The sequence below is a fragment of the Pituophis catenifer genome, unplaced genomic scaffold (genome assembly GCF_029215685.1).
Source record: "Pituophis catenifer annectens isolate HBS135680 unplaced genomic scaffold, rPitCat1.0.hap2 SCAF_1, whole genome shotgun sequence".
In the NCBI taxonomy this organism is placed as follows: domain Eukaryota; kingdom Metazoa; phylum Chordata; class Lepidosauria; order Squamata; family Colubridae; genus Pituophis; species Pituophis catenifer.
In genome coordinates, this window is record NW_027256881.1 from 324,916,113 (window position 1) to 325,020,692 (window position 104,580).

The window sequence follows — 104,580 nt, forward strand, 5'->3', positions numbered from 1 at the left end:
CTTTCTATAGAGAACATGCAGCCCTCCAACCCTAGCCTCAAATTCCTACCCTTCCCTGCTTTAGGGCATGAATGCTATGCCAAGCACGAGTTAATATCTTTATAATGCCACATTCAATTCTATATTCCACATGCTGCAATACATCAGATGAATTCATATGAACAATGTGTAGGTGAATTTTCACTGGCTAGAACAAAAAACTGAAACAAAGACTAAATGTTAAATAAAAGATCCAACCTTTATTTAAAATACAATGCATTTGTACATATGTCTTAGACTACTGAAGACAACACTGATTTTTATCCCTTGGTGTTGGGGGATCCCTGGGGGCTAACATTAATCTTAAAGTGAGACACCCCCCCCCTCCCCAGACTCAGGCAACAAAGTAAATTGTTGTTAAGGGCTTTGTGGCACAGCTGTAACAAAATCAGAAACTTAACTTACATTAAAAATATACTGTAAGGCTAATATATTTGATACTATTGCGATTCCTCCTACTTTGGCTTGTGAGGCTAGCTTTAAAAGAAAAACCTGTACACATTTATAAAATTTGTGTTTTTCTTTTTACATTAGTTACATAAAACAAAACAAAAATTCTTATACTTCATAGACCTTTACTTCATATTGTTATGAAAAGATTTTGCATATCATCTTAGATAAAGAGTGGCTATGCTGGTGAATACTAAAGGTGTTTGTAATACAATATAGTGTTAAAAAATACAGAGGACAGGAAAGAGCACAGAAATGATTATCAAAGGGGAAAACAGATACATTTAGAACCAAATTTGCCAGTATTTGTCAAGGCCACTCAGGCTAGTTTTTACAAAAAAACCTTCAGGCTCCTGTAACAGACCTGATTATGTCTTAAGATCTCAAGTTGGTGCTTCCAGATGTCCTAGACATCAACTCCCAATACCGAAATCAGAATGCTTGGAATTCTGGGAATTGTGTTACAGAACATCTGAGGAACAGCAATATGAGAAAGGCTAATGTAGTGTGAAAAAACTTACGGCATAAAGGACACAGTCCACCAAGCACCTTGATGCATAGGAGAGCCCAGGCACAAACCCCACTAAAATATATGGGGAAGAAGGGGAGGGGGAGGGAGGGAGGGAGAGGGAGAGGGAGAAAGAAAGAGGGAGGAAGGAAGGAAGGAAGGAAGGAAGGAAGGAAGGAAGATAAGAAAGAAAGAAAGAAAGAAAGAAAGAAAGAAAGAAAGAAAGAAAGAAAGAAAGAAAGAAAGAAAGAAAGAAAGAAAGAAAGAAAGAAAGAAAGAAAGAAAGAAAGAAAACAAACCTTCCTGGATTGCACTCCAAAAATTCTACCTTAAACATAGGAAGGAAGAACACATAATTACAATATATATAAAATCTCATAAAACATGCATTAAACATGATAAATACACTTCATATAGATTAGGCCCTGGGTATCTAAATAGTTAAATGGCTTTAGAGTTTTAATTTTGTTTTAAAAATGATTTGGTTAGCTTACATTTGTCAGAAATTAACCTGATCAGCCCCTCATTTTGCTGAGAGAGGGGAAAGAGGCACAAACTTAGGCATGGCATGAGCTGTGTTTTGGTTTTGCGTAGCAGATTAACGGAAGCGCTGTTTAGCGCAGGTAAAAATGTATCTGCTAATGCAAGTTTCCATATTAAAAAAAAAAGATACACTTCAAGCTTAATTTGATTAAGCAGCATATTTCCAAGAACAGCTTTTGAGTTAAATATTAATATCACCATTTAGTTTATGTCAGTAGAACAGGCAGTCTCATCCAACTCAGACCCAGCCGCTGGTAAGCTTGTAGAACATCTCTTCATCTAAGCTTTCATTCTGATCTTTTGCACGTGTCGACAGGAAAATGTAGCCACCAATAAACTCATGCACCACTTTGCAATCCACTTCGGTGCAGATGAAAGAAACTCGGACGTCATCTGCAAATTCTACAGTCACCTAGAAGTGCAAGAAATCCAGCAAATGATTTATAAAGCTTCAATACTTTCAGTAAGATCACACAGAGATTATAAATAAATATACTACAATAAATAAAAACTCAGAGCAGCTTCTGTCCTTGCCCATTCTCAAGAAACAGAGGAGGGTTGGGTGTATGCAACTATCAACGTTTGCCAAGACATTTGAACTACGAAATTACAGTTAATATTAATTCATGCCCATTGTATATAGATCAGATCATGGCACTGAACGATGAATGAAAGTAGGCTAACAAAGCCTACCCAGTTTGAATGGCTTGGCATATTGTGAAGTGTGGGTGCTGCTGCATAAGAAGGTTCATGTCCACAGGAGATTGAGATGTAAAGCCAAAAAAGGGACCTTATTGTTTTCTGATGACCAGAGTGATTTAATCGCAGGGGAAACTGCAGCCAGTGTAACCTAGCAATCAAAAAGGAAATCCTTGCTTTGAAACTGACTTTTAAGTCCCGCCAGTTCTTTGAGGGTCCTGTTTTACAAAAAAAATAATGTTAGTAAAATATGTTCAACGGTATGTTCAACACTTGAAATGTTAAATACCGTTATGTTATAGCTCAGGGGTGTCAAACTCAAGGCCCGGAGGCTGGATCCAGCCCATGGGGTGTTTAGATCTGGCCCGCAGGGCTGCCCTGGAAATAGTGAAGGACTGGCCCACGGTGCCTCTGCCTTCGGAGCACGTGACCCTCCCGAGCTCTGTTTTTGCTGGCAGAGGGTTGCAGGAAGTTGTTGCAGCCAAAAACAGAGCTTGGGAGCCTGTTTTCTCTAGCAGAGCACTCGGGGCACCACAGGCGCCCCCGACACAAGTGATGTTGAGTTTGCCACGCCCACCCTGGCCACACCCTCTCAACCCCTGCATCTGACAAGCCTGATGCGGCCCTCAATGAAATCGAGTTTGATACCCCTATTATAGCTGAATGTAGCCTCCTGGATTCCACAGGTTACTGTAAATTATAGGATCAGATTTCTCTGAGAGGCAGTTCATTTGACTATATCTTTTCTTATGATTACCAAGCTAGAAGGATTTTGAGCAGCTTTCTGTTTCATTATTCAGCTTTCTTATCAAGGGAACACCACATCCTTCAACAAGACATAAACTGATTAAATGGTCAGATCATCAGTTAGTAAGTGCTGTTTCAACGGGTCACATGAATTCTTTTATATACCAAGTTCGGGATTTCCAAAATGTTATCTAAGAGTGTGATATAAGAAGATCTTTCTTTACTTAGAACAACCCTGCTTTTTGTGAGTTGAGAAAGATCGGGATGTTATGCTCTTCTTCCCATTTCTTTCTTCATAATAAAACAAAGGCCCACAGTTAGCTTCACAATTAAGAGGGGCTACTAATAAATACGAGGTTGTTTGCTTTTTTTTTTAAAGAAAGAAAGAAGGAAGGAAGGAAGGAAGGAAGGAAGGAAGGAAGGAAGGAAAAAAAAAGAACAATACCCAAGAAATAAAAGTAACGACATCACCAAAGCCTGAAGGCAGAAATACTATCTCATACCTTAAACAACCTAAACCAAAAATTTCAGTTAATTGAAATATCCCAGATTTCAGCATGCCCAGAAAACTTTGTGGGAAAGTCCTGGCTTACCATTTTTATTTCCCAATTCACATTCCACTGTTTCATATTGCTGAACCGCCATGTCTTGATGGCATCGCTGGTGCTAGCATCCATCCGTATCAGCCGGTTGTAGGCAATTCCAATAAGTTCTTCCTTCTTACCACCTTGGAACCTGCATTTTTTGCATGTTACAAGGAACATCTTCAGCAATGTTTTACTCAAGTCCCCAAATCATAAGGCATTCAAGAATAATTGGTCTTCTGAGACATCGTTTCCTTTTGTGTGCATTCACATGGCCTTGCGTGACTGCAACAGGAATAAGCCTTAAGCAAGCTTTCAGCTTCTACACAACTAGTTCTACCTTGCTTTTGCATTAATGATAACATGACTTATCAGTCAGCCTCATACAGAGATATTAAGGAATCCTTGCTTTATTGTATGTCAAATCAAGATTTTTGTTTTTTTAAATATTTTCTGTCAGGCCAAGTTGTAACAAGTAAGCTCCTGTAAGGCTAGACACTTGCGGAATTTTTAAACCTTTGAATTTAGATCTTACATATACCAGCTGTCTCAGAAAACCATGTTTGCATTTGAAAATTGGCTCTCTATAAAATTACTCAGATCCTGTACTATATTACTTTTTATTTTAGTCATTCTTATAATAAACCATTTATTAATTATTTTTAGTTTTTTTTAAGAAGATAAAAAACATTTTTTATCTTCTTAAAAGTAACATTTTCTCCTTCATTCAAATTGGAGTAGTAAAGCGCCCTTTACTTGCTGTGCAAAATTCAATACCTATGCATTCAATTCAATACTTGGGTTAGCTGTCATGACCCAAGGAATCTCAGCCTTTAGTAACTGCCCACAGAAAAGAAAAATGATAGCGCAAACGATGACACATGGAATTTTTGGCTGGACATTTATGGAGCAACAGACCTTGCAATAAAGTGTGTAATGCCGAACTCTGGTAAGGACTGCCAAGCTTGAATAAACCTCATTTTGGCTTCAATGAGGCTCATCTGAGCGACATTCTGATGGGCCTCTAGGATCCGGGCAGTGATCTGTAAGGGTGACACAGAAATACTTGAGGCAACTGATCTGAATTTCAGATACAATTTATAAAGGAATGAAGAGAGAGCAGTACCAAGAGAGAGATAAAAAAATGAGGGAGAAAAAAGAGGTGATTCAATACTATTCAGTCCCCCTACTCCACTAACTTTAACCTATGAAACATCTTTTCTATCTTCTGTTAACTGTTAGTTTAAGACTAACTGGAGAACATTTTCTTCTACGTGTGCATTTCTTGAAACTGGGGCTTATCCCTTCAAAAAATGGGATGTTTAGAGGAACAGCTGTAACATCGATATATCATGTGAAATGGGAGGAAGAGGTTTCATGGGATGAGAACTATCTGGGATTATGCAAGTTCAGCTTCTCTTTCTTCTAATGAAGAATTGGCTTTAATGTACAAAAGATAGTAAACTACAAAGATCTGCTATTTGCAGAATTAGAACTACAAAAATGGTATGGTAGTTAAAAGATAATGTATTCCCTACAGCAAGCACAACCACACATATTTTTATAACAAATGTGGCAAGAATTTGGCTTCCTGAATGTTATTTAAAATATCAGGAAAACAAATTATTTTCTCCCCACTTGAATTAGAAGAAGAAGAAACTGTGTGCATGCACATGTGTGTTTCTGGATTCAAACAGGAACCTTGGGCAAATGTAGTCAATATGCTGTTCCCTTTCCTTTTCCCTGTAATTGTGTTTGCATCATACTCAGAATCACAAATAGCCAACGATATTGTAATCTAGCATGTGGTTAATCATGCAAACCAAGAAAATTAGGCATCAGGCAACTCATAAATTCATCGAAAATGTAGCATATGCCAACACAGTCTTTGATTCTTCCTCCTGTCCATTCCTTTTTATCCTTTCTGTCCTAATCCATAAAAAGCCAACCATGTAGATTCCAGCTCCCAAACAAATGCAAAATGAATTTGAAGAAAATTTTTGTTCCAATAGATGGATAAACGGGTTGGTGGCAGTGGTGGGTTTCAAAATTTTTTACTACCGGTTCTGTGCATGTGGCTTGGTGGGCGTGGCGTGGCTTGGTGGGAGTGGCAGGGGAAGGATACTGTAAAATCTCCATTCCCTCTCCAATCCAGGGGAAGGTTACTGCAAAATCCCCATTTCCTCCCGATCAGCTGGGATTTGGAAGGCAGAGAATAGATGGGGGCGGGGCCAGTCAGAATTTTTACTAACCGTTCTCTGAACTACTCAAAATTTCCGCTACCAGTTCTCCAGAACCGGTCAGAACCTGCTGAAACCCACCTCTGGTTGGTAGGTATGCATAGGAAGAAAAAAAAACCCATTTTTATCCTCATTCTACATTCATTCAAAAGGGTATTAATAATGGACTGAACAAGTTTTCACTCACCTACAAAAAATAACAAACTTTCTGACAAGTACAGTATGATCTGACAAAGAACCTTCCTTTCCAGCAATTACTACAGGAGTTGGGTCTGGATGCTTTGCGCAAAATTGGATTTTCTGCCCTGAGGAATCTGAAGTTTGCTCATTGTCTGCCTCCTGCCTTCTGGGATCCAAGTAGGAAAAGATTGGCTTCATCTTCTCTAATTATAATCTACCTGGATCCGTACCAATCAGGTTTCAGGCCGGGCTACAGCACGGAGACGGCATTGGTCGCACTGGTGGATGATCTTTGGAGGGCTCGGGACAGGGGACATTCCTCTGTTCTGGTCCTCTTGGATCTTTCGGCGGTGTTTGATACCATCGACCATGGTATCTTGCTGCGACGGCTCGAGGGGTTGGGAGTGGGAGGCACCATTTTATGGTGGTTCTCCTCCTATCTCTCAGGCCGTACGCAAGCGGTGTTGGCAGTGGGGCAGAGGTTGGCTATGAGGCCCCTCACTTGTGGGGTGCCCCAGGGGTCGGTTCTCTCGCCTCTTCTGTTCAACATCTATATGAAGCCGCTTGGGAAGATCATCCGTGGTTTTGGGGTGCGGTATCATCAGTACGTTGATGATACCCAGCTTTTTATATCCACCCCAAACCAGCCCAGTGATGCCCTAGACGTGATGTCCCGTTGCCTGGAAGCGGTACGGACCTGGATGGGGAGGAACAGGCTTCGACTCAACCCTGCCAAGACCGAGTGGCTGTGGGTACCGGCATCTTTTTCCGATCGAGATGTTCCATCATTGACCATCGGGCGTGAGGTGTTACCCCCTGTGGATAGGGCCCGCAACCTGGGAGTCCTCCTGGATTCAGGGTTGTCTCTGGAAGACCATGTGATGACCGTGACCAGTGGGGCATTTGCCCAGGTTCGCCTTGTGTGACAGTTGTGCCCTTACTTGGACCAAGATGCCCTATGCACTGTTACTCATGCGCCGGTCACCTCCTGTCTTGACTACTGCAACACTCTCTACCTAGGGCTGCCCTTGAAGACCACTCGAAGTCTTCAGCTGGTGCAAAATGCGGCCGCACGGGTTGTGAAGGGAGCGTCCCGACACTCCCATGTTATACCCCTCCTGCGTGGCTTGCATTGGTTACCGGTTGCCCTTTGGGTGAGGTTCAAGGTGCTGGTTATCACCTATAAAGTCCTTCATGGCCTAGGCCCAGGATACCTGTCGGACCCCCTGCAGCTAGCAACAATCCCCAATCGCCCGGTGCATTCCCACAGACAGGGCCTCCTCAGGGTGCCGTTGGCCAGACAGTGTCGGCTGGCGACCCCCAAGGGGAGAGCTTTCTCTGTGGGCGCACCCACCCTCTGGAACCAACTTCCGTTGGAGCTTTGGATGGCCCCTAACCTTCGCTCGTTCCACTGTGAGCTGAAGACCTGGTTGTTCCGTAGCCTGGACTGATGGGTTTTTTTTTAATGAATTTTAAACTGTTTTTAAACTGGGTTTTAATTCTATATTGTTTTAATAGGAATTATGCATTTTACTGTTGTGAGCCACCCTCAGTCCTCGGAGATAGGACGGCATATAAATTGCATAAAATAAATAAATAAATTATAATCTACTATGGCTGCACATGTTTGATTCCTAACCTCAAAATGTTCATTTTTCTCTTCTTCTCTCATGATTTTTATCATTTTTTTTTTTTTAGTCTACAAATGGATCATTTGTTTATTTCTCATTGATTCCATTCCCTGGGTTAAGACTTTAAAATTTAATGTAGATTAAAAATGGTAAAAGCACATAAGAAACCATGGGAGATATATAAACAATGTACTGCAGAAATAGAAATGGCTGCAAATTATAGTTAGCTCCTTTTAGGTCTTCTGAACTTAAAACAGTTGCACTAGAACTGTAAGTTTTTCATTGAACTGCTCAGCTAGAATGTAAAAATAAGTGGGCCCTTTCTATCAGACTAAAGCTCTATCTAGTTTAGTATCCTGTTCTCAGCAGCAACCAACCAGATTAGTGTAAATGATTCACATAAGAAGGATATGATAGCCACAAACTTGTTCTCCATCAGTTATTATTTAGAACTTTGCTATCTCTGAAATGAGCAGAATTTGTCTGGCAGATAGCACTTATATATAGTTACTAATTTTATGCCCATTATCACATCTTGCGCTAGGATTTCTGTAAATTAATAATGCAATATGTGAAGAAATTTATGCCAGGGTCGGAAAGAAGTTGAGACAAGAAGGCAACAAAACAAAAGGTGCATCACATAAAAAAACAGCACACTTCTGTCCCAGAAGAAAAGATTAGTAGACATTGTTCAAGGAAACCAGATAATTCCATTATGTCTTATTTACAACATTATGGCCCAATGTCACTCCAAAATACTTATTGCTCAAGATATACTTTGTCCCTTGATATGCATCTCTTCAAGGTTATATTAATAAAACAGCAAAGTCTTCATGCTTGTTTATTTTAGGTTTACTGTCACTTACCAAGTCTCTTATATAGCCTGGCTGCAGAGGACAAATGCGAAGAAAAGAAAAGGAAGCAGAGAAAAAAAAAAAAAAGGCAATCAGAAAAATGGCATTAAAGCAAAGGAAGGAAAATGTGCAAATTATCAACAGTGAAACCAATTTTTTTAAAAAATCCCCAAATCTTTCATGGGGAGAAAAAGTAGCAAGAAATGAATATGAAAATGGAAAAACATGTGGGGGAGGGGGAAGCAAAAAGAAGCATAACAAGATGCTAATTCCAGGTATGCTTCCCTAACTCAGTTACTCCGAGCCAGCGTTTCTCAATCTTGGCTACTTAAAGATGGATGGCAAGTCTGGTTAGGGAATTCTGGGAGTTGAAGTCCACCCAATCTTCATGTGGCCAAAGTTGAGAAACGGTGCTCCAGACAATTTGGACTGCATTTCTCATAATTTCCATTCAGCACGACTATGATGGTTCTTGATGGTAAGAAATCGAGATGCCACGAAGTTGGGGAAGCTGCCCTAGAATATCTGAAAGCAATTTGGGTCTCTCTCCATGGAAAAGTGACATCCTCTTTAGTGTTTATCCTGGTTAATTTCATAGTTCAAATGGAAATACAAAAATAAGGTAATATGGACAGCCCTCAAATCAGAAGAAAATAAATTTCAGTTGAATTATCGGTTATTTCCTGCTTAATATAACACACATTTCTAGATGAACCAAAATTCAGACAAAAAAAATATTCCAATCAAGTAAAACCTCTAAGCATTTCCAGAAAGTAGCCATGTGGGTCAGTTGCAGGAAGAGACACTGAAAGTTTTGTAGCACTGTTAAAATTATATGAAGCATCAAGTACAATATAATGACAGTACTATACCAAAAAAAGAGGGAGGGGGAATAACAAAAGTTATGAAGAAACATACTTTATTATGGACAATAACCCCAAAATTGATTGAAAGTGGGAAATCAGAACGAAACTGAATGCAAACAATTATGTTATAGCTTATATTTATAAAAGAATCATTTGTTACAAATAGTTCTTGACTTATAAGCATTCGTTTAGTGACCATTTGAAGTTACAACAGCATGGAAAAAGTTACTTATGACCGTTTTTTACACTTACAACTGTTGTAGCATAAAATTCAAAATTTGGGTGCCTATCAACAGGCATGTACTGTATTTATGATAGTTGCACTGTCCCAGAGTCATGTGACATCATTTCCCAGCCGGCTACTGACAAGCAAAGTCAATGGGAGAAACCAAAGTTCCTTAATGATCACGTAATTCACTTTAAAAAACTGCAGTGATTCACTTAACAGCTGTGGCAAGAAAGGTCACACAATGGGGCAAAACTCACTGAACAAATGTCTCGGTTAGCAACAGAAATTTTGGACTCCATTGTGTGTCATGGGCTGAGAATTGCCTGTATTCAGATTACAGTAGAAACAATAGAGAAGTTTCTTGGCTCAGAATAGGCCAAAGCACATTAAAAATGGCTCATCTTTTACTGGTCGATATATTTTTACATCAGTGGACTGCTAGTCTGGAAGCAGCAACATCGTCTCTTGCTTCTGAACATTCCCTGCATTCTACAAATTCCACAAAAGCAGATTTCCTTCATACCATCACACTGCCCCCATGCCACATGCATGTGCAGGAATAACAGTGCCTTGGTACAACCCCCTAGGTTTTCTTAAAGGAGGTAAATAAACACTTCATATTAAATATCCCCGCACATGCACACACACACAAAATACATGTATAACTGCCGCAGTAATAAACACATATCTTAGTGTGTGAATCAGATTGGTCCTTGCAGGGAACACACTATAAAAACCAGTAAAACCATTTTGTAAGAAATGAAATGTATTGTATTCAAAGACAATATGTTGGCAATATTGTATTCAAGACAATAACATGATTATTTTCAGGAGATTATTACGAACTGAGCTAAATTAAACCCAGTCCACTTATTCCACTAGGTTTTTGTTTTAACGCCTAAATCCAATGGTGTAACATTTAATTACGTTTTTACTTTTGGTCAGATGGTTCCATTTCTTTTTAAAAATTCAAATACTGTATCGCAGTGGTCCCCAACCCCCGGTCCGCGGACCGGTGCCGGGCCGTGGAGTACCTGGCACCGGGCCGCGCAGCGGCTGGGGGACATGAACGCTGCAGCGCAAAGGCTCCTGGGCCGTGCGCAATGGGCCGTGCGCAAAAGCTCCTGGGCCGTGCCCCCACCCCTGCGCGCGCTCAGCGGGCCGCGGCGATAAAAAGGTTGGGGACCACTGCTGTATCGCATACTGATATAAGAATTTCATGTCATAAATAAAACATATAACTGTTAAAATAATGTCAGTCAGCAAGTTAGCGAATTAGGTCATAAAGAAGTCTGAGGGAAAAAGAATCCCAAGGAGAACTATTCACTTTATTCTTCAAATAATTGATCCAAGATCCAAGTTCATATTTGACATAACCTTTTCAGACCTTAGAAGTCCTGCCCGTTCTCCAAATCTCTTACAAGATTGTTAAATCTTATAGCTGAAGATACTTGTATAATCTCAGGATGAGACTGTGGAGTCTCACATAATTTTGACATTTAATGGTGCTTAATGTCCCTTTCTGAGGCAAATGGGCAGTTCAAAAATGTGAAAAATAAAGTAATGGACTGGACACGCTATTGAACTGTGATAAAAGCAAAGCTGCTCACAATGAGTTATTCCACAAGTAGGAAAGAAGCTGGAGAAGAAAGTTTCCTTAAAACTTCATCAACAAATTTGTATTCGGAAGAGCAGAGGAAGAAACTGTAGTCTAGTATATTGCCTTTTATCACTGATTTTTCATTGGTAGTATATCAACTGCCTTTCATTGATTCCCCCCCCCCCCCCGCCAACATTGATCTTTACCAATTCGGTAAAATATAATTCTCATACCTATAAGAGATATGAAGATTTCAAACGGAGCAAGAAAGTCACCTGGCACATGACAATTTTGTGCTTCATGTTAAAGAACCCTGAAGGACTGTCTTGTACTGTATATGGAATTGTTTTGTGAACCAGCTTGAACCAAAAAAGAAGGGATGGTGTGAGGATCAGAGCAGAATTGTTCAGAATTTTTTCAGACCAGATGAAAAATAATGGGTTTAAATTATAAGCAGGTAGATTTTGGTTGAACATCAGGAAGTATTTCCTAACAGTAAGAAGCATTCGACAACGGACAGACTGTATAAGGAGGTGATGGGTTCTCCTTTGTTGGGGGGGGGGTGGACTTTAAATAAAGGCTGGATGGCAGACTGTCAGGGATCTGTGGATTCCTCTGCTCGGAAGGTATTGGAACAGATTATCTCCAAGATATCTTGTAGCCCGGTGTTTCTCAGATTCAGCAGCTTTTAAGATGTATGCACTTAAAGAATGCCATCTGGGGAATTCTGGGAATTGAAATTCATATATCTTAAAGTTGCTGAGGTTTAGAAACACTGTTCTAACCCATTCTGTGTTTCTGTTAAAATTGAAAATTCAGCCAAATCAATTAGCTTGATTTTAATATACGTCTATGAGTTACTAGGAAATGTATTAAACAGCAAAGCAATTTTTTTCAAATTTACGGTGTTAATTAACACTTTCCAGGCCTCCAGACAAACTTCCAAATCCACCCTGTCCATTCCAACGTTGCTCATCAGTTAAAGACTCAGTGGCTGTATTCGAGGGAGCAGACCTTCTCTGGTTCCTATGGCTTGCGAATACTCACTCTCAGGAAAATACTCACACTCTTAGGAAAAAAAAACCCTGAAGCAGTGGCAGATTGGGACAATCTCTTAGTGATAGAGCAGCACCAGCAAGTCATTTTAGTTTTGGGATCAATGGATTTGGATTGCAAAAATCCAGATGATTACTAGAGGGCAGGAAAAGAGTTGGAATTGCTTGCATCTTCTTGCTACCCTGTAATGATCGCCCTAAACTGGCTGCTGTGCTCCCTGAGGCCAGTTTTCGCCTGATGCTTCATCCTGTTTCATCGTGCCAACTAAATTGTTCTATGGATGAAATAAGCAATGGGTTCATGACCAGAAGGTACTTAAAAACCCACAAAATATCAGACTGAAGGTGCAACCAGGGTCCCAAGGTGCCCTCCATCTCTGACTTGATCCTATTCACACCACAGTAGGAAGATCAATGTAAATAGTGCCTGAATTCACAGTAACCCATAAAGGATTCTGACCCCAATAGGGATATAAAAACTCTAAAACAGCAAGGAAATAATCAGTAATCATTGTACAATGGTTGTAACGTGAGTTTATAGCTCAAAACTCTGAAGACAAGCAGGATGTCATTTTGATAGCATTCATTTCATTCTTTTAATATAGTTACTAGCCGTTTATTAAGGCCATGCTCTTTTCAAAGGACTTACCATATGAAAACAATGCAAAGTAGTTTCAGAAATTAAAAATGCACCTTTTAAAAAAATCAACCATAATTATACTTTGAAGGATACAAAAGCAAATGGTGTTTCTACCAAAAGGAAGAGCTAACAAATTAGGTTTTTTTAAAAAAAATCCTCTTAGAAGTGTCCTCAAATGGAGAAATCCCCTTAGATATGGTTCAGTTCTGGAACCCAAAACAATTAAGTCAATAAGCACGTCTTCGGAATGTGATCTTAAAGCACTAATGATTCACAAATCCTTAACATAATTTGTCGCAAAATTCAAAGACCAAAACCAATACTTTAAATTGAACTCCAAAATGTACTGCTAGTGTAGCTAATACATATTAGCATAATTAATGTTCCAGCAAAAATGTAAGACATCACATTCCATAACAAATGAAGATTTCAAGCCATGTCCAAAGGTATCCCAACCAGATTGTGTTATAATAGTCAGAAGGTAACTAGGATGTGCATGACTTCTGGATGGATCACATAGTCCCTAGCTGAAATACAAACCAAACTTGGCAAAAGGCACCCTTGACTACTTGCATTTCCACAGACAATAGTGAGACTAGAAAGATTCACAGGTGAAGGATCTGAACCTTCAAAGCGAGTGCAAATTCTTTTCAATACCTAGGCCTTTATCTGCTTTGGACTTGTTCTCCCCCATTCATCCACAAGGCCTCTGTATACCTGCACATTCACTTTTCATAGAAAACGTTCAGTAAAATATAATTCCAAATGTGTACCTGCTTGTTCTTATACTTCTTCAGGTATCTTGGAGAAACCAAGCATTCTGGATTAATGTCTGTTGTGATCTGCTCAGTAATTATCTGTGGATCTGGGTTCAGATGCTGCATTTTCAGAAAAGACAAGATGTTCTGGACTTCCAAATTATATGAACTGTCTGCCATGGTTTTACCCTTGGAGGCTAGCCGGCATGCTGCCATCCAATGTGCATATTGTTTTTCCTGCAGTGTAAAAGAAAAAAAAGCACCTGTTGGGATGGACTTTTTGGCATATTTTATTGTGTCTCCAAGGATACTGGAAAACTGCAGTCCCAAACATGTTAGAAGATGCACAGCCCACTCTTAGACACAGAATACATGTGTCATGTAAGTGACTGTAAGATAAAGCATTCACTTGTTTATATAGGTATTTTCAGATCATGTTTCAAAACTGTTGCACTTAAATATTGATTCTAGTTAATGTAAACACCAAATTTATGCATCTTTTCAAACTTGATTTTGATTAGTACTGCAGATTTGGTGTTCATGTGCGCTTAGAATCATGTGATAAAATTCATGGTTTATAGCCATCCTTACATGGGCACAATTACAGTTCAATATGAACATTTTGTATTTTTTGCACAATATTCTTTCAAAAAGTGAAAAGTGCTAGAGAGCTACAAAATCCAAACAATATGTTGCGCCATGTGATCATAAAAACATTCAATCTCCACCAGTCCTTTCGTTCTGTAATCTTTCAGGGCATACAATGCTGGTTGTCACCTTTAAATACTATATGCTTTGAGTCCAGGATATGTATTCTCCAACATGACCTTCTGGAGGAGGCTGATCTAAAGTCGGCTTTATTCGTGTATATATGTTAGGGCCATTGGGGTCAAAGAATGACATGCAAATATTCACTTAACTAATGGTATCTTAAGTGCCTTTTGGAATGATAGCAGGGGGTATCCTTTCTTTGGAGACAAGCTGCTTAAAAGCAGATGACCATGTCCGAAAAGACTAGCCTTCTCCTTTCCTCCTGGGAGATCAGGACTTGTCTGAGCTTGCATGTATTAGGCAGGTAGATGCTACCTGGAACTTATGGCTTTGAAGGTAACAAGGGCCTGAACAAGGGCTTTGAAGGTAACAAGGGCCTATAAAGGACTTTGTAGGTGATTATCAATACCTTGAATTTTGCCAGGAAGCAAAGTGGCAACCAGTGTAGCCTTCTGCAATGTAGTGGTCATTCTGCTATACCAGTTAGTCCTGGTAAGCAGGGCAAAATAAAAAGGACTACAGTCAGTGTCCAGGAAAGGTCATAATTGGCAGATCAGACAACACTGGCCAGAGCTTTCACCTGCTGATAAAATATGGCAAGTCCAGGATATCCAGACTGCATACTTGCTCCTGCAGGAAAGTGCCATCTCACCTCAAGCTGAAATCTGAACTGCCTGGAACAGACTGCAGAAACTGTGGGTCCATCTATCTGGGCTTCAATTGGAGCCTGTTCCATCCAATCTCTCATAGCCTCCAGCCCTCAAGATGTCCACTGCATCTCTTTGCAGGGATATAGTAAACAATTGGATATCATCATTTTACTGAGGATACTTCGCCTCAAATTGCTTCATATTAGGATTGAGAAGAATTAAGCTGAGTTTGCTATAAAGAAAAGCAACCTATTTTATTACTGGCCCTCCTTATGTTCTTCTTAATAATATTCTATACAAGGCTAGTTTCAGATATTTGTGGATTCCAGGAAAGAATTGATGCACACTTCAGTTCTTGCTGCACAATCAGCTACAGCCAACTGACTTTGGCTGACATTTCATGTAAACTTACATTATCACAACGGAGCCAAATTTCATTCATGCCTTCAGCAACAGGAATCAGAAGCTTTATGTTAAATTTCTGACCAGATATGTTGACGTCAGGAGTTACCTCACACCCTATAATAAAAGAAGATGTAAATATTATGTATTTCATAAATATGAGGATGGGACAAAAGGCACATATGGGTAGATTTCTCCTTTTAGACTTGAATATCTTCCAACCATTTCATTTTAACTAAGAAAAAAACATACCTACCTATTAACCTAGTGCTATTTGTTTTAATAAAAAACAGCATTATCAAATTTCAATTGCCTGAATATACATTTTTGTGTGTATTTGTTCAATCAAATTTACAGTATGTAGCTGCCCAGTTGACAAGTGATTTTTAATGTTTAGTGAATAAATTGCCCCAAATTGATAATTTGAAAAGTTTTTATAATCCAAATCTATATTTACCCATCAAAGTATCAAAATTTTTCCTTGATCAGCACAGACATCCACCAAAATCTAAGTGCTGAAAAGATATTTGTTCTTTTCACTTCTGAAGTAACATAGATTTTCTATAATATCACCATAACATGGGAATTGCATCAAAATATCACCTTGATTGGAAACATTAGCTTTGTAACAGACTGAAGAGCCCCAAAAGAGGTTCCTGATACCAAATATACTGTAGAACTGGGTGTGTTTCAGTCAGGTCTGTATTCATTTGAATGCAGTCTTAAATGTCACATAAATATTATATCGATCATGAATTCTTTATATATATATCTGAATGTGTTCCACTGAAATCATAAGTGCTTCCAGGGGGAATTTGAATGTAATTAGAATTTGAATTAAATGGGATTTTAGACTCTTTGGGGAATAGTTTCATCTAAGCAAAGTCCCTGTATTATCTAGCTCATTGGTCCCCAACCTTTCTGGCTCCATGAACTGGCAGTGGTGTGGCAGCGAGGTGGGGGGAAGGGATTGGTTTCACACGCAAATGGAGCTTCACACAATCACATGCTCACCCACCGCTTCCATGGCCTGGTTCCCAACAGGCTGCAGACCAGGGGTTGGGCCCCCCTGATCTAGCTGATTATTCCTGTGTTCACAAGTATACATTATTAAATTGTCACCTTCATTACCACTAAGCTAGAAATTCATATTTTCCCTGCTCAGGAGAAGTTGGCTTATCTGGACAGAGAAATCTGAGCTTGGCATACCTGACCATGCTTGCATTTTTGAAGTAGTTGTCTAGGCAGAGGAGGCCTCTTATTTTGGCCTCTCCCACTTTTTTGGAAAAGCATCTTTGGGACAACCATGACCTGGATGATTGAGAATCTCCATAGACATTGTACACTGATTATTAACTAATTAATATGTTAACATAAGCATAGTAAATTATTCTTGAAACTGGGACCTGCTAAATCCAAACAGCACCCATCACAGATAACTATAAATGGGAAGATAAAACTTTTTTATTATTCTTTCATTTGAGGTGTTTTTCTACCAAATTCAGGAAATTAAACCAGCATTTTTGAGGGCTACTCCATGGTCAATAGTCAAAGAAAATTAATGGATACTGGATAATGGAAACATAATGTTCAGAACAGTGATATAGGATTTTTAATGCAACCTTTTATAAAGGACAATGGTATTTTTTTAAAAATAACTCATTTTCTTGGAAACAATTTCAGCTTTATTTCAGCTCTCCCAGCAGAATTCTTTTAAAATTCCATCATCAACAGTTTTGTTAAAAAGCTCCGAAAAAGGTATTCCATGCTTCTTTTCTCCAGTTCATAGTTACAGTCTGAAGTCATCTGGCAGCCTTTCTGTTTCTGCCTTGAAGGCTTTAAAAGCGAATGTCAGTAGTGCCTATTGCACAATCCATTAAACTGGAATAGCTTATTGTGGAATACAAACAGAGCTGGTAGCCAGAGGAATGTCCTATACAGCATAAATTCCTTGTCCCCATCTGAATAAAGTTGTGTGGACACGTGTGTGTGCGCTCAGCACACTAATGCAGAGGGAGGAAAATATATTTTAAAAAGGATATTTTATTGGGTAATAAAACTTTCCTAATTTTTGAGCTAAAATCGTTTATTTGGTTCTCACTTTCATTTTATTTGTACTTTATACAGTATATTATATTGAACAAATACAGACATTATGCAATTAGGCAACATTTTGCCAAATCAAAGAATCCTGCATCTAGTTTTGCCATTAAGCCATCAGCAGACCTCTTTGGGGGGGGGGTTATGCTTGTGGAAGGAACTTGTAGCTCCACAAAATATTTCAATCCCTTCATCCCTCAGTTCCCTGGTTGTGACACTCTACTAATTCTGATGGTCCCCAGAATTTAGTGTGAAAGAAATCCTGCCTTTCAGCAAGTGAATGATTGATGCAGAGTCATTCTGGAGTAATGCCATGTATGAAAATATTTGCATCTCATCGCAAGGTCAGAGAAATGTCAAAATAAGCAAATTTAAAATACAGCTCAATCATGGAGAGATGAGATGATCACCAAAACTGCATTTGCTCTGTTACCTCTCAAATTCATCTGATGAGCTGGGGTCCCGTTAGATTCTTCTTTACTTTTGAAACAGGAGATAGATGTGTCTTTGAAGGTACACCAATATTGCTTATAACCCTTCAGTGTTAGCTTCTTTGGCCTGTAAAATAGTACACTATTACTACCACTGAATGAAATGGAGGTACATTTGCAACAGCTTCTCATCTCTTGCCCGCACACAAACTTGTGGTCTTCTGGCTGCTGCTGAATCACAATGCTTAGTTGCCTAGTTAATATGGTCAAAGATGGGGGATGCTGCTGGGAACTAGTCTTTAGCACAATCAGAAGGGTCACAGATTCTTGACTTAGCACAAAGTGATTTATATGAGCTGGTTCCTTCAGCCCCATGTAGAGCAAATTATAGTTTAGTCTCAAGGCAAAAAGTACATGAGTGATTATTGCTAGTATATCTTATTACTGAAATTGGCCACAAGTGATACACCAGCCAATAAGTGATAAATGTTCCCAGGGTCACTGCTCCATTTAAAAGATCTCACTCCATCTGTATAGAGGAGACATTATTCATGGGGATAACAATAATGTTATACAACTGCAGGTTGCTTACAGTTATTGATTTCTCTATGCCATGGGTGCCAAACTTGCCATGTCACGTTGCTGTAACGTGACATTTTGCAACGTTTTTCCCATTTGCAGAGCTGGGGTGGGCGTGGCCTGCATGTGACGCATCCGGCCTGCGGGCCGTCAGTTTGACGCCCCTGCTCTATGCAACACACAGCTACAGCAAAACTGAGTCGCATATTATAGGCCAGTGATGGCTAACCTTTTTGCCATTGTGTGCCAAAAGCAGGGGGAGTGCGGAGGGGGGGTCGCACGTGTGTGTGCCCACACCCATAATTCTATGCGCCCCCCCGGGCATGCATGCATGACCCTCCTGTGTTTCCCCTGCTTTTGGCAAGTGATGGCACAGTGGGCCCAGTAGGCCCGTTTTTTTGCTCTCCCCAGGCTCCAGAGCCTTTCTAGGAGTATGGGGAGGGCGAAAACAGCCTTCCCCACTCCACTGGAAGCCCTCTGGAGGCCAGAAACAGCCTGTTTCCCAACCTCCGGTAAGCAAACGGGTCATTTCCTGGCTCAGGAGGGCCTCCCGGGGGGGGGCATTTTTGCCCTCCCCAGGCTCCTAGTAAGACTCTGGAGCCTTGGGAGAGCGAAAAACTGGCCTTCCCCACCTCCCCGGAGGCCTTCCGGTGTCCGGAAGCACTGTGTTTCCTGACCTCCCGTGGGCCCAGAAGGTCCAAAAATCAGCTGGCCAGTGCGCACATGCTCGCTAGAGCTGAGCTCACATGCCCACCGATATGGCTCCATGTGCCATAGGTTCGCCATCATGGTTATAGGCTGATTTTTTTTCCCCAGGTTGTATGAGTTAATAAACACCTGAGCTTCAAAACCCAAGAGCAGCATTTTAAAAAACTAACAGTGTCCCCAATGCATTCTAGAATGCTATTGCAGATGTACAGGAAATCCTTGATAGATAAAGCAGTATGAAAATATTTTCTGGAGGACAGGAAGTTTGCAAAATGTTATTGTTTATAAGAAAAATAGACTTATTTTGTGCCTCAATATGTGATATATGCAGGGATTTTCCTCTGAACCAGAATTTTAGGCTGCTTTCTCTTTCATAACTAACACAGGTTCTTTGGTACAGAGGATTCATCTCTACAAAAGCCCACTGAGATAGGTTAAGTACAGAGAAGAACTTGCCAGAACTGGTGGTTAAGCAATTAGAAATCAAATCATTATTCAAGCCCATCATTCAAAGTGCCTTAAAATAAGATCTATCTTAAAACTACAGTTCTAAAAAGTGATAAATTATGTAATAGAGTTATCAAAAGGAAGTGCTTACTAATAAATGGGAGAGCAAGTATATTTTCCCTATTTATTAAAGAAAACAGAAAGGTGAAAGAATTGCCTATATGGTACCAAAGGCTGACAAAGCCATTTTGTAATTCTTCTCAAAAGTACCAATAGTTTCTATGCTATTTCCTTTCAACTGTTCTTCCTGTCAATTCTGCAAAATTCAACACGTCTTTGTACCAGTTCCAAAATTCATCTCATATCCGTAGTATGGTGGGGTATTCATTTGTAACACAGCTAAGCCTGCCAAAATATTAACCCAAATCCAGACACAACTGTTTCTAGTTTTCACATGTCCAGATCCAAGATAATATTCTTCCTATTTTTTTCCCCTCAAGAAAAGTCTTATTTAAAAGTAAAAACAAACCTGATTAAAGAGCAGCAAAGTCCAGTGATTAACTGGATTCTTATCTATCTATCTATCTATCTATCTATCTATCTATCTATCTATCTATCTATCTATCTATCTATCTATTATGCTATCTATATGCTCATCCCTAGTGCCGCATAACAGGAGCTTACCCCATTACTAATCCCAGCTTCTGCCAACCTAGCAGTTCGAAAACACATAAAAAATGCAAGTAGAAAAATAGGGACCACCTTTGGTGGAAAGATAATAGTGTTCCATGTGCCTTTGGCGTTTAGTCATGCCGGCCACATGACCACAGAGACGTCTTCGGACAGCGCTGGCTCTTCAGCTTTGAAATGGAGATGAGCACCGCCCCCTAGAGCTGGGAACGACTAGCACATATGTGCGAGGGGAACCTTTACCTTTACCTTTATGCTCATGAAATCCAAGAAAGATACTTGAATAATACTTCAAACTATGCAATATCATCCCTATTTCTAGGACAAGGGTATCCAACCTTGGCAACTTTAAGATTTCAACTTGTAGAATTCCCCAATCAGCATGGAGGATTCTGGGAGTTGAAGTCCAGAGATTTTAAAGCTGCCAAGGTTGGATACCTCTGTTCTAGGGTAACTGGAGAAAATGCCAGCCCTAATCACTGTCTTTAGGAATTGAAAAATGACATTCACTCCTTATTGATCAAAGGAGCAAGAAATGACACACAGGAATCAAGTAAATCACAAATGACTGCATTTTTATATTTTCCAGTTATTTGATTACCTAAAGTAAAATTCCGAACAATGTAAATTAAATCAATATGCAAAGGTTTCTCTAGTCATTACAAACAAGCAGCATAGTTTCTGAAGCACAGTTACTCTTCGGACTTCATGTATTTTCAGGTTTAGCCCTGCAATTTAAGAAAAATTCAAGAAAGGAGTGGGAAGATTTTAAAGTGTCTAGTTTTTTTAAAAAGGGTTTTTTTACTTGGGAATTTTAGGATGCGTGGACTTCAATTCTCAGAATTCTCTAGCCACACATTTTAAAGTTGTCAAGGTTGAGAAACCTTGCTCTAGACACTAGGAGATAAGCATTTATTATAACCTATTTATTTATTATAAAGCTTATTGATTTGTGCTGTTTCTTCCAGATTTCCAGACAGTACTTACTTGAACACTTTAATGTAGTCTGCCAGCTCCGGGATGGAAGTGATGTCACCCTGTAAACAAGACAGCTGCCATTATATTTTATCTGCCAGGATCTGAAATTGGTTCGTGAAAGAGAATGCTGAGAAGCAAACAATTTGGAAGAATCAATTTAACTGATTAAATGAATACATAGTTCCTTTATAAAAAGACAATGTTCTTGGTTGAGGAGGAAGAAGAGACTTGATTAAAAAGAATTATAGGAATAAATCTACATTTTTAGAAAATCATATTATCTGGAAAAGATAAATTAGTTGTTTTTCTAAACTTGTTTAAATATGGAAGAAAGATTCCTCAACTTTCCTCTATGGCTGACATTCATTTTTACTATCTAGGTTTTGGTTATCATTTCTGCACAGATGTTCAAAATTCTGAGATATATTTCAAGACACTGCTCACTTAAAGGATATGTGGATCAAGAATCATAGCCATCACCATTACTTCAAATGATGAAACACAGTGACATTATCATGCAGTTGTGAGCTATATGTAAGATTGTTTTGTCAGCCATTAAACAAATCTGGTCCATCATTCACAATTTATTCACTGAAAAATAAATCATTTTTTTTCTGATGAAAATCCTAGCTAATTATATATAAATCTGCAACTAAGGTATCCAAATTACATGTGCTCTAAAGTAGGAATGCAGTAACTTTAATCTAGCCTGGCCTATAGTCTTGGGTTTTATTTTTACTTCATTTTTCAAGATCTAGCAATATGGATTTATACTTTGGGACAATTTTAACATAACTCAGCTGTTACAAATCTGGAATCACAAGTGCAGCACTTACTGCATAACTTTAATCCTGGATACCTGTCAAAATTATCGCCCCCTCCTCCCGGATATCAACTTTTATCTCATATGGATAGCAAGCATCCTGTACAGAAACAACTTCTTTGTTCTCCTTGCCTTGAAGGCCCTTTGGGCTTAATATGAGCCCATTAACATTCTTCAGAGGAAAAGAAGAGTGAATATGAAATCAGTTTCAATCTCTCTCTCTCTTTTTCCCGGACAGGTGAGCATCTTTCCAAACTGGGTTTTTCTACGAAAGATGATGGACAAAAGCTTGTTTTCTATGAAAGTTTGTTTTCTATGAAAGATAAGGTCCACTTAGTTGATCCATGAGAACAGCTAGGATGAGCCTCGGTGGCGCAGTAGTTAGAGTGCAGTACTGCAGGCTACTTCTGCTGCCTGCAATTTGGCACTTCAAAACTCACCAGGCTCAAGGTTGACTCAGCCTTCCATCCCTCTGAGGTGGGTAAAATGAGGACCCAAAATTGTTGAGAACAATATGCTGACTATGTAAACCGCTTAGAGAGGGCTGTAAAGCACTGTAAAGCGGTATATAAGTCCTTTTTTTAAAATTTGATTTATATGCCGCCCTTCTCTGGAGACTCAGGGCGGCTTACAATGCGTTAAGCAATAGCCTTCATACTTTTGTATATTTATACAAAGTCAGCTTATTGCCCCCACAATCTGGGTCCTCATTTCACCTACCTTTGAAAGGATGGAAGGCTGAGTCAACCTTGAGCCTGGTGAGATTCGAATTTACAGTAATTGCAGACAGCTGGTGTTAATCACAATGCTTAGTCTGCTGAGCCACCAGGCCCTAATGTCTAAGTGCTATTGCTATTTATGTGAGCATCCTTAAGCCCCTGGGCATCAGGATTGCAACTTGAAATTTATATCCTTATATTTACATTTATAATTGTTTTTCTTAAAAGAACTGATCTGATTCCGCCATGTGCTTTGAGAGCTGCAGGTGGGCTCAACCACTCCTCTATCAGGATTCTGCTAATTCTTTTTCTTTTGCTGAGAAAAGAGAAGCTTTTGCCTTTACTAAAAAGTGTATTCCTTCAATTTTGGTAACTACGGATACAGAATTCAGTGGTCTTTAAAGTTTGGACAGAAAAGGGAATTCCACTGATCTGCACACAGAACTATGTTTTGCTTAGCTAATGGTATTTTTCTTTCTTCATATGTCCAAATATGCATGCATTTCTAAAGAACAGTTCTAATCTGGGATAAAAGAGCATGATTCATTTTGACTGAAACTTAAGAGTCACAGTTAAGATAGCTTCCCGACTTGTACTATATTGGATTGATGGAGATCGGAAGCTTTTAAAAAATGAAGCTCGCCATATCATCCATTTATCTAAATACATCACTAGATAAAAGGAGCAGGATGTCAAACTCCCTCATGTCATTTAGGTGTAATCTAGATGACTATAACGTCCTCATTTTGGCTTTTTTTCTTTTTCTTTCTTGGAATCTCTTTAAAAGAACCCTCCATTTCTTCCACTGATTTTCCCCACCCCACCCAACCTCCAGGGACAGGCACAATTTCAGCTACGGTCTCCTCAGCACAAGGCTTTAAATGTGGAAAAGGAAAGGAGCCTCTACTAAAATAGCAAAATTTAGCAGGGTAACCAAATCAAATTCTCTTCTAAACTGAAGCTACATGGACATGTCCATGTTATTTTTTTGGCACAATTTAGAAGCAGTTTATCACTGTCTTCCTCCAAGGTTTATAACAATAGTGATAATGATGGCAAAGCAGGGGTGAAATGCTCCAGGTTCGGACCGGATCACCTGATCCGGTAGCGATGGCGGCGGGTGGTTTGGAGAACCGGTAGCAAAAATCTCTGAGCCCCACCCCCCACCATGTCCAGCTGAGCCGCACGATCATCAGAGGCTTTTTTTTTTACTTTTAAAAGCATTTTTTCTACAACCTCTTCCAACGAAAAAATGCTTTTAAAAGTTAAAAAAAAAAAAGCCTCTGATGATCGGGCAGCTCCGCTGGGATCGTCAGAGGCTTTTCAAAGCATTTTTTCTGCAACCTCTTGGCCGAAGAGGTGGTTAAAAAAAATGCTTTGAAAAGTCTCTGACGATCCCAGCTGAGTTGCCTGATCGTCAGAAAGGTTTTTCAAAGCATTTTTAAAAAAGCCTCTCTGATGATCCCAGCTGAGTTGCCTGATCGGCAGAGGCTTTTCAAAGCGTTAGAAAAAATGCTTTGAAAAGTTAAAAAAAAAAAAGTTGGCTACGCCCATCCAGTCACATTACCACCACCACCACCAAGCCACGTCCACAGAACTGGTAGTAACAAATTTTACATTTCACCCCTGTGGTAAAGCCTTTATATCCTAAGAAGCATAGACAGATGGCATATTTTACTAAAACGTCTGCACAGACTCCACTGCCTATTTACAGATGTCTTGGAAAACTGGACAAACACATCAAGGCTATCTCTCTTTCATCTTAGGTAAGCCATTGTGCATAAAAAAGTTCAAGAGGTTGTCATGTGGTGGGGGTGGAAGCTGCAGCCCCAAAGGAAAAAAAACAAAACAAATGACCTGTGAACAGTCCAAGAGAGTCCACAAGGACGTGCTTGGCAAAAATACCCTAAAAATTCCTTGGCAGAGCTGATTTAGCGTAAGTGTCCTTAAAGGACAAACTCTGAAACTGAACTATATAAACGAATCCCAAAAGATGTATGCTTTGGCACCAAGTCTCCATTTCATCCTAAATGTTTACTAAACAACATGATCCCCAATTAGGAAAGCCTTCTCACAAACCCTATTGAAATTAATGGCCCTATGCAAATCATGGCTAGCACAGAGTTCTCGGTCACTACAGCAATGCTTGCACAGGGCAGATTCTAAGGAGGTTACCTGCTTTGCCAGAAAATATCTTCAAGAAAGAGAAGGGCCTAAGTGAGAATCAATTCAGTGCTTTAACCAGAAAGTCCCACTGCATTCATATTCTGCACCAATGTTTCAGGTAGACATGCAAAGTAGAGACTTCTATGGCATCTGGAAGCCAGATGCTCACTCTCTGAATTACTATGAGAGCTTGCTAGTGGAACTTGACAATCTGCTTTCTGTTAGTTCAATTTCTCTATTGAAGATGCTCAATGATTTTGTGCAGTACAGGTAGTCCTCGACTTACGACTGCAATTCAGACCAGAATTATGGTTGTAAAACGCTGAGGTTTTAAGTTAAGGCATCATGTGACTAGATTTGAAGTTATGACTGTTTTTTTCCCCCCAATGGTTGTAAACATAGCAAAAGAGTGTTCATTAAGCAAATCCATTTTCCCAAATGGCTGCTTTTTTGCCAGAAACTGGTGAAAATGTTGCAATTCGCATTTATGTGACTATGGGGTGTTTCAAAGAGCCATAAAGGTGAGTGGTTTACCAAGTACCCAAAATGCAATATTGTGACCATGTGTAGATGATGAAGATGTGTGTGTATGGCCATTTAACTCCAAAAACAAAGCAGGAGATTAAGCGTAACTTTGACCAGTCATAAATTGAGGATTACCTGTAGCTTGCCAACTCAATATGGAATAGTCAATGAAAAGGACTAGCAGGATTTACCTAATTCAGTTAAAGATGCTACAGATTCTGGATTCTGAGAAACCTATTTTTTAGGTTATGAACTAAGTTCTTCTCAAATTGCCTGTATATGACCAGCAGTTCGACAGTTTCTCTTGTGTACAGACTATTAGTCTCAAACTCTTGGGAAAAACATTAAACTCTTACTTCTCAGTTCTTACCAGAATTGTGGAGGTCTTCCCACCTTCCAGAGTAATCTCCAAATCAGAAAGGGCAGCGTCAACTTCATCAACTTCTTTGTCACTGTTATTCAAATGATTTTCAGATGACATGATTGACAATTTATTGACGTGGTACTGAAATAAAGTAATTGAAAAATAATTGTATGAACGTATGTATAATCCTCTTGATCTACTCAAAGGCTGGTGATAATACAATATAGCCTTCATAGCACTTGGTCTTCATAGCACTCATATCTAATCAAAAATCTGAACGACAGCCACAAGACAAGAGTGGGACATGTTTTGTGATTTAACTCAACTAATTCTTAATCTAGAATTCATTTTACAAATAAATCTCAATGTTTTTGATTCAGTAGATATCATGTTTATGTTTATTATATTTGTATACCGCCCTTCTCCCGAAGGACTCGGGGCGGTGAACAGCCAGCAGATAAAATACAAAAAATACAAAATTTAAAACAATATAAAAATCCAATTAAATTAATTTGGCCCACAGTTAAAATGATTAGGTTCATATCCCTTAGTTCTCCCTTTTAATTTATATAAGAAATATTTAGAGCAGCATTCCCCAACTTTTGTAGATTTGCGGATTGGTAAGGATGGGATGGTGTGAGCGGCAAGCACAGGCGTGTACACAGCTCCATTTGCGCAAGAGGTGGGAGCATGTGCCCGCTGCTCACATAAATGGAGCTTCACATGCATGGGCTCATCCGCCACTGGCATAACCCGATTCCAAATGGGCCATGGCCTGGTAGTGGACTGTGGCCCGGGGGTTGGGGACCCACAGTTTAGAACAAAAATAATTTTCTTTATGTGAAAGGACTTGTTCCATGATGAATAGTCTCTTCACTTAGCACACTGCAATGAGTATAACTTTTTGTAGAAGCATATTCCCAGGTATGTATCTCCTTTTACTTCTATTTTTTTTCTAATGACAACTTTAAACATATCTATACCTATATTAACCGGGAAAGAAATAGCTTAGTCTTTTTTACTATTTTACTAAATAGAGTACCTTACATGATACAAAGCCCTTCCATTTCTCATAAAAGGTAATTCTGTTTACACTGATGCTTCAGTTTTAATTAATGAAATTGGACATAACAAGCAGTTGCTTATTATCTATAACTATGATTCTTTTAAGTGGCCGCTAAGTATTTCCACACATGGTAAAATATTAAGAGAATGGAAGTGGCTTTGATGTCAAAACTTCATTTAGTTCTAGATATAGTTAACACAATCTGTTTTGGCCTCAAAAGATTACGTTGTACCTAGAGAGTTCCAATAATCCAAGGAGATTTTGAGTTCCTAAGTGGTATGCCTTATGTATAATACATAGAGACAGACCACAAATGAGTTCAATGTGAGACACCTTAAACTGCTAGTATAGAAAGGAATTTCTTTAGAAGGGAAAAAGAAAGTACAGTGAAAAATACATTAAATGTGTTTATAAATTTGTTTGCCAAATGTGCTGCAGACTGAGAACACGGAGGAAGGGGCAAAGATATTTTTGGGAAACCCAGGAATTATCACCAGCTGCCTGAGAGGCTCAGTGCCAGAATCTTGTGGTTCAGTAACCTAATGTACTTGTCGTTTGCTTAAAAGCTAATAAAAAGATACAAACATGTTTGTGAAAAAAGAACCTAAATTCTTTTGCATGAGACATTGAAAGGAGGCAAATCTATTTTAGATTCCCTAAAAAGGTTCAAGTAAAACATTACAGAAAAAAGACAATATTTGTTGGGACAAAATGTTCTAACTCAAAAAAACGAATACATGCAATATGTGAAATTTAGTACAGCAAGGATTTCAGTGTTTGCTAAGGATTCTTTGAAAAGCAAAAACCAAGAGTTAAAGAGCCCTGGGACTTCAGGACCAACCCTTACCTGCAGTGCTGCAAACATCATCATTTCCTCTTCTGTGCACTCGATTTCTTCCAAAAGAATAGCCCATTTGGATTGTTCATATAACTGATTTATTCTGATTGCATCATACTATGGAGACATAACCAAATTATCGATTCATAACCCAACCTATGGACAGTATACAGTTCTTATTACCAGAGACCCTGAAAAAATATCAATAAACTCTTTACAAAGTTCTAATTTTTACTTGCTGATTGAATGCTATGCGCCACTCTGAAATACAACAGACCATTTAAGGTCAGAAGATGCAGTGCTCCAACAGAAAATTTCCTTCCCTCTTGGAACTAATACTGTACAAACCTTCCCTGCTATAATTTAAATAAGCCATCTATTCCAAATATGCTGAAATTATCTCTCTTCCAATCTTATTTCCCCTAGTAGATGCAAAATTAATCTTTGCCTTAATGCTGCCTTTTAAATGGTACTCCCATCTTTTTAGCTTTTATCCAGAGTCTCTGACTCTGGATAAAAACTGCAACCTCCCTGAAGGAGCACAATGTGGAGCTTTGCCACACACTCTTAAATGTGTCTTTGTCATTTAAGGCCTCAGTGAAGTGCATTAGTGCATGTCCAGTCTGAGACTTGCAAGCCTTCGAGGCACAAAGACACCTAATCATAATAATCCATAACAGGTGTCATCTTCTTTAGATTACTGCAATACGTTCTGCACAAAATTGCCCTTGAACATCTTAGGAGTACAATGAGTACAGAATACAACAGCAAAACATGTTCAGAATAGACTTCAAAAAAAAAAAATCCACACAAATTTAGTTCTGAAATAATTGTTCTTGCTGCCTGTATTACAGGTCAATTCAAGGTTTTACAAATAACATTTGAAGCCCTTACCAGTTTGGTATCCCATTACTTTGATGATTATTTCCCAAGTATGTGCCTACCCAAGATACATGCCTTGCTTATTAATGGAAACTCTGGTCTCAGCTATGGTCATAAATTGAGGACTACCTGTACTACATGGAGATGTAGAAGACAGCCTTGCTGTGGTTTTGGAATATCCTAATCCTGGAAGCCACAGTATTACTGAAATTATGGATCTTTTGGTATCAAATAAAATCATAGCTTTTAAAATACAATTTGGAAATTAGCATTAGCATACTGATCATTATTTTCTCCCTTAAATACCCCTCTATGTTATTCTGTTATTATTAAATTATTTGCTTTACTGGCCTTTATCTTGCTTCTTATGTCTTATAATCCAACAATTTCCTAGCAGTTCTGTGAAAAAATTCTAAACTGATCACAGTATGCAGCCAGGTCACTAACCAATGTACATGCACTGAAAATCCTGACCATATTATAGTTAACATAACTGTATACCTTAGGATTCAAATCAAAGAAGCTGTAATATTTGAACCGCAGTAGTAAAGCTTCATTTTCTTTCACTTCTTGTTCCATAAGTGATCTTGAAGAATCTAGCCATCTTCCAAAAGAGGGAAAAAAACACTAGCTCAGTCATTACAAAGCAATGTTTTCACACAAACAAGTTCCAAAACTAATGTTTTTAAACCTACCCCTGGTTGATCTTGGCTTTATCCAGAAGTGACTGTGGCTTATACATTTTGGCTAAGATTTCTGGGGAGGTGATTGGCTGGCTGACGGCAAGTATACCTGGATTTCCTTCTGATAAAGCACTGTCTCCAAACCAAGCTGAAGTTGGTGATAAAGGACTCCCATCATGAGAATCATAAGTTGGTGTCATAGTTTTGCTATAAAGCCCTGGACTTGAATATACATTCCCTAGATTGGAGAAAGATAGGGAGAATCAAATTAGTATTCCATACTTGGTCCACTCAATTCAGAAGAGGACTTACAATACCAATAACTCCAGAACTCAATTTTTTCAGTGAATGCTGCAGAAATAAGAAGGGATATCAGGTATAAAGGAACATGTGACTATGAGGTCCATATGGCGTCCAGAATTTAACTGTGACCACATGATGATGTTTTGGAAAGTGGTCACCTATGTGATTAAGATATTAAAAAAAATGCATGTGATAGACAAAACCCCATCCATTTTATTTTTTTGTAATAAGACAACCTAGATCACTTAGTGAAGCTAAATGGTAGGATATTCAGGACAACGGAGAAGTTCTCCAAACAGCATATAATTTAATTAAGAAAGCTACAATTAGAAGATGCTATTTAGATGGCTTTAAAACAGGGCCATATCAGGATTGTGTTTGGCCTCGGGGGTAGGCATGGCCAGGGTGGGTGTGGCCAGCATGATGTCACTTGTGTCAGGAGGGCTCCTGTGGTGGCCCGAGCGCTCTGCCAGAGAAAATGGGCACCCAAGCTCTGTTTTCAGCTGCAAAGGCCTCCTGCAACCCTCTGCCAGTGAAACGGAGCTTGGGAGGGTGGCACACGGCCCTCGTGAGCCCAGTTTTCACTGGCAGATGCCTTGCGGACCGGTCCTTCACTGTTTCCAAGGTGGCCCCACGGGCCAGATCTAAGCACCTGCAGGCTGGATCAGGCCTCCAGGCCTTAAGTTTGATACCTGTGCTTTAAAACAAGGCTGTACTTTGATTTTTATTAGTTCCTCTGGGCCCTCAACATTCAGGACAGATTATAAATATTGTAAATTCTGTGTCTACTCTGGAAAGATACTCCAGTCCCAAATATACTCAGGCCCCAACTCTTCTCGCCTTTAGGAAAGCCATTAAGACTTGGCTCTTCCCTCTGTCATTACTGACCAATTGTGTGACAATCCCCTTTTGGTTGTTTTGTTACGTACTTGGCTCTCCATTTTATAATTATATATTGCATTCATTTATTGCTATATGCAGTGTTTCTTTTTTGAATTGGGCAGCTTATACATCTAAACAAACAAATGGATTATACAGCTCTTCATGGCTATTATTTTTCAAGCACATGCATTATCTAAAATATCAAAAGCAATATGGTTCTCGGTACTTATTGTTGAGAAACATGGACGGAGATATGTTATTGCTACCTGCTATAGATTTAGGCCTTGTGGAAAAAGAATGTGGGTGTAATATCAGAGCTTTTCTTATACAAATGATGGAAATCTCTAGGCTCCACTTTCAGTTAAGCAGCATTTTTCCAGTCAAAATAGACAGATCCTTTACTTCATAGTTACACTGCATATATAAAGTATAAAAAATATGAATAATTTGTATTTCTAACACTGAGGTTCTGATAGAACATTAAAATACTGTGTTATTTAAATAGCACTCAATATATATTAACTGTTTTCCCAATTAGAAAAAAAAAAACCTCAGAACCTAAATCACATATTTTGTAACAAATACCTAGAGATACCGTACGGTCAAAATATAACCAAGAGACAACTGTGAGAGACAATTGCGAGACACCACTTGGTCAAAATATAGCCAAGAAGTTCCTTGGTTTTCAGATTCATATAGTTCAGAGAAACAGGAAGCAGAAAAGACAGGAGAGAAAAGTCCTATCCACATGAGGCTCACCTTTTACTGGGCCAATGTAAAGAACATCAGAGCCTATAAGAAAGAAAGAAAGGAAAATAGAAGACAGTAAGGTAAAGGCAGTGAAAGGAATAGAATAAGAACAACAAGGATGAAAATAGGCAAAGTACAGTAGTAAGATATTCAAGGATGTCATCAAGAAAACTAAGACTTCAAGTTGAGATATTTTACATTTTTTAAAATTTTCACATGATAAGAGATAAGTTTAATAAAGAGAAGAAAATTAATTTCTATGAGATTTAGACATGATAAAAACTAAGCACATGAAAAGACATGACAAGAAAATACTACATAACATGAAAAGGAAACACTACAGTCGGAGCATTAAAATGTTACTAATTTAGGTAAGATATTTGAAAAAGTCCTGAAAGCAGTAATTTTTCTTTTCTGTGTTCCTGAAGTACACAGAAACAGGCTGCTTGGTTTCAGCACAGTATGTGGTTTCCAGTCTCAAAACCAATATTTCTTAAAATAGTTCAGAACAACTGCACATTTCAATACAGCAGGCATTAAGCTAACATGCATTGCTATTTGCTGTCTCTACATCAGCTTGAACAGAGAGCCTATTCAAACCACTTGGTAAATAATGCTATTCTTTGTAACAAAAAATCCAGATAGGTAGGTGAGTGGGTGGGTGAGTAGATAGGTAGGTAGGTAGATGGAGTTAAGGAGGGAGAGAATATCATAGGATATGATGATGGATGGGCTGCCCTGCCCCTGCTCTGTTCAAATCCAATTAAAATCCATCAAAATTCTGAATGTCCATATTTGTTTCATATAATATACTGATCATATCGCCATACAGTTATTTTAAGATAAACTTATAATAAATGTTCAAACAAAAAGAAATGAATCTGAAGAAAAACCAATTCTCCCTTATGCTTACTGGTTAATTAAGATGGTAGTTGGAAGAAAAGGCAAAATAAATGTTCTATTCACAAAGTATCTATTTCCACATTCAATACTACATAGTATCATTTCTATAAAGAGCTCCACTCTATAATAGCACCACTAGATTGAACTAATATTAAACTTATTGTGACTATCAGAAAACATCCCCATAAAATATTTATCTGATGAAACTATTTTATTTGGGGATTCATTTACAGTTTAGTTTTAGATGACCTATGGAACAAATAACAGGGAGAATTATTTGGAAGCAATTGTTGAAATTGACTTTAAGAATCAACAGCTGAACTATTTTGGGAGATTATAGTTTTGCTGGTTAAACAGGCAGCCACATAAATTTGTTGAATAAGGAAACAAAATTTCATCCAAATATGCAAAATATTTTATAATTGGTCACTTACTGCTAAAATGTAAATAATAAATTCAAGATAGGGAATATAAGCAAAGAAAGAGAAAGATAGAGATTGAATTATCTATTGGCTTCCAAAGCTGACACTGGGTAATTACATGTAAAAAATTGTATTATTAGTAAATGAAACTATATTCCGAACATAAGGAACAATTTTGTTGATTTTAATATCAAAGCAGTGCAGACACAGAATATACTCACAGACATATATGACATTACTAGAATTCTGGTTAATTCACATTAACCTGCCTAGTCTGTTATCACTTTTGAAATAAATTAACAAACCCCAACTATTTATTACTCTGCGGAAGATTCTTTTTATAGAATATTATCTGCACTGTACCATATCTTGCAGGAGAAAGCAATGAGCAGGCAGATGCTACCTCCAATATTTAGACGCATCCTTCTTGCAAACTATTCAGCTTAATACATTCTGCTTCATTTACCCAAAATGAATCATGCAATTCATTTGCGCACGAAAGACTAATGTTAAGACGCTACAGATTCTAGTGTAGTGATAGCTAACCTTTTGCCATTGCATGCCAGGAGCGGGGTGGTGGTGGTTCCCACCGGAAGTTGGCAAACGGGTCGTTTCGGGTCTCTGGAGGGGCTCCGGGGGGTGGGGAAGGCCGTTTCCACCCTCCCCAGACTCCTAGAAAGGCTCTGGAGGCTGGGGAGAGAGAAAAACGGGTCTTCCCACCACCCCCTGAGGTTCTCAGAAGGCAGGAAACAGCCTGTTTGCCTACTTCTGGTGGGCCCAGAAGGCCTGAAAATCAGCTGGTGGAGCTGAGCTCGTGCGCCCACCGATATGGCTACGCGTGCCACCTGTGTCACACGTGCCATAGATTCGCCATCACGGTTCTAGTGCCTTTCATTTTTTTTAATGTTAGCTGAACAGTACCTCTTCCTTTATCTGGCACAAATCCAAAGGTTTTATACCAGGGGAATCTTTTTCTAGTATGTTGCACAGCAATTGATGCAATAGGTTTGATTATAGACAAGAGGGAAAAAATCATTTTGTCCACTTTTTTGATCTGATGCATATTTTCTCATAATAGCTTGTGGGACAGTCAATCTTCAAATTATGCTTTTCTTCCAACTCTTAGTTACCTGTAGACAGATGCTCACTTAAACATTTCCAATTTAGAATTACTCATTAGATCAGAGAGATAATATGACGTAAAGAAAGCAAAGGGCTTCTGAATATCTTTCTGGGTGCCCAATAGTCTCCTTGAACAGCTGAACATAAGTCTTGTCTTCCAAAACACAAAATGATTGTGTTAAGACCAGCCATCCTCACTAGGGTAACTATTCCATGAGCAAGCAAGACCCTTGCAATAGCCATTTTATGAAGGTATCCTCAATTTTTTTTTAAATTTGATTTATATGCCGCCCTTCTCCGGAGACTCAGGGCGGCTTACAATGCGTTAAGCAATAGCCTTCATACTTTTGTATATTTATACAAAGTCAGCTTATTGCCCCCACAAACTAGGTCCTCAATTTATCTACCTTAGAAAGGATGGAAGGCTGAGTCAACCTTGAGCCTGGCGAGATTCGATCTTACTTTAATTGCAGACAGCTGGTGTTAAATTACAATGCTTCTGTCTGTTGAGCTAAACCAGGCTCAAAATTGCATCACGTTGTCCATATTTGTTCTTCAACAGAGTATTAGGTTTCCCTGGCTTTGTAATTAAAAAAAAAATCTTTTATCTTGCTGATGAAGAATACTGAATGATCTAGACTCTCAAACCAACTAGTGAAATAAGGCAGTCCATAATTATAATTATTTTTTTAAAAAAAAACCTCAGTAAAAGCCCTAGAAAGTTAACAGAAATAATCATGTCACCGCAGATTTCTTTTCCGTCCATTTTTAAGAAAAAGAAATGCTCTTCCAGGCATCACAGGAAAATTAAGGATACTCATATGTTCTTGGTAAAGAAAAGGTAGAGAGAGGAATTTTGGACAGGAAAACAATCCTTTCCACTCTTTCAAGATTTTCCCATTGCCGACTGGGCTTCCTGGAGTTGCTTTTCACCAAAGATCTAAACAATGATTTTCTCTGCAGTAATTTCTATGTCCTGTTTGATTACTTTGTCTGAATAGGTGAAAGATGAAAATGTGTAGGGGCTCGAGGCTTCACAAAATCACTCTACTTTTTTTACGTTCTTATGTGTGATTGACCCCCATTCCTTTAGTGTGAAATGCTCCTTACAGAACAGGAAGATCTGAGTGGGAACTGCATACAAAAGTGTTTGAACATGATTAACTGCATATCCATGGTCATTGTTTCAGTGGAATTTGGACTGCATAGAAAATTATTATCAGCTATTCAAGCAAAACCACACAGAATTCCTCTTTAGCCATCCCTGCTCAACATGTGAGGTCCGGAAATGAAGAGATGGGTATGCACAAAGAACAGTGTGGTGAGGAGTCAGGTTTAATCCTGCTCTCTCCCCCACCACATCCTTGGAACCTCTTAAATATGGAAGGAGGGAATCTAGATCTTGGTTCTTTGTTGAAATTAAAAAAAAAAGTAATTCTTATTTAACATAGTCCAGGTTAACTCATAATGAAACCATCCAAGTATTGTAAGCATATTTCAAAATAATCATTGTTTTGGAAAAATAAGCCTAACTTGCTTCATGCATTTTAACAGAAAAAGAAAAAGCACTGTTATAAAACAGCAGGTTAGTTTATTTATTACCCAGGTTGTTTGAAAGAATGCAAAGAGCAAGAAAAAACAGAATTCGAAGAGGATCTGCGGATTTGCTCTTTTGTTGAGAGTGCTGAATCAGTTATTAAACAACAGCCATTTATAAAAACCTGCATGTTGAAATAAGTGAGAGGAAAGGATAGGGCCTTGAGTAGCTAGATCTTTGCAAGGACTGTAGATATGAGGTTGAGCAACCCTGGTCCAGTGTTTATCTGTGTACTTAAAATCCCTGTTTTATCATTAAGAAGGTCAAAGAATCTCAAGCATTAGCATACAATCTAATGGAACCAGGCAAACACAAAGAGTAGAACTTATTAGTTAGCATTCAAAACATTTGATGTGTATTTTTTAAAGCAGAACAGGCAAAATGCTCTAGAATTCTTCTTTGGGCAGCAAGGGCACGATCAGAATCCATGACTATTTAACTAATTTGAAATGAAGTGAATAATTCAAAATCTAATTCCCAGTGCTATCATCATTTTTCAACTAAAACAAACAAATAAATTGTACACACATGGCTTTTCCCCATTTAGATGAGGTCTATTTTTTCTCAATGCTAAATAAATAAATACTGAAATTGTGCTTATAGTATAATCAGGAAAGAGATTACTCACAAATTAATGTTTAATAATTCTGTGTTAAGTGAAAATAGCTGAAAAATAGTCTTGTGGATTTGTGGAATATTCAGACAACCCAAACCATTGACTACAAATTTTAAAGAAATCTCTCCGACCTATGGAGACAGATCAGCCTCCTAATTTACTAAGGAACTGAAAACAATAATGCAGACTGGGTGATAGCTAAAGTACATGCGTGGGAATTCTTGCAATGGATCAAAACAACAATGGATCAAAACAAGCATTGATTGTGGCTTCTTTGATGAAAAGAAGCAGCAAAGAGTACATATTTTTCTGCCTTCACTACCTCCATATCAAAGGTTTGCATTGCTTTTTTGTTCTGGGTAGAATCTCCAAGATGTTGGAAGGGACAAGCCATGATTGCCGTGAGCAATTTAAAGTCAAATAAATTAACCTTGGACTTCTACATGAAGGCAGTTTAAAGGTTAATAATGCAGCCTGATTGCTTGCTTATTTATTGATTCATTCCCCTTTATTGTTTTTACAAATAATTCAAGACGGTGAACATATCAACACACCTTCCTCCTCCTATTTTCCTCACAACAACCCCATGAGATGAGTTGGGCTGAGAAGATAGTGTATAGGGAGAAAAGCAGTCTTCCTTTTTCCCTATACCCTTGTCTCTCTCAACCCAACTCATATTTCATTACCCAGCTGGATAACATCATCAGTGCATGAGTGTGGGTTCTGTAGTAGCTTGCCCTGCCAGTTTCAGTGGGGATATAGTCTCCTCCTTGGTGGTTCCTTCATTATTGTTTTCCATGTTATTGTTTGTCTGATGCTGATCATCCCTGTTTCTCTGATTATGGGCTGCTGGAAGAGATGTGTTTTAGTCTTTTTACTTCCTAGGTGTTTTATTGTCTCTGTTTTGAATCTTGTGTAAATGTGGTTTATCTCTGTGAATGTACTGAGGGGTGTTTTGTCTGAATGCCAAGCTTCCAGGAATTCTTGTCTTTCCTTGAGTAAACTACCTCATGCTTAGGAGAGCAGATCAAATGCTTCTTCATAGGTGGGAAGTGTTACCCCCAGCATAATGAAGGTAAGATTCCTATTGAAAAAAACTCTTTTCTGATCCAGGAGATCTGTGACACTGTAAAATAATCTAAAACATCTTATTTCTGGGAAAGAAGATGAAGGCCTCAGATGCATCTGGATGACATTAATTAATTAATTTCGATTATGTCCTCGGCCTGGATTTTATTAAGATTATTTGGTTGCCTTAACAGATAACTTATGTCAAATTGGATGGGAAGAGCATGGTCTACTAATCTTGAAATTCTTAATGATTTTGGTACTATGGAGCATCCAGCATTTTTTTTTAATTATTCTTTGGTGAGACTACTCTTTGGGATACAATTTTGCAGGATTCTGGCCCTTCCTGGCTATGCCCAGAAGATAGTGCTGGCAGACTACTTTTTCACACTTAAGTGATTGACCAATGTAATCACAGGGTTACATCTGTTCAGCATGAAACTACTGAGGAATACAACTTGGAACTTTTGAATCGGATGATTCTCATATTGCATATAAAAGTGGTTTTGCAGTTACCTGGCTATAACGCCATTTCTGGTTCTATATTTAAAACAAAACAGAAAGAAGCTAGGGAATAACTGCAAAGAGATTCCTTCATACAAGTAATTGAAGTATTTCCCAGTTCGGACATTCTCACGGGAGGAAAAGGGAACCTTGTCCACAATTTTAACATATCAGGGAGAGGAGGGAGAAAAAACACTCAAACAAGACTAGATTTAGGATTACTGACTCTTTTCACAGCAAAAAAGTATGTGCTGGAAAAACAGAAATGGTCCAAGGTTTTTGTAGGTGTTTTTTTTTTTTTTGTGGCTTAGATAAATACATATGAAGGCCTTGAGGTAAATTAACTGGGCAAAGCACCCACTCATCGATTAATCTTTAAACACTGATACTGGTCTCAATTTTTAAAATAAAGTAAGTTATAAATAAAATGAATACAAGAGGAAGAGAAAAGTAAAAGAACTCAACCAAAACAAGATTCCTTTCTATTCATGTTAACATTATTATAGCCACCTCTCAAATTATTATTTCATTTTCCTTGAAACCCTTTCTTACATAAATTACATATCTGATGGTAATTATACAAATCTCTTCCGATGATTTCACTGGGCCTGATGTTCTCGAAAGCAGGTTTAGAATTCTAATCTCAAGCATCTGATCATCCAGTAAAGCGGCAAGAAAAGTTACATTTGACATGAAGTCATTTGCTGGCACATAATATCTCCGGTTGCCGTTTAAAAAGAGGAGGCTAGCATTTTAAGTAGGAGACAGGAAAGATGTTTGGGCATTAAATTTCCACTCAGGTTTGCTTTAGTAAAATGATCTGTTACATTTCTCCACAGGGGTTCCTGGGACTGGCATTGCCAGACTTCAGAAGAATATCAGCAGTTCCTGCTGACAACAACAATAGAAAGAGCTGTTTCTAATGTACGGTATCATACATTAGATGGGTTTTTTTTTTTTTTTGCAGGCCCAGGGTATATGTACCGTGTTTTCCCAAAAATAAGACCCTGTCTTATATATTTTTTTTGAACCCTGAAATAAGCACTTGGCCTTATTGCCATGCGCTCAAAAGCCCGATTGTGCTTATTATCAGGGGATGTCTTATTTTGGGGGAAACAGGGTAGAGGTTTTCAAAGAACTTTAAATCAATATCTGGTGGAACTGCTTAAAGCAGATGGGTAAAGCTTAAAGCTTTTATGATTGTTATGTTGATGATTAAAAAGATACAATTGCTGTGCCAATGCACAACAGACAACATTGTCTTGTCCACAGAGCAGTATATTACAACTGACGTAGTGCTGAAGGCATTCAAGGCTCTGAATAGCACATACTTTGGGTATGTTTATGACCTACTCCAATAGTCTGAAGTTGGTAACTCAGTGCTCAATCATGCCCTCCCCTCCATAAAGAATTTCAACACTGCATCTTAAAAAACATTTTCTATGGAGGTTCCTGCAAGTATGGAATTTGTTCCCTTTATATTTCAATCTATTTTACTCCACATTTGAAAACCTCCTACAGTTTTCTCCATTGGCCTGGGGTTCATTTATGCAAGTTTAAATTCCTCTCAATCTGTTCTGGAAACATATTCAGTGCAGCAGCATCTTAGTATAAGGTTCGGTCACAACTGTTCTTAAAATATTTGGAAACCCTACAACTGCCCAACTTTGCTTAAATTCAACATTTCTATTTAATCTCTTTTTTACAAACAGGTCACAGAGCAAATTATACATTCCATAATTAAAGAAGCAATGAACAACAGTATTTTTAAAATGGGAAAAACCTGTACACTCTGTTGTTAAATAACAAACAAGGATAAAATTGAATGTTTTGAAACTTTCTCTGATCAACCTGGGAGTAAAAGAGAATAGAGTATAAGCTAGCAGTAGAGAAGTAATAGTCATATAAGCTAGCATTTCACCAGACCTAAAACTCAGTTCCTACCTATTTAGTACAGAATAATAAACAAATTGTCAAGGAACAAGCTAGAATATATGCAGAAAATTGCCTCAAACTTAGCATAAAGCTCAAGACAATTATGCTAATACATGCTAAATTACTATACAAGTTAGGCTCAATAGTGAAAATACTATTTAAATAGTGTTACTGCCTTTGCAGAACTGAGTAAGTGGATATTAAACACTGTAATTACTAAATATTATTTAGCTCTCCAATGCATACTTAGGTTGAAATGCCATTTCTCTCATAGCCATCAAGGAATCATGTGACTAAACAAAATTACTACTAGTAAATGTGAAAGGATTTTTTCCCCCTCCAAGCCCTTTTCACAATATTCTGCATACTCATGCTATTGGGGGGGGGGGGGTTCTACCTGATCCAGGTGTGATTAGTGGTCCTTCCAGCTCAAGTGTTTCGTCCTCATACTGGTCATCCAGCTTTTTCTTTTTCTTTTTGTTTGAATCGCGGGACTTTCTTAAAAGAGAGAGTTCTTCTGGATGCCTGATGTCTATGGAGGTAAAATAAGAAATTATATTATAAAAAAGAAAATGTTTTAGGCTTTTTTGGTATTTTAAAGAATATAAAATTGGTATGAATACTGCAACACCATATACTGCACCATAATGCTTTGCTTATAAAGCTCAAATGATAATTAAATAGTACATCATCACACCATTTGTAAAAAAGAATAAAATATAATTTGAATGGTCCGATGACCTCCAAACATCTTTTTAGCTGAGTGAATTCCTATTTCCCTACATAGCTGTCTTAAATCTGTTTCTGCAGATTAGAATATCCTCCAAAACAGATTTTGTAACATGTAATGGACAGAATAGATCAGGGAAGTTCTACTATGAGATAGATGAACTATTGTGGACATGGGTCAAGAAACAATTGGGACAATCTTCTCAAATAATCACTACTTCATCAGAAACGATCCACAGTAGTGATAGCCATATAGTATCATGCTCACTACACAATTAGGCTCTGGCCTCAGAGAAAGATATTAGGATTTATAAGTTTCCCCATTTGTGATGAGTATCCTAAAATCTACTCTGAATATCAGTGGTTACATAAACATAAGGACAGATCAACAGTATTTTACATTACTTTGCTATTTCAAACTTAGAGCCTTTCCATCAAAAATAATCTGAAATAATTCATACCACCAAATTATTACTGATAGACTTCTTAAAACTTTGAAGAGAGGCCAAGATACATTATAATGGAATCAGGACAACTGTAAATATTACGAAGACTGTTTTTAAACTTTATCTGACAGAAAGATAACTTTCAATGGATAATTTTTATCACAGTTTAAAACAATGTTCCATTAAGCAGAGGGCTGAGAGGGAGGTGCTCCAACCTTAATTGCTAGGAAAACTACCACAGCAGTTAGATTCCTAGCATATCTCAAGATAATTGAAATACTACATTATTCTCACTACTGCATGTCTCTTTGACAGACTGGTCATCTGGTGCAGAAAGCTCTTATCACCACATATTTCACAGCTGAATTTGAAAAGAAACATGACCTGAGGTGCAAAAAAATTGCCCATCCTTGCTCTGGGGATGTAACATGAAATGTATTTAAATGACAACACCTTAATAGCCAATGGAACCTGTGAAGATGTCACAGCTTGCAGAAATGGCTAAACTGACCTATTTGATTACAGAAGGAACAACTTTTATAAAAGATTGGAAATTCTTTCTGGATTTTTTGCTGAAAATGGCTAAAAATGAACTGGTGATTTCTGAATTTACTGATTAAAAAGGTATAGGAAGGGTTATCTAATTTTGGAGGGGCAAATAATATTAAATATTCCCTGTAACTTCCTAAAGAAGATCAGAAGTTGCTTCTTTAAATATTCCCCCCCCATTTAGTATAATTTATCACAGCAATTATTTATTATTTATTAGCTATCCAGGTGAGGATTATTCAATTGGATGGAAACTCCAGATCTCAGTAATTCGTATATTTGAACATTGCTAAGTATAGTAACATCATCTGAAAAAAATTAATAAAAATAATAAAACAAAATCATATTTTGATTGGTCTATGGGAATTGACCTTTGGTACACCCTGTATATCCCATCGTGTCTATCCCCAAATTTATCGTAGATTAATAAATCAAATTTATATTACTAGAATACTCCCCATATGCTTCTGTATTAAAACATAAAAGCTGTTGGTTCTTATTTGCACAAATCTCTCAATTTTGGAACAAAAATCTCTGTTTGATTATTTTCTCTGCCAACTGTATTATTAGTTAGAAGGAAAATACTTTCTGCAAATTGCATTCCTTCCCTATAATATATTACATGTTAGAGAAAATGTTCATGTCTAATCATGTCCCTATATTTTCTTCAATTTCAGCAACTCCATGTCTAGGGTTACTTTTTTTTTTCAAGTGAAAGAATTATGATCAGAATATTTGCTGCTGGGTACTCTAAGAAGGTGACAGTTCCCTGCACAATATTTCTATATCAAACAATGGTATGTTGCAAAATGTAGGAGAATAGCATCCTCTAAATGTGCTGACCTATGATTCCCATCATAATATCAATATTAGTGATCATTAATATGACAGACAGACTACAACATTTTTTTCCTCTCCATTATAGGTGATGAACCCGCACAGAGAAAATTCTATAAAAAGCAAGAAAAGCAGAGAAGTGGAAATAAAATAGCTATTCAAATTTCAGATTCCCAGGGCACCAGAAAGTAATCGAACTTTTTGTAGATTCTATACCTCTCTTTAGATCATGGGTGCACACTTTTGCTTTTTGCATTTTAGCACACGCTTAATGGTCACAGGAAGAGACTTAGAAAGGACCTTCCCTAATTAATCAGGCTGTTAAAAGTGACTGTGAGAGATCTAGACTTTCACGATTCTGTTAATGTAGCCTTAACATAAAGTAGAATTAGCTCATCTGGCCATGTTTCCTGTCTTGCTTACCTGGGAGGGCAGACATAAACTGACCTTGGCTGAACTCATAAACTAAGCAGAATCTCTCCAGTAAATACTTGGATGGGAAACATCTGGGAATTTAATGACTATTAGTAGTTAGACAGGGAAGTCCCAAAAATTCTCTGGAATATAACTATGACAAACCATTCCTGTAATGCTATCAAGAATATGGCATGAATGCAGTTACAGATATCAATCTGTAAGCATTATCATCTTTTTTATTTAGATTTCATTAACATTTAATAGCCAATGTTAATTTCTAAAGCGAGAGAATAACTAAATATTACAGATATAGACTGAAGTTTTAAAAAAGTGGCAAAAGCCAAAGAGAGGTTTTGAAAGGACACCATTATGATTTGGAGCTAAGGGGTGGGAATTATCCTTTCATTTGTCTAAACAAAGTTAGAGATTGAACTTTCAAAAATTGCTTCTACGTTTGTTCAAAGATTCTTCAGATATATCCAATTAAAAAATGTTCCTTCAAGAACCATACAATGGAAATGGTTGGTCTACTTAATTAATAGTTATTTCAGCTAACTATGTAATTTAGATGTAAAATGTGGGCTAGCACTCATTGCTTTCATAGTTGGCTTTAAGTGGATATATTTGAATGGATGCTATTGGAGGTGGACAATTTTATTTTAATCCAGAAGAATCTGTTTTTATTCAAGGTGCAGAAGTGTTTTCTCTGTTCTAGCATTCTACAATTTCCCACACATTTACCTCATAGGATTAATAGGTTCATGGTGAAGAATCTCACTTTTTTTGTGTTGTATGCCAGATATCTATTAATAAGCTGCTATTTCATTGTAATTTTAATAGAACTGCCATGCTGAATATGAAGCATCAGAGTACATCAACTACTCATAGGCCTCTGAGATCCAGCACAATGAGACAGAACTAAATAATATCAATGTTTCTGAGAGTTTGAAGTCTTATCTATTTTGTCACATCCATTTTTTTCTTGCTAGCCTCATCTAGTTTCAACTTCAACTTAAGATGGACACTTTAGGGATGTGGGACAAATATAACACATGACCCCTGACCCAAACAAACGAACAATCCATGTGGATTAATTTCCACAAGAAGTTAAATATCTTCCACCTTCCCACTTTTAAGTAGAAGAATTAATTAACCATGATGCACTCTCTGTTTGACAATTCCTTGTTTGAATGCTACATATGAAACAGAAATCATGGCTGGCTGTGTTTCTTAAATTTAATTAGTATAGTTTTTATTTATGTATTAACTTGTATGCTGCCGCTCTTTCTTAAAGGCACTTCTAGGTGGCTTATAATCAATAAAAGCAACAAGATAAAACAATAAAACTTTTAAACAATAAATACTGACACTAAAATTCATTTAAAATTAACAAAGATGGCAGATGCACACGGGGAGGAAGTGGGGGCTTATCTCAGTCGCTTAACTACCTCCAGTATGCCACACATACCCCAACCAAGGGCAAATAAAATAAAATAACATTTAAAAAATTTATATAGCTAGCCATCTTATAATCAAATCTGGGCAGCTCCTAATCAAAAGCATATTTTGCCAGATATAGTACATTAAATAAAAGGCAGTTCTCTGTAATTTAGGAAATCCCAATTAGAAAAAGAAAGAGGCGTTAACTTAGTTTTATGCCAATGTGCAGCTTTCCTACACTGGTGTACAGATCTCTAACAATACACTTCAGTTATGCATGATTGTCTTTGGTACTATTTGTGCCAAATTATTTATCTTAGAAATGAACAGTAGGAACTAATTACAGTTCATAATTCGATCACATAGGCATACTACATTTTGTATTAAGAGGCAGTAGGAAAAAGGCTGCCTCTGTTAAATATTGGTGGGAGCTTATAACATTGAATTTTCTCAGCAGACTGTACTCCTATGTGTATGAATACCATTTATTGTTTCTTGCCCTTTTAGTTAGGATGGAAGAGCTTTTATGTTGAAGCCAAGCTCCTGAAGGGAGTCTTCTGCTCCCTGGATGCTGCCAAGACCCACCCCATCGACCATGTCAAGAATGGCACCATTACAATGGTCCCCTTTTTCTGGTACAGTACATCTGTGAGATGCCAAATTGCAAATTATAAAGGCAGGCTTCATAGGAACATGTTAAAGAAAAACATCGGCAAAAAGATGGACTTTTGATTTTAACTAATGTACCAATGCATAAAAGTTCTGTCAGTGAAAGAGAAAGAAAGAGAGAGGATTCAATTTCTAAAAATTTCCTGGTTGAAATGATACAATCTAAGGGAAAAGGTGTAATGCAAATATCATGAGGCAATTCTGACTCCGACAAGTAAGAAGAAAAGCACCAGACAATAATTATTCCATATAATCGATTTTGAATAAAAAGGCACAAACAAGTTGATATTCAATATAAAAATGCCACCAAAATACATACATTTTTGTATGTATTTTATTCTTTAATTCATTTTATAGATACAATAGCAATCTATGTTGATTGACACTTTGTTAAGCTGCCATTATGACCAAACCCAAGAACATAAAGATATTTAAAACCGGAAGCAGAAAAGAAACAAAAGTCAGTAAGTCAGTGTGTGTTTGAGAGAGAGAGAGAGAGAGAGGGAGGGAGGGAGGGAGGGAGAGAGAACAAGAGAGAGAGAATGAGAATGAGAGGAATAATTAGGATAGCTTTTTCCATCAAAACGCTAGTTATCATTAACTTTCATTCTACAGTAAATCCATTCTATTTAACTGTTCGTTTAAGAATGAAACATTTGCAAACCACAAAGCCTTACAAATTAACCAAGATTCTTTGCTTAATCATTTAAATCAGAAGTGGGCATTTTTTTCCCTCCGGGTTGGCATTCTCTCAGTTAGACTCTAGGTCACCTAAAGGGGCAAGGATGAAGCAAGTAGCAAATGGGAACAGAATGTAACTGTAATATACCTTTAAAATAAAAATAATTACATTTAATCAATAGCTAAAACTTTGCAAACTGATACTTTATATGCCATTTTCTAGGGCAGGGCAGAAAATGTTTTATTTCTTTTTGTTGTAAGGAAAGGCAACTGGTTATTATCGCAATTTGGAGTTGTCTATTGCACAGGAAATTATGAAAGAATTACATGTGGTACATCCCAGGTTTAAGAGGAGTAAACATGTGTCATAAAGCTTTTGAGGTATCGGCATGCTCTTTTTTACACTGGTCTTCCCTGGACTTCAGCTGCAGAAAGCCCTAGAAGAAACTTAATCTCTAGATCTTGGTTCAGTCAGGATTCAGACTGGGACAGAAATGGAATGGTTTTGGTTCTCCTGGCAGGTGACCTCTACCAGGAGGTCATGAGAGTGTCTTTTCTGGTACTACTTAACTCACAATAATATTAGATACTCTTGAGCAAGATATCACCTGCAAAGAGGCACTAGTATATAACAGTGATTCTGTGGAGGATGGGGGCAGGGGGTCAGATAAACATTCTTGAGTCCTTTTTATGGTAATATTATCAATGAAGCTATTGCTTTACCCAAGAAACTATTGTCAACATCAACTCCTAAATGAGATAGGTGTGCATTTTAAGCAAGTTCTGGAATGTTTATGTGGGACATCTCAGCTTTTTGTCATTTGAGCTTTGAGAATCTTCTGATAATAATTCTGCTGATTTGTTTACGTCTTAGTTTGTTTAAAAACACTGCAATAGCAATTCTTCTCCTCCTCATAATCATAACCTTCTCCTGATAATACCTTCTCCTGATAATCGTAACCCAAAAAAATTGCACTCCTCACAGCTATTCTACTGCAACAACATTTTGAAGGTTTGTCCACAGTGCCCATTTTTTACTCTAACCAACTACCAATTCAGATGCTATTATTTAATTTTTTTTCTTGCAATATACAAAAAAAAAAATGAATATTGTGGAACTGCATTTGCCATCTGAACAAATGGAAACTGTCACTTATAATGCAGCCACATTTCAAAATATTGTTTGTATTAGAACTGGAAAGAATTTTATATTTTTGTATTATATATTATTCACAGGAAGCAAGTACTTAGAGATTTATGAATTTAGCCCTATGTTTAAAAAATTTATTTGAATAAGGGAAGCTTTTTCATTCAAGCTGAAACAGCACTCTATTTTTTCTTCCCTCTCCAGAGGAGGGTCTGTTACACTGCCAGTAAATTTTCAGGAAGCAGCGCTAGCTGGAATTGTCCCAACATACTGAAAATATCAAACTGTAAGGAAAAGAGGAGAGATATTTTCCAAACAGTGAAATGGCTTCCTTGCCAAAATAGTCTTCCAAATGGTCCATATAAGAAAGCTATCTGCATATTATAGGAATTTTAAAATTGCATTTATTTAAAAATAACTGAAAGTCACATGGGAAATATTCAGGTTGAGAGATTAGTTACCGAAGCATAGAAAGGTTTGAGCAATCTTCTAACTCAGAATTGATCTGTGGTGTTTTAAAGGTATTAAATTTATTGCTTGCACATACAAGGTTTTCATTATGACAATATGGTTATTATTAATATATGACCTGGAAAAAATACAAAATGAAGAATTTCATGGAAAATGTTTCCAGGAACTGCATTATTTCACAAAATTATTACCATGTTAATACTTAAAAGTATGTCAAACTGGAATGGTTAGAATAATTATATATCAAATTTATTTTTTTCCAATTGACTGTCCTTCTGGCCCTGCAAGAACCTTTTGTGAGTAGAAGACTCCTTTGTTAAAGGGGAAAAAAGATTATCACCTATATCTGAGGTTCAACTGATAATTTCTGAATTCATAACTTTGGGTTTATTGTATGTAACTTTCCTGAGACTATAGATTTTGAGCAAAGTCTTTCACTTCCCAGATAACCCAGAAGTGGTTTCTAATAATCTCAGTTTCAGATTTGTGTCAGTTTCTGACACAATGAGTTGGTATGTTTGAGAGAACTGATGTCACCTGATACCAAATAAAGATAGAAGACAGGCAATTCTAGAAAAACTCAATTAAGTAACCAATTTTTCACTGTAGTCTCTGATTGTCACATGTGGGAAGGGAAACTCTCTATCAAATGCTTCAAGCTTCTGGAATGGGGATCCATGTTTAGCAATAAATAAATGTTAGAAGACTGAGGTTAGACGATTGTTTAAAAAATGTTGGTAGCCCAATGTTATGAAGAAAAACTGCTCTCATAGAATGACCTTCCATCTGCAGTAGACACAGTTATTTGGCCCTTAGAACTTGTAGTGACCAGAATACATTTGGAAAAAACATTGAGGTGACAGGCTGGAAATTTTAGCTGGATCTTTTAAGGACAATAACTATAGGTAGTCCTTGACTTACGACCACAATTAAGCCCAACATTTCTGTTGTTAAGTGAAACATTTGTTAAGTCAGTTTTGCTTCATTTTACGACCTTTCTTGCCAGAGTTATTAAGTGAATCGCCTCAGTTAATAAGTTAGTAAGCCAGTCGTTAAGTGAAATCTGGCTTCCCCGTTGGCTTTGCTTGTCAGAAGGTTGCAAAAGGGGATCGCATGAGCTTGGGACACAGCAACAGTCATAAATATGAACCAGCTGCCAAGCATCTGAATTTTGATCACATGATCATGGGGATGCGGCAAAGATCCTAACTGTACAAAGTCACATTTTCCAGTGCATTTATCACTTTGAACAGTCACTAAATGAACTGTTGTAAGTCGAGGACTACCTGTATGTCTTCTGAGCAGTTCAGAACAACAGAAAATATATTGGTAACTATTAGGTAAAAAGTAGCTTTAAAATACCACGAATCAAGTAAGAATCAGTTTCACTTGGCAGAAAAGTAGATGTTTTATTGACTTTATCACAATGTATAGCCAAGCAAGATAGAACTACACACAGGGCACATACATCACTAGGACACCATGCTGATATAGTGGCTGATATGGTGGCTACCAATATTATATTATATGACAAATGAACAGAAGCAGTGATCATGATTCTGAATCGACTAGCCATTAACATGGGCAAATGTTGGTACTGGCTGGGAAACCAGGTAGATTAAATCCTAATAGATCAGAAAACAAATTAGCAAACAGTGGACAGAAGAGTGAAATAGCTACAAAGTTGATAATGCCAAGGGAAATATTGCTTTGAATTCCACAAAAACTCCCACATGTCAGCATGTCTAATAGGGCTGTACTTATTTATTTTTATTTATTTTATTAAATTTCTATACCGCCCTTCTCCTGAAGGACTCAGGGTGGTGAACAGCCACGAGATAAAACACATAAATACAAAAAATTTAAAATGAATTAAAAATGAATTAAATAATTTGGCTGAATTTAAAATACCCCATAATTTAAAACAAATTAAAATTTAGATTTAAATTTTTTTAAAAAATTACATTTAAAAAGGGGAGAAGATTTACTTCACTGCTTAAATTCTTTTTGAGGTTTTTCTAGATGCTATTACAATCTAAACTGTGACTGCAGAGAAGATGGATTTGGTTCCTCTATTATATCAGACACAATGATTTGAGGTCTTGCTATGTGCATTATTAGTAAGATTGCATACTCAGCATTCTAATGTCATAGTTGCAAAATGGAATATAAAGCAGGCTGCATTTTATAGTCTCCACTTTGTTAATATATTAGACAACCACAGTATTATTTAAGGAAATCTAAACCAACTGATTCAAAATCAGCTCAAAGCACTTTCTAATATTCCTATAAAACAACAACTAAATAGAATCTTTAATTTGGGTAATACATTTCATTCACCCAAAGTGTATTTTATTATTCTCTAATCAAGAATTTTAGCTCAAATACATATCAGAAAATTGTATATTAATTCAAATACATTCAAATCAAATACATTGGAAAAAGATTCTATTGTAAGGTTTTCACTTTTTGCTATTCCATACAACAGGTTATAACGAAAGAGATACAGAATAGAATCTTATTAACATAGTCTTTACGAAATGCAGAGTTGTGACAAATATTTTACCCATTGGCAACCATTATGCATGAATTTGCTAGAAAGAAAATCCTTGCTAAATTAAGTAATTTTGAATGGGAAAAAAAGTTGATTTCTTATTGTTTTATTTATTGTTATTTTTTGCATCATACATAAAAGAAGGCCCAACATATTCCCAGGTTGTTGGTTTTTTCCAATTAACATTTCAGGCTTCTCCAAAGGCATATATACGTCGTTTTTAAAAATTGGCAAATAATAGCGTGCTCCCAGTCTGGTATTTTTCCACTGAATTTTAGTGGCACAATCTTTGGAGATTGAGAATTGTGAAACAATAGGTTTCAAGAAGATGACAGCTTGTCTACTATTAACACAGAGACATGCCCTACATTTTAGGAGGCACAATATGGAAATTAGGTCTGACTGTGATATATTCAAGGCCAAAGATCTCCTATAAAAGGATTTAATAGTATTTGAAGTGAAAGCTTTCCAAAGAAATCCTTTTCTCCAGTAATATTTTACTGTTATTTTAAATGGAGTAACCTTCCAATCAAAACACCTTTTAAAAAAAACCATCATGTAAAGCATTTTAAAACATAATCCGACAATATAGGCAGTGTGCAAAGCACTGTTACTTTATTTCTGCATACAAAGATATAAAGAGTTATGCTGTTATTTCAAAACAAAGACTGGGTAGTTTAGTTTGCTCAGATTTTCTGACAGTATTTCACATTGGACATGCAAACAAATATTAGTTAATTAATCCAAAACTGTAATCTTGAGATTCCAACCAAAGGGGGGAAAGTCCCATGGTAAACTATTTCTGCCCAGAAGTTTCCATTTAAAGTTAATTGTCCATATTTTTACATGGTTGAGCTTGAGCCGGCTCCTCCTCATCCCCATCCTTCCCCAGGCCTTGGGCTATCCCTTGTGGGAAGTTTGTTTTTGTGATGTTAGTATTTTTTTCCCTCCGGATATTTGTTTGGTGGGAGCTTTGTATTATTCATTTTTTAATTGTCTTATGTTCTACACCACCCAGAATTGGGATGGAACCAAGTGGCCTGTAAATGAAATCACGTTTAATTAAATGAATAAAACGGCTATGCCTACAGGATCCACTAGCAGTTTCCGACAAGTCATTTATATACGAAAAGTCATTTCTTTTGCATCTGATGGTTTCTGAAATGAAGTGAGAGGGAATATTGAAACAGTTTAAGCTCTGTCCTCCCCTTTAATTAGAACATAGTGGAATGTGGTAGATTTCAAAATGTTCAGGTTCCATCTCCTCGCTCATAAACTGTTTGTTTAAAGTAGACTATATAAAGATGAAATATATATATTGTGGACTATAAGCATGTATGTGTGTGGGTGTTTAGCAGGACTTTCAACCCTTATTCCTTAACAAAGCAATTAGTACTCTGTTATTTATAAGATCTGTGTGGCTATCCATTTTAATACAACCCTGGGCAGTTCACAACAATAAAATTATAAAAATCATAAAAACCATTAAGAAAAACTAAAAGCCTGGCACCTCAATCAACCTCCCAGGGTACCTCAACAACTCTCCACAGGCTCTACTGTTGTACCCCAGTGTCTGGGTAAAGAGCTGGATCTTAATAGCCTTCTGGGAGGTTAAGAGAGTGGGGCCTGCTAGAATGGAGGGGGGGGGGTTTCCATAAAGCAGCCATGGAAAAGGTAAGCTTCCTAGGTTCCAATAGATGGCAATATTTTAGTGAAAGGACCTGAAGCAGGCTAGGCCAGGCTGCCTGGGCAGTAGGCTGCCTGCAGGAAGAGGAAGTCCTGCAAATGGTACATGGCTCTCCTGTACTGCATGGGATATCCAATTTGTCAGTTAAATTGAAACATTGTACTTTTATCTTTTAAAATTGACTGGAAAAAAAAGCTGCAGCCACAAAATGGGTAGAGTATAGAAGTCATTTTGATAGTTTTTGGATTTACTGGCAGTTTATATACATATATAAAAAAACCCAACATCCATCCATCCATCCACTCACCGACCCACATATCTATCTACTTACCTACCTACTTTACAACTAAATCTCTCTCTCTCTCTCTCTCTCTCTCTTCTAACACTATGCAAGTGCATGCACACTTTGATCAATGGCTAAGACATTGAGCTTGTCGATCAGAAAGGTCGGCAGTTCAAATCCCTAGTACAGGTCTCCTGCGTGAGCAGGGGGTTGGACTAGATGACCTCCAAGGTCCCTTCCAACTCTGTTACTGTTACATTACATTATTTCACGTTTTTTCTTAAACAGAGATTTCAGATTTCTACATAGAAATAAACATTTGGGTACTACACCTCCACCAAGACTGGCAGGGCAAGGTACTGTAGCTGAACAGGGAGCAAACCCCACCCTCACTTGCACTGATGTTACCTAGTCAAGTAACGAAAACACCTGCAAGCAAACAACCAAGTTCGGAGAGCACCAAGGATTCCACAAAGAGAACTTTCCTTCAGAGGTGCAGGTATTTTTATCATTACAATATTACCTTTCATGCCCTAAAGCCGTATAATTATGAAATTACTTTAAAATTTGGTTAAATATTTGTTGCATTTTAAAATGTGCCACAAATTGTAACCATCTAACGAATTTGAAAGGTACATCCTTCACAAATATAAAAGGTATGTCCTTCTCATTTGACCCCATGGTTACTTGCCAGAAGCCTGTCTTGTTAAAAACAGAAAGCCATTCTCTATTCATTTGCTTAACTGGTCAGAACAAAAATGTTTTAGTAATTCACAAAACTGTAAGTACTGGTTAATTTACTACTTAATTGACAAATTCAATTTTATTTAAGGTACATGCTAAATTGAAAAATATTCTATTTTTTTCCTACTCTGTGGATAGAGAATAGAAGGTGGACAAGGCCAATACTATTTTTTCCAGTGTATTGGAAACAGCTGATACAGTATTGAAAGTTTTACCCCCGGTAGTGAACTGCTAGCTAGAATTTCAACAGTTCTATTTCTAAATTACAGCAGACAGCACAGACACAATAGGAATGCCAAGCTGGGGGTAGGGAAAATCACAGCTGGAGAAAGTATTGCAAACCTTATATGAGAACTATTTTAATGTAGAAAAAGGAAAGATATCAGCAATATTCCAGGAGGAAAAACACAAAATCCACAAACAGATGGTATGTTTATTAGGATGAGCCAAAACGCTGCAAGAATAGAATGCACACAATAGCCAAAAGCTGAACTGTGAATCTGAAAATCCTAGTTGACAGTTTAAAACTTGCCTTTGGCAACATTTTCCTGGGTTTTGTCTAATCACTTACATCATAGTACAGTTTTCTCTTATTTTCATTCCAGCAATAAACATGAAATATATGAAGCCAGATTAAACAGAATTTGTGAATGGCTTTGTGGTATCAGTACCATACTTTCAATAACTAACATTTTTATACCATTTGTTCTTTGCTGAAGACAAAAAAAATCTCTGTGTCCCAAATCTTTATGAGCACATATATATTTACAATGGATTTTTCACTGATCAGAAACTATCTGGGCAATCTTTGAAAATTAAGTGAATGAAAGAGCTATAGAATTATATTCAGAAAAAGTCTTCCTTATATGGGTAACAAATCCAGTTTATTTTCACTAAGCTAATACAGAAAAGGATGATGGCATATCTCAAAGACAGAATAATCTGTGAAGCTCCTATAGTTTTCTCATCCAATCATAAGACTTCCTTTGTATATTTTCATGCATTATATTTGCTATCAATATTCATGGCTTTTGCACTGTTACGTTTCATTAAAAAAAATGGTCACTGACAGATTTAAATTCATTAATCCTTGTACTAGTTCTATATCTTTTTGGTCAAGGTAGCAGAGAGGCAGTGGCAAAGTGCAGAGTGGCCAAAGGGGCAAAGATGGGGTGTGGGGGATAGAGATAAGCATGCATCACCAAGGCCAATGTGCCACCTCAGCAACAACAGGAAACTGGTGAAAGTTAGCTGGGGGTGGCAGGACTGAAGGGCAGCCAAAGGGGCAGAGAAGGGGGGAAGATAGATAGGTGGAGAAAATTGACGTGCACACTGCAGTTGTAAATGTGGGTGGACTGCCAGGCACCTGAATTTTGACCACATGACCCTAGGGCTGCTCCAACGGCCATAATTTTGAGGACTGGTCTTAACTATCTTTTTTTTTTTTTTAATTTGATTTATATGCCGCCCTTCTCCGAAAACTCAGGGCGGCTTACAATGTGCTCAGCAATAGCCTTCATTTGTTCAGCACTGTCATAACTTTGAATAATCACTGACTGAATGGTCATTAAGTGAGGGCTATTGGAGGACAATCTAAATCAGTGGTGTCAAACTCGCGTCATCACAGCAGCGTCACATGACATAGCTTGACTTTTTTTCCTTTGTTAAACCGGGCATGGGTGTGGCCAGTGCATGACGCATCTGGCCCACAGGCGGCAAGTTTGACAGCCCTGATCTAAACTTAAACACAGATTAAAAGGCAAAATTAATTCTTCAGATATGTCACTATTATTAAAAATTGCTTTCCACCACAATCTGCAAAGAAGAACTGAAGAGGATCATCTCAATATTTGAACAGTTTTGACTGTACAGTACATGTTTCATTATATACTTTCAAATTACACATTCAATATGATTACGTTCTACAAAATCAGCATTATTTAATGAAATGTAATTCAGTTTTGAATTCAATTTTCATTACCCATCCCTGCCATTCAGAATGAGAATGAGCAATAGTTTTAATGAAGGACTGCAGGCATAACTATTAATACCATAGAGTTCATTGTTTCTCAGTCTTATCAACTTTAAGATGTGTAGAGGTCAACTCCTAGAATGCTGACTTGAGCATTCTGGAAATTGAAGTCCACATATCTTGAAACACTGCTAAAGTCATTCACTTTTATTTGCCTGTTAACACAAAAGAAGTCAGGAAAAAGTAAGCAAGTATAAGATCTGCAAAAATTTTAAGAACAATTAAACTTAATTTTTCAGTTTTAACAAGAATCCATGGATTACATCTAAAAGGCTGCTGATACTATATTTATATTTCTTTTGCAGATTTGAATAGGTTAATTAAGTAGATTCCTTCATTACATATTAAAAAAAAAACCTGTTTGATAAATGAAGATTAGTTAACTGTTTTTAATGCTTTGAATTTCCAAGCACTAAAGGTAGAGGAATATATTAGTTAATGTCTTGATTCACTGGCACTATGAAAACTAAACCCTTTCTTGTTGAAAGAAAACTTCTATAGTTTGTTTTATCTAATTGTTACAGGTTCTGCATTGACAAGAAGGGCTAAACTAAAACAAAAGGAAAACAGAAAACACTGAAGCATGTCCAAATGTGATTTTAAAAAAACTTAAATTGCAGCTGCACAAAAAAGATGCTATTTTAACCCCTTCTCCAAATGCAATCCCCCATTCTATATTACTCCTATGAAAAAAGGTAGCACTTAACCATAAAAAAAGTAAACACAGTATTTAATAAAACAAATCAAATCAGCAAACTGAACACAAAAGTATCCGAAAACCTGGATTCAAAATGTTTATATTTTAACTTAGATAATAAACGAGTCAATTCTGATCAGCTTGAAAATAAAAACCCTTTTCAGTTTGGCTCTTTTTAGAATGATAATAGCTTAAATGTTAGTACAGCTAATGCTCAACTTTTCTAGAATGTAAATAAGGACATTTCTTTATTCTAAAAATGTATCTTCTTAATAGAAATCAAGAAGATTAAGTAATCAGTATATCTTTTAAAACTTTCTATACCTTATGAATTTAAAAGTTTGATTTGATAAAAGGAAAAAGCTGGATTCTCAGTGTGTAAAAAGTTATTGTTTAATTAAGGTTTATTGAATCACAATGGCTACTTCCATACATAACATAAATACAAGCTTTGATTTTAAGAGCACAGTGACGAATTCACACATGCTAAGCTAAAACAAAGTAAACTCATTACAACTTAGCTTGAAGAGTGAATCCAGCAAGCCAGTGATGTCAGGATGAGCACCAGGGGTAAAATGCACTTACCTTCGCTACCGGATTGGACATGTGAGTGCGCACGCTCACGAGAGGGTCAAAAACGGGACATGATGACATTCTGGCAGGTGGGCTCATGCAAGCCGGATATATCCAGCCAGATTTCACCGCTGATAAGCACCCAAAGTGCAAAACAGTTGCAAAACATTGTCATGTGACTATGGGATGCTGCAACTGGTTGTAAATGTGAATGAGTGGCCAAATACCTGAACTGTGATGATGTGACTGCAGGGGGCAGTTGTAAATAGCATTTTTAAGTCCATCTTAAGTTTGAATGGTCATTAAATGGCCAGTCATAAGTCAAGGGCTATCTGTAATGTATATTTGCAGGACAAAAAATTAGGTAATACAAAGCTATTAAAGTTGGCTGCTTGTCACTTGAAAAAAGTAATAATTGGTTCCATAAATCATAGATACTTACTGAAAGTTTTGCAGATGTCAGATACTGCTTTAAAGACTCTGTCAGAAAAGTTCACTTTCACTTTTACATACTTCATGTTGGGAAGCTGGAGTCGGAGCAATTTGTGTTGAGGAGTGAATTGTAACTTTGCATCAGCTTGTATTCCATACTTATCTAAAGTCCAGTGTGTTTTAAGGAGCCAGGTTTTCTTCTTTTCCCACCATAAGGCATGGTCGGACCAATCTTTCTTGACATCTAGGAGGAGCACAAAGATACACAATTAGGAATTAAAGAGAAATAGTGAGCAACTAAATTCACAGTGCTTAGACAAAACGTATTTTATATGTTTTATAAAATACCGATGATTTTTATGTCATGTTCACCCAGCCAGTTATTCTTGCAAAAGACAAGAGTGAAATAAGGATCATTCAATGTATGAAAATCTAGTTAACATCAATTATTTACCCCACCCTACCCCTACGCATGTCACAGCTGCTGGCAGAACCTGGCCAACTCAGAAACTAAGCAGGGTCAAATCTGACTACCATAGCACCTGAGACACCACCAGGGATGGCCAAGAGGTAAAGATAAAAATCCCCTCAAGTCAAGCTAAATTTCTCCTTCCATGTTACTTAATCATATTTTCAGCCAATTCTCACAGTGAAAAAAAAATAACTTTTGGTATTTTGATAATTCCATATGCTAGGGATATAGCCAAAGAGGATATGTGCATTAATATGCATAACAAGTTATTAACACTTCGGATAACTTCAGCACAAATTAAGCTGAGTCCAAGTTAAATTTTCCAACATTTGCATTGCATCCCCAGCTACTATTAATAATTCCCTGATGTGTCCCAATAGTAATTGTTCCTCCAACTGGAGAATATTTCAGAATTGAGGCATTGCTACAGAAACAGTTCTCTTCTTTCCCACTGGATACAAATGTTCCAGTAAATAAAGTTCGCTCCCTTAGAACAGAATTTCATAAATACAGGACCAGAGAATTCAATGCCTTTCCTACCTCCCAGATAACTGATCTTATGTGATGGCGTAAGTAGGATATTTGAAATTAATCTTTGAGTATCGTGCAAGTAAAGGCAGCATTTTGGGTAAGCTTTATATGACTTCTGATTTATGATTAAATTAAGTTTAGCTGTTCAAAGCACAATGGCAAAAAATGCTTGCAAAGGGTGCAATTAATAATGTACGCCACCTTATCAGGGCTCTTATAAATCTCAGCTAAACTACACAAAGAAGAGAGGAGCAGCAGCCACAATTCTCAACAGCATGGCATTCTATCGTCAAATTAAACAAAGCCAAATATAGAAAAGCATGCAGCATGCAGTAAGACTTGGCTGCTCTCAAAGAAATCTGTCAAGTGATTATGGTGAACTCTGGTCCAAACTTTTGCTTCTCTAAAACATGTCAAGAGTAAGGGAATGATTTCGGCACTGAAAGATGTTGTTTATGAACTCTCAAGTAGTAGAAGTTTAGACTTAAATTTAAAAGGCACTGGCTTTCTTATCAGCCTACAGGGCTACAATTACCATATTTTTCAGAGTATTAGAAGCACCTTTTCCCCCCAAAAAAAGAATGTGAAAATCTGGTGCATGTTAGTCTCCGAATGTCGCCCCACTCAGTTTCTCAAATGGACGTTTCAGAGGCTGAAAAAAGCATCAGAAATGAAGATTCAGAAAATGGACGTTGTCTTACCTGAACGTCCCTTTTCTGGGCGCTGCGTACACTATCCATGCATGGGTTAATCCTTCAGTGCTTGGCAAACAACTGAGTGAAAACAAAAGGCTTTTGTTCCCCTTTCCGGCTCCCAAGCCACGCCTCTGGTCCCATGATCCCCCAGTCTGAACGAAGGCGCAGCAGACAAGAAACCACACCAAGAATAACTTATAGAACTCAACTTTATTAACTCAAATAACTTAAGGAAACTAAACTGGTCTCAGCCATAAACAGTGGCAGGCAGCCCCAATGGGCGGGTTATGGATAGTGTACGCAGCGCCCAGAAAAGGGACGTTCAGGTAAGACAACGTCCATTTTCCTGTGCGCTGCTCCCACTATCCATGCATGGGATATACCCAAGCTTAAACTCCCTGGGTGGGGAGCTGACTGCCTCCAGAGTCCTCCTCTGTCAGTACTTTCTGCAGAATTCTGCGGCCAAAGGATGCCTCGGCCGAGTTGTACGCATCAATCTTGTAGTGGCGGATGAACGGTGTGAGGGATGACCACGTCGCAGCTCTGCAGATGTCCACGACCGAGGCTTGGGTGGCCCAGGCCGCCGTGGTGGCCGCGCTACGAGTCGAGTGCGGTAGGATCTTGCTGGGGGCCGGTTTGGCGCTCAGGTCGTATGCCAGGGCGATGCAGGCCTTGATCCATCTGCTGACTGTGGCTGCTGATATTTTCTGACCCATGGACTTCGGGTTGAAGGAGACCAGGAGTCCCTCCATACGGCGGAAGGGAGTAGTCCGTCGGATGTAGATGCGGATGGCGCGTCGCACGTCTAGGGTGTGCCACCTCTTTTCTCTGGGATCACGAGGTGAGGGGCAGAAATCCGGCAGGATGAGCTCCTGGGCTCGGTGGAACCACGAGTTGACCTTCGGGATGAAGGCAGGATCCAGGCGTAGGGTCACCGTGGAGTCGTGGAAGATGCACAAGTCTTTGCGGACTGACAGAGCCGCTAGTTCTGAGACCCTCCTTGCTGAGGTGATCGCCAGCAGGAAGGTCACCTTAAACGATAGGTACTTAAGAGATGCTGAGTCTAGGGGCTCAAAGGGGGGCCCGGTCAAAGCCCGCAAAACAAGAGGTAAATCCCATGAGGGATAACGGTGAACTGTGGGGGGCCGCAGGTTGGTGGCCCCATGAAGAAACCCCTTGATGCGCGGATGGTGCGCGAGAGATTGGTACGGGGGGCAAGTAATGACTGTTGACAATGCTGCCGTCTGTCTCCGTAGGGTTGCAGGGGCCAAGCCCTTGTCTAGGCCAGCTTGTAGGAACCGCAGAATGTCCCGAATAGCGGCTGATGTGGGGTCGATGTGCTGGTGGGCGCTCCAGCGACAGAACGCCTGCCATGATGACTCGTAGATGCGGGTCGTAGCTGGACGTCTGGCCGCCTGGATAGTGGCAACCACCTCATCTGGTAGGCTGTCCTTCTTCAGGATGACCCGTTCAAATGCCAGATGGCTAATTGCAGCCACTGGGGCTCTGGGTGCGTGACTGCTCCTTGGCACAGGACGAGCTGCTGTGGTGGGATCACCCATGGCTGTTCTACGGACAGTGCTACTAGGTCGGCGAACCATGGTCTCCGGGGCCAGTTCGGGGCTACCAGGAGCAGGTCGGCTTTTTCTGCCAGCAGCTTCCGAATGAGACGCGGGAGCAGTGGGACCGGTGGGAATGCGTACAGGAGACCCTCGGGCCATGTGCAGCGCAGCGCATCGTGGTCCTCCGCTTGTGGTGTCGGATAGCGTGATATGAAGCGGGGGAGCTGAGCATTGGTCGGGGTTGCGAAGAGATCTACGACCGGGTTTCCGAAGCGAGAAGCGAGTTCTTGAAACAGCTGAGGGTGGAGCTGCCATTCCGCTTGATCTATTGTTTCGCGGCTGAGCCAGTCCGCCCTCACATTGGTTGCTCCGGAGATGTGATCTGCTCTGATCGAGAGCAGGTGTCTCTCTGCCCAGCTGAACAGCTCCTCGGCCTCCTTCATCAGTGTACGGGACCTCGTGCCCCTCTCCCTGTTGACGTGCGCCTTGGCCGAGATGTTGTCGGTCAGGATTAAGATGTGATGCCCCTGCACCGTCGGCTGGAAGTTGCGCAGTGCCAGTCTGATCGCCCGAAGCTCTAGGAGGTTGATGCTGCATTGCTGTTCTTCCTGCGACCACTGTCCTTGCGTGACTAGGTTGTGGAGATGGGCTCCCCACCCCCGGAGGCTGGCGTCGGTGGTGAGTATCAGACGGTCTGGCTCTAGGAAGCTGGAGCCCTTTAGGAGCGACTGCGATGTCCACCACCTGAGGGACCTGCGGGCCTGCAGGGTGAGGCGTACTTCCTTCTTGGAGTTGGCCCTTCCCGTTCGCTGGAATGGGAGAAGGAACCACTGCAGGGGTCTCGAATGTCTGCGTGCCCACGGTACGATGCCGAAGCAGGATACCATCTTCCCGAGGAGGGTTGAGAGGTGGATCAGGGCAACTCTCCTCCTCGTCAGGGTCTGCAGAGTTAAAGTTCGGATGCTTTGGACTCTGTCCGGTGATAAAAATACCTGGCCGCTGGCCGAATCTAACAGTGCCCCCAGGTGAAGAAGCCTGGTGGTGGGCAGGAGGTGACTCTTTGTGAAGTTTATGGTGAAGCCGTGATCCTGGAAGACCTTGATCACCATCTTCATGTCTCTGTAAGCTTGGTCGGGCGTGGACGACAGGACCAGAATGTCGTCCAGATAACAGAGCACCCGGATCGGGACGGCTCGGAGCTTGGCCGCCACCACCGCTACCAGCTTGGTAAAGGTGCGGGGAGCTGAGGAAAGTCCGAATGGCATCGCGCGATATTGGTAGTGACGGCCCGCGTATTCGAACCTCAGGTACTGACGGTGATGCGGGTGAATCGGCACGTGCAGATAAGCCTCCCGGAGGTCGACTGATTGAAGGAAGTCGCCCTGTCTCACTCCCGCTAAGATGGACTTGAGGGAGTGCATCTTGAACCTGCGGTATTGTACCGACAGGTTCAGGCGCTTTAGATTCAGTATGCCCCTCCAGCCCCCGGAATTCTTGGGAACCAAGAAGAGGGTCGAGTAGAATCCTGAGCCCCGCTGGCTGTGCGGGACCGGCTCTATGGCCTCGACCTCCAGGAGGTGGGCAATCTCCTGCGACATCAGGTCCTGAAGTTCCGAGGATCGAGGGGTTGGACAACGGACGAACCGGTGGGGTGGCTGGCCGGAGAATTCGATGGACAGTCCGGAAGAGGTCGTACGCCTTACCCAGGAGTCCGAAGTCGAACTGGCCCATTGTTGATGGAAGAGGATGAGTCGTCCCCCTATGGGCCCCGTGGGCCTGGAGTCATTTCCCTCTTCTGGCGGGCTTAGGGCCGGCTCCACGGAAGTTGCGTTTAGGCTGCTGGTGTCTTCCCCGGTCTCGGAACTGTTGTCTGTCGTTGAATCTGTCTCCTCCCTGGTAATGGGAGCGGTGTAAGGAGGACCCCCTGGGTCCGGCGCCTGCACGAAAGGGCTGTTGGAGCGGGTACGGCGTGTACCTGCGCTCCTGGCGCCTGTAGGTTGATGGGAGGATCTTCCTCTTGTCCTTCCCTTCAATCAGTAGGGGTTCCAGCGAGGCCCCAAACAGCTCTGGTGCTTTATATGGGGAAGCCGCCAACTTCCACTTGGCCTTGAAGTCGGCTTTCCATGGCCGAAGCCAGAATAGCCTCCTAGCAGTAAGAGTAGAGGCCAGCGCCCTTGAGGCGAACTTGGCTGAGTTCAGGGAGCTGTCAGCAGTGTATTCGGTGGCAGCTATTATCTTATTTAGATCTTGATGCAGTCTAGTGTCCTCAGGCGGGAGTTTGTCCTGCATGTGACGAAGCCAAATGAGCGAGGCTCTGTTGAAGAAGGACGAAGCTGTCGCGGATCTGATTGCCCAGCCAACGGCCTGGTGCGCTTTGCGGAAGGCCCATTCCATCCTCTTCTCTTCCGCCTTGAGCGTGTCTAGAGGGTCGGTAGAGATCAGGGAGCTGGAAGATAAGGCTGCCACCGGCTGATCTACTGAAGGGAGCACCAGGAGGTCCTCTAACTCTGGGGCTGAACAGTAGAGTTTCTTATCGAGGTTGCTGGGTGTCGCCAGGGAGGCCGGCTGCACCCAGGGATTCTGAATCACGTCCGTGAAGAGCTGCGGGCAAGGGATGTAGTCCTTCTGCGGCTTTGAGGACTTGAAAAGGGCGTCGTGAGGGCCCGCCGTTGACGTGGAGGGTGTTGTAACGTCTCCTGGCACTCCAAGGTTGGTTGTAAGTCGTGCCTTGTGGAGGAGCGAGTTGAATAGAGCCGGGCGGAAGAGGCCTGTAAAGGCCGGGGTGTCCGGTGCTAGACCCTCATCCTCCGATAGCTCCATCTCCTCTGGGCCCTCCTCCGCTTGGTCTGATTCGTCTGATGAGGAGTCTCGACCTTGTTCTGGGAGGGGTTGCTTCTGGGGTTGAAATGGTCCTGCCTGGTCCAGTGCGTTTTGTACGGGAACCTGGGATGCCTGCTGCATTGTTGCCGTGAAGAAAGATGACAGGGCCGCTGAAAACATGGCCTGGAAGTCCACTGGGGGTGCCAACCCCAGTCCGCCTTGACCCTGTGGGTCTGCCCTTGACGGTGTGGCGGTTGCCTCCCTAGCCCGGCGATGCTGGTTTGGTGCGGGGGAATTTGAGGCCTCCCGCCCGGGCCCTGACGCTGTCTCGCTGCGGGGTGTTGTGCGAGTCGGCCCAGCCCCTTCAGGGGTTCTGGGAGTGACTGTGATGTCGCCCACCGACATAAGCCCCCGTTCCTCCTCTCTTGGGGAGTTGGGTGAAGGCTCCCCAGGTGCAGGATCCCTGGACAGAACTCCTGAAGCCGCCTTGTGCGCCCTCTCCCACTGTCGTTCCAGGGCGTTGTGTCTCCTTAGGGCATCCCTATCCTGGAAGGGAAGGGAACCTTCAGAGGCCGCCCTGCTGGCCGAGCTCACGTGCCTCTTTTTTGATTTCTTTTTCCCCCTTTTTTCACTAATGCGTGGGGGGGCTTAGTTCCAGTTCCATGTCTGACGATGGGGGGGAGCGAGACATGGCTGAGGCGGCTTGAAACTTGCAGCGGAGACTTGCCCTGCAGCTCGCGGGTACTCGATGCCTGAGCGCCCAGGGGGCTCCCCAAACCTCTTTAACGTTGGTGGTGGAGGAGGTTTGATGCCCCTCCCAGCAGTGGGGGGGGGAGGAGGTGCCGGTTTGCAGCTGGTTCCCTGATGGGGGGGAAGCACAAGCTGACAATGTTGCCCAAAATGGCGGCCCGAAGGTCCGCCAATATGGCGCTGCCCCGTGGTGCGCTCCTCCACGTGGGGCAGGCTTGGCAGCGGGCTTACAATGGCGGCCCGAGGGTCCGACCAGACGCCGCGCAATCCCCTAACGAGGGGTTATTCTGTAGTGCAGGGAGGGCTGTCTCCTCTTCGGCGCTTGTCCTGCCTCGCGCCCTCGTTCCGCTGCAGTAGTGCGAGGCTCAGCCTTGGATCAGGCTCGAGATCCTCGCCGCGTGGGTGGCCGGCGCTTCCGGCTCCGCCGGCCAGCTGATGAGCGCGCCGCCGCTATTTGAAGGCTCCGGCGCGGGGGCGATGTTTTGAGCCGCTTGCCAGCTGGGAAGGGCTCTGATCGTGCCGGTAACGCCGCGGTTGCGGAGAGCTGGCCGGTATGAAGCTGAGGGGCTAGCGAGCGAGCGTGTGAGCGCCCTGCTCCACTCCCCCTCCTCCGCTGAAATTCGCCCCGAAGCAAGTAGAAAACGCGAAGGGGAGCTACTCAAAAATAACACAAAATCCTAGACGTTTAAAGGAAAGGAGAAAGCCAAGAACTAAAGAGATCTAAAGAAAAAAGGAGAAGAAAAAAACCCCCACAGACACACAATACCTTAGAATCTGTGGAGCTCCAAAAATCACTACAGTGTTTGCCAGCAACTGAGTGAAGACTGGGGGATCATGGGACCAGAGGCGTGGCTTGGGAGCCGGAAAGGGGAACAAAAGCCTTTTGTTTTCACTCAGTTGTTTGCCAAGCACTGAAGGATTAACCCATGCATGGATAGTGGGAGCAGCGCACAGGAAAAAAAGCCCCCAAACAGAGCTCCAGAAAAAAAGCCTCGAAAACAGAGCCTCAGAGGCTTTTTTTCTGAAGCTCTGTTTCAGAGGCTTTCAGAGGCAGAAAAAAAAGTTCTTTCTGAAACAGAGTTTCAGAAGTTTCAGAGGCAGAAAAAAAAAGCAAAAAAAAAAAAGCAAGGCACAGAGCTCACAACCAAGGAACCTGTTGCTAAAATTCAACTCTGGGAACAGCTGATTGGGGGTATTCTAGGATGTGGGTCCACCTGCCAATCAGCTTTTTTCTTATTTTCCTCCCCAAAAACTAAGGTGCGTCTTAAAGTCCGAAAAATACACTAATATTAAAAGATTTATCATTTTTTTACATTGGCTTTTGACAATTTAGGCATACCACAACCTATTAGAGACAAAGGATAGATCTTTCATCCAGGTTTAAGAAACTTGAGTGCATCCTGCATGATATTCTTCCTACTGAATCCTTCATTTGGGAAGAGGGAAGGAAGTTTTAACATGGATTGTTTATTTTATATCTATTCAATGCTATGAAGAGATGAAACCAAGGAAGAAACTGGAAACTGAACCTGGGGACTGTCTCACTACCCAATTTTTTTAAACTGAAAAACATTGAAATACCAAGAAACAGTGAAAAAAAGAAATCCTCCTTTTATTAAATAATTTATTTTTGAAGGAGAGAATGCTCTATGAGCAAGACTTTGCTTATACAAAATGTCTTACAAAAAGAACGCATTGGACTATTTTAGTGCTTCTTGTAAGGGGCAGAATTCAACTTTATAAAGTTAATTTGTTAACCAGAAATGCTGCTAGTGACAACAATGCTAACCAGCTTTAAGTGGATTAGGGAAATTTCATGGAAGACAAGGCTCCACCAGTAGTAGGTTCCTCCTGGTTCCGCCGAGCTGGTAGCGGTGACGATATGACATCACCGAACCGATTCTGCCCCCCCACCCCCGCATTATTCTTACCTTTTATTTGGCCCCACCCCCAATCTATTGCTGCCTCCTGAGTCCCAGCTGATGGCTAGAGGGAAAAAAACTGTTTAAACTCTTGCTGCGGGGGTTCAAAGGGCCGCCCTACAGCTGATCAGTGTTAAAAGAAAACAAATGGGTAGACTGGTGCCTGCAAAAATAAATGGGTAGACCAGTGCCTGCAAAAATACATGAGTAGATCGGTGCCTGCAAAAATAAATGAGTAGATTGGTACAGCTCTGCAAGCAGTTAAAAGCCTGGTAGACCAGTACCTCTGCTAAATCTTAAATAATTGTCACATGACCATCAAGTCATGCCCACAAAATAAGCCATGCCCACAGAACCAGTAGTAAAAAAATTTAGAACCCACCCTGGGCTACATGTGCACTTCTTAACATAACTGGGGAACATTGAACATTCTACTGCATTTGGATTTCCCAGAGATGTTGGGACAGCCACTGTAGAAACCAACTAGACCAGTGTTTCTCAGAGCTGACTGGGGAATTCTGGGAGTTGAAATCCACACATCGTCCAGCGGCCAAAGTTGAGAAACACTGAACTAGACTGTCTTGCCTCTTTTGATGTCCTGATTATAGGTTTAGTTTAATATGGTAAATCCGTTAAGTCTGAAGTCTGCTCCAAAAATATATGTCTTCTTCACTATAAAATGTATAGCTTCTCTTTTAAACTTTTATGTTTTCAGCTAAATAAAGTAGTGTTTGCTTTCTCTACGGTATTTAATTTTGCTTGGACAGCATTTATATCCTGAAGCTGCAGGTTGTAGGCACATCGTCTGGAAACTAGTATCAGTGAAATAGCATTGATTCACTGGGAGTAAATGCTACATTGAAAGACTATTTCTTGACAGATGATCTGAAAATACTTGCTATGAGAATAGGAAACTTCACATCCTTCTCTCCCTTCAAATTTATGTCCCTGACTCTCTTGACCGAGTGACCATAACTGGGGAACAAAGGGAGTTTTAAGGAAGCGTAATTTCCTCCTGCTTTCTTCGCCAGACAGATAGGACTTTTGCCAATAGAACAGCAGTTGAATTTCAGTTTTCTTTCTTTTTTCTCACAGCTTTCACAGTGAATAACTATAGCACCATGACTGAGACTATGGTATCAAAGGCTGATTGTGCATTCCATCCTAACTCAACTAACCAAATTTAAAAACAGAAGAAAAGAGGAACAGATCAACAAACATCCTCCCCCAATTACTGCTTGTGATAATTTATCCATGGCTAAGAAATCAACAAAACCAGGTCTGCATTGGGCTAATTATGTTTTAAACCTTTATCAATAATTGCAAGAAGTTACAGAAAACCAGAAAAAGCTGGCAAAAATTCAGAGAGTTTCTAATAGCTGTTGCAAACAAAGAAATGTTGAGATGGCCCAGAAATAGTTATTCAACAGGGGCCAAAGAACTATTCAGAAGGAGCATTTTCAGGAAAAGAGGAGTGATTCTTTTCCCTCAAAGATAAAAAGCTTTAGTACTTTAGTACCAATATCCAGAATCAATTGTAGAGTGAGGTCTTCCAGATTACCAGTTTACTGCACATCATCAGAATACCCAATTTACACAAAATTTATTGCTCATCCTTCTGATCTCAAATGGATACATTAGTGTCTTTCCACAATATCTCCTCATTCCTTCACAGCTGAATTTTGAACATTTCTGATTATAATCCATATATAATGGACCCCACCTTGCTATAGTTTATAACAGATACAATATAACAGCTTATATTGTGTTTGCAGCAAAGAGATAGAACATGGGAGAAAGACAAGGAAAGTAAATCTCAACCCAATTCTTCCTGTGAAACTCACATATTCAGATGCAGCGTGAGACCTGTGGACTCACTAGGTAAACCACCGATACCTCTGTCACCTAACATTCCAGCATTCCCATAATAATAGACTGCCAATCCTTATACATAGAGCTATGAATGATTAAAACAGCACAAAAGTATTGACATCCAGTGTTTGTTTATGTATTTGTGCAATAAATCCCTGCAGGTCTAGGCAGTTTACAAATATTAAAGTAACAATAGTACATTGCATGCAATCATTAAAATGGAAACAATACAAATATAGGCATTTAGGGTGCACAGTTAATCCTCAAAAGATTTTTTTTAAAGCAACTTTTGCTTTTTTTTTTTGCTAGCAATGCCTCAGGAGACAGACTGTTCCATAAGAAGGGAGCTGCTTAGAAAAAATGCTAGTCAGGCTCTCTCCTACCACCTGACCTTAGCTGGCATTCTCTAACAAAATCTGCATGAAAAGCAATCTTTACATAGCCAGATTCTAAGCCTTATAGGACCATAAAGACAACAGCCAGTGTCTTGAATTATATTTATACTGGCAATCAGCATAGCTCCTGCAACAGTGGTTTATCAGGGCAGTACAGTAGCTATTGAAATTTGTGGGTCGTCCTCCAAAGCAGACCCAAATAGCATACATGACAGCAGAGGTGTCAAACTGGTGACCCGCGGGCCAGATGCATCATGCGCAGGCCACACCCATCCCAGCTCCGCAAAGGGGAAAACCATCACAATACATCACGTGATGCATTACAGCAATAAAAATGGAAGATGATAAGAGTATGAATGACTATCCTCAGGGCATCCCATTCCAGGTGCGCTCTCAAAGGACCTAGCCATGGTATTCGCATACTTGTTGAGTGAACGTGAGAGCTTGGCCTCTGAGACAACACAACCCTCAAGCTCAAGCTCAACCCACAACAGGCTCAAGCTCAACCCTTCCAAGACTGAGTGGCTGTGGCTCCCGGCATCCCAATATAGTCAGTTGACTCCATCACTGACTATTGGGGGCGAGTCCTTGGCCCCCACAAAAAGGGCTCGCAATCTGGGAGTCCTCCTGGATATGCAGCTGTCCTTGGAGGAACATCTGACGGCTGTAACCAGGGGGACCTTTTATCAGGTCCGCCTGATTCGCCAGTTGCAGCCCTTTCTTGATTGGGATTCCCTGTGCACAGTCACTCACGCCCTCGTCACCTCTCGCCTTGACTACTGCAATGCTCTCTACATGGGGCTCCCCTTGAGGGACACCCGGAGGCTCCAGCTGGTCCAGAACGCAGCAGTGCGGATAGTGATGGGAGCAGCATGGCGCTCCCATGTAACACCGCTCCTGCGCGAGCTGCACTGGCTCCCGGTGGTCTTCCGGGTACGCTTCAAGGTGTTGGTTATCACCTTTAAAGCGCTCCATGGCATAGGGCCTAGCTATCTTCAAGACCGCCTGCTGCTACCGACGACCTCCCAGCGACCCCTGCGCTCCCACAGAGAGGGCCTCCTCAGGGTGCCATCAGCCAATCAATGTAGGCTGGTGACCCCCAGAGGGAGAGCCTTCTCTGTGGGGGCACCTACCCTCTGGAATCAGTTGCCCCCAGAGATAAGGAGAATCCAAGACCTCAGTGCCTTCCGCCGTGCCCTTAAAACCCACTTTTTCCAGCAAGCCGGGCTGGCTTAGGAAGAAATTTTTTAAATTTTTTAAATGTTTAATTGGTTTGTGGTTTTTTTTAATTTTTGGGCCAAATTTATATATATATATTAATTGTTTTTAATATTTGTATTTCATGCTTTTAATTCTGGCTGTGCACCGCCCTGAGTCCTCAGGGAGAAGGGCGGTATATAAATTGAAAAATAAATAAATAAATAAAACCCTATCAACAGTGAAGAATAATACAATCTTGGAATCAGGCGATTACTGAATTAATGGCTGCTCCATTTTGCTTGGATAGAATCTGAGCCTACGTTTTCCCACCCAGATACTGACAGCCACTGGGCACTGAGATGGGATCTCTTATTGGGTCCATGTTGGCAATGTGAATATGGATATATATTCTGATGTTATGATGTGTTACACAAACTGACATAACCACTCACAACAGTTTTATGTAGATGTTAAAACAGGGTAACAAAGACCAAATTCTAACCCTATAACAGAGCATCCTAGAGTCTGACTTCTCATCCACAGTGCCACAGGCTGAAACAGTCTGCTCAGAGAAGGGTGGAACCAATGCAGCATTGTGCCTTTAACTCCTAACACCCACAGGCAGCTCAGAAAATACAGTGGTGAACACTACTGAAGGTTGATGTATGTAGTCACGCACATACTTCAGCAAGGATCACAGGAACAGAATATTTGACTGCAATGAGTCACTGTCTCATAGGGACTCATAGACAGATAACATGGTTAGGTCACAATTCAAGGCACACGTGGGAAGGTTGTGACAGAGATTCTGGATTCACAAATTGTTCTCAAATGCAGAGGGTTCAGTTTAAATTGGTTGTTCCATATGAAGAAGTCCCAAACATTTAACTATAAGGCCACTACCAGGTGAGAATCAATTAAGGCAGATGCCATTCTTCCCTGGTAAGGAAGCATGTCAAGCAACTCTGCTCTGTTATCAAGATTGTATGGTATGTTTGTGGCAGTTGCATAGGAACAGGACACTTGTCATCAGACTGCTGGCACAGTCAGATTCAGGTGCTTGATCGCTTGCCTATCCCTGGGCCTGACATTAGTCCAGCATATCCAGAGCAGACTCATTGTATTAGAATCATCCTGGTCTGTATTTGGCATGACACCATCGTCATCTCAATAAATTCCATCTGGCTTCCAATCTGAAGCAATTGTGAGGGATTCTGTCCTCAAAATACTCAGCCAGATTCATACAACTTACACTAATGGGTTCTTCTAGACCAGAGGTGTCAAACACACGGCCCAAGGGTCGTATGCATCACACGCTGGCCACCCCCACCCCCGGTTTAGCGAAGGGGAAAAAAGTTGTGATACATCACGTGACAACAACACGATGCTGCAAGTTTGATACCCCTGTTCTAAACTGTCCTTTTCTACGTTTTGGTTGGTGGGTACCACACTTGTTTTTGCGGAAGGGGGCTGCTCATTCACAGAACAGCTGCTATGGTTACATGATCAATCATACAAAACAATCCAGGAGCACAGAGCCTAGAAGGCACCAAAAAAGAAAATCTCCCACACTGAAGACAGCAAATCTGTCATACTTGGCATATAAACCTTCTTTTCCCTTGTTGTTGTAAAGGCCATTATTTGGCATATTTAACATAAAAGCTATGATTTCCTTTTATACTACTGTAAATAGACCTTTACAATGTCTATGTGGGAAGGGTGTTATACAGGACAGACACAGTATTTCAGACTGCCCTACCAGCCTCTGGTTTTCAGTTATTACTTTTTCTTATGTTCCTATAGTTAACACTTCCTGCCCCTTCCCACCAAAACCTTCAGAAGGGATTTAAAAATATTTCTGTACTGCTGCCAAGAAAACTACATGGATGTCATTATAATCACGCTCCATTCAAAGTGGGGGGGGGGGGGTTAAATCCAAACATCAAATCATGGTCTACAATCAGTATAGCTGAGATACATGCTATTCATATACCTTATAACCTAGATAGTTAATCATTAAAACCAAACTTAAGGTTTAGCCAGTATTTATTCTTCTTTGTTTTTGTAATCTAACAGACTTTATGAGTCTTCTAATCTAATTTTGACTATGCCTTCAATCCAGATACTTCTGTTTAGAAGTTCTAGTACTAATAGTTCTAGTAGTATTTAGTTGTATTGGGCTTCAATACCCACAACAGCTAAATTATTCATTCTTCGTTTAATGGATTTTTGTTTTTCTCAGGAAGACTGCTGTATCCCATATGTAATGCAATGGTGTTAATAGCATATGATTCAGGGATATATATTCCATATACATGTAGACCTTGACTTGTGACCCCAATTGGGACCAGAATTTCAATCATGAATTATAATAGTTGTAAGTTGAGACACACACATGACCGGACCCAATTTTACAATCAATTTTATGGTAGTTGCCAAGAAAATCACATGATCGTAAGTATGAACTGACTCTCCCAAACAGGCATTTTTTTGCTGGAAGTGGGCAAAAAATGTCACAAATCACAGGATGTTACACCAAGTTATAGTTGTGAGCCAGCTGCCAAGCAAATGAAATGCAACCATGTAATGGTGGGGGAAGTTTTTTTGCAACATAACAGCTGGAAGGGCTTTATAGCTATAAAGTACCTTTTCTGAAGCTATCTGTAATTAACATATGGCCATTATGACTGCCAATTGGAACAATGGAGCTTCCAGAGATGTCATACTTTTTTTGCTAGCAGATACAGGTAGTTCTTCACTTATGACCACAATTGGAACCAGAACGTTCATCTTTAAGCAGTGTGGTTAACTAAGGCATTAATTTTATGACCATTTTGCAGCGGTCATTAAGCAAATCACCAGTCATTTAGTAAGACTGTGACCATGATTTGTGACTTTCCCTGCCATTTTCTCCCCATTGACTGTAGCAGGCTGGAAAGGTTGCAAAGAGGTGACCATGTGCCCAGAGGATGCTACATTTGTTGTAAATGTAAACTGGTTACTATGTTCCCAGAATATGATCATTTGATCATAGGGATGCTGTAATAGCCTTCAATGTGAGGAACAGTTGTAAGTTGAGGAATACCTCTGTAAGTATCTGACCAGCACTCCTCGTATGTGTTTAAGTATTTTATAGTTGTGCAAGTTCTTGTTATGAACAACTATCTATTGATCAGACTCATATTAGTTCCAATTAGGCAGAGGGAAATAATTGTAACAAGATTACTTAATACTTCTATAGTTGACCCAAGGCAGTATTTGAACATAACACCATTACTTTTAACACTATCAGTTTAGCTTTCATTTTTCAAAATGTGGGGCTGCTTACTAATTGTGCATACAACTGCACTGTCCCCTCCAGGGAAAAAAAATCCACGACGGTACAGGTAGTCCTCAACTTACAACAGTTCATTCAGTGACTGTTCAAAGTTACAGTGGCACTGATAAAAGTGACTTATGACCATTTTTCACAGTTACAACCTTTGCACCATCCCCATGATCATGTGATCAAAATTCAGATACTTGGCAACTGATTCATATTTATGATTGTTGGTGTGTCCCAAAGGTCATGTGATCACCTTTTGTGACCTTCTCAGAAGCAAAGTCAATGAGGAAGCCAGATTCACTTAACAACCGGGTTATCAACTGCAGTGATTCGTTTAACAACAGAGGCAAGAAATGTCATAAAATGGGGTAAAACTCACTTAACAAATGTCTCACTTAACAACAGAACTTTTGGGCTCAATTATGGTCATAAGTCGAGGACTACCTGTACTTGAGACTGTGTCTTGCAATGCTACATTGCACATAGTGTTGGAGCATATAGGACTGTTTCTTACATTTTCTTTCTGCTTAACTGAGAAGGACCCAAGTAAGTTTCAATGCAAGACACTCCATTTTCAACTGGCACACTTCTGTGCCTGAACCCTGAGAGGGGCTTTTAGTTCAAGAGACGCCTTCTCTAGTTTGTGGAAAGACCATTATGTACTGGTATTTTAAAACAGAAAGAAAAAATAAGTACTGCTAACTTGTCTGGTGAAAGACTGCAGTCTTTCAGACCAAATAAGCTCAAATGCTATTTCTCAGTAGTCTTATAACAATGAGTCAAGAATATTTTATTCTTTTCAAGCAGTTAATTTTTAAGCCAGAAGATAATTACTACTGTCTACCTAGCTAATAAATAAGTGCAAATGAACTGAAATCAAAGCTCAGAGATACCCGGTATCTGTGGGAATCTTTTCTGATAACGTTTTATCATGCTCATTACGGTAGTTTAATTTGGGCCATTCTTGAACACAGTACTTTGAAATTAGATTACAACTGTGGCAGATTTCTAGAAACACAAGAAAAACATAAAGCTAAAATGTATACATGTAGAGTTTGCTAAAATGTGCATACTTGTGTGGTTCATATTACTCCCGATAAGCTATGACTAGGAGAGATAGGAAGAAAGCACATTTAGTCATAAAATTTCAACAGGATAAGCTATTTTATTAAATTCCATTTCTGTGACTAATCCAAAGCAGTTGTTTAATTCTTCAAGTTGTGGTAAAGGAATCCATAATTCAAAAAGCATGAAGATTATTTTACAGCAAGATGGAAAAATATTTTGAATCAGTTTATAACATTCTTAAGTAGTAATATTTAATAATAATTTTAGGGAGGAAAAATTCAAATTTGTAGTGAGAAAAGGAACATTTTTTTGTTTAAGGGCAAATCAATTACCAGTTTTACTTTGCAGCAAATTCTGCCAACTGAATGAGAATGCCAAATGTTTTATGTCACTTCCTGTTCAAAAAGGACATCCATAGTTGCTTAGCAGATAAAGTCATTTACTTTATTTAAAGCTTGTTTATGAACATGTCCCATTTGCTCCTACATTTCCACTTTGTTTCCCATTTTCCCAAGGGAAAGTTTCTTGCAAGAGAATACTTGTAGAAAATATAGGAAAATTTAGGTGTATTCAATCACAGCTTTTGAGAACCATGCACAAAGTCCCAATGCAATCTAGCATCTGAATTCAATTTTACTCAGGCCTTGTAGAATATATTTTGTGTCACTGTAATTATAAACCGTTTCATAGCAACTGAATAAAATATAAATAAAAAAACAAGATATAGCAAAAGGAGCTGGGTTGACAATTATTGTACATGTTTATATAAATTATTTTAGTACATAAATTTATACTAAAATGATTAGTATATAAATTACATTATGTTCATATAGTTATTTTCTACACCACCCATCCTATCTAAGAAATTCTAAATTTCTAAATTCTAAATTTGACGGTTGTGGCCAGGGGGGCTTTTCATCAGGTTCGTCTGATTCGCCAGTTGCATCCCTTTCTGGATCGGGACTCCTTACACACAGTCACTCAGGCACTCGTCACTTCCCGCCTGGACTACTGCAATGCTCTCTACATGGGGCTCCCCTTGAGGAGCACCCGGAGGCTTCAACTGGTGCAGAATGTGGCCACGCGGGGGATTATGGGAGCGAGCAGGCGCTCCCATGTGACACCTCTCCTGCGTGAGCTGCATTGGTTTCTGGTGGACTTCTGGGTGCGCTTCAAGGTGTTGGTTGCCACCTTTAAAGCACTCCATGGCATAGGACCTGGGTATTTGCAGGACCGCCTTCTGCCGCTGATAGCCTCCCACCGGCCAGTATGCTCCCACAGAGAGGGACTCCTCAGGGTGCCATCAGCCAGGCAGTGTCAGCTGGTGACCCCCAGGGGGAGGGCCTTCTCTGTGACAGCACCTGCCCTCTGGAACGATTTGCCCCCGGAGATACGCATGATACCAGATTAATTGTCTATGGGTTTTAATTGGGATGTTTTAAATTTTGGGCCAAAGTTGTGTAATTCTTTTAAAAATTTTAAATTTTGTATTGGAATGTTTTTTATTTTTGGCTGAGTCCAGCAGGAGAAGGGCGGTATTTAATAAAAATAATAAAATAATAAAATAAAATAAAATAAATAAATAAATATTGATGACATATACTCACCTTAACTATCAAAACCTCTGAGTTATTAAGAGTTGCCTTGAAACCTAGTTCATTCCTATGCTAGCATTCGGAACCTATGGACTGAAAGCTCAACAGTACATCTGATACAGATCTTTCCCATCATTCATGACTGTCACAAAGAAAAGGAATTGTTTATCAAAGCAGCAATTATCTGGCATGGTATGATCCCAAATTCTGTTTGGGATCATAGGAAGCCTTCAGGACAGGAAGCCTTCAGCCTTGGATGGACAGGAAGCCTTCAGCCTTGGATGGAGCAATGCAAGCAAGCAAGATTATGCTAAAGGAGCTTGCTTAGTTTGGTATGGTGTTGGGGACTGAGGCTTTTATACTCCTATAAACACTGGCTCTGAGCCGCAAAACTGACTTCCCCATTAATGTGAGAAAGTGATGGTAGGTACTTTTATCCTAGTATCTGAGGGGGAAATGATTTTGGTAGAAAGGAGAAATACTTGCCATTTCTATAAATCACAGCATATAATGCCTGACTTTAGCAGCTGTTCAGACTTATATGCAATTGGGCATTTTTTGGCATGCACAATTTGGAATTCCTATCCCCTACTCCATTTTTAGCCTATCCCAACTTCATTTTTACTTTGCTCCTAGCTGACCCTCTGCTGGCATATGTAATAAAGGCTGCAGAAGCACTTCAAATAATAACCCTCTCTAACCCTGTTTAACGCTCCCAGCAAACAATTAATTGAAGGCACTCAGTTATGTGCAATCCCCAAAAGCACTACTTTTTTTTCACTTTCTCAAATTGCAGTCTCCGATTGAAAAATGCAAATTATTTATCTAAGCTCATGATAGTTTTAAAAGCCTCTTGAAATTGAGTAGGAAATGGAGGGAAAATGGAAAAAAATGGAAAAAATGGGAAAATGGAAATCTTCAATTTGCCTGGATATTATCCTACCGGTATATAAAACTTTTGAATGTGAGCCAGAAACTAACTAAAAATAAGACAGAAAAAGAGGGGAAAATTATTTGCAGAGAAAAACCAAAACAAAAAACCAAAACAAAAAACAAAAAAAACACAACAACAAACATATTTAAAGTTAACATTTAAAGAAAAGCAGGAACAGCGATAATTTGAACAGCACTTTTATTTAGCATAATTATTTAAGGGAAGACATTACAAATTCAGCTTAATGAATTAGCAAGTCCTGCCCCCATTACTGTAAAATCTGTAGTGCAATACAACTGGTAAATCAGTAAAGCTGCATTTTCTTGGTGTTTTATTCATATTACATCATAAATCTTCATTAAAGCTAAGGGATGCAGAGATAGCAGTCATTTTTAAAAAGTTCATTTCCTGAATTTTCTTCTTAAAAGATAAATTAGAACGTATTTTTATTTTCTAGATTTTGAAAGATATTCAAGGAAACTATTTTATTACCGGCATATTTCCAGGGATTAAATTCAGTTAAAAATATCTAGGAAGTTAAAGGTCATAAATCACTTTTGAAGTGGCACAGGAACTGAACTGTGCCTAATGGACAGAAATCTCAATAACTTTTTAATAGACTTGGTATAATTTAGAACTTGACATATGACATGACTAAGGAGAAATTTTCTGACAGTGAGAACAATTAACCAATGGAACAGCTTGTCTTTGTTGTGGGAGCTTCATCATTGGAAGCTTTCAAGAAGAGATTGGACTGCCTTTTGTCAGAAATGGTGTAGGCCTCCTGCTTGGTGGGGTGGTGGTGGACTAGATGACCTACAAGGTCCCTTCCAACTTTTGTTAATCTTTATCTGTAATCTGTAAATATATTCAGATTATCACTGTACAAACCTCTCTTATTCATCCCAACACATTCTGTTTCACTATATTTTGCTAAAGCAAATGCATAATCAATCAAAAGCAAAAAATAAACAAAAAGTATATATAGAAGCTACAAATATCCCTAGATTAGATTTTTCAGTTATGTCTACTACAGGGTAATATACAAATAATAAACCTTAGATCCAAGTAAAACACCAAAGACACTGATTTTACAGTACTAACATGCTATTCACAAGATCAAATAACACATCTGTTTTACAGAATGAATCTCCTAATTTCTTTCTGCCTCTTGTCATATCAAAATAGGAGGTACAGACTGAGTCACTAGAATATAAACTGAGAGCAAACCCTACTCCTTACTAGCACTGATGATGTTATCTAATTTGGGTAATGAAATGTCTGCAAGAAAACAACCAAGCTCAGAGCACCTCAGTACAGACTGGGCCTTTAGTACTCACAAATTAACAGTTATATTTGCAAATAAAATACTGTATTTTTTTTAAATGCTAACTCTTTTAGCATTAAAGCAACAACAAATTTTTGAAGAATTGCTTTGCTTTTTTCCTTTTGTGTTTTATGCACTCCTACCTATAGTTTTTCAGTTTGAGATCTCTCTCTCTCTCTCTCTCTCTCTCCCTCCCTCCCTCCCTCCCTCTCTATTTATTATCTGAAGTCAGAGATTACACTATGAGATGGGGGAAAAACTAAAAGAACTATTAAACAGCTATTGAGCATCAATGTCTTAAATTTGGCTAGATTATCTTGTTTCTGGATTGTTATTAACCCAGCTGCAAAATAGTTTTGTAAATAATATTTATTAACTGCTTATTTTGTTTACTACAATGTATATGTCAATTAATTCAACAAGGCTCCAAGTGGCTTACCCTCCCTCCCAAAAGTAACATTAAAATAAAAATCATTACAAATAATAACAAAATGAAACAATGCTATAATGAATAATCTCAACATTCAAATCTAGAGCAGACTGAATGAAGCTGCCATAAAAATACACTCCAGTTTAAACCAAACTTAACAGCCACTTCCACCCTACACTTAAGAAAATTATATACCAAATCATCAGCAACATTCATATACTGGCCTATATGAAAAATGTAGTATTTTTAAATGGGTAGAAACTGAAGATGCTGATCCCACAATTAATTCAATCTTTGATTTTCCAGTTCCTAAAATCAAATCAAACCTAAATAAGACTTTTTCATACAAACATAAGCTTCCCTTTGAAGCAAGTATTTATATCTGCTTTTCCTTCCTTATTACATCAGTGTAAAATGTTAATACAGTACCGGATGGGGGTGGTTTAACAACACCAAAATTATTTAAGTGGGCAACTAATCAACAAATCAGTTTGTTATGGTGAAGCAAAGATGTGCTAGAGACCAGATAGAGATTACTTGTTTTTAACACTCCAAACAACTTCATATGTATTTTAACAGAAGGAATATTTTAATTACCAACTGAATATATCTCAGCATTTGGCCTCAAGACAAGAACTTTAGCAATTAATACAGTATTCTGCTCAAGATTGAAAACATAGTGCAAAGTAACTGAGTAATGCACATGTACTTCAGTGAGATTCTAGCCTCCAAGACATGGCCTATGACATGTTGAACAAATATGATATGTGCTATATAACTAATACTAGATTAAACCTCAGAAGTCTACATAAGATGTAGCAGCTTTAGCAATAAAAGCAAATTGTCAAGGCAATGTCTATCAAAGAATAACTATGATTTACACCGATTTGATCAGAACTTTTGATGTACTACGCTATTAAAATGGGAAAAATAGTTAATTGGGGAAGTATAATTATCTCTGAGACTGCAATACAAGCCATAACACCATCAGATTCAAGATCACTTGACTAAGGAAGTTGGTCATTTTCACACACTTCAGAAAACCAAAATTAAAACTTTGCTATGGCAGCAAACATTCTTGCAAAGGAGAAATATTTTTGCAACAATAAAGATTCTTCTTGCCGATTAGTCTAAAAAATTAATTATTTTATGAACCAAACAATAAAAGAATAACTACAATAATGCATTGTATTAAAATTTTTCAATTATGCAATCTTTGCAGAGCTTTTCCTAACACTCTTTGCAATCAGAAAAGAAATAAAATTGCTTTTTACTTATGCCACTTTTTGATACTGGGTTAGTTCAGAACTCTTCTCAAAGAATGGAACATTTGATGGCAGAGGCAAACTGAACCAGTCACAGTTCTTTGCCATGGCAACCCAAAGACACAGTAATATTTAAAATACAGGTTAAGATGACCCCTTGTCAACGACAACACACAGAACAACAGAGGATCAAGCAGGACGACTTCTATATGAAGCTTCTGTCCACAGCACATCATTCAGTATTTGAGAAGGCATTTAAAGGTTAGCATATCTAGCCAGCAGAGCAATAAAAACATTCATTTAATTATTCTCCTTGTGACTGCACATTTAAATAACATCTCTCAATAAACAAGCAGCATATTAAAATATGTCAGGCAGAACTTTAAGTTTCCCTGCAATATGCATTTTCAGCAAACACTTCAATATAGCACTTTTGCTAGATAGCACATTTAATTTTGGCTTCTAATTAAAAGTTCATCAACACATTCATCATAGTATAGGGTGTGGTTCCTGCTCTATGGAACAGCCTGTCCCTGAGGTCTGAAGGACCCAATCCTCTCAGCCTTCCAGAAGGTTGTTATGACCCAGTTGTCAGGATTTTAGGGGAGAGCAATGTACACATTTGTTTTTGTAAAATTGCTACATGATACCTCAGATGTTTCTTTTTCTTGTATCGGATTATTTTTAACTCTGGTGTTTTGTTTTGTTTTGTTCCGTAAATTGTTTGTTTGTCACCTGGAGTTATGCATTTAAGTTGGCCAGTGATATAAATGTTCTTAAAAAAATTAAATACATTCTCCGAATAGGTTTAAGTGTGTATTCAGATTTAAGGACATATATTACAGCATATATCACATATATCAATTTAACCATTCTAGCCTTAAACAACTGGGAAATATAATCCTAATAATTACTGAAATTTTAAAAATCTTATTAATTTCGGCTCATCTAAGAACCAGTTTGCTATACCATAAACTAGGTTAATATCTTATCACTGCTCACTGTATTTCTCTATGAAATTTGAACTTACTAGCACAAATAAAATATTAGGGACAAAGCAAAGAAATACACAGCAGTGATTGTAATATGCTGCTATAGATTCAGCAGTCCTGTTCCATTCTGTAGGCTGCTTGATCTCTTTCAACAAATTCATCTGGTCAAAAAAAAAAAAAAGATAAAATATTCATTTCCCTATACAGCATTCAGAAAAGCACCAACATTGTAATCCTACTTTCTATTACAACTTACCAAGTTTTTCCACGAGTTTCAGCATGACGCCACCAATATGTATTTCCCCTGTGACCCTCAGTGTTACATCTCTGCTCAAGTCTGTGACATGCACATTCAACTCCCACGTTCCATCAGCATAGCAGCCATCTGGCATCCGTATACCGTCCAGAGCCGTCATTGCTCCTTTCTATGCTCCTTTCTACAGAAAAAAGGAAATGGCATTCATTAGTTAAGCTGAAGCCTCCCGCTTCACAGCTCAGGAGCAGCTTCCCTGCTTCCCCATTCAAGTGAAGGAAATCACAGCAGTGAGGAAAGTAAAGAAAGAGCAAGAAAAAGAAATAACCAAGGAAGGGAAACAAACTCCCTAAAATCAGCTGTAAAGAAGTAACAAAACGGAGGAAGTTCCCAACTCAGTTCCATTTACTTAGGGGGGCAGTAAGGGGAGGGCGGACCCAGATTGCAGATTTCCAGCTGCTCAGCAAGGGCTTTGTAAATTTAAAGGGAATATAAACTGAAGCCTTGCTTAGCTTCAGTTTGCAGGTATGTTTAAACCAAGATTCCCTTCTTCAGGGATCTTATTTGTCCCTACAATATGTTAATGAGACAAGTCCCTTTGACCCCGAAGTTCAGGATACAGATTCCCTTTTAAGATCCAAACTACTCAAGAAAATCCGAATAATTCACCGGAGCAAAACACATCCTTTCAGCCATAACAACCTCCACGATCTCCTAGGACTCGTCCTACAAAACATAGATATATTCACAGCGGCAGCCAGATTGCATAAACATCTTAAAGCACCACATGAGCAATAAATAAGGGACTCTCGCACAGGGAAAGAAAATTTTGCAAGCTCCTTTTCTCCAAGGCGCATTATTCAAGATTATACGGGGTTGTAGCAGGCAAGAAAAAGAAAGGAGCAACGGATGTCCCAACCAAGCCAAAAACAATGCTCACAGAGTAAGAAAGATGTGCCCATCGGATCTTTAGAATCCCATAAAAATAATCTGGGGGGGGGAGGAGGGCTAACTTCTCAGGTAAGCAGAAGAAGAGGAGGCCTGGGGAAAAAAAAAAAGAGTGGGAAGGACGGAGAGTGAGAAGAGACCGAAAAGGAGCGAGGCTGAAAACGCGGCGAGCGTTATTTGCAGGGGAAAAAGGCAAGCAAGTTACCTCAAAAGGGACTAGAACCCTGAAGAGGGCACACGCAAACCTTCCAAAGTACCCACACACACATAAACCGACCCATCACCCTGGCCACTCACACACGGATCCCCCTGAGGACCCCACCGATGTCCCCGCGTCCACCGACCGAGCAAGGATGACGTGGAAGCAGCAGAGGAGAAACGAAGGAGCCCCCACGCCTGCCCGTCCTCACCTCCCTTCAAGGGGCTCCCCGGCCTCGCTTCTGCCTCCGCCGCGCGCGCCTGCGTGCGTGCGTTGAGGTCCCCCCCGTCGGCGCTGCGAGCGTGACAGAGAAACACCCCCCACCACTACTCAACGCCGCCGCCGCCGCTGCCCTCTGCCTGCCTCGCCCGATGCTTCGCTTCTCTTCCCCGCCCTGCGGACGTAGCCAGGACGGGAGCCGCCGCCCCCCCGAAGCCTTCTCCGCCCGCCGGGGGCGCCGCCTGAGGGGATGGCGACAGAGGGAGGGACGGAGGGTGAGGGGGGGGGAAGAGGAGGGCGAGGGAGGCCTGGGGGACGAAGGAGAGGGAAGGCGCTGCCCTTTTATGGAAGCCTGGACGGAGGAGCAGCCAGGACAGAGGAGCAGCGGGGCAAGGGGCCAACATCCGGGACTCCCCCGCCAGCGGACGCGCGGGAAAGCGAAGAGGGGGGGGAGGAGGAGGAGGAGGCGGCTGAGGGGGAGGAGGTGCGCGGAAAGCGCGGGAAGGGGGCGCGGAGGGATCTCCCCTTCAGGGGGGGCGGTTCTGAGGGTGCCCCCCCACACAAGGAGAGGAGAGCCTGGCGGGTCGCCCTCCTTGGGGATGGGAGAAGAATTGGCATGGCGCGCTCCGCCCCTTAGCCGTCCAAACTCGCAGCCTCCCCAACGTGGTTCTCTCTCTCTCTCTCTCTCTCTCTCTCTGCTGTGGGTTTCCTTTCCCCACCGTTTTTTCCTCTTGCGTTTGTTGGGCCACAACTTCGCATTTGCCCAGAACAACAACCGCGCGCATTATGGGGAGTGGGATCCGGCATAAGACAAACTCAAATTGCCAAACTCAAATTTAGGCGTTGGGAAGCGGAGCACCGGACTAGGAAGATGGGCCAGGAGGTGCCGGGATTGTCCCCCGCGATTGCCGCTTCTGAAAAATCGTCCTGGGGAAAAGTCAAGGACTGGCAAGAGTCAGGAGGTTATTCGAAATCCTCAGAGCTGGTTTTAGGATGGCGATGCGTTGGCTATACCTACGTGGAGAGGCAACAGATGTTTGTTTTAATTATGTCCCAAAGGTGCTTTTTTTTTTTTCAACTGGATTTTCCCAAAGTCCAATTTGCCTCTTGCAAAAAGCAGCTTTGGGACAACCATGACCTCGATGACTGAGAATTTCCATAGATATGTTTTAATTTATGATTTGCTTTCAATTGGTTTTGTAACATACGTAAATTGCTTGTTTTATTTTATAGTGCAGAGTCACCTTGTGTGAGATGGGCAACCATATAAGTTTAAATAAATAAACTTAGCCAAATGATCAGAGAACAACCAACTGGTCAAGCCATGGGTTCTCATACATTGCTCTGCAAAGTAAAATACAGGAATTTGTCTAAGCTCCTCTTGCAACCAGCTTGCCTTCCATAGAAGACCTGTATATTGTGTGGGTTAGGGTTAGGAGGAGGGCTGAGAAAATATCTAAAGACCCCTCACACCCGGACATAAACTGTTTCAACTTCTCTCCTGAGACGCTGCTATAGGGCATTACATGCCAAAACAACTGGACACGGAGACAGTTTCTTTCCCTTGTACCATCACTCTGTTGAACACCTAATTCTCACAGCACTTATGTCTAAGTATATTCACCCATATCATATGGCTCTAGTACTATTATCCTTGTCTTCTCTACTACCCTCTTATTGGTATCATTATTATTATTACTCTGTTGTTTTAGATGTACACTGAGAGCTTCTGCATCAGACACAAATTGCTTGGGTATCTTAATCACAAATGTTCTATTCCTGCATAATATTAGTAATTTTTTTTGGGATTATGGATAGGCTGAATAGACTTTTTAATCACTGAATGTTCACATATGGGTTTTGCAAAGGTTCTCAAACTTTGTAGGCTTGTGCAGGCAAAATTAGGATTGAAACCCCGAGTGAGTTTAAACAGCAAGTAGATTTTTTTTTTTAAAAAAAAAATGACCTTCCCCAATTGCTCTCCATCTCTGGGCAGCATAATCCACAATTTGAGAACCTTGCACTACACTGAGCTATTAAAAATGGTTAACATTAACTAAGCTTAGCATTGTTGCTGGCTATGTTGGCAACAGATCTTAGGATAGGTTTTTTTTTTTTTAAAGTGGCTGCTCAAGCATGTTTTGCCAACACTGTTAGATTTGGCCCAATCATGAAGTGTCTGGAAAGCCAATGGGGTCACAGAGAGAAAAAATTCCCAAATGAACAGCAGGAGCAATTACTCTATGGACCTGAAGGCTTTTCTGAGAGTAGGAGTTGAATTGTCTCTGCTAGTGAGAGAAGTGCACAGGGGCCACAGTAGCTGTGAAGTTACAACTCGGTGTTTGCCATGAAATGTGTGGCAAGGAAATAACTTCTTCCACTTGACTGTGATCCTGCAAGTCAGAAGGGGTCAGAGTCTTGGATCAGCAGGGTCAGTGACTGGAATGAGTAGATCTCCATGGCAAAATGTAATACTGGTTTTAATTAAAGCATAGTTATCAGAAACAGTAAGGCGCAAAGGCGCAATATGAGAGGCAGTTGTAGCAGTTAGATTTTATACTATGCTGACTCTGCTTATCTAAGTGGGCTGCCTGCTTACCTCAGTTGTGCAAGTAAAGAGTGCTGTTAATTTTGTAGGAAGACGGTTAACAATATGCGTAATCAAGATAGGTGGTTTTTAGCAAAACTGTACTTTCCCTTCATGAGATTTCTCCCTTGTATGCCTTCAAGGAATTTTTACATTGGTATCGACTTGGCGTGTTTTTTGAGCTCAATGTGCAAACCATGGTTTAACACTGTGTGTCAGTTTTGTTGGGTCATGGGCTGCATCAGCTTTTCAACAGTGTTGAACATACTGCAAATTAGCGGAAGGCACATACAAAGGTTTTATATTAAAGATGTAAATTTTAGCATGATTATCCTCTTCCCTATACAACTCATTTGATTCCTATGTTTAAAATAAAAAGTAAAACATTGGTAGAAGCAAAACATTAAAATCACACACAGTATAAACAGTATAATAATAAATGATCTAATTCTGGCATGGCCATAACTTAAAGGTATGAAGTATTGCAGCTGATATAATAGATCCTGAAGAAAGAAGCATTTTAAGGACCTTTTTGTACAATATTTATCAAAAGTAATTCAAGGAAGACTTGAGCCAAACGGTATTGGAGGGGAAAGCAGCCCATATATATATTAAAATGCTTCTTCGGGATCTTTTTGAAGCTGGAGGAACTATTATATCAGTTGCAATACTTCATACCTTTAAGTTATGGTCATGGCATGCCTTTTTTGCCACACCCCCACACCCACATGCTCTGCCATGTACATGCAAGGGGAGACTGATTTTAGGAACAGAAAAGTGGCATCTGGTGTGTGATTTGTTACTTATTGGCAACATAATTTGAAGAGTTGTAGTTAACTGCCCTGGCCTTCTGGTCCTTAGGATATAAGCTTTGAACATGGTCAACTATGAGCTAGTAAATCATGATTAAACAAACCTAATCTAATATGCATCCTAGCGGAAATAAACTGAGGGCAAAGAAGCATATTCTGTTTTGTGCATGTTTAGTACTTGTGTGGAAAGGAAAGATATTCAAGTACTATGATTCAAATTGTATCCTAGAATTCCCTGTTTCACTTCATCCTTCCCACAACTTCATCCCATTTTAATTTTATCAGTGCATTTTTACTCACTTTGCAGCAAATTCCATGGATTTATCTAAGTGGTAATGTTGGCAGAACTTTTACAGCTGTCCAGTGAAAGCTTCTAACAGACATATTCTATTAACAGGTGGGTTTTTTTCATATATAAGATACCTTCCCAAAAAAACCTTGTATTTACCAACACACCCTAATTTCACCAAAATATGTCAGATTCTTCTCCATTGAGTAGCTTAAATCTGTCCCCCACCAGGAAGATGAACTATTTAAGATTAAGCAACTCTTTAAACTCAAAATGGATCTCAGCACACTTAGCTCTTCCTTGGAGAGTAGCCTAGTTGGCAGTTTTCTAACCAATTAACAAAAAGAAATGCTAAAATAAACTTCTAGAAATGCTGAAGAAGAAATACACTGTGGGCCAATAGGGAGGGAGATTTCTGGGTGAAAGAAATACGAAACTATGTGAACCTTGCTCTAATGGAGGAAAATATTTGGCACCTGGAACAGCTGAACGTGATCTAAGATAAGCATTTTGCATACTAAATTTTAGTTTCCCCAAATGTATAGGCAGCTTAGAGTATTTGCATATTCTGATGCCAATCATTGGTAGACTGAGGAACAATGTAAGGAACTGAAGGCTTCTTGGCTATTAGATCATTTTGGAATTTTATACTGATTCTCAACAGTTCTATTATTTTGCATTTGCAGGCATGGTTGCCCAGAAATAGACTCCATTTAAGTTTTGAATGGACATACATAGGATTGTGATTTTAGTTGCCAAATTTTGTAGTTCTAGTAGGGTTTTATTATTTACCTAAATTCCTTTCTTACTATATATCACTGCAGATGCATGAGGAATTACCTTAGATCCATTATGCTTTTATCCAGCTTTTATTAGCTAATCTAATTAACAGATGCTAACAGGAAAGAACCTGATCTTTTTAGCCAGTTAGATTATAAATAAAATGTGCTCTGTTCCTGTGCTATGGTCCTTTCCTACTTACTTACTTTCAAATAAAGTTGGATGGTGGTTGGATATGTACCTTGTACTTGTTTAATCAAAGCTTATTGAACAAAGTGCAATTGGCCAAACTCACACAACTCTCAAGCCTGCAAAGTACTTGTTATTAGTCAAGGTCCCTTTTGACCATTCCCCAGCATCTCAGTTTTGAAGCCATTAAAGCAGTGGTTGTCATCTGATAATGCCTGCAAATAATTTTAATTGTTATAATTAAGTGCAGTGGACATTCCAAGTTCCAACATCATGAGAGAAAAAAGACAGATTATCCTTATTTTATATTATATTTGTACATATCTTTACCTCCTATATTATCACTATAGTCATTTTTAATCTAAAATAGTCTCAAATGCTAAGGCATTTAGTTTGAGCATGCCTCAGTTACAGTCCATTCCAAATATCAATTCTAATTTCTCCTCCAAGTTCTCAAAACGTAGTATAAAATTCATTGAGGTACTGGTGACTTCAGGCCCAGTCTGGACATAAATGTCCTTTCAGAGAAATACCTCAGGTCTTTAATTCCTCTTGAAGGAACATCATCCAATCACTCCTGACTATTATCAAGCAATCAGCTTAATAAAGAGGGGTCACCCAGCAGCTGTAACAATATAGTGGCTGGAAGGCAACCAAAAATAGAGCTATGTTGAGAATAGAGAGCTCATTATTTCAGCAAGGGGTGGGGTAGAGATCAAGAACCCTATGGAAAAATTTTCCCTGGCAGGCAGTCTATCCCAAAATAACCTCTCAAGATTCACATACCATTGATATCCTGCGGTTTTAATTCTCTTTCTTATTCTAGCCTTTCATGTTTTTGTTTTTCTTGTACTCAAGAATTACCATATGACTATTTGCAATATCTATCAGAATGGTACTGTATGCAGTCTACCCTCCTTTAAGCTCTTAGGGAGATATAGTATACAAATGTTATGTCAAGCCTCATGTACAAGGTTTTAAATAACTTTCAGGAATGGGGAAACTCTGTTTTTGCATAGTATCTATCCCAGCGTTTCCCAACTTTGGCACTTTAAGAAATGTAGGTTTCAACTTCCAGAATTCCCCTGCCATCATGGTTGGCTGGGGAATTCTGGGAGTCAAAGTCCACATATTTTAAAGTTGCTAAGGTTGGGAAATACTGGTCTATCTTGTATGGTCCTTATAGTAATATTAACCACTAGGAGGCAGTATGTGACTCATTTCATCCTTACCAGGAGTCATCAGATGTTCATAGCCTGAGTTAATTCTATTGGATTCAAATCCTCTTGGAAATTGAACTCAGAGACTGTTGTTCTTATGGTATGGCTATACAGTTTACATCAGGGGTGTTAAACTCAAGGCCCGCAGGCCAGATCTGGACCGTAGGGTGCTTAAATCTGGCCCGCAGGACCAGCCTAGAAATAGCAAACGACTGGGCTGCAGTGTCTCTGGCAGGCAAAACGGGGCATGCGGGGCCCTCCTGCAGCACTCTGCCAGCCAAAACAGGATGTGGAGGCTGTGTGCCACCCCCCGCACCCTGTTTTCAACCTGGACAGCCTTCTGCAGCACTCTGCCAGCCAACTATTATTCCATTGAAGTCACACCTCTTTTTTTAAGCTCTTCACATGCAATGCTCATGCAAATAGACGATTTTGTAGTCATGGCCACAATCTTAACTTTTTTTTAAACAAATCCTTTCCTTTGTAGAAGTCAAATGGATCCCACAGTCAATCATTATTATAAAAATGAATCCCTCAGTAAGGATCATCTAATATGTAAGGCAAGAGTGGAAGGAAATGGCAGGGAGGGGAAACAAATTAGAGATGTGGAGGGAGATTAATTCTCCCAATCACACCATCAGAAGCTAGTCCAGAAGCAAGTTTTCCTGAGCTGATAATGATGTGTTTAAAAAAGAAAGGTATGATTATATCTCATATATAAATCTGTCCTGCTGCATGGATTCATGCAACCAATCTGATGGCATGCTAGCTTTGCAGATCCTGTGAAGATCCTAATGTGTATCACAATAACAGGTGAGTTTATCCTAGAAAAGCCCATGTTTTCCTAGATGTGATGATCTTCTAACAGCATATAGTTACAAGTCCAAAATGATCATCCAGCAACTTAGGTTAAATTTGGGAGGAGGGGCAGCAGCACAGTGGAATGAGTAAGTTGCATGAGTCCAACATTTTTGTCTCCTAACATTCATGCCTTCAAGGGGACGTCAAAGCAGTCCTCTAGCCTTGTGAACTCACTTGGCAGGTATGGAATTTTTAATGAGTGGTTTCATGAAGATGAGTTCATTCACAAAATGTGTAGACCTACCTTGAAGGTTTTTACAACACTGTTTTGATAGCTCAAAAACAATTACTCTTGGATGCATAGCCAAGCACAGCACAGCTACATTACAAAACGGTAAATTGGGAATATTAAAGGATAAGCAACTAATAGCATCCTCTGAAAACCCAGTCCTTGTCATTAGGATCTTGCCCTTAAACAAAGTTTGCTCATTTGAACAGACTCTCTTGTTCAAATTCCTTGATTTCTGTTTCTCCAAAGTTCTTTTTGCTCTTCCCTGATGCCCAGGGCAAGATGTATTTAGCACAAGGGACACTGTATCTGGGTTGCAGAAACATATATAAGACAGAGAAACAGATACAGAAAATGTTCTTTATTACCTTTTAGTTGTCAGGACTTCTGTGATCAGGTAGCTCTACCTCACCTGGTACAGGTAGCCCTTGAGTTACAACCACAATAGAGTCCAAAATTTATGATACATTTGTAAAGTAAGTTTGCCCCATTTTATGACTTCTTGCCACAGTTATTAAGTAAATCACTGCATTTGTTAAGTTAGTAACATGGTTGTTAAATGGATCTGACTTCCCCATGTACTTTGCTTATTAGAAGGTCGCAAAAGCTGATCACATGACCCCAGGCAATTGTCATAAAGCATCCAAGCATCTGAATTTTGATCATGTGACCATGGAGATGCTGCAACGGTTGTAAATTTGAAAAACGTCACTTTTTTCAGTGCTGTTGTAACTTTGGTCACTAAAAGAACCGTTGAGGACCACTGTATCTGAATTTTCTAAGCAAACTCACTTCTCTCCATGTGATCCATATATGCTTAATGATACAAAAAGGGCTTCTGTATAATGCACATTTTTTTTAAAGGTTTAACAGCTTTGTAATATTATTATATCCTTTATTTTAATGGGTTTTAAAGGTGAGAAATTAAATTATAACAATTCAAGCTTGTGACTGGGTAACTTCTCTCAGCTTGGCATATGAAAATAAGGAAGGTCAGCTTAATTTGTGGTTTTTAAAAATCTCTTATGATTGCATACCTTCTCTAGGGTAAACGAAAGTTTTCCAAAAATATTAGAAGGAATAATATAACTGAAAGACTGAATAGAATCCCTCCGTTCATAAGTCAGAGCCGCTCTGTGAGGGAGATAACTGGTTTAAAAACTTGATAAATAAGTTAAAATAAATACAATAAGCAAAAACTAAACCGAAACTGTACTTCTTTAGCTTTCAGACAGAATCACATACATTATATAATTCAAAGCTGTTCAAACAGTTCTCTGTTTGCAATAATTTCATAAATTACAATTTCTGCAGGTCAAGTCACTTTAATTTAAAGCAATATCAAAAGCTCTGTTCCCACAACACATTTGACCAGTGGGTGTGTTTGTGTGTTGTGAGAACATCAAAAGGGTTCAGTTGATCCAGATTCCAGTTAAGTAACTAGGAGCTAAATTTAGATCCAAGCAGATTTAGTCATGCTGACAATAAACTAGATTTTGGGGTTTTCCCAAACTGTGTCAATTTTGTACTACTTCTCCAAGAAAAAGTGCAGCTGAAAAAGCAAGCTGCTCAATGGCAAACACCAAGGTCCGTCCCACAGTTTGTTTGTTTGTTTGTTTATTTATTTATTTGTTCGATTTATATGCCACCCTTCTCCGGAGACTCAGGGTGGCTTACAATGTGTTAAGCAATAGCCTTCATACTTTTGTATATACCTGCTTAGTAGGGTTTTTGCCCCCCCCCCAAGCGGTGTTCTTTTTTATACAAAGTCAGCTTATTGCCCCCACAATCCAGGTCCTCATTTTACCTACCTTGGAAGGCTGAGTCAACCTTGAGCCTAGTGAGATTTGAACTGCAGTAATTGCAGGCAGCTGGCAGCTAGGTGCTACTTTAACAGCACTTTAGTCAGCTGCGCAACCAAGGCTCTTACTACTCCAAGGCTCAGTTACTCTTTTTGAGCCAGGTCTCACCTAATCTTTGGTTTTTCCTGCCTAAATGTAAAACTTTGCTTTTTTCCATATTAAAATTCATTTTGTTGGATAGGGCCCATTGTTCAAGTCTGTCAAGATCATTCTGGATCCTGAGCTTGTCTTCTGGGGTGTTGGCTAATCCTGGCCAGGACTTCTGAGGTATCAAGTACATTCTGAGGGTATTGAGAGGGGACATTATTATCAATAGGATGACTTCTGATGCTGTGAATGCTGACAGAATTGCTGCTGATATTTGATTCAGAGATATTCCTTGTGCTGAATTAAAATACCACCCACCCATCCTTGAATCAACCAGCAACCATCCATGCCCAGCATTGCAAACACCCCATCCACCCAGACATTATTGGTTGCCAGGACATGGTTGAGCTGTGGTTAGCTGCAAGTGGTAAACGGCTCCCAGTGACTGATGTGCTTTTTTTAAACAAACAAACAAGTCAATCCCTGGATCACACATTGCGAAGCAAAGGGCTTATTTTGGCATACTATGATAAGTGAACCAAGTCTAAATGTCATTTGGCCCTCTGTTATCTAATCTAATTTCATGCTTCTAGCTGGGAGCCAGTGTGGGGTTTGTGGTAGAACAAAAAAGATACCCGTACATTCTTTGAGGTAAACTATTTTGGAAAGGAATTTGCCTCTACTGATCCCAGCACAGTCCAGTTCAAAAATGTTACAGGATTCTTTTTTAACAAGCTGGAAGGGAGGAAGGCACCTTCTTTAAATCTGTTCCCAGTTTATATTAGGATTAGGTTGAACTGTGGAGTTGTGGGGAAGCTAAAGTTTAGGTGGCTGTATGGATCCTAACCAAGGACAGAAACAACCTAGAATGAAGGAGAAATTTCCTGATAGTGGGAACAATCAACCAGTGGAACAGCTTGCCACCAGAAGTTGTGGGTGCTCCATCCCTAAAGGTTTTCAAGAAGAGACTAGACGGTCATTTGTCTGAAATGGTCTAAGGTCTCCTACTAAAGCAAAGGGTTGGACTAGATGTCCAACTTTCCTTTGATGATGTTCTATGTTTATGTTCTATACTACTTCCATACATCCTGCTTGAGCGGGGGGTTGGACTAGATGACCTATAAGGTCCTTTCCAACTCTGTTAATCCATTAATTTTACATTTTTCATATTCATTTTTGCAGTAGATATTATATCCCAATTTTCTGGGTTTTTTTTTCCTGAATGTCTGCACTAATTACATTGAAATCCTATTCCCTTCTTCATCATCTTTTGTTTCCATCTGTGAATAAATTCTTAGGATAAATTTCTGGCTGTTTTGGTCCTGTTTTCACTTGCCTTTTAAATTTTAGAAAGAATGCAAGATGGGAGAGATTACCCCACACAGATGTGGAATTTGGCACAGGCCAGGCATGTAATTTCTGTCCCTTCAATTGTTATGCCAATACATTTGCACACCTTTTCACTTATTTTCTCTGCTCTTCTTGGCTGTTTCCAGGGTAAGCTTATCCCTCCGCTCTGGGATTTTGCGGAGGAACTTAATACACAAATGATCTCTTTTGAATATCTTCTGCTCCAATTTCTGCAATCAAAAGGAGCAACAACTCCACCCGATTTATAGGAAATTCCATCTTGAAATTTGAAGGCAAGGTTGAAAATCCAAGCAACATGCGTCATACATTGCAAAGTAGCTGTCAGCCCTTCCCATTTGTTTGTAAGAACTGCTTGGATTTTATAGGCAGCCATGTCCAAATAAGGTACCAAAATGAAGGGGTTCAGACGTTGACATAAATTACATCAGCCAGACCTGGCTTTGCTTTAGCTACTGGTTCTGACAGTCTTATGGCTTTCTGCCTTTTCTTTGAGCCAACAGAGCAAAAAGCCTTCTCTCTGCTTCTCAGCACCTTGATACCACACAGTATATGTGATTTTTTTCAGTAGCACCCAGTTTGAATCCATATTGAGGTTTTTTCTTCTTTCAATCTTATATACACAGCATTAGCTTCCTTAGTAATTACTTGGCTGCCTTTCCGAATTATTAACTTTTAAGGATAAGACACAATTTTTATGGGCTTTCTGGCACAGCAGCTCATCTCTTCTTTCCGGCCTAGTTAGAAAATATGCCTAAGGCTGAAGTGGAGAATTGGCAGTTCTCTGGTGCTACGAATCTTATACATCTCAGCTGGCCTAGTCATTCTAATCAAAAGTGATGGTGTTAGAAATTATACCTCAGTAATATGCAATGGGCCTCAGATTCCCAAACTGCAACTTAGTAAAATCATAAATTCAGGCTTCTTAGTTTCAAGATCTGAATCTATGATTTTCTCACTCACTGCCTTAATCTCTGGACACTATTCACTTTCCAAAATATTCTGGATTCTATGCTTGTAAATCGTGGCATTGAAATCAAATATCATCCTGTTCTACCTTTGTCAAACACAAAGATGTCTGTAGAGTAGGGTAAAAAAAACAAAACCCTCAAGATGGCGGCTGCAATGGTATGATTGAAGCCCTACCTGTTTTTTATGCCCATCACATGATGGAATTTTAATTACATTTATTTTGTGAACTACCAGAAATCCCTGGAAAGACTTTGAAATTTTAGAAATGTAAAGGACCGGGTTATTTATGGGACATCTTATGTCCATTTTTTCCCTGCTCATCTCAAAAGATCTGGCAAGATGACTATGTTCCAAATCTCTTTCATTAAGCTGCAGCATCTAATAGGATCTAGGAAATATGCCTTCTCTGTTCCAGAACCTGCCCTTTGAAATAACATTCCCCACCCCCAAAAATGGATGGCCCCAACCTTGCTGGCCTTTCATAAAGTGCTAAGGAGTTGGCTGTTCCCCTGACCATAAAGTGAGCCCCTTTTAAAATGGTGTTTGTTTGCTCTTCCCTGTGTATTGTTCTGTGTATGAAATGTTCTTTTAATTGTTATTGATTGTTGGCTGCCCTGAGTTAATTGGGCAGCCACTTAAAATTAAATCCATATAAGCAAGCAAACAAACAAACAAATGAAAGATAAGATAAAACATGTTTCACTTGATCACATCCTGTATCAGGATTTTCAGATTTAATAAGTCAATTTTTGTAAGACCAACTTTCTTTGAAGTTAAATATATGCCTCCTTTTTGCCCAGTTTCTCTTTATTCTGTTTGTGTATATATGTGTGTGTTTTATAATGTTAAAGTTTGAAATATTAACAATATTAATTTGTAAAGTTGCTTTTTAATTTTGTGGAATGCTGCCCAAAGTCAGTTGCAGGTGAGATGGGTGGCTTTATAAATAGGATAAATGATCAGCCCTGCAAATGTAGCCATGATGCAGCCTGTGAAATTGGCATGGATAGGAAAATAAGACAAACAGTAGTTCAAGGAGCAGCACCACTGAGCTTCAAAGGGAACAAAAGCCTTGTGGTTAGACCACAGACCTCAGAAACTGTAAATTTGGCTTCATCTGTCAGTACCTAGCTTTGCCACAGATGTCTATGTGCAGTGTGGAGTCAAGAAAACCCACTTGGGCCTCAATGGAAGCATGTGGAGAGATGGTACACTTTGAGATGTACACCTCCCAATGGGATGGGCTATAATTGACAAGTTTTAAGTCTGCCATCTCTTGGGAGGAAATGGGTTTCATCTTTAGGCAAAGTGACTTTAGCATACTAATGCACACCGTTGCTTGCACTAATGCTTGTGACCTTGCCCTCTTCTGAGTTCATTTCATATTATCATTACCATAAGAAAAGGGTGAGATAAGAGCTGTTCATTTGGGAAATAAATGACAGAAAGAAGTGGGGAGCAGAAATCCAGGTGCTTTGAGTATTGTTCTTGGTCCCACTGTTTCTCAGAATTGGCCTTGAAGACAGCGTAACTGCTTCTGAAGGCCACCTACCAGGAGACTAGTGTCATTTGCAGTTCATTGGCCACTAAGAGAGCAGACTGCTAGATGGGCCATGGACCCAATCCAGATGGGCATTGCCAGTGTTCTGATAAAAGTCTTATATTCAATATCCAACATCTGAACCTCAAATGATTAGTTATCAGGACTGTGAAAGGAAAAACCTCACCTAGAGAAAATGCAGAGCCAATCTAGAGTAGATAATACTATGTTAGTTGGTCAAGCTCTATGATTAATTGCAAGTATCATCTATGTTTTAAATAATTATGTGATCTGATGCAATCAGAAGTCCGAGACAGGGCAGCTGGAGCAGGAAAAACAATATCACTGGCCTTCTTCATTAATTATTAATTAATTCATTAATTCTTTATTAATTATAAAAATGAGCCTTGATAGTACAGTGGTCTACGCACCCTGTTATTAACACAGCTGCCTGCAATTTACTGCTGGTTCGAATCTCTCCAAGGCTCAAGGTTGACTCAGCCTTCCATCCTTTCTAAGGTAGGTGAAATGAGAACCCAGTTTGTGGGGGCAATAAGCTGACTTTGTATAAATATACAAAAGGATGAAGGCGATTGCTTAACGCATTGTAAGCCGCCCTGAGTCTCCGGAGAAGGGCGGCATATAAATCAAATTAAAAAAAAAATAAAAAAAATTATAGCCTACTGAACCTGGTATCCCCCAGGTATATTGGACTTTAAGGCTCCCCACCCCCAGCTAACCTGTTTACCAGCTAGCTGAAGCCAATGGCTGTTTGACTCCTAGAGAAATGGGCACCAAGGCAACCATTATTTTCAGAGTGCTAGAACTCCTATGGCTTTTAAAGTCATTTACAGGAGGTACGAAAGCTTTCATATAGCCAACATTTTAATGACTTGGACACAAGCAGCTGGATCTGTTTGCAGATCAAATATGCCCTGGGAGCTGCCTGCTTTGTTGTTTGTTGGGCCTAAGCCATTGAAGCCGCTTACTTGTTCGATTACATGGACTACAGCAGGGTGACCTGATATGCTTTCAAGCTGCTGTTGCAGCTTGTGAAAATAAGATACTCGGTGGCTTTCTGTTCCTTAGAAGATCAGTGTCTTCCAGCTATAAAGACCGATAGGGGTGGCCTTACGAGTCCACTACAGCCGAGTTTCTTGGGACTTTCATAAATCAAATTCATTGTGTCGTATTTCTGTGGACTTTGTCAGATAAATGAAGTTGGCAGAACAGATATAACTGGTGAAAGGGGCATGATTGGCTACACAATGAAAGAAAGACAAATAGAAGGCTGACCATTTTTAAAGTCTGGCTCATACAAAGAAGCTTCTAGACAAGGCTTTCAGTATGCAACCACATAGAAGGGCATCCCTATCACTTCTATCTTTTTTTTTTAACAAAATCTACAGAATATACCTTCAAGGGAAAAAAATTGATTGAATTCACAAGATGTTTAACTTTTATCCCAAGTTAGCAGTATACGAGTGCTCTGTTTATTTAATATGGCCTGGAACAGTGGTGGGTTTCAACCGGTGTTACCACCAGTTCGCTTCATGCATGCGCTTTGCGTGCACGGATGCAAAAATTGCACTCCGCACAAGCGCAGTGTATTATGGAACAGCTGAGACGTGGCAATCCGCTCTGCCATGCCTTTCAGCTAGGCTAAAAACGACCGAATATAAGGTAAGTATAATGCAGGGGCAGGCGGGAGGGCCAAGCTAATCATCAGAGAGAACCGGTTCGCTCTCAGCTCACCATTGCTGCTACCAATTTGCCCAAACTGGGCTGAACCGGTAGAAACCTACCACTGGTCTGGAATCCTTGATCCCTTCTGATTTCAGCTGTAAGCTTGCAGACGTTTCATTACCCATAAACAGAGCAAAACCCACATTCACCTGTACCCATGATATCACCCAGTTGGATAATGAATGTCTGCAAGCAACAATCAAGCTCTGAGACCACCAAGGATTTCACCAGGAAGGATGCCTGTTGAAGATAACATCTTGGAAGATAGATGGCAGCAGGAAAAACTACCAGGCTTCTACTCCCAAGGCAAGAGAGAAGGGTGAATACCCTGATAGTTCGTAAGAGAGAAGTTCTCAAGGGGCCTCTAACCTATCACCTTATGGGTTCAGCCCTGCTTGCTACAGCCAGGAAGTTTCCAGTGGATGCATTCCAGGCTACGGACACTGATCCATTCATAGCCACTCCCTAAAGTTCATCTTTATATTTAGTCTTCTATTTCTAACTGCTATTTTGTCCTAATAACAACAGCAGGAATGTAAACCTATAGTTCCAATTACATCCAAATTAGCTAGAAAAAAAAAAGTCATAGGGAGAGGTGATGCTCTTATTTCAGTCTCTTAACTGCAAAACAGTTAAGTGAGCTAAAGGGCTCTCTATGTTAAAGTTATGTTTTACAAAATGCAAATAACATCAGCATAGTAGGGGGAATTAATCGTTAAAACACACACCAGCGAAGGGGAGTTTAATCATCCCATTCTATTGTCTTGATGAAAATCACCTATTTGAAGCTGATGTCGCAGATAATGCAGTGATATCTATTCCAGTTTTTCTTCAAAATGAAGAGCTATTTATTGTTGTAACAGCTGTCTGGGAGAAAGAGTTGCCTTCGCACTGCAATCTTAACAATCATCCCTCAGCTTCTGTTTACATTTTGAAGTTAATATTAAAGAATCACTTACTTTAGAATGTAAAGTTATGCCTAACTTTACCTGTTCATTCAAGTCCTTAAGCACTTCAAATCTTTATTGTCAGTGCACAACATATGTACAATGAGATTGGTTGAGCTCCCTCGGTGCAACCCCCTCCCCCAAACATAATACAACTCCCAGTGAAGACAGAAAATCCCTAATCCAATAAATCATATTAACAAAACACCCAGTCCTATTGCACCAGTGTGAACATGTTACACATTGCGCCAGCTCTGCGGTCCCTCATTCTACGTAATGATGTTATTTCTCATTCAGGAGTCTTGACAGCCCACGGATAAAAAATGTTCTTCAACCTGTTTGTGCGGCTGGCTCTGCTTCTATATCTCCTTCCTGATGGTAGGAGGGTAAAGAAGTGGTGACCAGGGTGTGAGTCGTCCCTGAGGATTTTCCTCCCTCTTCTAAGACAGCGAGCCTTAGCAATCTCATCTAGTGGTATCAGGGAACGGCCCACGATGTTTTGTGCTGTGCTCACCACCCTCTGTAATGTTTTTCTATTTGCGGCTGTCAAACCAGCATGCCATACCGTGATGCAATAAGTGAGAGTGCTTTCTATTGTGGACCGGTAAAAGGAGGTCATCAGTTGTTGTTCCACCCTGTTTTTACACAAGACCCTAAGGAAATTGAGTCTCTGTTGGGCTTTCCTGGCCACCTGGATCATGCATAAAAAAATTAAGCATAAAGAAATTAAGTGGGAGAGGACTATTTATGGGGACAATCACTTGGCCCTCCTTCCTGTCCTTTGCCAACTCAATAACCTGTATAATCACATGTCCCATGACCCCCAGTCTATATAAACCTTGCAGATGCTGGACCACATCAAATGGTGGTGAACAGTAATATAAGCTGGGCTTAGGGGAACCCACAATAACACTTAACACTGTTTCCAGAACTACCCATGACCAGAAAAAGAAGGAACATCTATTCTCAATAGGAAGTTTGTCTTTTAAGCAATATGAAGTTTCTCTTTTCTTTCCCCACGAACATTTGGTGTTATGTTTTATTCTGCTCCAAAAATTTGAAACCCTCAGGGTTTCCCATACTGTAAAATAATCAAAAACTGGAGATCAACAGAATGCCAAGATACAATTTAAAAACAGGGTTATGGCCCTATTTTCCAGGCTGTTTTGATGCCTAATCCATGAGTTTGGAAGGCATTTCTGATTTCCCTCAGCCCCAAAATACAATGTTATTTTATTACTTTCCATCATTTATTAACATACCAAGGGCAAAAAAAAAAATGACTCCCACTTTTAAATACATTCATTTCATTCATTCGAGGCCCAGGGCAACACAGTAATAGAATATGTTTATCCATTTTCCCTGCAGCTGAAGAATACCAATTGTAAAATTAGGAGGCAGCACAACTGGCAATTAGTGAGAACAAGAGACAAAGTCTACTGCCATGGCTTCCTTTGTGGTATCCCCATTGGCCTCAGGTCGGCTTTTATGGGGAACTGGACTACTAAGCAATTTGCATTCTTATTCTGTTATCATTTTCAGTCCTTATCCTGCCTCTTTCTGTTGACTTGGGATGGGTCTTAGAATTGCAACAAAGTGAAATCAACACACAATTTAAAAAATGAACAGGTAAATAATAGCATAGCATAGCATAGCAGAGTATAGCATAGCATAGCATAGCATAGCATAGCATAGCATAGCATAGCATAGCATAGCATAGCAGAGTTGGAAGGGACCTTGGAGGTCTTCTAGTCCAACCCCCTGCTTAGGCAAGAAAACTTACACCACTTCAGACAAATGGTTATCCAACATCCTCTTAAAAACTTCCAGTGTTGGAGCATTCGCAACTTCTGGAGGCAAGTTGTTCCACTGATTAATTGTTCTGTCAGGAAAATTCTCCTTGGTTCTAAGTTGCTTCTCTCCTTGATTAGTTTTCACCCATTGCTTCTTGTCCTGCCCTCAGGTACTTTGGAGAATAGCTTGACTCTCTCTTCTTTGTGGCAACCCCTGAGATATTGGAACACTGCTATCATGTCTCCCCTAGTCCTTCTCTTCATCAAACTAGACATACCCAGTTCCTGCAACTGTTCTTCATATGTTTTAGCCTCCAGTCCCCTAATCATCTGTGTTGTTCTTCTCTGCACTCTTTCTAGAGTCTCCACATCTTTTTTACATCGTGGTGACCAAGTTGAATGCAGTATTCCAAATGTGGCCTTACCAAGGCATTATAAAGTGGTTCACTTCACCATGTGATCTAGATTCTATCCCTCTGTTTATGCAGCCTAGAACTGTGTTGGCTTTTTTGGCAGCTGCAGCAGACTACTGGCTCATATTTAAGTGATTGTCCACTAGGACTCCAAGATCCCTCTCACAGTTACTACTATTGAGCAAGATACCACATATACTATACCTGTGCATATTGTTTTTCTTGCCTAAATGTAGAACCTTACTTTTTTCACCATTGAATTTCATTTTGTTAGATAGATAAAGAAAGTAAATGGTTAAATTAATTTGTATACTAGTTTTATTTATTTATTAGAACTAATGTTGTGGGACAAGGCATTGGGCTGGAAACTGGGTGACCGTGAGTTCTAGTCCTGCTTTAGTTATGAGGCCAGTTGGATGATTTTGGGCCAGTCATTCTCCCAACTCCAAAAAGAAGGCAGTGGCAAACCACTTCTGACAATATTGCCAAGAAAATTGCATGGATTATCCAGGCAGTTGCTACAGTAATAGTTACAATTGCTTTGAAGGCACAAATACACACACACACAAATTTTGTAAATATATTTATAAATATTTTATGAAAATATTAATAGTTATGTCACTTGCTAAGTGTCAACTGAAACACAATATTATTTTAAATAATATTCAGCAATTTTCAAGAAACGAATTTCTACCTTAATAGAGAAGCCACTTTCTTTCCCATTGTATAGAAGGAACTTTTAGGAGAGTGTGGGTGGGAGGGAGGGTTTACATGCTTCATGAGCCAAAAAATGAATAAATAGTTTCTCTAGTATTTTAGAAACATTGGCTGGATTCACTTTAACATGTTCACCCATAATTAACTGAACCATTGTTTACTAAATTAAGTCATAAAATACAGTAAAGTAAATTTAAGGGATTGTAATAATAATTTTAATTGATACAGTGTAACTGTATTGAGATAATGGCTAGATGTATGTTATTTCTATCCTAATGACCTTATTTTGTGAAATCCAGCTGTCAGCTTTAAGAGTATTAAGGAACTGTAGGAGCTTTAGAAGTCTTTCTGTGGGGATCTCAAGATAACATCTTCTCAAAACTGTGTAATACTTTATTTATATTAGCACTTTGTCCCATCTGAAGAATTGAACAATTGAAAACACTGCAATCTTGGAAGAGTTTCTTGATTTCAACATGCATTCACGTGGATATATACAAGAGACTTGTATTTAAATATGAGGTTACAGACTGGAATGTTATACTGTACATTTGGGATAGATGATTAGCATAGCCTACTAATGAGCCCAATTCAGGATGTCGGTTTTGGTATATAAAGTTTTAAAACAATTTGAGATTGGGTAACTGCAAGGAACAAATTACAGCCTCTTAGGCATCTCACCTAAGTCCTGCTCTCTGTGTCTCTGGTTACAGATTATTGTTTGGTGGCAATATAGAAGCAGCTGTCCTTTCCTTGGGGGCATCCGTCCTGTGAGATGACCTTCCGTGTGCAATATGCCAGGCCTCAACTCTGACATGTTTTAAAAAGCAAGGTGTGGTTTTAAATTTGTCTTCTCCAACCACTTACTGCCCCTAAGATTACATTTTTAAAAAGTCTTTTGTTGTTTTTTTAAAAATTGAACATATGTTTCTGGATACTTTACATTAGGATAATTTATAAACAATAATGAAGTCTGAGTAAAACCAAATAAATAAATAAACAAACAAACACTGTTTATAATAATAATTGCCCTTCTCCATTTGCCACCATTGGGGCTGTTGGTAGATTATATTGTTAGAGATGTTGTTTGCTAGAAATCACCTCAAAATGCTGGCATTCTGGAAATCCTGGGTGTGACTGTTATGTGGATGTAATGTTAGGAATCATGTCTGATTGTTAAGTGAGGACCCTCTGGCAAGGACTTCCTGCTAGCTTCCCTATTGATTTTGCACATCCTGCTGTTATAAATATCGTAGACTCATTCTGAACTGTCAAAAATCATGCCGGTCAAATGTAATGGGAACTGTGGATAGCTTCTATTCTAGGAGAGCTTTAGCCCATGATGGAAAAGACTTCCATCTATTGCTGAACTCTTATCTCCTATTTGCTCCAGCCCAGCCCAGCCCAGCCAATTGGGGAGGGGAGAGCTTAGAACAGCAGCTCAGCAACATCTGGATGGGTCACAAGATATTGAGCTGAAAGCAGAAAAACCCTGCATTCGTGGCTCATAAAAAGTACAGGAGATGCAAATTCAGGTAGGTTAATACAGCTGAAAGAGTCTTAATCCTGCAATGTGGTAAGCCTTAGGCAGGAAAAATCCTTAGCACGAGGATGGCAGTGGGGGTAGGCTAATATCTTTTGGAAAACATTGAAGAATATAACTGGTTGACTATTGGCTAACCGATCCCTCTTAGCCTACTCTGATCATAAGAAAGAAGGCTTAAATGGAATGCAAGCCTATAAAGAACCTCCACCCTCACACACGCTGGCCACCCTACCACAGGCAGCATGGGGTCCCACCCAACCCTGCATTTTTTCCACTCACATTTATAGCCTCCCTTAACTTCCCCCTCCAAAGCACGGCTACTTATTTTATCACTTTTCAATGAATGCTCCATTTCTTTTTTACCCGGAGGAAGGAGTATAGCTGGCTGCTTGCAGTGTCCGTCATGAGTTGTACTAAATTCCATGCTCTGTGCATGGGTTTGTTGGTTTGTTTTTTGAAGCTGGATCTTGCAGCTCTGCCCAGTGGAAGAATGGATTCCATATGGCTGACACAGACACTTGGTGGGACATTGTTATAGTTGCGGATATGCCACTACTTCTGTGAGCGCCACAAGGTCACAGCCATGGCAGAAAGCTAGGCGTTAGCTTCACTTATCTCAGCCCACATCTAAGGCCATGCCGAGTGGCAATAAGGCAGAAAATGCTGCAAAGGGTATTGATGTTGTCTTACGGAGGGCTCTGTGCTTTAAAAAGAAACAAAATCCTGTTGGCAGGCAATACACATTCCATGCTTACATTCTTTTTTAAAAATAGCAGAATTCAGCTTTAACATAATACCGTAGCCGAGCAAAACTTGCATAACTTATTTAGTTCAGTTTTGACTAATTCACAGTATTTAATGCTGACGTCCGGTCATATTGGCTAGGAGCTGGTCCAATACCTCTGCAGCATGGCAATCTGCATTTTTTGGAAGATTGTCAATGTCTCTTTGCAGGAGTGGGAATTACCATCAGTCTTGAAGGAGGCTGGGGTGTGCTCACTTCTGAAGAAGCCCTATTTGGATCCTGGTGTTTTGGATAACTAATGTCAGGTCTCTAACTTCCTTTTTCATGGAAGGCTGTCAAGACAGTGGTGGAAGACTAACTTCACAGTGCTCTAAATTAAGAGACCTTTAGATAGAGTCTTGTTTGACGGGGTTTCAAACCTGTGTATGAGACAGAGCAGGGATGAAATCCAGCAGGTTCTGACAGTTTCTGGAGAACCGGTAGCGGAAATTTTGAGCAGTTCAGAGAACCGGCAAATACCACCTCTGGCTGGCCCCAGAGTGGGGAGGGAATGGAGATTTTGCAGTATCCTTCCCCTGCCATGCCCACCAAGCCACGCCCACCAAGCCACACCATGCCCACCAAGCCACGCCCACAGAACCGGTATTAAAAAAATTTGGATTTCACCACTGAGACTGAGATAGTACCAATTGCGTCTTTGGTGACTTGTGTCAGGATATGGATGGGAGTAGTGCACCTTTCATAGTCTGTTAGATTCTTGGTGGCTTTTGATATAATTGATCATAGTATCTTATGGAGGGTGGGTGGGAATTGAGGCACTGATTGGCAATTCTGCTCTTTCCTCAGTGGATGGTTTCAGTGAGAAGTGGAGAGACATGATCTCTGATGTGTAGGGATCCACAGGAACCAATTCTTTCTCCTTTGTAGCTGAAGTTGTTGGACGAGATAATCTGCCATCTTGGGGGCAGTATTATCAATGGTGATACCCAATTTTACATCACCATGCTGGATTGTAGGGGAGATGCTATTGATGTCCTAGAATTGTGTTTGGAAGCTATGAAAATATGGGTGGCAGACTGAAATTGAATGCAACTGAGGCAGAGTGACTATTCTTTAACAACACCAGTGTGATTTCTAAATGGGTACGTAAAGGTGGTTTGAGACTGGGGTAGGGTCTTCTGAACTTGAGGTGCCTGCTGATAGAAGCTAGAGGAGTTTTTGCCCAGCTCCAGCTGGTTCACCAATTGCACCCTTACTTAATGCAGAAAGACCTACCTACAATCATTCATATCCTCTGTACCATCCAGTTGTACTACAGCAATGGACTGGTCTTAAAGGCTACTCAGAAACTCAGATGATCCAACAAATGTAACAATCTATATATTTACCAGCTCCTGGTGATGGGAGCAAATAATCACACCTCCTGATTTTGTGGGCCTTGTGCTAATTGCTGATTGGTTTCCGGGTACAATTTAAAAGTGCTGATATTGATCTATGAAGCTCTTTGTGGCTTGGCACCTGGCTACTTGAAAGTTTAGTCTGCTCCAGCTAGAATCAGCCCAACTTTCAGATTTTATAAAGAGCAGCTACTTATACTTCTATACTTCTGGCAGATGAGGGAGCATGAAATGAGAAGGTCCTGCTTTCCTAGGTTGGTGTTGATGTTCTGCACCAGGAAGATCAGATTTGTCCCACCTGGCAAAACTTAAGAAACTATTGAAAATGAAACTATTCTGAAAGTCATTCTTTCACTTTAAGCATTACACCATATTTTTTTTTGTTCTTCTTTATTTTGTGGTCTTTGTTAGGTTTTTGTGATGTTGTTTGCTTTAAATGGTATCATATTGAGCTTTGGTGGTGCAGTGGTTAGAATGCAGTACTGCAAGCTACTTCTGCTGCCTGCCGGCTGCCTGCAGTTTGGCAGTTCGAATGTCACTGGCTCAAGGTTGACTCAGCCTTCCATCCTTGCAAAGTTGGTAAAATGAGGAGCCAGATTGTTGGGGGCAATATGCTGACTCTGTAAACTGCTTAGAGAGAGCCGTAAAGCACTGTGAAGCAGTATATAAGTCTAAGTGCTATTGCTAAATGCTATATATGTATTAAGAGCCTTGGTGGTGCAGCAGATTAAAGTGCTGCTAAGTACCAGCTGCCTGTACTACTTCAGGCTCAAGGTTCAGTAATCTCACCAGGCTCAAGGTTGACTCAGCCTTCCATCCTTTCAAGGTAGGTAAAATGAGGATCCGAATTGTGGGGGCAATAAGCTGACTTTGTATAAAAAGAACACTGCTTGGGGGGCCCCGAAAGCCCTACTAAGCAGGTATATACAAAAGTATGAAGGCTATTGCTTAACACATTGTAAGCTGCCCTGAGTCTCCGGAGAAGGGCGGCATATAAATCGAACCAATAAATTAAATAAATAAATAAATAAATAAATAAATAAATAAATAAATAAATAAATAAATAAATAAATAAATAAATAAATATACTGTGGAAGTAAGCCACGGAGAGTCATTAGACTATAGCAGGGTAGATAAAATCAATCAGTTTATAAGTTCTGTATGAATGCATATATCATGCTAAACCACAATTTATTGAATGACCATAATGACTAAGTTTATTATGGAGTGGGAAAACTCTGCCGTGTTACTTTCCATAGTGTTAAGCCTTACTAATTAGTTTGAATTTCAAATAACCATGATTTGATGTTTCTAGAAACTACCACTCTAGAGTAAAGAGGAAAGCACTGAGGCTTCAGATAGGACAGTAATCCTATGTTTTTGGTTGCACAATACACAGCCAGATGCCCAGGAGGGGGGCATGCTTGTGGGGAAGTATTCATTAACCAAATCGTTTGGCTTAGCATGAACCTTGTTAGAGTTGGCTATCTAGTTGACAGAGCAGGCAGCTTTCCAGACAGTGAAGTTGAAATCCTCCTGTTTTGGCTCAAACTGCTGAAAATCTACCCATTTTTGAGACTTGAGCATAGGAATTGGGGGAGAGGGGGAGAGAAACAAAATAATTACTACCAGGTTTTTGTTAAACTACATCTTCTACACAATTCAGTGGCTGTGCTATTTTTGAGAACAACCTCTTTTGCCGAACAGAAAAGAGTGTGCTCCGAGAGCATAATGACCTGGATTGCAGGCAAGTACATGCCAGAGTAGTACT

The 104,580-nt window shown here is 39.6% G+C and overlaps 1 protein-coding gene across 9 annotated transcripts; it reads right to left on the reverse strand.

The window, feature by feature from the left end:
- Nucleotides 1-231: 231 nt before the first annotated feature.
- Nucleotides 232-80,946, reverse strand: FERMT2 (FERM domain containing kindlin 2). Of its 9 annotated transcripts, none has more exons than XM_070942933.1 (17): nt 80,854-80,946; nt 79,347-79,527; nt 55,946-56,179; nt 39,945-40,079; nt 31,390-31,422; nt 29,458-29,683; nt 29,264-29,366; nt 27,890-27,997; nt 25,983-26,117; nt 21,389-21,438; nt 17,980-18,104; nt 15,457-15,563; nt 13,639-13,860; nt 8,488-8,508; nt 4,489-4,613; nt 3,580-3,721; nt 232-1,952 (listed from the first exon to the last, which is right to left on the reverse strand). In XM_070942933.1, the coding sequence occupies exons 2-17, from the start codon at nt 79,504-79,506 to the stop codon at nt 1,779-1,781; spliced, it is 2,100 nt and encodes a 699-aa protein (XP_070799034.1). In that variant the 5' UTR covers nt 79,507-79,527; nt 80,854-80,946; the 3' UTR covers nt 232-1,778. The 9 variants fall into 9 exon arrangements, with proteins under 9 accessions (XP_070799034.1, XP_070799016.1, XP_070799025.1 ...); XM_070942915.1 differs by lacking the exon at nt 80,854-80,946 and adding an exon at nt 80,702-80,820; XM_070942924.1 differs by lacking the exon at nt 80,854-80,946 and adding an exon at nt 80,636-80,713.
- Between the last annotated feature and the right edge of the window lie 23,634 nt (nt 80,947-104,580).

Bases quoted from the DNA above. Each gene is read 5' to 3' on its own strand.
- FERMT2 (XM_070942933.1), bottom strand. From the start codon at position 79,506: ATGACGGCTCTGGACGGTATACGGATGCCAGATGGCTGCTATGCTGAT. The intron at 29,367-29,457 runs GTAGGTTTAAAA...CTCTTTTGGAAG, and splicing joins AAAGCCAAGATCAACCAGGG to ATGGCTAGATTCTTCAAGAT. The intron at 1,953-3,579 runs GTAAGCCAGGAC...TTGCACTTCTAG, and splicing joins TGAATTGGGAAATAAAAATG to GTGACTGTAGAATTTGCAGA.